A 144,179-nucleotide genomic window follows, 5' to 3' on the forward strand; every position below is an offset into this window, starting at 1 on the left:
ACTTCAAGCTTAATCTGCCTCCATTTAATGTCCGCACATTTGCCTCAACTTTATGGTTTTAGCTATAAAGGAAAATGCATTCTTTGTTCCATATGAAAACTTTCAAATTTTTGAAGACTTCTATCATATTTCTCCTGAATATTATCATATCAAGGCATAACATTTGCACTTCCTTCAACCATTTCTTTTCAGAATTGGGTTCATGATCTTCCATACCCAGGACACTTTTTTTTTTTTTTTAATGAGTTCTACTTTGAATTCCTATTAATACTGTGGCCTCTTGAGATGGCAATCATGTATTGACTTAATAGTAGTACAGTGTAGTGAAAAAAGTAAGTATAGCAGACACAAGTGATACACCAGCCATATCTCCTTAGCCTTCTTTTTTTTTTTTTTTTTTTTTTTCCTTAGCCTTCTTGATTTGGTAGAGCTGTGTTCAAAAATCCCTGGCACCCTTTTCAATACCCAACACTGAATGTAGCAGGATCCCTCTGATCCACTTTCTCAAAGGCCGAAGGCCACCCAGCTGCTGCTAGTGCAACCCAGAAGTTTAGAGGAGACAGCTAATGGGAGATGGAAGTTGAAGATCAATGTCCCATTCTCCACTTTCTCTGATGGAAGAATTGTAAAGGGCCTCTAGTTGCCCATTATTGTAAAAGTTCATTTTCAAAATTTGGTTCGTGAGTTTCCTCTAACTGTTCTCCATTTCCCTTTTTCTCATTGCTTTCAAAGAAATCTATTTGAGATTCCTGATTGTGTCTGAGAGCGACGCAATTCTAACTATACTTGTGCTAGTACAGCTTGATATATTCTGATATTTTTTAAGAAAGAAAAATATTAAAATACCATTGATTTTATCTTGATATATTTATTTTACATATACCCTATCAAGTTCTCACATATTAAAGTTTTTCTCTAAAGTTACTTTTTTTTTTTCCTCTGCAAGAACTGGATCTTTACATTTTTCTCTTTCACATATAATGTTGCTGATTCAAACCAATGCCAATAGCATGTCAAGATGTTTTAAGGCAAACAAATACGCAACATATCTTTCTGCACCTCAGATGATCAAAGCACTGCAACTGTGGATTTTACCAAGTGATTACAGCAGGTGTTAAATAAATAATGAAGAACAGAAAATGCTTGTCATCCCTCAGATACGGAAGTTCTAAATTTAATCTACTCACCATGCTTCTGATGTCTTTCTGGAATAATTTTTTGAAATCTATATATTTCTTTTTGTTTCAGAAATCAAGAAGTATTAACATTATTACCTGATCTTTTATTGAAAATCAAGATACAAAATCAGAAATTTTCATATAAAACTTTGTTATGTTTAAAGTTACTTAAATTTTGCTAAACTTATTTCATTTATTCCCTATCACAATCATATATTTATCATCTTCATTTAGAGAGAATGAACATGATTCTAAGTGGTCTAACTCTAGTGAAGTATAAATCTATACATACTATATGGTATGAATAAATGGTAGAATGGGAGCTGTTTCACATCTTTCAGACATCCAATAATACTCTTACAATATACTTTCATCAGGATAATAATTACACTCAGAATTATATATTTATGTTGAAATATTTTTTTTAAATTTTCTGTATTTGATTTTTCACTCTGCCGATCTAGAAAAACTTTGCATCACCTACCAAAACTGCAATTTAAAGGGGAGAGTACCTATCACCAAGGAATGTCTTCCAACTTGGGGATTGTATACTAAAGATTTTGTCTTTAAAAAATATACATAATTTCTGGGGCTTCTGTGTGGCTCAGTTGGTTGAGCATGTGCCTTTAGCTCAGGTCATGGTCCCAGAGTCCTGGGATCAAGCCCCCCATCAGGCTCTCTGCTCAGTGGAGGGCCTGTTTCTCCCTCTTCCTCCGCCCCTTCTCCCCCACTCGTGTGATTGCTCACTCACTCTGTTCTCTCTATTGCATTCACATCACCAAAAAATGACTTTGGAAAACAAATTTTAAAAGGAACCATTGCTTAAAAAAAAGAATTCTTCCCCCAGAGGTTTAGGTCTAGTTAAAAGGTCATTTATTGTATTCCATACTGTACCAACATAATGAGAGAAAAGGATGCATATATCTGCTAACTTCTTTTCTCAAATTATTCCTATAGCTGAGAATTGCACTAGGGACCCTTTAATCCTCCAGTTTAATAGTATTATTTTAATGATATGTTATGCATATTGTACAATTTTACCTTGAAATGTTTCAAAAATTCTTGGGTAGCCATTGAGATTTATTTAGAAGTAGTTCATCAGGGTTAGCATTTTAAAAATATCAAAATATGTGTGTGTTTGACTTTGGATTTACAGTTTGTTATTGCTACTGTTGTTGTTACTTTGGGGGGAAGGGGTAGAGGAAGAGGGTGAGAGAGAATCTCAAGCAGGATCCACGCCCAGCACAGAGGTTCTCACAACCCTGAACTCATGACCCTGAGATCATAGCCTGAGCTGAAACCAAGAGTTGACCGCTTCACCGACTGAGCCACCTCTTCGTACTCTTTTGACTGCCGGTTTCGAAACATTTTGAGAAAAGAATTTAGCTTTCTTCAATTTTTCATTACTTTGGAATGAAACATATGGACTATCTTGTGAGCTCAGTTTTACCTTCTCCCTTATATATTCTATTCTAGAGATACTTGGTATATTATCTAACTGATAATTAAAAACTACGCTAATGTATTATGTTGCTAAGCATCACTGTTTTTGCCATCTCCCCAATGGACTTCTAAAGTTGTCAGTCACGTATAGAGAGTTTTCTTTCCTTTTTTTTCTTTTCTTTTGTTTTTTTTAACCTCATCTAATTTTCTAAGTGAAAGTTAATTTGGAGTCAATCTCCTTATATTGTTAAGAGTGATTCAGACTTCATATTTTATTTTCTAACTTTATAATAACATTTTACTCTTGATTCTTATTTGGGCACTATTTGCCACTTGTGTTTTTCTAATTTTTTTCTCCTTGAGTCATTTTAGTCATGAAAATGCTTATTTATGCAGTCTCCCCATTCATGAAAAAGACCACATAAAGATTTTCTCATACAAGTTATCATATTGTGATTAAAATTCATATTATCCATTATTTAAATGGTTTAATGATGTTATAAAAACTTTAAAACTTGCAACATTATGCTTTTTCACCTAAAACAAATAGAGTGACACAAAAGACAGTGTGTGCATTATTACTCAAATAGTGAATAAAAATGCCTAGGCCTTCTAAGTAATAAATATGAAAAGTCATATTTTCAAAAAGATAAATGTTTCATTTCTTAATATTGTATTTTTATAAGTTCTTTTTTTATTTTTATAAATTCTAAGGCAATTCACATCTTCAGCAAAAGTTAGTGTTCTTAATCATCTTTATTTAAGGCATTTTTATGTTTATAAAATGAACATTTATATAAAGTACACACACACACACACAGTTTCCCCTTTTACACATGTGGTATTGTGTCAGGGACGCCTGAGTGGCTCAGTGGTTGAGCCTCTGCCTTCAGCCCAGGGCGTGATCCTGGAGACCCGGGATCGAGTCCCACATTGGGCTCCCTGCATGGAGCCTGCTTCTCCCTCTGCCTCTGTCTTGGCCTCTCTCTCTCCCTCTCTCTGTCTCTCATGAATAAATAAAATCTTTAAAAAATTTTTAAAAAGTGGTATTGTGTCATAAACACTATTATGAAGCTCACTTTTTTTCACCTAACAGTGTGTCTTTGATATTGGTTTATCTCAGTACTTAACTGATGTCCTTATCTGCAGGGGCTGCACAGATCGGTACAGAAGAACATCACTCCTTTCCTGATGAATACTTAGGTCACTTTTGACCATTTGCTCATTCAAGTAATACTTGATGAGTAGTTTTGAGCACAACTTGTTGTGACTATGTATGAATATATTTTACATTAAATTAATAGATGAAAAAAAATAAATTAATAGATGAAAGGATCCAAGAAAATACAAACTTGTACCTATTGCTTTTATTTATACCCAATTGCTCTCTCTTGAATTTTCCAGCTTAGTTTTCAGCCACCAGAGTAGACCAGTCTGTTGGCTTCTTTACAATAACTTATTTCTGTAAGGCTCACAATAACTATGCGCAATGTATCCAAGTCTATTTTGATTCAATATGGCATCTTCACATGGCATATTTCACAAAAATAGATGACACTCATCCATCTCCCTTCACATTTTATGTTTCTTATATCACACCAAGAAGTCACAGTTTACTCCTACGAATTCCAACAATACGATTGACATAATAACCGTAAGAAATAAAATGTTATTTACTTTCCCCTGACATGCTTCCAATTGTTGTATTTTACACGTATGCATACACCCAGAAAACATTTCTTGGGTTTTCTCATTTCCCAACAGTCACCAGCTTTCAGTAGGTGTTATTTCCCATCCACCAGAAGAAAATCTTTGGGTATTTCCTCTGGAGCAGGTTTACTAAAGACAAATTTTTGTAGCTTTTCTTTACCTTCAAGTGTCTTTATTTCACTTTCATTTGTAAAGAAAATTTTTTACCATGTATTGATAGACTTATAGGTTAATATTTGCCCTTCCTGATGCCATTTTATTGTCTTTTGTTCTGTATTGTTTCTTATTTTTTGTTGTTCTGTTCTTTATTGTTTCTAATGAGAAGTCTCCCATATTTGTTTTGCCACTGTTCTTTATATGAAGTGTTTTGATCTCTGACTACATTCAAATTTTCCACATTTTTGTCTTCAGTTTTTAGTCGTTGAATTCCAAAGTATCTAGATGTCATCTTTTTTTTTTTGTATTCATCATCCTTGGATCTCATTGTATTTTGGTATTGTGTATGGTTAATCTTTTACAGTTATATTTGGAAAAAAAGTCTACTTTTCTTCCCAGGACTTATAATGTAATCTTAGTGGGACTCCTTGAGTCTCTCTGTTCTCATCTACATGTTTTAAAACTTGCTGTTATTCAAATTAGTACTTTTTAGTGGTCTGTTGATTTTTTCTTGTTTTCTCCAATCTGCTTTTAAGGTCATCCAATGACATTTTAAATTTCAGCCACCTTACTTTTCTATAAATTTTATTCTATTATAGTGTCCATTTCTCTGATAAATTTCTCTGATTATTTCTTCCAATTTATTTTAATTCTGTGCACATAGATCCTTTTAATTCTTAGAATTTATAATATCTACTTTTGAATTTTTGCCTGCTGAATCTAAAATTTCGGTCGCCTTACGTTCAGCTTCTTTCAGATGCCTTTTATTGATTTTTAAAAAGGTTTTATTTATTCATGACAGACATGGAGAGAGAGAAAAAGAGAGAGGCCAAGACACAGGCAGAGAGAGAAGCAGGCTCCATGCAAGGAGCCCAATGTGGGACTCGATTCCAGGACCCCAGGGTCATGCCCTGGGTCGAAGGGAGGTGCTCAACCACTAAGCCACCCAGGTGTCCCAACCTTTTAATGATCTATGTGTCAAAATTTACTGTTTATTTTCATGTCATATAATAAGACATTAAGAATAATACATTGTAGAGAATCTCAAATTTGTCGTATTCGTCGAAAGAATTAATTTTTGTTTTATTGTGCTCTTGATTGTAAATTGATGACATTTGAATTTGTGTAGGCTTGGTTTTGGGTGTATGTACAGTAGGTCTTATAAATTCAAATAATTTTCTAAGCCTCTCTAACTTGGTGGGATCCAACCTCCAACCTCTGTTTTAGGCTTTATTTGGAGGGGTGTAGAGTAGCATTACTATTAAGGAATGATGTTTTTTGTCTTTCCACCTGGTGTTGACAGGGTATTAATGAAGACAGCACACAATAATTGAACTATTTCTCCATTGCCTCTACCACTGCTTTATTTCTGTTGTCTCTATTTTCAACCCCACAGAAGTTGCTGTCTGATATTCCCCGAATAGTGTTGCCCTAGGAATGTGTAGCTGATTTTTTTACCCAAGGACTGCTGAGGGTCTTAACCCAGATTTTGCTCTGCCCTACACATACCCACCACACACATTCTGCACAGCTCCCTTCAGTGGGCAACGGTGCTGTAATTGGGCCCCAGCGTATTTCCTTATGTTTGGAAGATTGTCCTAAGGCAGAGAATTGAGCAATTACGGAGCTCACATCATGAATTTCCCCTTTCTTAGTGATTATGGTCTTGGCATTGCTTGATGTCCAAATCTTGAAATCAGTTACCTAATATATATTGTTTGGTTTTATTGTTTATTATAGGAGCACTGGCTGAATACTAATTACTCAATCATGCTAGAATTCAGTACAAAACATTTATTTAGGAAAATAGAGCTTTTTAAAATTAAAGAATGTATTTATTCATGCATCCATTGTGAATTACATCCTTTAGGTTTAAAAACACAAAAATAGCATCCATTAAAAGTTACATAGTAAGCAAACAAAAACATATCAGTACTAGATTTTAATTTATTCTCATTATCCATGGCAGGTGAAGTTAAAGAATATAAATGAAAATGTAGCATATTTAAGTAATGTAAGTTACATAATAATATATATTGATAGTGAATTTTAAAACAGATTCCCCTTGTCTTAAAATACACTAGTAACATTCACAAAAACTAAATATATGTTAATCTTAAACCTCAATAATTTTTCCAACATAGAACATGGAGGTTATATATAAATTTTCTTTTTTTTAATTAAATATAAATTTTCTAATCATACTGACTTCAACTAGAAATTCATAAGAAACTCTTACATTACAGGATCTACCATGTGGAAGGTGATATCAGTATTAAATAAATTACTGAGACAAAAAAATATCCAATCACAAATGTAAGGTAATGGTCATAAACACCTTCTGTATTATGATCTACTTTATACAATTAAAATATTACTCTTGTATAACCTAAATAGTTATCAATTTTTATGACACTGCTTTCGACAATATACCATATTTTGGACTCTACTTCATTTCTACAGATTTACCATTTTATCCATGATCATTTAAAATTATTTACTTGTACAAATTTCATGTTATTCATTTTATCATTATGGCCTCTGTTTTCTTTCTATATTTCTCTCTTTGTTTTTCTTTAAATTTTGCTATTATGTTATGTGATTATTTTTTTTTCCATTTTCTAAATTGAGCTGTTCTAGTTCAGAGTTACTCTCCTTATGTTTTCTTAGCGTCTTTCCTAGCTTTTTTATCTCTAATTATGTCGCTGATTTTACTGGTAGATATAATTACTTAAATAAGATTTTTTAAATTAAATTGGAATAATAAAGCAATTTTCATCTAAACTGTTGGAACAATTTTTTGGTGGGTATTTCTACTTGTCATTTGATTTTTCATGTATTTTTATGGCACCTTTGCATATATCCTGTATGATTTATTTGAATTATGTTTTCTTGTTAAGTCTCTTGTTAGAGGGGGCACATGATTGGCTCAGTGGTTGAAAGTGTCTGCCTTTGGCTCAGGTCATGGTCCTGGGGTCCCGGGGTCCTGGGATCCTGGATCGAGTGCTGCATTGGGCTCCCCACAGGGGGTCTTTTTCTCTTTCTGCCTATGTCTCTGCCTCTCTCTGTGTGTCTCTCATGAATAAATCAATAAATAAATCTTTTTTTAAGAATCAGAAGATTAATATAGGGGAAGCATTAAGAGCCTCTTAGAGGCTTTCAGTTGAAGAGCTTTGGTTGTGAGTTTAGTTAGCTTTCAGTTCTTACCAGTAAATGAGAATAGGCAGCTGTGGTCAAATCAGCATCTCTTTTCAGTTGTAGACAGACATAGAAAAAGAGAGACTGCTTTCTGAAAATCCTAAACTGTGAGATTCCTCTTCAACTACAAAATTTTCTGTTGATTCCCAGTGCAAGCTCTGAGAAGCTCTTGCTACCAGTTGGTGCATCCCGTCACCACTCTGGTAAATAAACTATTTAGTTTTTGCTTCCTAGGGGGTGTCTTTTATTTTGGAGAAATGAAGTTGGTTGATTCCATCCTGATATCATCAGTGACATCACCTGCTCTCCATGTTTTCACACAAAGCCTTCCTGCTTGACATTGCCTTACTGTGCCTCATCAAGCAACCATCATGCCATCAAAGCAAACCATCATGAACTTTTCTAGAGTCTTCCACCTCTAAATGCACTGCATTCTTACCGTTACTTTATTTTTGTATATATTACAGTATATTTTGGGATCCCTGGGTGGCGCAGTGGTTTGGCGCCTGCCTTTGGCCCAGGGCACGATCCTGGAGACCCGGGATCAAATCCCATGTCGGGCTCCCGGTGCATGGAGCCTGCTTCTCCCTCTGCCTATGTCTCTGCCTCTCTCTCTCTGTGTGACTATCATAAATAAAAATAAAAAAAAAAAACTAATTAAACTTTGAATGGCAGTGTCCTTGTTGAATCTTGAAGCATTGGCTGGTACTGCCTGCATTGTACAAAACTGTTTTTTCCAAAGCAGCTTTACTTCTCTTTGACTTGGCCTAGACATTCATACAACCACATTGTTCATTTTTTTCTGTGTGTTATTTTGTTGTTGTTTTGTGTTGCATTTAAACATTGGTTGAAAATTTCTTTACAGTTCATTTTGGCTTTTAACAATTTGAGAATTTTTTTTTATCAAATATTTTCAGTGTAAAAATATAAAAAAAAAATAACCCAGCAATTAGTCAAGGAAATAATGTCCATAATTTTATCCAACTCTAAGTTAAACAATTATCTGTACCTCAGTTTTTCTCTTGGTTTTTCCAAGATCCTTCAAACATTAAAATTGTTTACATGTCTGAAAGAGGTGTTTTTTCAGCAAATTTGCTTCTCTTGGAACCAACATGTATTTGAATTAGATATATATATATATGTTTGTAGTTATATGTAACTTTATATGTAAGATATATATATATGATTATGTTTTATGTAATAAAAATGTGACATATATGTAATCTATATTTATATATAAACTATGATCTAGATAACTACAACTACATATATAGTTTCTAATTATATTTTTTATTATATTGTTCTCAGCTCAGACTTGTCTTTTTAAGATACAGAAAATATAACATTTTGGTTAGTCACTTCCAGAGGGATATTTATTGTGGAGTCCATCTAAGAAAATCAAATAACTATGTTTAGATTTATACTACAACTCTAAAATTTGTATTTAAAATATATATATGTGTGTGTGTGCTTTACAAGTTTTAGATTAATTGCTATTGTTTACTACCCATTTTCTAGATCCAACTGGTGCTAAAAAAAAAAAAGCTAGGCAGGTCAGTGATATTAGAATAATTAACTTTCTCCACAGCAGGTAGTCCTTTCTCTATGATGAGAATGTCATACTATTATAGGTTTTTCCTGCTTACACAGGGGGAAAATATGTTTAAATAATATGTATCACACAGAAAAAATATTCTCACATTAGATTGTCTGGCATAGAAAATCAAGACAAGATATTTTTTTTTAAATCTTTAAGTAAAATAGAGACCCAGAAAAAGCACTCTATTTTTTTGCCTGAAAATCTAATTCGTTCTTAATAGGGCATTGGAGAGGAGATGCTGTTATATGTATTTAAGTTTGAGCAGCAGAGCTGCTTATAACACTGTTTCCTAGTTCATGCTTGATTGAATATTTCCATTGTTATAATTTCTTACTAAAATGCAATAGTAAGCATTGATATTGTTAGCTGGATAATCTGCAATGTTCATAAATTACAGCATTATTATGAATTAAATTTTTACGGAAGTTTTTACTTTATATCCCCAAAATTTTTAGTTTAAATGAAAGTTATAACACAGAAGTTATTTTAACTTGTATTTTGTTTAAAGAAAGAGTCAAGTACTTTTAAAAGTTATGTGTTTTTAAATGTATATTTAGAATTTGAGGGACTTACACACTTTGAGTCTAGGAAGGTTGGTGCTACAGACCCAGAACATTTTTCCAGCAAATATGCATTGAAGGATGAGTGCATGTGTGGGACTCAGTATATTCATTACCCCAGATAAAGGCTCTTGTTTGCTTTTTAATTGAGACTGTGCTAACAACAACTTGCATGTGTCCCCATCGTGGTCATGAAGCCAGGTCACTACTACTGGCTCTGCTACATAGAGGTAACTTGTGATGACAGTGCCTAGCCACTACCCTAAATTGACAATACCTTGCTTCAGTTTTGGGTACAAGGCAGTCTTCTAATCTAAGTCTTCCTGATTGCCATCATATTCCTAAAAAATACAAGATCTGCTCAGACCCCAACCATGTACAATCAGGAAAGTGGAAGGATTTGAAGTTCTTGTAGCAAAACTGTGGCTGACGGGAATGAAAATCTGTGGACAAATTATTTTCCCTGTTTTTACCTCCTCTATTATTTTTATATACTCCACAATAACTTCACAATTTCTCCCTGAAAGTCTCCATTGAGATCTTAACAGTCAACCTGCCATGATTCTTTAGACAGATTGGTAATATAGTTCCTGATGCTTGTTCTCTCTTCATCCTTCCTTACTTTTTGTCCCCTATATTCTGCTTCCCTGGAAATGTACTCTCTAATAGGCTGTTATCACATAAGCATTTCTCAGGCTCTGCTTTCTACTTTCTAAGAAACTGAAGCTAAGATAGGGACATGGGAGGCAGAATGGGAAAAAAAAATATGTAGCTATGATTTCTGATCAAGCATATTGAAGGAAAAGTTATAGACCCTAGCAGCTTTTCTGTATTAAAAATGTGATATTCATGAGCTTTAAGCAAATAAAATAACTCTGTCAATTTTGAGAATGTCTTTCTTATTTGTGGGTATTGGAAAGGGATGGTAAGTAATAAGCAGACTTTACTACCAAACCTTTCAAATGTACCCTTCCCTACAAAATGTTATGTAGGTATTGAAAATGTACATGTTAATAGGTTTCAGAAATTTTCCAGTCATTGATCTCCAAGTATGAATTAATTCTTTCACTTAACACATAATTAATGAGTATGTATCGTGGGTTTTCTATGTACAATTTTCCTAGCCACAAATGAACAAGAGAGAGAGATCTTGGTTTTGTATAGTAAATATCCTAACAAGAGGAGAAAAAAACAAACATGGAATAGGGTAGATAGTGATAGGTGACAAATTAAAAATAAAGCAGGATAGAGTGTTGAGAGGAAAAGAGGAGTCAGGCAAGGCCTTCCTGGTGCAGTGGAGACAATGATATAGGTGGGTGAAAAAGTTTTATAATCATAATCAATTATAATGAAAAGAATTTAGAGGAAACTAGATAGAAAACTAGATATATTGAGTAAAGACATTGGTCAGTCATTTAATTTTCACTAGAGCCCTGTATGGTAGGGATTTTTTGTCACCATTGTGCAGGTAAGAAAACTGAGGAGTTTTTCTGAAACCATAAGAAACTAATCTAAAACCATAGAGATAGCTGTTACAAAAAGAACCAAAAGGGTGCCTGGGTGGCTCAGCCGATTAAGCATCTGCCTTGGACTCAGGTCATGATCTCAAGGTCTGAGATCAAGCCCAGAGTCAGGCTCCCTGCTCAGCCAAGAGTCTGCTTCTCCCTCTGCCCATCCCACCCCCTACTTGTGCTCTATCTCTCTCCAAAAAATAAATAAAATCTTAAAAAAAAAATGAAAGAACCAGAATTCCTTTTATAAAATAATTAAGTCCTGGGGGTTAAAAATATGGCATAGAGCATATAGTCAATGATATTATAATAATGTGTGGTGATGGATGGTAACTACACTTGTCGTGGTAAGCTTTGCATAATGTATAGAATTGTCAATTCTCTCTGTTATATACATGAAACTATATAACACTGTATGTCAACTGCACTTCACAAAAATTCTGAGTGGAGGCTACCTGAATACAGAGCCCAAAACCTAACCTCTATCTGTATCCTTTTTTTTTTTTTTATTCCATTTGGAAAACCTCTGGTTGAAGTTCTTTTGTAATTTCAAAGGCAGAGGAAAAAAGTAGTGAGCAAGAAACGATTGTCTCATTTTTCTCCTCAGACTTTTTTCAAGGCATAGGTAAAAAGGAAAATGAAGTAAGTTCACATGTTATAGACTCAATAAAATAAACATTGACTGATTGCCTGAATCAAAACTGGTGAGTTTATATATAAAATGTTATGTTGGCTATTTAAATTCTAAGTAGCATCTATAGTCCCTTTGCATTTCTTTTTTAAAAAAAGAACTTAAAGATTTTATTTAATTATGAGAGAGAGCACATGAACAGGAGAAGGGCACAGGGAGAGTGAGATCTGAGAGGATCTCAAAGAGACTCATCACTGAGTAAGGATCTCATAAGCCGGGAATCATGACCTGATCCAAAATCAAGAGTTGGACACTTAACTGCCTGAGCCACCAAGACGCCTCAGCCCCTTTGCATTTCTATTTTTCCTCTAGCAACCATCTAAGAGTGAGAGAGATCTGGGAATATTTCTTATGCATCATTATCTAAAGTAAAATTTCATTATCAAAAAAGTTTAATAGTCACTTATTTTGTTTAATTATAGAATACTAATTTCACAATTTAGAATAATAAAAGTTTGACAGCCAATTGTTCTAAATCTAAATTTTTAGATTGATTTTTAACTTAATTTTCAATGCAAAAAGCTTTTATATTTCAAAAGCTACCAGGATAGTATCTTGAGTAGATTATGAAAACTTGGATGAATATTAAGGACAACCGTTTTTTTATGTTTACATGAAATTTTGTGCAATGAGCACATTCTTAAATTTTCTGAAAAACATAATTGAATCTTGAATCTTCAAAGAGAATACTTATTTTTGCTGATTATGATTTTTGCTGAGTATGGTTAAATATACTTATTTTTTGATGTTTTGAAATCAGTATTTTGTATCAATTGAGACAGATATACCTTGATTAACCTCTGGGTAGCAGTTTCTTTTAGCTGGCAGGTCAGCTATTTTTCTCATTAATGACATTTTAATTCAAATGAAATCTAAATCGAAGAAACAAGAGTGTGGCATGAACATGGGGAAGCAATAGAAAGCAAGAAAGTATGTGACCGTGAAGCGAATGCTTAGTCTCCGAGATCAGAGGCTTAAAGAGAAGGATAGATTAAAACCTAAAAAGAAAGAAAAGAAAGATCCCAGTGCACTCAAGGAAAGAGAAGTCCTCCAACATCCTTCCTGCTTATTCTTCCAACATAACACACAGCTGGGCCCCCCTTACCACATCCTGGTTGATACCAACTTTATCAACTTTTCCATTAAAGCCAAACTTAGTACAGCCAATGATGGACTGTGTGTATGCCAAGGGTATCCCTTGTATAACTGACTGTGTAACAGCTGAAATTGAGAAACTGGGGCAAAAGTATCGAGTGGCTCTAAGGATTGCCAAGGATCTGAGATTTGAACGATTGCCATGCACACACGAGGGAACCTATGCAGATGCTTAGTACAGAGAATAACTCAGCACAAGTGTTACATTGTGGCCACAGTTGACTGGGACCTTAAACGAAGGATCCAGAAGATCCCTGGAGTTCCTATCATGTGCATTTCTAACCATAGGTACAACATTGAGCGGATGCCAGATGATTATGGAGCCCCTCGGTTCTAATTCTTAAAAGATAGAGTTTTTCTGCCTTCTTATACCAACTTTTTCTGTTGTCAGTTCATATTAGCAATATGCTATAGTATGAATTATTCTTCTTACCCATTTGCTCTGTTATGAGCTGAGTATGGTTAAATATACTCATTTTTTGATGTTTTGAAATCAGTATTTTGTATCATTTTAAGTATTCGTGCATCTTTCTATAAATCAGATGATTGCTTGTAAATAAAATGAAATCTAAATCAAATGCACTACTGAAAATATATTGTGTGTTAGGGAGAAAAAAAGAGTCCTTCTCTCATATTTTCTTAATAACATTTTCTCTAGGAAAAGAGAGAATTTTTAAAAATTACTCTTCTCTCTCACTCTCTTCTTCCCTCACTTCCCACTATTCTACTTCAGAGAGTCTCCTGAGACATTTTTTAAATGAAATTGTAAAGTTCTATTTTTTGATTAGGTAAGAAAATGATCTTTTGTTATGTCCATAGGATATAGACAAAGGCAGAAAGAACTAACCAGCAGTATTTTAATGTTTCTGGTTTTCCTAAAAATTTAAAAATATTATTTCCAGAAATGATAAGAAAGTTTATTTGTTCTACAAGCAAAGACTTTATGTAAATTAAAAGTCATAATTCAAGTGAGCCTACAAATTACTGCAACTGAAAAAATTTTTTAAATCTGTCTATCCATCTAGTAGAGTAATATCCCCACTAATCAAGGGATAGATTTTTCAGCAACTAAAATATTTTCAAATATAGTTTTTGTGTTTAAGTATCATATTTGAAGTTCTAAGACAATAGCCAGAAATATACATAAATTCTCAGTGAAGCAAATTTACCTTTAGGTTTCATTTGGAAACCTCTGTAAAATGAGACAGCCATTTTATAGACACTTGACATTCTTTATCCATTGATAAATAATTCCATATCACTAAAGTGAACTTGAAGAAATTAAAAATTGCTGTTTATAAACCTAAACTCTAGTCAACCATGGAAGTTTAAATTATGTGTAGAATACTAAATATTAATATTTGGTAAATGCTTACCAAAAAAATCATGTAAAATACAAATGTCCATTGTCCAGAAAATCAGTTTTTTTTTTTTCTTTTCAGATGGTACCTGATAACTAGAACACCTCAATGTATTTGAGGCTATATCCTAGATGGGAGACCTACTGATGTCTGGAAGTTCATCTCATTTATATAGAATTTGGTGATATGAGTTGACTTTTCAATGCCCCATTGAGCTAAATGGAGAAGAACTCTAGTTGCTAGTTTTTAGCCAAAGCCTTCCTAAACTTGGTGCAAATGCATTAATTTTTGGAATCTCCCTTCAGCTATTAAGATATCTTATTTGGCTGACTAGAATTTTGTACCTCAATCCAATCTGATAATATACATAGACTTAGCCAACTTATAATATTTTGTTTAATTAAAAAAAATTATCCTGGGACTCTTGTGGTTTTACAGTAAATTAAATGATGAAACTGTAGTACATGTAAGACAATGTGATTTAAAGTTTAGTCATTTGTGATGTCGAGACAAACAAGTTGTCAGTAAGTTTCATGTGCATTTCTCTTCCCCAGAATTATGTGTGATTTACAATTCATAAAAATTGTTTTAAGGGAGAATAAGAGTGCCTGCGATGTGATCTCCGTGTCTCTCTGGGATAGTTATAGGAGTACTGTACATTTTATTTACTAGGGCTGTATAGTAAGAAGGTACTTAGAAATCTCATCTCTCCTTGAAGCTGAAGGAATAATGTATGTGCATAAAACAGTATTTACTACAGTGCTAGGAGGTATATAAATATTACTGCTAGGATGGTTGATTAGGTTGTCTCAGTGCACTCTCTCTGCTTCTATGTATTTGTATTTGTTGCAATTGTTTACTTGCTTTATTTTGGCTTTTGATTCCATCTACTTCAGAGGCTTTCCATAATATGACCACTGTGCACTCAAGGTTACCTTACTGATATGAAAGAGTTAATGTGATTGCTTCCATGTTGAAATTACTTCCAGAAAATAACTTCAGTTTGGAGAGACTAAACCCAACTTTGGAGACACCAGAACCCAGGGTAAAGTTTTGAAGTCTTAAAAAAGTACTGGGTAATTGGATATGACCTTGATAAAAATGAACAAGGAAGATTTTCCAATTCCAGTTCCCCTCACAGTGTCCTATTACTCTAGTTTGAAATGATAACTATTAGAGAACTCATTCACCATGAATGAAAGAATTATCCCCTATTAAAATGTAAATGCCCCGGAAAAGACAGTACAAGAATAGATCAATCATTTAAACCTTAATAAGAAGTAGTCACTCAAACTCTCCCAACATTAGAGTTATCTGAAATTGGACATTGATAGGATGGAGGTGAGACATAAACTCTTGGGAACCAGGAGTAGGGAGGACGGAAAAATAAAAGGAAAATGAAAGAGTGCTGAGATTATCGGCAGTATTCACAAAGTTATAAAGAGGTTAAATCACCAGTGACAAACAATTATTGGAGGTAGGTAGCGTGCTGAGCTCAAGAGTAGATGGCTAGGCTATCGTAGAGCCTTCCAGTGCTACACTTGTGTATAAGGCAGAAAAAAACTACTCTCTCTGCTCTCTTCCTCGCCTAGAGGACTACCCTTCATGCCAAAGGATACTAACACATCACTCCAGTATGGATAGGGATTTGCATTTATTCAGTCAGTTTAGGTACACTTGATCTAAGAATACAAATATAAACACATGTATTCTGCAATTATCAGAATAACATAGGAGACAATAAAAAAACATTTTCCAGTTTTTAAAGATTGTCCTGTATATGATTTACATAGAAAGATGTTTTTAGATCATGTAAAAGATCTGTAATTAAAAACTATTGAATCTCAACATAACTCTTCCGAAAAAAATGTCTATTTAGTAATGCAAAATACCTTCCAGTTCTTCTGCATTGATATTCTTTCTTGTGCAAATTGAATAAGATACTGTACTTTACACAGCAATTAATATAGTTCACTAATCTATCATTGTCATCTTCACCAGCTTTGGGAATGAGAGAAAGAGAGAGAGGGAGAAAGAAAGTGTATTTGCCCAGTTAAACACAAGAGAATCACACATGAGCAAATAAGTGGTTGTCTGGCTTCAAGGATAATTCTTGAAGTTCCTTTAAGAAGAGTTATATCTCCTCTTTCATGATATTTTGTCGAAAGGCAGACAAAAATGATTATATTTTCTTTATTAAATAGATGTGTAATACATGATACATACTATCATATATTATACATCGTATATATTATATTATTATATGTGAATTTATGTAACATATATTATACCTGAACATCTATATTATTGAATTGACAGTAGATGTAATTAATTACAATAAAATAGCTTTGTTTTATATGAGAATAGTTTAATCAGTTGTTAAGAAATCTCTCTTAGGTCTGAGCCTTCAATAACATGAATTTGACATTATAATAATAAAGTTCATAATAAAATTCATTTAATGACTTAATTTGAGGGAATTCAATTTGTTCACAAACATCTTTAAAAGTTTATAACTAGTATGACTGTTAGGACCACGATATATAATATTTGGCTTCTGTACCCGAACATCTAAGAGTAAAATCTTATCTCTGCTATTAAGGTTATTATCAAATACATTTTTGGATTAAATATGGTCATTTATTAACTCAACTAAGCAATATTCTTAAAGATATTTTATGCTATAATCATCTCATTAGTCACTTGTTTACATATTGTACTACATTTATAATTTTTTACATTTCTTTTTGACTTTTTAAATTTTTATTTATTTAGCTTATTCTTAGGGTAAAAGTATAAGAAAACAGTATAAAATAATTGTATTATAGGGCTGGTGGATTAATTAATTGTACTCATCTGTTGGTGAAAAATCACTTATTATCCTCATGTTATATTTTCAATAAGCAAGTAAATGAAAAGAAAATTATTGGTTAGGTCTATGATGTCAGACCCAATCTAACTTGAGAACATAGTAAAAGTAATATGTTAATTATAAGTTCATATTCTTTTGTTTCTATTTTAAATTTGTCATCTGCTGTTTTGCTCGTTTACTCAAGAACACAAAAAATATCACCAACCTACACCTTTTATTAAAGATGCTATCTCATCTGAAGGACTTCACTATGGAAAGTTCTTACTGATGTAACTTGGAGCTATAATGTTCAGTAAAAATTGTAATTTTGTTCGTTACTTGAGAGAAAAAAAAATCAAAAGAACACCTAAAGGCAAATCACGACTGTCCAAATTTTCTAGTATTTTTCTCTTTTCAACAGTCAGCATCAAAACTGTAAAGAAAATTGCTTTTGAATACTTCTGTACCAGATGTCAGCCATCTTGCTTATCACTGAACAAGCCACATTTGAACTAAACAGCTCAGCATCGCGTTGAGGGATGTGGTCGCTGATTGAACACAGGTGTAATGGTTGATATACTGTCACACAGTCTGACGTTAACCTAAGATCTCTGTTGAAATAGTTATTACTGATGGCACGAAATGTAATTGCTAATTTTCTGCCTGAGTGGTTACATATTTTCTCTAAATCTTAAGAGTTATTCATCCTTTTCCCACTGCCCATTCCTCAGAGTTTAAGGCAGATGTGTCAGTGGTCCATGGACCAGTAATTGAACCTGTCACTTGCAATCTACTGATTTCATTCTTCAGAAATGTGACTACTGCTTTATTCACTCTCCTGCTTATTTTTCTCCAGGTATCAAATGTCTTACTTGAACCTAAGCTAACCAATATTCATTGTTTACCTTTAAGAGCCTCTTTGGTCACTGAGCAAAGGAATTGTGGGTGATTCAAACCTGATTACTTTTTACCATTTCTGGTTTTAGGTGCCTGGCTTTCAAATGAATTGGTTCTTTATAAGCCTAATTATAAGAAATCAATCAACTTAGGCATAGAAAGCGTGGAGGTAGACAGAGGGGTGGGGAACTGGGATAGATTCGCTAATTCTGTCTGAATGAATGCCTTCTTGGAATGACTTAGCATAACTCAGACTACTGATACACCTTTTCCAGAAGTTTGCTGAGTACTAGTGCTTAGTGCCTGGTGATCACCCAAGGCCTGGCAGTTTTGACAATAAATATACTGTAATAAATTCAGTTCCAACAAATTTTCTGCTCTTACCTTGGTTTCTACTAAAATGATTCAGTTAAGTCATGGTCCACAGTAAAATAAAAGGGGAGATAATATATGCCGAATTTATGCTTAAAGAATTTTCCATAAAGATTATTTGATGCCGCAGTCAGAGGAGAAATGATAGGTCTTAAGTTATAGTCCATTTTAGCTTTTCAAAGTTGCATATTTATTAGATAAGATTTCTAAGTTAAAAACTAAAATTGATTTGCATAGACATAAGGTTTTCTTTAATGTGCGATTTATGGGTCATTTTAACCTAGCCTCCAAATATCCATTTTTAGGTTATAGAAAGAGAGGATGCAAAATGGACGGGTAAACTTTGAAAAAGGCTGGGCATTAAGGAACTGCACCTGAGAGGTGGAATTTGATTAGAATTGAAATTAAGAAGTCATAATCATGAACAATTGGAAGTGATAAGTCACAGAACAAGATGTAGGAGCAGGGATGAAATATAGTTTTTGGGAAAAATGCTATCCTGACCCATTTTTGGACCCTGGCTTGAGGCCAGTCAACTCCCCTTCTTGAACAACTAAGTCCACACCCCAGCCACTTCCCTTATTGGACTCAGAGTCAAGGACCAGTATGGCTCAACCATAACTGTCCCTAAGGCCAAGTATCAGACAAGGAGGGAAAACCCCTTCTGAACCTCCAGATCCTCAGACTAGCCATTCCACAGAGGCAGCCTGCCAAAACCCACCAATCCCAGCTGATGTGCCTTACATAAGCTTCGCCTAGAGCTCCAGCTTGCAGTTACTCTGTCCTCGGGTGCAATCTTCTGTGTGGTCCTGCCTGGCAGCCATCTCCATATTCAAGCTTTAAACTTCCATCTACCTGAATGTCATTGTGTTGTGTCCTGTCATCAAAAGAATCTTTAAATCTCATAAACTAAGGGGTATCTAGTAACAATACAGGAGATAATAGGTGTCAAGAATCCATCAGTTAAAACAGGAGCAATGGAAAATAGTTTCCAAAGTTTGATTTCAAGTGGAAGGGTACAGACTTACTTAGGTCAGTAATGCCAGGAGGTCTTATTTCTATGCCTAGTAAAGTAACTCATGATTCCTGCCGCCAACATTTTTTCTTTCTCAATTTAGGAACTGCCACCATAATCTACTCATTTACTAAAGGCAAAAAATAGACATTGTTTCTTTTTTCTTAAAAGCACATTTAATATATGGTAAACTAGGCATATATAAAGTGTACAGTTTGACAGGTTTTCGCATATGAATATACCTTTAAAACCATCATCCCAACCAAGATAATAAACACATACATCACTCAGAAGTCTCCTCACTGCCCTTCATAATCTCTCTCTCCCGCCCCTTCCCAACCATCTCTCCCAACTCTCATCCCTGATCTGCTTCTGTCACTACAAATTGCTTTGCATTTTCTAGAATTTAATGTAAATGGAATCATACAGTGTAAGCTCTTTTATGTCAGACTTCTTTCCCACAGCATTATTTTAGAACTCACCCACATTGCACACATCAATGGTTCATATTTTGCTTTACTGAGTCTTAGTACACTATGTGAACATAGTGCAATTTGTTTATCCATTCACCTGTTTTTTTTAAGATTTTATTTATTTATTCATGAGAGACACACAGAGAGAGAGAGAGAGGCAGATACTCAGGCAGAGAGAGGCAGGCTCTATGCAGGGAGCCTGATGTAGGACTGGATCCCGGGACTCCAGGACCACACCCTGGACCGAAGGCAGGCACTAAACCACTAAGCCATCCAGGGATCGCCCATATCCATTCACCTGTTGATGAATATTTGAGTTGTTTAAAATTTTGAATTATTAACAAAGAAAGGTGCTGTGAACACTTGTGTATATATATATATATATATATATATATATATATATATATATGAATGAAGATAAACTTTCATTCTTTCATTTTCTTGGGTAAATAGCTGAGAGTGAGAAAGTTGGATCATATGGGAGCTATATTTTTCATTCTTTTATATTTTAAAATTTTTAGGAAACCGTTAAACTGTTTTGTGGAGTGGCTCTACCATTTTGCATTCCCTCCAGCAATTTTATTTTATTTTATTTTTATTTATTTATGATAGTCACAGAGAGAGAGAGAGAGGCAGAGACACAGGCAGAGGGAGAAGCAGGCTCCATGCACCGGGAGCCCGAAGTGGGATTCGATCCAGGGTCTCCAGGATCGCGCCCTGGGCCAAAGGCAGGCGCCAAACCGCTGCGCCACCCAGGGATCCCTCCCTCCAGCAATCTTATGAAAGATCCTGTTCCTCTACATCCTCATCAGCCCAACATAGGGTCAGGCTTTTCAATATAAACCAATTTTATAGGTGTATAGAGATATCTCATCATGGTTCTATGTTGCATTTTTCTGATGACTAAAAGATGTTTACCGTTTTCATGTGCAGATTTGTGATCTATACATGTTCTTTGTTGAAGTTATTGAATTAACAAATGAATTAAATTATGCTGTTTTGTTGAGTTGCTTGTTTTCTTATTTAATTTTGATTGTTCTAAGTATTTCAGTGTGAGTTCCTTATCAAGTACGTCATTTGCAAATGGTGTATCTTTTCTTTCTCTCAAGAATGTTTGTTGAAGAGCAGACATTTTAAATATTAATAAAGTCTAAAGCAATATTCTTGATTCCCCGAATAGTTCTACTTTTGAATTTATTTTAAAAATATCCACTCTTTACATTGAATGCCTACCATCTTTCTCCTAGCTGTTGTCATCTCTTTTCTTTATAATCATAATTATAAAGAATAATAAGATAATCTCTTAAGTCTGCGATTCCAAATTTTGGCCCCACCATTTCCACAGTACTTTATCCTGCACCTTTAAAAATGTTGTAGAGATATTGACACTTTCCTGATTAATTTTTTTCAGTAGTTTCCCATTGGATTGGTTAAAGCAACAAGTCTTTTTACATAACCTATAATGAATGTCCTCCATGGTCTGGCCCCTGTGTGATTCTCATACTTCATTTTGTACCACTTTCTCTCTTGATCACTGTATTTCATCAATATCCTCTTCCTTTCTATTCATCTTACAGATCATTTTCTACATTAGCACCTCTCCTACTTTTCTTTGCCTGGGTTATTTGATTGATCTGCTGTCACTGACAATAGAAGGAAAGCTTCCAGGTAGCATGGCTTATATTGAAATTCCATGCTTTTTTATCTCTCTCTTCCTAAGCTCAGGAGTAGGTTAAGTAAGCATTTCTAAACAGTTGCTGAATAAATATACAAATGAGTAAATGTGTTTTTGATATTTCTATACACCCACTAATCCTGACTTGAATTTAATATAATTTAGTTTTTTATTATCAGTGATCACCTTAGAGGATGAGATTATCATTTTCACCAATAATGGGAATTTACAGAATAGATGAGACTATGAGCACTATCACAGTTTAAACTAGCAAAGATCGATATAGAATACAGAAGCCAAGACACACTGGGATTAATGCAACTAAAATATAAATCAGATTCTGATCCAAATTATGCCTTCACTCTAGGCTATTGAGAGATCTCCTAAAACTAAACACCGACTAAGCAAAAGATAAGGAGGCTGGTTAGTATTCTTGGAGCACACAGAAACATGAAAACATCAAAGGAGAATTCGGAGATGACTGTTGAAGGAATGTCCTAACATCTCATTTATTCTGGAATGCTGTACCTAATGGCTAGATACATGGGAGAGATGTAACCCTGTGTCTAAATTGCCTGATAGGTGTTTGTCATTTCCTACCCTTCACTATCTAGTTGAGAATTTCTACAATAAGCTATGGGAAAACCAAATATTAAGATCGGAAAGACCCTCCTCTACATGATTTCACTATGTTTTATTCATTCTTCATTTTTAACGAGATATGCCCCTAGCGGAAGACAGAGAAAGACCCTTTTGCTGTGTAATAGAGGTTCCTCAAGATGTTTTTGCCCTGCTAAATATGTTTTTCAGAATATTGATTAAACTACAGAGTGAATTTTCCTCTAAAACTGTGCCTTTGCTAACTTTGCAACACATGCTCATAATATTCATTATGTGATTATTCAACATCCTCAGGTGTCCAAGTGATGCCATTCCAGGACAAAACATGGTGCTGATTAGGCATCGTGAGATCTTTTTTTATACTTGTAAAATATCTCAATGATATAATGATATGCTTACATTATTCTGGAGCCCTGATTTGAATTACTGAGTAAAGTATTTAAAGCAATGGTAAATATTCTAAAGATGTTAAATTTATTTTATTAAAATGATAGGAGTTGCTGGAATATTCTGAGGGTTCTTATATTCTGTAAGCACCCCTATATTTCTAGTTGTAGCAATTTCATATTTTATATGGATTTCAAAGCTGATATGAAAAGAAAGAGAAAAGAAAGTATCAGCATTATTTTTTATTATGAATTATTATTTTCCTGGTCACAATGATGATTCGAAGTGAACAGCTATCCTTGGATATCACTTCTTCTTCTATAGTTATGACTCTAATTATTAGTTGGTCTTCTCGAATATACATGTGCTCATGCATAAAAATGTAAATTTCTCCGTAAATTCCAAATCTATAATTACTTGTAGTTGATTCAATCAGTATTGTGGTCTTTCTATCTGTAATCTAACAAACACACTAGTCAGACATTACAAAATGTTTGGGTGCTTTTCTTGAATCACCATTATATTCGTTTTAATTTATATGATAATTTTGTATGTTCAAAACTTACACAATAATATATACTGTTTACAGCAATTCCAAACAGTGCAGTTGTATATGAAGAAAAATATTTTCCCCTCACTCATTAATTTTCCCAGCCATAAAATTTAAACAATGCTTTAAATAATATGATTTTTCATTCTTTTTCTAATGTTTGTCTGAATGTACAACTGGTTAATTTAGTGCTATTTTATTTAATTTTTCATAAAAATTGAGATTACTCTGCTACCCTTTTTTTCAATACTCCATCATGGATAACTTATTGGTTTAAAGATTTATTTTATTTATTTGGGAGAGAGAGAGAGCATGTAAGAGAAAGTTCACAATCAGGGTCAGGAGGTTTGGAAGGGGCAGAGGCTGAGGGATAAGCAGACTCCCTGCTGATCAAGAGAGCCCAAGATGGGGCTCCATCCCAGGACCCCGGGACCATGACTTGAGCCAAAGGCCGATGCTTAACCTACTGAGTCACCCAGCTATATCCATCATGGATAACTTTTTAAGTCAGTACGTATAAATCTCACTTTTCTTTATTTCACATAGTTTAGGAATCATGATCTAGTCAATCATTTCCTCATTTATGAACTTTCAGGATGTCGTTTATATTTTGCTTGTGCAAATAATGTTGCAACAAACTGACTTGTGAAAAAATTACCTACTTAAAATGCTACAAAAATGTATTATGTTCTTTTGAATTAAACTTCTGCTATTGTCCTCAGATACCTTATACCTTATGAAGTCTAATATAAAAATAAAATCAACTCTAGCACTGCTCTTGAAATAGCTTATAATTACACAGAACTAAAATAACTTCATCAGGAATACACACCACTTTTTAAACAATCATCGTCTTTGCATGGCTTTTGCTTAGAAAAAAAAAATGAAAGCCAGAAAATAAAGTTTTTTTTAAGCCATGGATATTAGAAGTATAAAATACCACATAAACTATTTGGTAGTTCTCTTCGATTACAGAAACAAATCCTGCAGAAGTAAGTTTGCTTTATTCAGGACAGCTTTAAATATCTCTGGAAAGTTAAATTCCTGTAGAATAGTATTTTACAGTTGAATTGTTCATTTTATTATTTCTCACGTATCAGTCATCTGGATGTTGCTGTAAAGGTATTTTTTAGATGCAATTAACATTTAAATCGATAGACTTTGAGTAAAACAGATTATCCTGTGTAATGTGGATGGACTTTATCAAATCACTTGAAAAGAGAAAAACAGACAGGTCCTCTGAGGAAGAGGGAATTCTATCTTCTGTCTTCAGACTTGAGTTGTAACAACAAATCTTACATATATATTTACATCCTTTTGATTATTTTTCTCTGGAGAATCCTAATAGAGCCACAAAGTTTGTAAAAATTTGCTATAGCAGCTATAGGAAACTAATACACTAACCAACACAGTTATTGTTTTAACATACCAATTTAATTCAAATTAAAGATTCAGAAATGGAGAAAATTTGATTTGGAATGATTTTTATTGAGGGTCAAATTTGTTAAATATAAATTATGAATATAAAGCTAAATGAGTCTGGGCATATTATTCACTCTATATGGTGCAAAATAACAATTAATAAATATGAGAAAGTAAAAAGTGGAAGGCAGGTAAAATTACAAGCGTACTTTTAAAAAATCTTTATCATAATTAAACTATGTCCAGTGTCCCCCCCCAAAAGCAAAATATATTCTCCAAGGCTTCAAAGACTAGATAACTAAAAATATACTATAACTATAATATTAATATAATACAATTATAATATTAATATACTATATTAATTATATATCTATTTTAGGTATGCAAATAATTTGTACATAAGGGAACATATCAACAAACACACATATACTCGCATGTACAAAAAATGGAAAACACATTCATAAAAACACACACATAGGTACGTACACATACAAAGAAGCAGGCATAATAGAATAAAAGTTTTGTGAACAAAATACTTAACATGAAATGTCATAAAGTTAAATATAAACAAGTATTTGTTTTAGCATAAATGCAATGGATAATTTATTAGTGTGTAACTATTTTACTAACTATAATTTTAAAAATATTTGATATACTTTTTCATCATATAGAATTCTGAGCGGTTTAAGTATTTTACAATAAGCATATGTAACTGCCATTAATTTAGAAATTGGGTCTCTACTGGAAACAGCTATAAAAAATGGACAAAACACATGGGGAAGTTTTATCTTTGGCATCATCCAAGTCCTCTGTCACCTGCAACAGAAAGCATCTTTCTTCCACGTTCCAACCACATGTTCTTCGTTTCCAACTGGGATCTCACCGGCAGCACTTTTAATGTTTATATTTCCAGCAACCTTATATTCATTTTGATGTATGTGTCGGTGCTTCCTCTTTTTTGCTTTCTGAGACTTTGTTAAAATCGTTAACATCCATATTTCTATGTAGTCTTTTCAAAGCTTAGTAGGCTTTTTCTATGATACATCTCAAAACTCTTCTAGTCACCATCATTACCTAAATCCAATCCAGATGCTTCCACATTTCTAGGTATTTGTTATAGTAGTAACCTACTTTTCATTACCAAAATCTGTATCAATTTCCCAGGGATGCCATAATGAAGTACCATAAATAGAGTGGCCTAATTAAACAGGAGTATATTTTTTAATCTAATTCTAGAAGCTAAAAGATATCAAGGAATTGTTCAGGGCCATGCTCTCCTGAAGTTTCTAGGAAAAACATCTGTTACATGTCTCTTTCTTAGCTTCTGGTGTTTTCAGAGATCCTTGATATCCCTTAGCTTGGAATTGTGTAACTTGAGTCTCTGTCTCTGTCATCACATGGCATTCTCTCTGTGACTTCACAGTGTCTTCCTATAAGACCACCAATCAAATTGGACTAAGGGCTCACCCTACTCCAGTATAACCTTATTTTAACTACATACATGTGCGATGACCCTATTTCAGATAACCACCTTCCGATATACTGAAGATTACGACTTCAACATATATTGTTTGGGAATACGATGAAACCCATAAAAATTACACAGGACAACAGGGATGAGCTTCAAAAAATTACATTAATGAAAGAAACCAGAAAAAAGTCATCTATATATTATGTTAAATATCCATAATAGGTAAGTCCATAGAGATAGAAAGTAGACCGGTGGTTTCCACAGTCTGGAAATGGGGAGTAACTGCTTACAGGTTGTGTTTCTTTTTAGAGTATTGAAAATACTTTGGAACTTGTGTTAGTTTGCTCAGGCTGCTGTAGCTAAATGCCACATACTGGGTGGCTTACACAATAAAAATGTATTTCTTACAATTCTGGAGGCTAGACAGCCAAGAACCATTTGTCCATAGAATTGGTTGCTAATGAGACCTTTCTCCTTGGCTTCCAGATGGCCACCTTGTAGGAATGTCCTCATACGGTCTTTCTTTCTGTGCATGCGCACTCCTGGTGTCTCTTCCTTTTTTTATAATGACACAAGTCCTACTGGATTACAGCTATACCCTTATGATCTCATTTAACCTTACTTTTTTTCCTTCAACACTCTATCTTCAAATATAGTCATAATGAAGATTAGAGTTCCAGCATATGAATTTGGGCGGGGGGAGCAACTCAGTCCATATCAGAATTGTGAATATACTAAATGCCACTTTGTTGTTCACTTTAAAGTGCTTAATATTTTTATATGAATTTCACCTCAATAAAAAAAAATTGAAAAGTACATTTACATCAAATCCTCTTCCATGAACTACATATAACTGTATTCACAGATGTTAAGTATAACAAGTGTTTTCTTGTATACCTTCACCTTCATTAAGATAAGTACAATGAATTTTATGCTTTAAAGTATTTAATAACAACATGTAAATTGAATTTACTGTATCATACAAGATTTCATTTTGCAGACTATAAGAAAATTTAACCTCAAAATACTGATATGTAAATGCTAAATCTAGTGGGTTTTTTTTGTTTAGAAAATACTACTGTTTTAATAATTTGAAAGTAGCTAGATCTTAATTTATATGTGGCAAACTGCCATTACCACCTTGATTTCAAAATTATTTATATTTAAGTATGTATCAATTGTTTACGTAGCAGTAGGGTCAGTTATAAAATTTCACCAAGTTGCTAGTTGTCTCAATATTCAGTGAAGTTTAGGATCAGGACTGGAAGATAACATTTTTAAATAGCAGTAATTTTGTACTCAGCTTTTAACTATTATTAAATAAGGGGTAGTAAATATAATTGATATCCTAACAGGTAACTAGCCATCTCTATCATTCATAAACGTTCCCTCTATCATTTCTTATTATTGACAACCTTGGATCATATATAGCTACTGCTGGTAACTATCCTATTCTCTTTGAATAATTATGTAACTCAAATACCATATAACCCAAAGGTAAAATAGGGTTAAATTTAAGTGATTTTTTTTCTAAATTTACAGTCCAGTGGTGCTGGAAGTAATAAATTCTTTCCAAAAGTGACAATTCAAACTAAATTGTTGAATTGATTAACAGCACTACTTAAATAAACTGTTATTGTTCCATTCCTAGAGATATTGAGGACATGGCAAATTTCAGCCTCCTTTCTTTGCCCAGAACATCCATTCAGAGTTATGAGAAGATACATAATTAACAGATTAACATTATAAAAAGCATCAAGTTTCTGAGTCATTGATGGACATTGGGCATTCCTGTGGGAAATTCTAGGGTTCAAAAACATTTCTGGTTCATTCATAACAGCCAAAGATAAAATCAGGAGACACAGCCCCTGGATGCTAACCAGAGGCCTTTCTGTGTGTGCTGAATCCCAGATGAGATGTGCAACAGTTGGTCTGCCTAAATGTGCCATTTCCAATACTTTCTTAAAAGCCTGCAAGGCGCAATATCACACTCAGTGCCCCAAACCAGTTCTGGCATTCGAGAAACATCTAGTTTTAACTGGTGTAAAGGAACAAAGGACAGGAAAGAAAGAGGGGAAAGAGGAGGGAATCAAAGGAGAAGCAAAAAGGGAAGAAGGAAGAAGAGGACAAAAACGACAAAGACGGGAAGGATGAGAACTGTCAGACCAGTTGAGTAGATTTGCTCATGGAGTTTCTGACTGGTCTTTTGTCCTCCTTTAGTCTGTTTTCTTTCATACCTCAGATGCTGAACTATAAAAAAATATTTCCATAATTAAGGTAGTACTTTCAGCAACAGAGAACAGATTAATCCTGTAACACTTATCTGTGTTTTAAGGAAGTTTAGTTGGAGGTAAGACGAGAGGATAATAACCAAATCAATTTTACTCACCTCACTATATATTTTGCTTTAAAAAGTGATTATTATCTATTCAATTCTTTTACATGCCTACACTTTTTTTTTCACATTTCTTTACGATCTTAGATAGGACATTTATTTTAGTTATCATTCCTGAGATTCTCAAAGTCCTACATGACTGGATTACAGACAAGAATAAAGCAGAAAGCTAAGAATCCAGCCTTCATGCTTGAGACGTCTAGTCTCAAACTTAAGTAACAGAGAACTCTGGGCACTCAAGTCCATCTTCATAATTTTCCACTGAAGCCAAGAGCAAAGTATTTGTTTGAAACGGCACCACCTCCTCAACAAAGAAGGCAGAGCAGTCTTGGGCAGCCACTCTGGGAACCTCCCTGTACAGCATGTTTTATCTTGGCCACTCTGATATTGTCAAATTATACGAATCACAAACACAATTGCCAGACAATATCATAAGTGAGTGAGTCTGGACAAATACTCTATCATCAGGATCGCTGCAAACATTGGTGGACATGAAAGTTTATTGTCCTTATTCTTTGTATTCTCTTTCTAAAACAAGTGGCTAACATTCAGCCCTATGTGATTGTCATGCTGGATTTGGACTCAATATCACCAGTCAACACATTTTTAAGAGAAAATGAATAATTTAAATGTGTGGAATGTCATAAATCTCAAATATTAGCAAATATATCATTAAAAAGCACATCTCTGAGGTAGATCCAACCAATTGATTATGACTCTGTGAGTTCTATTTATTAAGAGCCCAGCCAAATAATGATGCCATGAATAAATATGCTTTAAAAATTTTAGCATAAATAATGTAAAAATGACTTCTTTGCTCCAAGACTTCTGACTCTAAAATATTTAAATGGAATTGTGAATCCTATAAGAGAATGAGATATGTGTAAGAATTCAGGAGGCTAACATTTGTAAGCCCATTTTAGAACCACCAAGCTTTACTAAACATTTATTGTTTGGCTACCATTGTAAAATCATTCATATTTTTCAATTTGACAGACATAGTTTAAAATTTTTTTGAGGAGCTTGCAGGCAAATTGGAGGAATATATTGTCTAATGGGAGACTCTTAATATAATGTAATAAATGTTCAAAAAAAGGTTTGTACTCTAAGAAGATCACATATTCTTTTCTGGAACCTAGCTGCCTTCTTGTAAATATTAACCTCAAAGTACTTAATAGCCTAATGCTATTGAACATTCATGCATATAAAGAATTCTCCATACTTTGTTTTCAAGCTCATCGAGTATTATTTTCATGAAGCTTCTTTTCCAAGAGAGATAGACAAACTGATTAACCAGTTTACTTAGCAATTATGATTCTTATTGTAAATTAATAAGTGGATAAATTGGTCTTAAACATTAGTTCCTTGTGACTTTGATACCATTTGTGTTAGCATACTCAATTCTAATCAAATCAGTAATAATGACGAAATTTAATTTATGGGGCAATGCTGGGAACTAAAGCCTAAATGACTAATAATTGATCATAATAAACTCCACTTCATGGGAAACTACCTGTCTAGCCAGACAGCCAGCAATACCCAGATTTTTATGGACTCCTTGCATCAGTCACTTTTGAAATACATTTTAAAACAAAGTGCTAGGAAAAAGTAAAAGTAGGAATTTAGGATATTCTTAGTGCACAGTAGTTATTTGTAGTATCAGCAAATATGAATGTTTATAAATTCTTGGAAGATTTGTAATAATAACACATGTTGGAACTTCCAAATAATACATCTAAAATGATTGTGTAGTGACAAAAAAAACATAAACACATTTTATATCATTGAACATTTAAGCAACTGTTACATGAGATTAAGATGTTCTAACAGCAATAAAAAGAAAAATATTTCACAGAAAATGCTATATTGGTTTTTCAGTTTGGTTGTATGAAAAGGGAAATAATTACATTTATATATTTATATAATTATATTTGTATAATACATTTATACTATAATATATAATTTATAATTCATTTAAATGCCAAATTTCTTTCAAACACCTTTCCCAGTAAAAATTTTAAAGGTATCATAAATGGTTTTAAATAATATGTCTGAATTACTAATGGTTTTAAATATTATGACTGAACATATTTTTGCATAAAGAGATTTACTGTGATTAATATAGAGAAATGAAAAATTACATAAGTGTCTCTAGGAACTCCACCTTCCAGTGTCATCCTTAATTAATTGCAAGTATTGCAGCTTAATTTTAATGTGTTTGATGACTTCTAAAAGTTCGGGGGGTTTTTGTGAAAGGTATAACTAAAATATGTTCATTTGCAAATAAATTGTATGACAATTTAACAAGGTATTAGGAATTAAGAGAGCAAAGCCAAAAAACTAAGAGTAAAAATAAACAGAAAACAAATTTAAAAAAAAAACACACACAAAGATGCTTCAATGAAAACAGAAATTCATATAAATAGTCTGTGGACCAAAAAGATTCCCACTACTATTCTAGATTAAAATATAAAAATGGCAGCGAGTTAGGACTAAGGGATGGAGTGACACCTAATTAAGGGCCTTGTGAGCTATGTTCAATGTTTGAGCAAATTGGGAGCTCTGAAAGGCTTTTAAGTAGGGAAGAACTAATAAGATCACTGTAATCAGCACAACGAAATAGAAGGTGCTGACTTGAGCCACATTGATCATGTATTCAGTTATTTCAGTAATTCAATCCTGAAGCTCAGAAATTTTGCAAATTACAAAATTATACTGCACTGGTGTGCAAACTACTACCTATAAGGAAAATTTGGTCTGGCAATTGTTTGAAAATAAACCTCACTGGATCATAGCACAGCCATTTGTTTATGTATTGTCTATGGCTGCTTTCACACTATTAGAACAGAGCTGAATAAATGAGACAATGATCATATGACTCACAAACATAAAATATTTACTATCTGGCTCTTTATACAAGATGTTTGTGGACTCTTGCTATAATTCATAACTGCCATATAACTAACTGATGAAATTATGTCGGTAGAATGTGTGAGATCTGAAAGGCACTTAGAACTGGTGTCCAAAGTGTTATTAATTACATGGCAAAGGAAAAAGAGACTAGAAGATAGAATGGAAAAGGGGTTAGATATCCAGTAAGAAAAATAGGAACATGCGATGCTATAAAAGGCAAGGATCTACAGTGACTTATGGAAGAAGAGTGGTCAACAATGCCAAACATTGCCAAAATTCAAATAAGGTATAGACTGAGAACTAGCGAAAAGTGCCTGGCACCTTGGATGAGAGTAGCTTCTATGGATTAAGAAAGTGAGAAGAGAGTAGTGAGTGAAAAAATAAAAGTCAGAAGACAAAAAGAGAAGGTATGTGAAAGTATCATTGAGGATTATGTAAAATGAAAGAAAGTTTTTGTAGGGTTTCTTTATATGTCAGAAACTAATGACAAAAGTCTATGAAAGAGAGGAATTGAAGATTTAATAAAATTTGATAAAGCCATTCAAATATATGAAAGAATAGTATCTAGAACAAAGTAAAGAAACATTGCTTCTATTATAACAGCAAGGAAAGAGAACTATTGGATGGAAACATAGGGTATGTTTTCATATTTGTGTAGGGCATTTGATGGTATCTCCTCTGACACATTTTTTTTCTCAGTTTTAGAAAGAAGTGTTAAGAAGGAAATTCATCATTAAGATTGAGAAATGAGGCAGAAGGATTGAAATCAAGAAGTGTGAGAAAAGGTTTTGATATACTGGTGGCTAGAACGTGACAAAAATAAACCATGAAAATAAAGCCAAATTAATTAGCAGCACTGAGGACTCAATTGAAGTCAGAGACCCTAGATTCATAAAGACTTTTGTGTACTTTCCGCTATGACTCTTTCATTAGTTTTCTGTAACCTGGTGATAGGCATGGGTATGGCACTGAGTTGGATTAATCTGTCATCATTCAGCCAGGTCTGGGATAAATTCCCCAAAGTCACATGGTCTGGGTTTAGAAATAGATATAATTGGAGGAAAACCTCAAAATTTTGAGTTAAAAGTAAAAAAAGAAAATGAAACAAGGCATATGTCTCCTGGTCTTCCCATCAGCCCAAGTAAAGTGTTCTGGGACCCATTGACTAGACAATCACAGCTGATTTGCATGCCAGAGTAGTGAGTATGAGTCACTCCCAAGTTTTTCTTCTCAATGATTTTACCATAAGCAGTCTGGACCCTAACATTTACTGGAACTTAAACAAGAGTATTAATGGAGGCCTACATATATGTCAGATATTTAAAACTTGTAAGTCGACCTGACAATTTTTAAGTGAAATACATGCTATAATTTTAATATGCCAAAGTACTTTTGTTAATAGCAAATTGAAAAATATGTGCAAAAGATAGTGTTTATGACTCAAGTCAGCCAAATGTCAAAGCTGTCTGATAAAAAAATGAATATGAACCAAAAATATTTTCTGATAAAATCCATAATTCAAAAGGGTCAGTTTATCAGTAATTATTTCTTGTCTTGAATGATTTCTAAACATATTAACAAATTTGATTGGGGAAAACTTTAGCAGACACCTGAGATTTCCAGTTTTTAAAAATGTGAGTAGACTATCTACATAAACAGTCATCTCTCTTTTCTTTAGTTTTCATCCAGAGCTCCATGTTTCCTCATTCTATTTCTTTTTATTTTTGTATTCTGTTTCTATATACTTATTTCTGTCATCTCAATGTGTAATTATTTTCATTGATCATAAGGATTAAAATAAAATGTAACCCAGTTAAATGTGTTTTATTAACAAATGTAAAAAATTAAATCAAGATTATTAGATGAAATTGAACTATTTAATTTTTGAAAATTGAATTACATTTTATTAAAGATTTTTATTAAAATATAACTACTCACAATATACAGTTTCTTTATTCTTGTTGACAATATAAAGAATCAATATCATGTTTCATATATGTTCGGCTAGAGCTCCACATAAGCAAATTTTAGAAAAATGTGAATCGTTTAACATTGCAAAGGAGCAAGCAATGGATATTCAACTCTCCTAGAAAATAATATTTCACTATGCAAGAGTCTCTTGTTTTTAGGCTGTCTGAAGAAGGATTTGACAATGTAATTGACATATCTTTTATCTCAACAAAGCAATTCTGCTTCTCGAAGAGTCTGTATGCTCAAAAATAGTGCCCTGAAACAGTCTCCAACATTAGCAGAGTCACAACCACATCTAGACACTGTCTCCTTTCGTTTGAAGATATAAAAAAGGAGATGGGATAAGTGTTTTCCTGGGCCCCATGGGAAAAAAAAAAATGTGATTTCTGTTCTGGGGCTAAACACTGGATCCAAGATCCAGAGCTGCAGACGCACACGTATGTCCTTTAATAAGCTCTGTGCGTGTACTCATGCATGCACTTATGAGCCAGAGAGAGAGGAGGCAGAAAATGGAGCACTGTACTAAGACCACAAAAATAACCTTGTTTGTGCAGAATAAGCAACTCGAGTTTATGATAGACGCGAGTTCGATGGACCTGGCATAGGTCTTGAGGTGCTAGTCCTATACCTAGCACTGGTTGCTCTTGCTCACATGCACAAAGTCCCAGACCTTGTATGCCCAGGGGTGAAAGAGACTGAGAAAAGAGCTGGTGGGCTTGGGAGCTGCTCTGACACCATCATTTTCTGCCTGCAGCCAATGAGAAAACCAATAAAGAAACTGAAAATGAAGAAAAAAAAAAGAAGAGAGAGAAACGAAATGTAGACTGAAGTCCTTCATGTTGGGAGAAGGAGAATCCCCAGCAAAAGCCATCCCCTTGTCCAGGTATTAAAAAGCAACTTTTCTGCTCATTTTCAGACAATCTTGCTCTTCTGAGCACAGCCAACATAGGACTTTATCCTATAAAGGGCACATGGAGAATGAGATGAAGAGAATGCATCTTAAAAGGCAAAGAAGATGAATTTGAACATGATGGAAAGTGATTGAAAGAACCAGAGACGGAGCAGATGCTAGGATGAGCGGAAGTGAACAAGAGGCTTCAGTAAGGTAGGTGGAGATGTGTATTCGAGGTTCCTATGACAGAGCTGAAGGACTAAGGAGATGAGATTGAGGAATCTTGAGTATGTCTGAGGAAGGGCATGTTACTGGTTTGTTTCTGTCAGCCCCTTTCCATCTTCAGTTCTTTCCTGCCCAACTTCTGGGTAAGGCTAAGAGGTGGAGAGAGAAATAGGTCATGAGGCTAAGGGTGTAAAGCAGTAACTTGTAAGTGAGCGGAAATGAAACTAGAGCAGGGGATTGAGGCTGGAAGGGTTTACATCTTGAGCAGTGACCATGGAGAGCCAATTTAGGAGCTATGCTGAGATTAACTGACTGGAAGTCGTTGGTAGTTTATTCTCAGTAGAACTTGCATTTTAAAGACCATCAGGCCTTGGATGGCAGAGGTCTCAGGGCAAGGAAGACTGGTGGCTACACAGGTTTCATTGGAATCATCAATTCATTCATTAAAAATGCTGTTTGTAGGCTATATCCACAGCTACTGAAGCAGAACCATTAGAGTTGAGACCAAGAAATGCAAATTAAAAAAAAAAAAAAAAAAAACCCTCAACGGATACTATACCCTTGACAACAAAGTATCCGTTTATATGTCTCAATTTGAAATTTCTTCTCTTGATTCTCTGTGCTTTAGGCCAAGATGTTCAGACCAGATTTTAGATATAGACAGACTAGAGCAAATTACCAGGGGATGCTGATTTATTTACGTTTAGTTTCCTAGACACATGTGCAATTCAACCACACTCAGATGTAACTAGGGTTTATTTTGTTGTGTGTGCTTCTGTGCTTTGAGGCAAAGTGAAGCATTAAAAAAAAATACAAAGTTTACCTAAAACATTTTTCCTGGTTAAGGCTATTAGATCATTGCCATGATTACTGATAGTAAAGCTGAAGCTATGCCATTTTGAGCCACATTATTTTAATACACATTTTGTATCAAAACTATTTTTCAATGATTAGATATGTAGAATCTTTAAGAAAATTATATGTCTATGCTATTTCAGCCTGATTTGCTCTCCCAAATGATATTTTTAATGAAAATGAACAGGAAGGTCAAGTTGCCTAGAGTTTGCCTTAATCAGTGGTCATAGGGTCAGTAGTTATTTTTGCAATTGGTCATCAGCAACAAAATAAAATTCAATGAATATATTTAGAACACCAAAATAAAAGAGGTAAAACATGCAAACAGGAGAAGGATTTATTAAAATTAGAATCATTCATTTTAGATTTAAACATATAGTCTATACTTTTTCCCAATTTTGATGCAGGTGGGTAACTGAAATTTATTTTAAGATCATTTTTTTCTATGAAGCTCTGATATTAATTATACTATATATCTGCTGGTATATCTAGATAATATTAACTCTTGCATTCATTACACTGTTGTCATATTAAGAAACAGATTATCGACAGATGAATGGATAAAGATGTGTGTGTGTATATATATAATATATATATACACATATGTGTGCAATGGAATAATACTCCGCCATCAAAAAGAATGAAATCCTGCCATTTGCAATGATGTGGTTGGAACTGGAGGGTATTATGCTAAGTGACATAAGTCAGGGAAAGAAATGCCATATAACTTCACTTATATGTGGAGATCAAGAAACAAAATAGGTGAACATAAGAGAAAGGAAGGGAAAATAAAGATAAAAGCAGAAATGGAGGCAAACCATAAGAGACTCTTAACTACAGGACACAAACTGAGGGTTGCTAGAGGGGAGGTGTGGGAGATGAGGTAATTGGTTGATTGGCGTTAAGGAGGGCACTTGATATAATGAGCAATGGGTGTTATACACAACTGATGAAACACTAAGTTCTAGCCCCCAAACTAATAATACACTATATGTTAACCAAATTGAATTTAAATAAAAAAATAATAAAATAAAAATGTAAGATAAACAAAAAGAAAGAAACAGGTTAAAATGACAGCTCAAGACCAAGACAAAAAAATATTAGTAAAACTCACTTTTTTCTAATCTTGTTCTTTTTAAAAAGAAAGGAAGCTATTATGAATGACATCTAGGTTAAAGGTTTCAAATTGTTATCTGTTTGACAAATGTATATCAGAGTAGGATAAGTGATTCTTTTAAAGACACACTAACTAGTATCATGGTTTTGCTTTTTTATTTCAGTGGTTGGTTGTATTTTTCAGGTTCATTCAAAGAAATTGAGTTTCTTCAACCAAGATAGACCAAACTGATCTTTTTTTTTTTTAATTTTTATTTATTTATTTTTTAATTTTTATTTATTTATGATAGGCACAGAGAGAGAGAGAGAGAGAGAGAGAGGCAGAGACACAGGCAGGGGAAGAAGCAGGCTCCACGCACCGGGAGCCCGACGTGGGATTCGATCCCGGGTCTCCAGGATCGCGCCCTGGGCCAAAGGCAGGCGCTAAACCGCTGCGCCACCCAGGGATCCCGACCAAACTGATCTTTAACAAACTGTGTTTAGTTGGGTGTGACATTCTGGAAGTATTTCCATGAGTATTGTTAATAGTCACTATTCTAAATGCTCTGAGTGTCTTTCCTCAGCCCAGTTTTCCAAGACCCCTTGGGACCTCTCTATAGTCCATCAAATAGAGGGGTCTTAAGGGGCTCTGGCACTATGGACTTGTAAGTTTATGTACCGTGTCGTCTTCCTCAACCTCTGGTTATTCTCCTTGTCCTATCATTATTGATATCCCCCATGGTGAGATTTAGGATTGAATGATAACTGGTATTGTGTGTTGAAAAGGGGAAAAGTGAATCCCTGGCTGGAAAATAAAAGTTTAGCTTCTGTGAAACTAAGATGGAAAGTTTTGGGAAATTTGAGCTTTATCCTCATGGTACAACTGTGTGTTTTAAGAAGACTGTCTATATGGCAAAATACTTCCCAGTCCAAGCTCAGAATGAGGGAGTGGAACTACCCTTCTTCAAAAGGGAAGATGAAATCTTAGACAAGGAAAGTCAGTAGTTACACTTATAGCAATAGTTATAATATATAGTAGTTATAGTCTTCAGAGTCCAAATATTAGCTGATATTGAACATATTTCCACTGTGTGAATGAGAAATCAGAGTAAATTTAATTTGACTTGGAAATTTTTATCCATTTTTTTCATCAAGTGCTACCAGACATATTTATACTTATTGGATTGTTTTCATTCGTTTTTTGGTAAAAACTTGTTTTCTATTTAATTTATTCTTGTTTTCTTTTTCAACTTTTATTTAAATTCTACTTGGTTAATATATAGTGTAATATTGATTTTAGGAGTAGAATTTAGTGATTCATCACTTACATATAACATCCACTGCTTAAAACGAGTGCCTTCCTTTATACCTATCACCCCTTTCCCATCCCTAACTCACCTCCCCTCCATTAAACCTCAGTTTGTTCTCTATAGTTAGGAGTCTCTTATGGTTTGCCTCCCTCTCTCTTTTTATTTTTCCCTTCCCCTATGTTCATCTATTTTGTTTTTTAAATTTCACATATGAATGAAATCTTATGGTATTTGTCTTTCTCTGATTTACTTATTTCACTTAGCATAATCCACTCTAGCTCTATCCACATTATTGCAAATCACTAGATTTCATTCTTTTTGTTGGCTGAGTAATATTACATTGTCTATGTATAGCACTTCTTCTTTACCCATTTGTCAGTTGTTGGACATTTGGGCTTTTCCCATAATTTGGCTATTGTTGGTGATGCTGCTATAAATATCAAGGTGCATGTGCCCACTTTGAATCCGCATTTTGTATCCTTTGGGTAAATACCTAGTAGTGCAATTGCTCGGTCATAGAGTACATCTATTTTTAACTTTTTGAGGAAACTCCATATTGTTTTCTACAGTGGCTGTACCAGTTTGCATTTCTACCAACAGCACAAGAGGGTTCCCCTTTCTCTGCATCCTCACCAACATTTGTTGTTTCCTCTGTTGTTAATCATTCTCACAGGTGTGAGGTGATATGTCATTGTGGTTTTGAGGGATTGTTTTGTTCTGACCTAAAAAGCAGAAAATGTTTTTTTACTAAGAATTTGGAAAACCCCACAATTAAGACCAGAATGACAACAAAAATATAGACTGATGTGTTACTTTCTTGCAAGTAGTCGATTTTTTTTTTTAAGATTTTATGTATTTATTTGAGAAAGAGACAGAGCATGAGCAGGGGAGAGGGGCAGAGAGAAACAGACTCCCCACTGAGCAGGGAGCCCAATATGGGGCTTAATTCCATGACCTTGGGATCATGATCTGAACTGAAGGCAGATGCTTACCCAACTGAGCCACCCAAGCAATCCTAGTAGTCAAGAGTTATTATTGACACCTAATTATAATTCCCATTTGTGTTCAAATAAGATATATGATTAGTTATTCAGCATATTCTCATGTCAGCCATTTAATTTTTCTGAGTCTTTGTTTTGATTCTTGGTATGATCTTCACATTTTTTTCTTTGATACTTCATTTATAAGTAGAACAAGGATACTGACTCATGAGTAATCAGCTGACTTTTCAATGTGAAGGCTTTTCAATATATATTTATTGTATTGGTTGATAGATACTAATTTCTGATACCTTATTTTATAATTTGTCTTCTTCATACTTCCATTTTTCTCTGTATGTGTCTCTTCCTCTCCTGTGTTTGCTTTCATCTCTTTTGAGATTTAGGAAGTAGGAATCCTGTGGATTCAGGAGGGTGGTGAAATAATGCCTTAATACGTCTTTAATTGTCAATGTTGAGAGTAAAAGTGTATCCAAACCACGTGTATGCAAAGGCACTATTATATTTTAATCCCTATCAATCGTATCTAATCAGTTTCTCAGTCTTATTTATATCATTAACCAAGATAAATAATTTATTATCATAAAATGATTTAAATGCATTCCTTTTGTAATTATATTTATAAAACACATTTTTGGACTTTATTATAATTAACAGACTTTAATATTCATGGCTATTTCACTGTTTCCATAACTGTTATATCATTAATTTCATTAACTTTTTATACTAAACCATATAAATATGTATTCTAGTAAACTTAATAAATGTAAAAAATAAAACTGCCCATAAATTAAAATACAATGTTTTCACTAGAAAAGCAATGTTATCATTTTTTTTGAGGGCTTACTAAATGTCAGGCACTGTTTTATTAACTTTTATTAGTATCTGTTACCATATATAGTCACAAATTTCTTTTTCATGTAATAAGAACTTTCAACATCTACTCTCAACAATTTTCATATATACAATACAGTATAATACAGTGATTAACTTTAATCACTTATCTGCACATTATAGTCACATGGCTTATTTATTTTATAATGGCAAGTTTGTACCTTTTGACTCCTTTTATTCATTCCCCCCAATTCCTACTTTGCCTCTGGCAACCACCAATCCTCTGTGTGTAATCTATGAGTTTATTTGTTTTGTTTTTAAGTTTCCACTTTAAGTAAGATCATAAGGTATTTGTCTTTTTTTTTTGTCTAACTTACTCCACTTAGCATAATGTCCTCAAGGCCCATCCATGTTGTCATGGATGGCAAGATTTTATTCTGTGTGACTTAATCATATTGTATTACACACACACACACACACACACACACACATATTCTTTTTCCATCCATCCTCACTAGATACAGGTTATTTCCATATCTTATGGAATTATAAATAATGCTACAGTGAAAATGGGGGCATTATTTTCAAAATAGAATTTTTGTTAATGTCCATCACCCAGTTACCCCATCCTTCCAAACCCCTCCCTTCCAGAGACCCTCAATATCCTACAATTAAGAGTTTCTTATGGCTGGGCATTAAGGAGAGCGTGTGATGTAATGAGCACCGGGTATTACATAAGACTGATGAATCACTGACCTCTACCTCTGAAACCAGTAATACATTATATATTAATTAATTGAATTTAAATTTAAAAGCTTAAAATAAATAACCCCCCCAAAAACAAAACCAAAATAAATGATAATGTTCAGGTTCATAAAAAATAGTATTTTTGTTTTTTGTTTTAGTTTTTAATCCTATGTTTAACTTTTGAGGAAACTTTGCTGTTTTCTGTAGTGGTTGCACCACTTTTTATTCCCATGAGCAACGCATAATGGTCCCTTTTCCACATCTCCTACACTTGTTCTTTCATGTCTTTTTAGCAATAGTCATTCTAACAGGTGTTATTATGTCATTGTGGTTTTGATTTACATTTCCTTGGTAATTAGTGATATTCAGCATCTTCTCTTGTATCTGTTGCCTATCTGTATGTCTTTGGGAAAATGTCTATTCCTATGTTTTGCCTGTTTTTAATCAGATTGTCTTGAGCTCTTTATATATTTTGTGATACATACTAACCCCTTATCAGATATTTGACTTGTAAATATTTTCCTCCATTAAGTAGATTACCTTCTCATTTTGTTTATGAACTTAAGCATCTTCATTTGATTTTGTCCCACTTGTTTAATTTTTCTCTTGCTGCCTTTACTTCTGGTGTTAGATTTAAAAACTCATCACCAAGACCCATGTTGAGGAGACTACTACATAAGGTTTCTTTCTTGTTTTTTGCCACCACCACCCCCCCTTGGAGTTTCATGGTTTCAGGTCTTACATTCAAGTCTTTAATCCATTTTGAGTTCATTTTTTTGTGTATGGTGTAAGGTAGAGATCCAGTTTCCTTATTTTGCATGTAGCTGTCCAGTTTTCCTCACATTATTTATTGAAGAGTGTCCTTTCCCTATTCTTGGCCCCTTTGTGATAAACAATTTGACCATATTCAGGAGTTTATTTCTGCACTGTGTATTCTGGTCTGTTGATCTATGTGTCTGTTTTAATGCCAATACCATACTGTTTTTGAGCAGTATCATTCATGTGTGTAAATATTTTATTCAAAAGTTTCCATTTTAAAGAATTTAGTATCCAAACTGAAATACTGTTGTCTCTCTTCCTTCTCTTGTCCACATGGGGAGTTATTGAACAAAAAAATATATACCTCATTCAAGATTCTTTTTTTTTAAGATTTTATTTATTTATTCATGAGACACAGAGAGAGAGAGGCAAAGACTTAGACCGAGAAATAAGCTCCCTGTGGGGAGCCTGATGCGGGACTTGACCCCAGGACCCTGGGATCATGACCTAAGCCAAAGCCAAATGCTTAACCACTGAGCCACACAGGTACCCTAGTTCAAGATTCTTAATACAGTATGTCTGATTGCTTTCTGGAAAGTTATAATGTTTTAGAATCCCAGCATCTACATGTTAGAGTGTGTGTTTCATCATGCCTTCATTCATTTAATAGATATTTACTAGGTAGCTTTTATTATACATAATGCTATAGTTTTTTTAATTCTGTGAATTTAAACATTGGTGTATCTTTAGAATTCAAAAATGTCCAATTTAAAATTTTGGTGTATAAACATTTTTAATTAAAAAAAATAAAAAATAATAATTAAAAATAATAAAAATAAAATAAATTTATTGTCTTATTATACAATATGTATACTTAGATAATAAGTTGAGTTATGAAAATTATTTTATGGTGCTATATTTATATTATCAGTAACTGAGATATACTAGGGCAAATGGAACAGTTACTACCTAAAACTCAGGAGACCCATCTATAGACTTCCCGCTCAGTAGCTTTGATCTTAATTTATTACTTATCATACACACACTGTAGGTGCTTAATCCTTGAGGGCTACATTTTTAGTCTCTTTTAAAATATGAAACATTTAGGACACCTGGATGGCTCAGCAGTTGAGTGTCTGCCTTTGGCTCAGGTCATGATCCCAGAGTCCTGGAATCAAGTCCTGCTTCCTCTGCCTATATCTCTCCTCTCTCTCTGCTGTCTTTCATGAATAAATAAATAAAATCTTAAAAAAAATATGAAAGATTTTAGATTCCATAATCTCCAAATTATCTGAACTTTATGATAGTTTTTTGTCTGCATGAATCATTTAGAGTCAAGGCAGCGGAACCACTGAAGGAGGAGGAAGAGGGGAGAGAACAGGAATCGCTGTGAATATCTTACTCTTTTTAGTGTATTTGATCATACAAAGGGTACATTTTCTAGTTTGAGATGGAACCAAATCAATGCCGCCTCTGCTGTTGTTTGCAGACACAGAAATCACAGAGAGTAGATAAAAAATGATTGTCCTACTGCTCTCTGAAGTAGGAAAAAAGGAAAAAGGAGAAAAACAGGGATTCTTGGAGAGGCAAAAGTAAAGGCTAGGTTACTATTTCTTCAGTGATTCAGAGAAATTGACTGGAAGTGAAAGTCTAGAAAATGAGCTTTCTGACTTTTTGTTACATGTTGGCCTACTTCTGCAGCGCACCGCATGACTCCTAACACAAAGATAATCCTACAGGCTAAATTTAAAAATGATTACTCAAGCTTTCTTCCTTTTATGTTAGGCTGAGGTCTTGAAGACTGAATTACTTGCAAATATTTGCAGCCTTGCTTTTCTCTGTGAGGCTAAGTCACCTGAGTACTTTGGCTGGGTTGATTCTTTCAAGCATTAAAAAGGTGAGGCAGAGAAAGTTGAGTGACAGTGTTGTAGAAATAATGTCAGAGCTTTATTCAAACTTTGGCCTTCCCAACTAAAGAACCTATATTCTTAACACTGTATTAAATTGGGTTTGATGATAGGTACCCATCATGAGAGCAGTTACTTTTATCATGATTTTCCTGATTTTCATGAGTATTAGCTATGCCAGAACTGCCTACCATTGCACCTGAATCTGTGCTGTAGTCACTAACTCCTAGACCCCCTTCCCTACATCTCTCTGTGCACATCTCTCTTACTTTACACTAGGGTTTTCATTGATTGAACTGCAGTAAGAGGATTCTTTTTATCCTTGGACTTACTTCCTGGAATTTCTTTCTTTTCTTTTTTCCTTTTTATTCTGAACCTGACAAATGTATTGCCTGCTCAAGTAGGGTCTTATCAAAAGCTGTACCCTTCAACACTAGTGATCCAGAGAATAAGTACTTATGTAAGAGGTAGCCATATGTTTATTTCCTTGCTTTTTATTGAGAAATGAAATTTCATGTGTTTTCAGTCTTGTTAGTTTTTCTATGTAACTGAATTCTGTAGTGCTTGTTGAGTAACAATTTGGTTTTCCTTTTAGATATATCACATTCTTCACATCATTAAGACATGATGATTTGTTAACTTCTGATACTATTTTCTGGTTCACATATATGTTATTCTTCATAATTTAATTAATTGACAGAAAAATCACTTTCACCATGGACTCAAATTGTCTAGGCTTGAGTTTTTACTCCAGCTAAATATCAGGGAACTTACATTATCTGTTAATCGTGTTTCAGGCCTAGTTATGTCACCTATAAAATGATGATAACAGGGATACCTTTCTTACCATGGCATAAAAATAAATATGATAATGTCAAAAATTGTTTCTTAACATAGAGTGCATGGTAAATATTGGCTTTTTATTAGTAATTACCAAAGTAAAGACATTCTAAAATTAATTAACTGAACATAGTTTATTTATACTATCAGATGTGAGGGCAATTTAATAAAGTATTATTTAGTCCTGGGAGCTCCTTTAGCTTGTATATATGCCATGATGGCAGTGAGATATCTTTATAAGTGACTTTTTACTAGCAGCAGTGTTGGTGAAGCTTTTCTTGACTCTAATTTGCTCTGAAAGATTCATGTGGTTTTTCTAAAGTTCCTGTGAGCAACTTTGCAACTGAAATTGAAAATTCGACTGACCATATGTCATTTCAGATTTAGTTCCAGAGGACGATAAGATAATCAGGATGAAGAGGGGGTTGGCTACCAAAATCACAATAAAGAAACGTGAAAATGTAGCAAAAGTAAAGAGCTGCCTTAAAGTACACGATTAGACTTTGCAGTAGAATTTGAGTCTCTCCTGAAACAAACACTAATTCATTGGTTCATTAGTTAACTTAAAGATATTTATAGCAATAAAAATTTCAGCTTCCAAACTGTCCTAAACATTTGTTGCAAAAAAGTGAACCTGGCTCAAGGCAAGATCATACTTTTAACTTCACCAGCATTTTTTTGTGTAGGATGCCATTGGTCTCAAACTATATGTTGAAAAAACACTGATGCAATGTTTACTGCTTCTAGCACATTGTGTCTTGTATTATCGTAGTTATTTTTGTATATGCATTATTTCTCCAACTACCTAACATAGCATTTTAACTGTATTAATTTTTGTTTCTAAATATTTTATATATTCCTGATGTGCATAAAAATGTGTAAAGAGGAAGGAGTGAAATAATGAATAAGTCCTACTTTTGAAGAAAAAATAATAAGATTCAAAATAAATGTCATCATTTATTTGATAGACCACCTATAGGCTCAAATTCATATCTAAAACGTTGGACTATTTAATCTATTTACATTTGTATTTACATTGATTTTTCATTAGACATAGTGTCCCATAGTGTCCCAAGATTATTTTTTCTTCCTTTCTTTGGAATCAATTGATGGTTTTTATTTACTTCCCTTATGTGTTTCCAATTTATTTTAGTTGTTAACTTAGAGGTTATATATACATACTTGCATACTTATGACAGTAGTACAGATTTTGAGAGTAATGAATATGCCATGGAAGAATGTATTTTGCCTCTCTCCAGCAATACTAGAAATTTAAAACATTTTCCCTCTGTGGGCTCAGTTTATTCTTTTTGTTTCATTCCTATAATGCATTTTAATTTCCATATAGTTGAGACCATACAGAACATTACTATTATTTTAAACAGTATTTATTTAAATTTACCCATATATTTAAGCCTTATAATGTTCTGGCAAATCCTTCATGGACTTCCGTGTTTTTATCTTCCTTTTTTTTTTTTTTCCTGTGTTTTTATCTGATGACGAATGTGATTGATATTTTCTTTCAACACTTTGAAGATATCAATCCACCATTTGCTGGCTTTTTCCATAGTGTTTCTCCAATGAAGGTTTTTTTTCTGTTTTCAAGATTTTCTGTTTGTCTTTGGTTTTTGGCAATTATTCCAAAGTGATCAATGCTTGATGTTACAAGATGAACATATGGGTATAAAATTAAATCAGAGTGAAAGTTGAAAAAAAACAAGTCCAAGCTGAGTCAATGGATTTGAATGTAACAGAATTCAAAAAGCTGGTGATAGTCTTTCATTTTCCATATTACGACTATCTTTATAAAACTTACTGCTTGTCAGTTTTTTGTGTATATATCAAAGAAAATTATCCGCAGTTATCTAAAAGTTTTATCCTTTCCATTTCTCCTCCATTTTCTTACTACATAATCTTTGGAGCCCAGATTTTCTTTATGGTCTTCTAACAAAAAAACATATTATAACAGACTGACTTGGGAAGCAGATGTGATAATCCACCTATCTTCTAGTAAAGCAGATACGAAAGGTATTTGCAAAAACGTGAGGGAGTTACTTATAGCATTAATTATATTTTGTTTTGGAAAAGATAGGTTTTGAAAATATATGTTATGTTACATTAAATGGATATAGTCAGGGTATTTTAAAAATGAATTAAGTGCCTATTTTGAATATTTGTCTTATTTTCTTTTTTTTTTTTTTTATTTGTCTTATTTTCTAAAACACTAAACATTCACAAGGAAAGCATTTTGAGGACTTCAATATTTTAAGAATGTAAAATACTCTTGTAAGAAATATTCTTTTAGACACGCCTGCATGTGGTCTTCTTTATGTCAATCTGTATTGGGATCCAGAACTTCTTGAATGTTGGGATCCACAGAGCTTCTTGCCATTGTTCATCTATTTTGGAAACACCTCAGACATTAACTATTCTGATATTATTCTTCTCAATTCCCTTTCATCTTTTCCTGTGATCCCAGTGGAACATATGGTAGACCTTTAATTCTGTTCTACATGTCTCTTGTTTTCTTTTCTAGATATTCTACTCTTTTCTGCCTCTGCTTCAGCTTTTATTTTTTCTATCTACTTGCTTTCCATTTCAGTTTTCCCATTGGTGGTCTGTTCTATTTTCTTACCCATCAGTTGAGTTCTTAATCTTATGTATTACACTGTTCAATTTTAGAATTTCCATTTGAATTTCTTTATATGCAGACATTCCTCATTTTAGACAGTATTGGTAACGGAAACTCTTGCTACTGGAATTTGTCCTTCCTTTGCATAGCTCTCTAGTCAGTGGAACCATGCAGAGCAAGAACATGATCTCGACATACACATATTTCAGTTACTACCTTTGTCATCAAAAGTGAGGACTTTGAGTATTCCAGTTATATACCAACACTTCTTCACACTTCTTTATTCTCTTAAACATATTATTTATATTTATTTAGAATTCCTTCTTTGTTAACTCTATTAATTACAGCAGTCATACTCAGAATGCTAGCATGTGGTTAGATATAGTTGCCCTATAATGTAAATTTCCTATATCACTGCTTAATTCAGTTGATTTCGTAAACATCAAACCTAAATTACCTGTATTTATATTATGCTAGGTGTTTAAAGAAGGATAAATGCACAATTATCAGCTATAATTTCCTCAGCAATAATTTTTTAAATAGAATAATTTTTTAAATGTTAAAAATGGAAAGGCTAAAGAGAACCTTCATGTTTAATTCAATATACTTTTTTAAAAAAATAATAGAATACAATTTGCTTCAGCATAAATTATTTACCTGCAAGAGGAAGATGTATTAAAAGATTTTAAAAACTAAGTATAATACAAAGTTTGATACATGAATAAATATGTTATGAGTAATATGAGGGTAAAGGAAAAAATATGGATTCGAACAGGTTTATTTCAAGCATCTGATGTAGTAGACATTAGAGTAGGCCTTGAAGACAATACTTTTGGATTCCATATGACTGCTCCTTTATTTTTTGTGCCCTACTTTTTCTTTTTCTATTCCCATCTCTGACTGCTTCATATGATCCCCAAAGCCTTGCTTTGTGTGAAGGTGGAAAGAAAATAGAAATACCCAGACCATGCAATGTTGGAACCACTGATGGATCATTATCGAATAAGCCAGTGTTACTTCTTCCTGTGAATTAATTCATTCTAATCTCTTAAGGAATATAGAATTCAGATAAAAATCCATCTATTTTTTCCTGAAAATAATAAAGCTTTTAATGCTTTCTTTTCTGAAAATGGTCTTTTTGGCATCCTAATCTTACCAAATTTATATCTTGAGATTGGTTTGTCAATCAGACTAGAGGCAACATGCTCAAAAGTATATAAACATAGACTGATGCTCAGGTACTTAATTCTCCAAATATTATTTTTATCATAGAAGCAAAATAAAGGGCAGCCCGGGTGGCTCAGTGGTTTAGCGCCGCCTTCAGTCCGGGGGTGATCCTGAGGATCCGGGATCGAGTCCCATGTCAGTCATGCTCCCTGCATGGAGCCTGCTTCTCCCTCTGCCTGTGTCTCTGCCTCTCTCTCTCTCCTTTCTGTGTTTCTCATGAATAAACAAAAATAAAATCTTAAAAAAAAAAGAAGCAAAATAGAGTAAGAGAGAATAATATACAATAAGGAGCAGGAGAACTAATTTTATATTACTTTATTCTTTTTCCTGACATTTTTAATTTGAGTCAATTATAACTTTGTAGGAAGTTTCCAGGAATTGTATTCCCCAGCTTAAAATCAGTACTCCAAAGAAACTCTTTCTTTTTAAAAAATTCTTACCATTAAAGAGCAATTTTGTATGATTGGTATCAACATGTTTTTTTCCACATCTACAAAGCAACTACTGTCAACCTTTCAACATTTACTGAAAATAACCCTTCATCAGAGCTCCTAGATTCATACACAATACTATTTCACCATTAAGTTTGAAGACTTGATTCATGTGCCCGTGCAATTCTGAAATTTCCTACTATTTTCCAACCTTTTAGTGATTTAGGAGAAAGTGAAGAAAGTAGAGTAGCAACTAAAAAGTCACACTCAAAATGAACACTTTTCTTTCTGTTTCTTTTAAGAGGTGAGCAGAATGCCACATAAAAAAAAAAAAAAAAAAAAAAAAAGAAGAAGCAGTTCTCCTTTGCTTCATAAAGACAGCAGAGAACCCATAGATTCTCCAATAAAAGCATTTTACAAGATTTCCAGAAAAAAAAAGATATTGCTGGGATGATTTTAAAATGATCTTAAGAAAATGAAACTGTGCAAGTATGCATAGATTTTCCTTCCCAGTTATGTCTACAATATTGCTCTTTGGGATATATAAAAATACCTTTGAAGATGGCCTTATCTTTACTTTATGGTATATACTTTGCCATTGCCCAACAAAGCTTGAACCAAGGCTTGATGAACCCTATTAAAATATGGCAGTAGGGTTGTGAACATGTTAAATTGTGTAGAAAATAATTGAGAAAATCACATTTAAAAAATAATATTGGAAATAGGAGAGAAAAGTGTATATGTAACATACGTCTCAAAATTTAACTGTTTAAAATTAGAAGGTCTTTAAATATAAAAGGTCTACACAAGAAAAAGAAAAGGTGTTGTTCCAAGTCTTTCATCATGATTCACTAGACTCTCTTAATAAAGTACACTAAGATACTCCAAACTTATTTTCTAGAAATGGGAATTAAATTAGTACATTTATTCTAGGGATTTTTTAATAAGATCTACTTAGTGATAAGATCATATGAAAAATCACAGATTTATATCTGAACTTGGCAAAGTCAGATCATATACTTCTTTGTTTCTTAGATATTAATTTCTTAAGTTGCAGAGATAAGAGTATAGAATTATCAAGGTGTACCCTTGATATATTATCTGCTTTATGAGGTAAAATACACATGATAACTTCTAGGAGGCCCAAGTTTTGCCCCAATCCCTCTACTGCCTCTATTCTAAATCTAAAGAGAATGATTTCTTCTTTGTGATCTAATGAGATCTTTATTTTATTCTATTTCATTAGAAAAGTTAGAACACAAGGGATATTATGCAAACATTAGTAAGTTAAATGTTAAGTCCTTCCTTAAGTCAAACCTGCCTCTTTCCTGAGAAGTGAGATTTCTTTACCAAGGCCTATTTTTTATTGGTTTCTCTTGTTCTAAATGATGAACAACAGCATTTATTTGATTCCCTTGGAAGAATCCATGTTTGCAATTAAGCACAACATCAAAAAAACTTTTACCATGCCAAGTATCTGACTTTCTCTACATCTTATGTGATTTTCTCATAAAAAAAAAATTTGTAAAATCTCCTCAGGACACCCCATTCATTTTCTCCTGTCATTACTCAACTTAGTTTTTAGTTTAAATTAGTCTGAATATCTTATCCCTCCCAAAGTGTCAGAGACAAAGGCTTCCATTTATGCAATAGGTATCTCACAGTATTTCTTAGCTCCATCACATGTGATTCTGTACAAGATCTCTAGAAACATAAAGAAAAAATTTTTGCAAGACAGAACATGGAAAATATAATTTCCATTTTGTTGCAAGATGTGATTTCTTCACATGCTGTAACATTAAAAATATACAATATAATCATTTAATTCTTAAAATGTATTTCAGATTAGTAAACTAGTTTAGACCATTTTTCAAATTAAAAAACGGTTAACAGGAAAGACACTTATTTTGTGAATGCTGTATATTTCATGACCAAAACACATATATTTAAGACACACACCCAGAGCTTTATACTCCAACAAATTTACGAGAAAACAGAATCACTCGCTGCTAATTAACTATGTAAAGAGGATTAAAGTGCTAAGAAATAACCTTTGCCTTAATCAGTGGTAAATTTATTTAAAATGTTTAAGAAAATAGAAGCAAGATGTTAAAATCATTTTTGCTAAAAGGAGTATTAAGAAAAATGTTTCGATTCTCTAAATTCCATGGGCAATATGCTTACTGGTGGTCATTTAATTATGGGAGAGGAAGCTGTGAAAATGGCCCCCAGGAGGAGTGCAGATTTATCATTATGCATACAGAATAGAAAACTTAGCCTAGGCTTCTAGACATAGTCCTGCATGCAAAACAAAACAAACCATAAAAACAAAAAACAAAACAAAACAAAAAACCAAAAACCCGCTAAACTGTGTGAGTGTGGTTTAGATTGCTCTGGTTCATGGTCAAAGCTAAGCAGAAACATTATTGGGTGTTATTCTGTATGTTGGCAAATTGAACACCAATAAAAAATAAATTTATTATAAAAAAAAAAAGAAACATTACTTTTTCTAAGCGCTGGAAACATGTTGTCCGGGAGAGGAGGAGGCAAGCAAGCTATAGATACGGCCATGTGAAAGGAAATTTCTTGAGTATTTTTTGAGTGATAAAAATCACACTGGATAACTCCACATATTTATTTTTGAAAAGTCCAAAAGATTCATCGGTAAACACTTCATTTCCAGAGAAACCTTACATTGCCACAGGGCATGTCACACTGACATGGTGTTTCTGTGGAAGGAAGCTAGCAGCCTAGACTGAGCTAACTACAGAAACAGCAAGTATTCTAATAGAACCTTAGTCCATCTGGGCTTATGAGAGAGTTTTAAGTTTCATTCAGCTTTTATTAGTATTATGACAACCATCCCAGTCTATTTTCAGAAGCTTGTCTGTCCAGTTGCCCATGAATTTTATCAGGGGAAAAGTGCTGATAGTGTTCAAAAGTACCAAAGGATATTGTTATGGAGAAGATTGTGGATTCCAAAAGCGACAATTTTCAACATTGCCTGTTGAGCTAAACTTCATTATCTCCTTCCAATGGAATGGGGTGTGTTCACAATACATGGTAGCTCATTTATACATATTTGGGTATTTTTCAAAATTATTCTTATTGTTCTTAGGATACTCCCACCCCCTAACCTCCCTGACACAATTATTAAGTTTTCCATACTTTCCCCACAATCCATGATTTTGACATGAGTTTGATCAACACCAAAATCCTTACACCTGATAATATCTCATAATCTAAGCATCACAAAAATATTTCTGCACCATCAGAAAGAAATAGTTTTGTCTGAATGACTAAGCAATAGTTTAGAATTTAATCTTTACTATAGGTTCAGTAACTGAGTTTGATTTTTGAAAAATTATTGAATATTAAGGGTCCAATTTCTCCACATTTAAAATCAGAAAAATCTGTATTGTGATTAAATGACTTTAACTGGTGCTGAACTGGATGAAAAATCAATGAGAATTTACTGATAAGTGAGATGATAAATAACTTGTTTTCAAAGGGAAAATTTTCATGGCCATGGACAGTAATAGCGTCACTTTCAGACAGTATTGCTCTACCTAAGTTTTTAACAATAAAAACAAAATTGATGCTCTGGATTTTGATATATTTTGAAATTAACAAAATTTTCTAAGGTTTAATACTTAGTCCTTAGCTTGTCAAGATGTAATAAATGCAAATTTAAAACTTTTACACTTTGAAAATCATGCAGAAGTATCAAGCCATTTCTAGAATAGGAAAAAATTCATTTCAATATGATAAATGTAATACTATGATTTGGGGTTAAACTTGGATTATACGGATATGAAACATAATTACATCAGTAATATTATTGCCTAAATTGTAAAACAAAAGGAAACACTGAAATGTTATAACATTCTACTAGCATTATATAAAATTCCGGTACTCATTTGTGATGTTTTAGTAGACATTCTAATATTCTGTTATTGAATTGCTTTAATAGCATCACAGTCTGTGTCCTATTACTGACTTCCATGAACAGCATGAGACAATTGGGTTTTTGTAATGCAGTTGTAGAACAAAGTGGTTTATCATATAAATTGGTATCCATAGGAGTAAATAATTCTGATGAGATTTACCTCATTTATTTTAAGAAATAAAAAAAGTATCACTGGATTTCACAAAGCATAATTAAAATCCTAATTGAAAATGCCACGTGCTACATGTGTACTGTCTGTCATCTCACTTTAGAGTTTGCCAGTATTTTAAATACATCTTGCAAGGACACGATAATAGCAATTCAATGTCTTTGTGATCTTTGTACTTAGTGTTGCAGATCAGATGTTTGAAAGTTCACCTCTTTGTATTATAAAAATAATTAATTGTAAGTGAATATAGAATTAGTTTATTATGAAAATTGATAAAGTTAGTAGCAAAAAAGTTGACAGATATTAGAGTACATAATCAAGCTTTTTTCACATGGTTTTATAAGTAGACTTTACCTCTTAACTCTCTTTCTGGAACTATTCACCTTGTTAATCTTAAAATATACACACTAGTTTCAGATTGTCTGAATTAATGCAACTTCACATGAACCAAAGACTCAGTGAAATTATCAAGTTTATTATCATTTTTGTTTTAAAACCTTAGTTTTCTGTCAGAAAAAAAAAGAAAATACACCTAAACTATAATGTTTTTAGTCAAAGAAACTGAAACCAGTCAAAATTGGTAAACTGAAGTGGACAAAATTACTACTACTTAATATAAAACCATAATACTGCTAGTCCCTTTTTATGACTGTATTCAATAATGTGACTTTAGATTCTACTTATTATAATACCAGAGCATTGCAATTTTTTATTAGAATTATAAATCAAAGGGAAATATTTTGCCTATAGCACAAGAAGAAAAACATTTATTTTGCCTGTAAAAGATTCTCCTCAATTTGCTATCCACTAAATATGTGACACGTTATTAGAAATCAAAATAAAGGGAACAGAAAGTTATCAGTCCAATAACTAAGGAGATGTTTTACTCTTATTTAAAACTGTTAGATTAATCAGGACATTATACATTACAAAGTGTGTATTCATTTTTTCAGGTTTATAATAAGTTATAGAAAAAACTACACAGAATATAAGGTACATAAGTACTCACAAGTATCAACTGTGGCCTTATTACCACACACCATATTTTTATTTGTTTTGTTTTGTTTTCATAACAAGCTATAAAATGGTCATACATTTGTATTCTCCAAGCTGATGCTAATACATATCTTTTTCCCCCTAAAAATTCCATCACAAAAAGTAATAATGTTTTTTATTGGACCTGTTGTAGACTTGTAGTTTATAGAAAATATAGATGAATTTTAATTTAATTTATATATATACATATATATTAATTTATAAATGAACCTTTCATATGTATCAAGTATGAACCTAACATAAACCGTATTACCGGTTGCTAGTATATTAACATTCTGATATATTACTAAAATACAGATAATACAAATAGTCAATATATTATCTTCAAAATGTTTCATTTTTGCATTTGAATTCACTCTCAGATGGCTTATTTGAAAGCAAATGTTAAAGCTCCCTGGAAGGATGGCTGTTATCTTCAGCTGCTCCTCATTCAAGGAATTGTACCCACTGAAAGCTGGAATGGAGGAAATGAACTGAATCTTATATAGTCCAGCTGAAGCTGAATTTTCCTTTACCAGGTCTTTGGGAGAACAACAGCAGAGAATTTTTTTCTTTAGAGACTTAAGGCAACTTTGAAAAGCTAATAAATGATTAGGTAAAATGAGTTATTTTGAATAAACATGAAAGAAAATGTACCAGAATGACTCATCACAGTCGACATTTGAATAAGTAACATATTCAAGACATTTTTATTAAAATCTTTTGTCAAGTGTCTCATTTTAAGATCAGATGAAAGATACCTCCAAGGCTCTTGAAGGATTTTTACTTTTTTAGTGAATATTATACTTCTACCTTTATGTAACATTCAACATAAAACACAATAAATATATGGGGCATTGTTTTTTCACTATATGAGTCAAAATATTTCTTTAAAATGTGGCGATCAGTCCCATTCAAAATAAGAGAACTGGAGTTCTTTTTTGTGGTGCCTCGGAGGTGGTCAGGTGCTTCAAGGGAGAAGCTGAACAACATTTTCCCAACTACTGGCTGCTGGAAACTCACTGAAGTATGTGATGAATGCATATTCTGTACCTTTTATGAGAAGTATGGTCAAAGAAGTTGCTGCTGATATTCTAGGTGAAGAAGGGATGGGTTTTGTGGGTTGGAATTGGTGGTGAAATTACAGACAAGGCTTCCCCATGAAGTAAGGTGTCTTCATCCATGGTTGTCTGCCTTCTACTGGGCAAGGGTCATTCCTGTTATAGACTAACAACTGGAGAAGAAAACACAATTGGGTTTGGGTTTGCATTGAAGATGCTAATCTGAGTGTTCTGAACTTGGTCATTGTAAAATAAAAAAAAGGAGAGCACGATATTCCTAGACTTATTGATACTCCCCATGATCCTCTCCTGGGGCCCAAAAGAGATAGCAGAATCCATAAGATTTTCAATCTCTCTAAAGAAGATGTCATTCACCACTATGTTTGGAAAAGCCCATAAGCAAGGGCAGGAAGCCAAGGACCAAAGTGATGAGCGCCTTGTTATTCCACCTGCCGTGCAACAAATGTGGGTGTGTTACTTTGAAGAAACAGTGTATCAAGAAAAATAAGTAAGGGGTGGCAGAAAATGCTAAACTTTTGGGGAAGAGAATGAAGGAGGCCAAAGAAAAATGCCAAGAACAGATTGCCAAGATACAGAGGTTACCCTCCTGGGAGTTTCTACGTTTCAGTAGGAATCCAGTCAAAAATGAGATTTTCTAAGAATAACAAGATAAGATATTAAAAAATAAGATAAAGCTGTTATATATGTGGTAAGCAGAATAATGTCCCCTATGACGAAGATGTCCTTAGAACCTGTGACTATATTTAGTTTTATGACAAAGGAAAATGAGGATTAAATCAAAGTCGCTACTCAGCTGACCTTAAAGTAGGAGAAATTAAGATTGAATTGAAGCTGCTACTCAGCTGACCTTAAAATAGGCAGATTATCCAAAATAATCCAGATGAAATAATTTAATTGGAAGAGCACCTATCAGTAGGAGAGGGAGGCAAAACTATGAGTTGAAGGAAGATGTGACTAGGGAAGAGAAGCGTGGTGAGGTCTGGCGTTGCTGTTACTGAAGATGAAGAAGGCGGCTGTGAATGTGGGCATCATCTAGAAGCTGGAAAGGGCAGGGAAACAGATTACGCCCTGAAGACCTTGAAAGGAGGGCTGCGCTGCTGACACCTTGACTTTCTTGTTTGAGGCCCCAGTTGGACTTCTGAACTACAAAAGTAAGTTTAATACATTTTTGAATAAAATGAATGAATAAAACATTGTATGTCTGTAGATATATTTATTACGTAATGTGAATTGACGGAAACCTTAGTTGAGTCAATGTGAAAATACTGTTGACAATTTAAAATATGCTCTTGGTCTCTCTTATTCCATTTCTGGGAGTTTATCCTAAAGTTACTTTTACACATACAGCAAATGATACAAAAATTGTGACCTGAGAAATTTTTGAAACTTGAAATAACTGAATATAAATCAGGAGATAATAGCTTTATGTGCCTTTGTGTGACTGTGTTGCTTTTTTTTTTTTTAAAGATGTTTATTTATTTATTCATGAGAGACAGAGAGAGAAGCAAAGACACAGAGGGAGAAGCAAGCTCCATGCCGGGAGCCCGATGCGGGACTCGATCTCGGGTCTCCAGGATCAGGCCCTGGGCCAAAGGCAGGCGCTAAACCGCTGAGTCTCCCAGGGATCCCCCGTGTTGCTTTTATAGACCCTACAACAGCTATAGCTTCAAAGAAAGATACATTGGCACATGGAGACAGATGAAGGTTGATTGCTTTCAAAAGTACGAATTTTTGAAAAATGATGTATTGTACCACATATATAAACAAATTATTAGAAATGGTTTTGAAATTAAGATCCTAAATTTCTGGGCCACTCGTTGGTAATTGTTTTTAAAGGATACAAAGGTGTGGGTGACAGAAACTTAGGTATGGTTGGTCTTTCCACTTTTTGTTGAGGATAAAGTTAGGTTTTAATGATCTACTCTTACAATTTACTTGAATCGTGAGAGAGAGAATTGTAACAACAGTCTTCTTTGTCACAAGATTAGTGAAAAAACATGAGAAGTTGAGTCAGTAGATTTTGCAGAACAGCTGATGACTATCTTGTTTGAAACATACAGGAGTTCCTGGCACGCTGATTGCCCTTCTAATGGGCAAGTCTTCAGGTGTCTCAGCATAAACAGTAATGAAAACAAAGGCCCCATCCTAGGAAGGGCTTGTGTTGAAGGTGAATTGTAAGTTTTTCACCTGGGAATTCCAAAGGAGATGACCATCTGGGTAGATCGCTTTGAATTGTGCTGTGTGTACGGTGAGAAAAATCCTCTACTTCCAACTGTTTCTTTTTAAGGTAGATGGGAGGAATGGAAATGGTCTCAACAAAACAGTTAATGCTGTTAACAGAGCCACATTAGACTCTGGCATTTCACCCAATGAGGAATGTCGTAATAAAGAACCTCAGATAATGCCTGAAGTGCGCAACTGGAAGAATATTTATCAGGTTGAAATTGAAACAGCCAGTTTAATTTGGTCCCAAATTCCCCAGAAACATTTTATGGTAGATTCCTGTACGAACCTCCTAGGGAAGGCTTATGTGTCACATGTTGCGGAAGAACCCTAAAGGTTCTAGATCTCAGCTATCCACAGGATAGGCAGGTACCTGTGGTCCAAACACAGTGGCTGGACACTTGGTGGGGGTAGAACCTGGAGGAACTGTTTTATTTTCTCTAAAATAAAGATGAGCTTATGTTGAGAGACCAGGAAACAGGAAAAAAAAATCATAATAGGGACCATGGTACACGATGGTGAATCATCTCATAAAGATCACAAATACATTCTTAGCTGTACTTGCAATTTTTATCTAATTTACATGAAATTTTATGAAATACTAATGGATATACTTAATGAGTTAATAGAATGATGATATTAACCTATGATAAGATTCCATAAATTTTGGGTCTGGGTGGGTCAGTCGGTTAAGCATCTGACTTGTGAGTTTAGCTCGGGCCATGATCTCAGGGTCATGGGATTGAGCCCCACATTGGACTCTGCACTCAGCAGGGAGTTGTCTTGAGATATTCTCTCTCTCTCTAATAAATATCTTTTTAAAATTCCATGATTTGTGAAAAGTCAGCAGTTTAAATTTAGTAGTTTGTCTTAAATTTTTAACAAAGGTGCAATATAGAATGAAGTGCTTCGAAATGTTTAGAAAATGCATAAACATCTTTTTACACTCTAATTAGTAAGGATTGAGATTCATGAATATAAATCTATGGTAAGGTACTTCTAGAGCTTTTGAAATTCTTGCAGTATGATTACAAATGCTGTGATTACTGCTCCGGAAAAAAGATGACAAACAATCCATATACAATTTTACATACTATATATAAACTTATCTATAAGCCTGATTCTGGTAAAACATGACTCTTAAAAAATTAAAGGAGAAGTTTGTTAAAGCACAAAAATCTTCACATAAAGAGCTAGATTTACGAAAGCTGACCCCCTTCCTAGTCTATGCAGCCTCTGTGCTTTCAGAGAAAGCAATTTTAAGTATGTCACAAGGTCAACTGTGGACTATGAAGTAGTAAATCCACATTTTTTCCAGTTTAGTTTCACTGCAGAATTATATGCTTTCATTGGAGAAAAGGAGATGAAAAGAAGAAATAGCATCTGCTCAGCTTTAGGCCTGATTAAGGGGAAATTAGTTCCATCAACATATGTAAATGGCCGTTTCCTAACACTAGACCTAAGAAAATCTTAGAGCCTGAAGGAGGCGTAAATGTCAACTTGTACAGGCTTGTCTTTGCATTATGGGTTCGATACTATCCTCATAGTTTTATTGAAAAACAACTAATTATAGACAAAACTGGAACTTGAATTCATGTTTATTTATTCCGTAACAGACCAAGCATCTCCTTTTTACCTCTTAGCATCAATTTGCTTGAGGGACTGTCTCCATTCTATTACACATTTCTGATTGTCTACCAATTTCAAAACCTCAGATCCAGAGAACAGGCTTTTGACCTGAATCCTCACTGGAGCAGATTTCTTTGGGGAAATTTTACCTCTGTGTCGATTTATTAGGAGAGTAGTCTATTAGAACTCAATGGTGTCAAGGCAACCTGTTGAAGGAACGTCTCATGAGTACAGCTATTGAGATTGCTATCCTTTCACACTAGTACTGAAATAACCAAGTTTTATCTTAGGTTACCCAAAAACATGAGGCCTCTGACAATTTAACTTTGGGGACCAAGAAAGAGTTGCTGGAAATCATTTTAAAGGAAAATCACAAAATCTGAAGGTGGGGTGGTTGTGTAGGATAGTACAGTGGTAGATGAGGGATGAGCAGATGAACGGATGGATAACACATGAATAAAAGGATGATTGACAGAGTTCTTGGACATATCTCAACCTTAACCTCCAATCATGGATAAAATCTTGGGAACTTATATCACACACTCAATACTATTCTTTATGGTATTAAATGATAAAATCCAGAGATTGACTTTACAAATCACAACTGTCTAGAATCCTTAAGTAACGTTAACATTTTGATCAGGACAGAAAACAGTAATAACGAGAATGCCTCATGGAACCTTCTGAAGCAGACCTCAGCTTACTGCTGAACAAGGTCTCTGTCTTCCCTAGACACAAGGCAAGAATCCCCTTGAAACAAAGCATGGGTGCTTTCTCTGCTGACCATAAGGGCAAAGCAAAATGCAGAATCAAGGAGACAGACGAGAATGAAAATACGAGGAAATACAGGAATTTGAGTCTATCTATTTGAATAAAAAATAATGTATGTATACCTCTAAGGGTGCTCAAAGAAAACTAACCTATCTTTGGTTCTAGCTGGTGGGTTTTTTTTTTTTGTGTGTGTGTGTGTGTGAGATCATTTTTGCAGTTCTTTTATTCTGCTTTTCAACTAGCTTTCAAACTGCTACCCTAGTAGTTTGCTGGCTGGGCAAGCACAAAGGTAATCTAGAATCAGTCCATTCAGTTAAAAAATTGATGCAAAGCATTTTGCTCGATGTGGAGTATGGAAATCTATCAGTTGGGGGCAGAAATGCAGATTTTAGTCTATTGGGTAGTATCTGCCCATCCAAACCATTAGCAAAGCCTTTGAAATCACTCTCTTCAACTTTGCCAGAAGAAACAGACCAGTGTGATAAAGACCTAAGTGTTTCAATTTAAATACAGCAACTATGGTGTAAATATAGGGTACTCAAGTCCTTACACTACAGATGCTTGTAGAGGCTCAACTGAGAATGTTTAATATTGCCCACATCTAATATGCTGGTTATCGTGTTTACCAGTCCAACTTCTCCACTACTTTGTACTTGAAGGAAACTTCTATTACTTTATGGTAATCATTTCTATTTTTCTTTTTTAAATTTATTTATTCATTCATTCATTCATTCTGTTTATATATTCATGAGAGATACACAGAGAGAGGCAGAGGGAGAAGCCAGCTCCCGACGCGGTACTCAATCCCAGGTCTCCAAGATCAGGCCCTGGGCTGAAGGCGGTGCTAAACCACTGAGCCACTCAGGCTTTCCTATTTTTTTCTATTATTCTGACTTAAGTATACACTCCTCAGGACTACCGGGTGGTTTGTATGTTTTTAAGCTTTGGATAAATGGAATTGCACAGCATGCGTTACTTTGCCTAACTTCTTTCCCTCAAATTCACATTTTTGAAACCTGTTGTTTAACATCTAGTTTAAAGACTTCCTTTAGTGCATGGCATTCCATCACAAGAATATACACAATATTACTGTTGACCACTGGGGTCCTTTCAAAGTTTTGCTTAATACAAATGATGCTACGTGTCCCCAGTTACTATGGGGAGATAGATTTATTTGGACATTTTACTACAATCTTATCTGACTTTGTTTTTGCATCAAGGATAATGGATACCAGCATTGTGTCTTGGTTCCAAGTATCTTCTTCTACTCCAAGGGTTATGCTTTTAGTAAATTAGTCTTATTTGGTGGTGAATAGATGTTCTTAATTTGAATACTATCACACTTCTCCTCTTTTTCCTTACAGCTTGTGCTTTTGATAGTCTATTTAATAAATTCTTTCTAGTCCACGTTCATGACTATAATCTAATATATTGACCTCTAGAAGTTTGATAGGTAACTTTATATTATTCAATTAGTTCTATATTCTATTTAGGATTGAATTTTTGTTCATAGTATAGGGAGTATATGAGACTTTCCCCCACCCCGTAAATGTCTAGTTGTATTTTAGATAAATGGTAGTGAATCAATCTAGAATGCCACTTTGACCCAAATCAAGGCCAGTATATGCAGAAGTGTGCTTTTGTGATCTCTAGTCTGTTGTGTTGGTCTATTTGTCAGTGACGGTATCTGTGTCAGTATCACACCACCTTAATTACTGTAGATACAAGGCCTATACTGTTTGGTTTAAAAAAACATACACACACCCTTGTTTCTATTGAAGACTGTTTTGGCTATTATTGGTTCTTTGTTAATTTGTATAATTGGCAAGGATCAGTTTGTTTACACACAAATACACCAGTGAATTGATATTTGGATTGTATTATGATGAATCTATACTAAATGAATGATGCTCCTCATTTCTCATTCCTGATTGCCCAATAAATGAAACGTTTTACCTCTTCTGTCCTCCTCAGTTTACCACAATAGTGGTTTAGATGTCATTAAAGCAATGTTAGAGTTTTTATATATTTAGTCTTTTTTTAAGAAGATTTTTTTTTTTTAAATTTATTTATTTATTAACGAGAGACCGAGAGAGAGACAGAGACACAGGCAGAAGGAGAAGCAGGCTCCATGCAGGGAGCCCGAGGTAGGACTCAATCCCAGGTCTCTAGGATCACACCCCGGGCTGAATGTGGCCTTAAACCGCAGAGCCACCCAGGCTGCCCTATATATTTAGTCTTAAGTACTTGGCATTTTATTCTATGGGTTTTTGTAAGTTACGTTTGGTCAGGATATATTTCCAGTGTACAATCTGAATTTTGTAGATTAAGACAATTTTTATTTTAAAATTTATACGGACACTTAACATACATATCTAAAAACTATTATGTACATTGAGTTTTTCCGAGAGAGAATGGTATCTCTCCATTGATTTATATATTTAAAAAAATTCTCTTAGCAGTGTCTTACAGATTTTAGGGATTAGATTGGGCGTATCGTCTAACAAACATTGCATACTACGTCATATTTACCAACACTATTTTAAATCATTTTCTAACTTTCAGTTTTTCAGTTGTGAACATGTAAAATGCAATTAGCATTTCTACCCTTACTTTATCCTGTAACACTGTTAAATAAATTATTTTAACGTTTTGTTTTTTTGGTAGATTCTTCAGAATTATCTATGGAGGTAATTATGTTTTCTGTTAGCACAGTGTTACCATTTCTCTTCTAATTTGCATTTATTTTTCTCCCCTAATAACACTAGCTGAAACCTCTGTTGATATGGTGAATAGAAGATATGAAAGCGGATTTCGGATATGAAAGCCCTTTTTTTTTTTTTTTTTTTTGGTCTCTGGTTAAACGTAGTGCTTTATCATTAAGTTTGATACCAGGTACTACAGATTTTTCATAAATTATTTTTGTCGGATTGAAAGAGTTGTCCTTATTCCTGTTTTGGCTAGTGGTTATCATTATTAGATGTTGAATCTTGCATGGCACTTGGGTGGCTCAGTAAGTTAAGCAGCCTACTTTTGATTTTTGGCTCAGGTCATGATCCCAGGTCCCTGGGATCAAGCCCTGCGTCTGCCCCACTACTCAGTGAGGAATCTGCCGCCCTGTCCCCTCCCCTGCTCTCTCTCTCCCAGATAAATAAATCCTCAAAAAAAAAAAAAAAAAAAAAGACGTTGAATTTTGTTAATATATCTTTCTGTATGTTTTGACATGATCCTAAGAATTATTTTTGTACTTCTGATCATTGACATGATGAATACAATCTGTGTTGCATCAAGTTCACACATGCAGGATAATAGCCACTTCATCATGATCTTTTTACTTATTTACATATTTTTAAATTTGACTTAGTTTTTTTAGGAATTTTTACATATGTTCATGGAGGATATCGGTCTGGAGTTTATATATAATGCTTTTTTCTGGTTTTGGTATCAGGAAAATTCTGGTTTCATAGAATGTTAGAAAATATTTGCTTTTTTGTATTTCTTGAAAGAGTTTGTTTTGAACTTCTCTCTAAATATTTTATAGAATTTTCCCATGAAACCATCTAGGTCTGGAATATTATTTCTGGAAAGTTTTAAACTATGAATCAAATTGTATAATGGATTTATGGCTATTTAAGCTATCAATTTGGTAGTTTGTCTTCAAGTAGTTTAACAATTTATTTAACTATGGAATATATTTCCACAAAATTCTTCATAATATTCCTTTATTATACTTAAAATACCCTTAAGATCTCTAGTGGCAATTCCTTTTATCATTCTTGAATAGTATCTGCTTGTTATTTCTTGAATATTCCTTTTTTGGTAATTATGGCAGGAGACCTATCAAAAGTATTGATCTTTTCAAATAATGAGCTTTGGGTTTCATTCTGTTGTGGTTCTTTTTTCTATTTGATTAAAAAAATTGCTTCCTTTTTTCTGCTAGCATAGGGCTTATCCTACTCTTAGTAGGAAATGTAGGTCCTACATTTGATTTTTTTTTTTTAATATGGGTATTTAGAAGCTTTAGCTGCATCCCACTGCTTTGAGCATCTCTTATTTTCTTATAACTTTGTTAAAAGTATTTTGTAATTTGCCTTGTGATTCCTTGTTTGACCCATAGAAGAGTCAGGAAAATATTATTTAATTCTCAAATATTTTGATACTTGTCACTTTTTGTAATACCAGTTTATTACTATTATCAATGGATATGCTTTGAATTATTTTAATTTTGATTTATTGTGACTTTGTTTTATTGCTTCATACTATGTTTATAGACATTTACACATTGAGTTTTGTTGGGTTTTATTGGTGAATTGCCCCTTTTATTACTTGAAATTATCCTCTTTATATTTAGTAACATTTTATACTCCAATGTATTTTGTTTGGTCTTAATGTACTAGTCCACATTTATCTTCATTAGTGTTAGCATGGTGTACTTTTTTTTCAGTTTTCTGTTACTTAACCTGAGTTTGTTATATTTAAAGTGATTTTCTTGTAGACTGAATTCTCTAGGATTTCTGGAAACCTAGCCTCCACACCAACCCCCCCCCCTCCAACTTTCATATAAAATTAGGTTGCTAGTGTGGCTCTGTTTAATTCCTTCTGCTTAGTCCAAAACCCTTTCTAGTTGAAGAGCTACATTAAACAAGATTCTACTCCTTTATTCTCCATGGCTCATGGATTGCTATCTTAGCTTCCTGTTGATCAATCTTTAAAAACCATGTTTTCATGTTTTGTCTGGCCTTTTGTCTGTTTAAGGTAGGCTAACTATGTTTTCTGTTAATCATGAAATAAGGGAGATAATGATTTATTGTTATGTTGACCATGAAATATTTCAATAATTCAGATTTTCAGTGAGATTCAAACAACCCAGAGATCTCACCTTGTGTCAAACATTACAGTTTGTTTCAAGGATACAAGTAATTACAATATGCAGGAAAAGAGGTACCCAATGGCAACTCAACTAAACTTTGCATTTTGAGCTGCAGTAAGATTAGCCTACTCCTTTTTCAGGTTAAAATATGAAGTCTCTAATGTATGCAACTACATAATTTTCAAAGTAGAGTCATTTTGGACATGAAACCCCTCCATTTATTCGCCTAGTTTACATGAGGGATTGACAAATGATGGCCCATTGTCTGGCCTACAGCATGTTTTTCTATGGTCCATGAGCTAAGAATACCATTTATATTTTTAAATTACTGTCAAAAATTCCTCCCTCTCTTTCTTTTTTTTTCTTTTTTCTTTTTTTTTGTTTTTTTCTTTAAGAGACCACATGGCACCTGCAAAACCTAGTATGTTTACCATCTGACCCATTTATAGAAGTTTGAGTCCTGGCTTCTGTGATAATCTATAGATTCCATAAGCAATATGGGAAAGCTACATATATATTGTCCAAACACCGTGTACTCGAAAATACCATTTGTTTGCTAAGACGTCTGTCGGTAATCTTACAAGAAGATTTGAGTAGGTTACCTTATTTCCTGGGAGGAGAATCTCTGTACCATCAGCAGAGGAAATGGATAGATTGCGAACTTGCTTCTTGTAAACATAACTATACTAATTTACTAATTTGAATAATTTATGGATTATGTTGATTTGTATAAACACACAAATCATTAATATTTCTAATCTTTATCTTTGGTTTCCATTACTCCTCTTACTGTACTGGTTAGGACTTCCAGAAGAGTATTGAATAAAAGTATAATAAAAAAAATTTATTTCCTAAAATACTTGCCATCTCAGAAGTGTAGAATATTGCATTGTCAGTCTTCTCTTTTATTTACATTTATCACCTTTGGTTTAATTTGTTATTCATTTAAAATACTGGGAGGGAAAATTAGGACATAATTTGCCACTCTTCTTTGAAAATACATGTATTGAAGGATACAGATTTATTTTTAATGTATGACTTTGCATTCCTCAAATTGTTATGTATAATATTATAAATGCTATTGATGTCAACATAAAAATAGCTTTTTTGAAAATTCATTAGGAATCTAAATAAATCATGTTCTCTGCAAATAAAAATGGTCTGACTTTATACATTACAAAATTTATACCTTTTTTTTTATCTTTGTTTTTTCCTTCCTCCCTCTTTATTGTTGAATTGCAGTCCCTAGAATCTACAGAAAAATACTACATAGAAATGATTAGAGTTGAATCCTTTGTTCCCAATTTCTTTTGATAGGGAAAAGTTCAATATTAATATTGAACTTTAATCCTTTATTAGTATTGGTCATTTCTGCTACATTTTTTTTCTTAATCTTTGGTTTTTAATAGTTTATCAATCCCAATTATCTTAAAGAACCTACTTTTGTTTCATTAATTTTTAAAACTATTTTGTCTTTTTTCTATTTTTTTAAAAAATTCTACTTAATTTGGATCTCTGTCTTCCTAAGGTAGAAGTTTAGATTCTTTAAAAACATTGATATTTATGCTTTTTCATGTGAGGTTTAATATGAATGTCCCCTCAAAGCACTCCTTTTGTTATATTGAACACATTTTGATATACTATATTTTCAACGTCATTGATTTCCATGTATTATCTTCCCTATGATTTCTTCTTTAGCCTATAAATATTAACTGATACTCTGTTAAACTTTCTGTTTGGGAATTTAGTTGTGATCAGAAAATTTACTGTGTGTGCTTAAAATTGTTTTAAATTTACTGAAACTTTTTAAAGAAGACTTTTTAAAAATCCACACTGTTAACTGTATCAGTGTATGTTTCTTTTGGGCTTAAAAAGGACTTAAAATAATGGTGTTGAGGAAAGTATTCTAAATGTCTGCCCTATTCTCTTAGAATCTGTTACTACTGATCAAGGTCTCTATATACTTCTTTTTTCTTGTCTACTAGGTATGAGAGAGAAGTTTTGAAATCTTAAACTAGGGAAGCCTGGGTGGCTCAGCGGTTGAGCATCTGCCTTTGGCCCAGAGTGTGATCCTGGAGTACCAGGATTGAGTCCCACATTGGGCTCCCTGCATGAAGCCTGTTTCTCTCTCTGCCTCTCTCTCTCTCTCTATGTGTGTGTGTGTGTCTCTCATGAATAAATAAATAATCTTCTTCTTTTTTTTAATCTTAAACTATATTGGTGGATTTTTCTCTTTCCCTTAGAATTCTATTAGATTCATACATACAACTTGGTGTCCTGTACATATTTCTGGTTCTTATGTATTCTTGATAATTTAAACATTTTATCATAAAATAGTTCTCTTTCCATTTATTTTTATCAATGGTGTCATGGTACATGCTTCCCCCCTCCCCCATTGTCGTACTCTATATACACCCATGACTTTATAGTTCACAAGGGTTGATATAGGCAGTGTACATTGGGTATCACTTTATAATCATATTTAGGTACTAGGTCTTTGTTTATACCATTCAGTTTTCACACAATTTTTACAAGAGTTATGTTTACGTATATCACTGGTTATTTTCTATTTGTTCCATTTGGTTTTGGTTACTATTTTATTCTATTAATTTACTGTTCTTAAAAATCCCTTTATCTCTACTATTGAGTTATGAACTGCATCTTTTCATAGGTGGGTGCATAAATGAGGTTGTCCTATTTTATGGTAAGTCTTTTTTTTAAAGATTTTATTCATGAGAGACAGAGAGAGAGGGAGACACAGGCTCCATTTATCGGGATTCAGGATTCATCTCAGGACCCCAGGATCATGACCTAAGCCAGAGGCAAATGCTCAACCACTAAGCCACACAGGCACCCCTCATGATAAGTCTTAAAATTACAATAATCTATGTTAAAATGATATTGTATCACCTCATATATACATTAGTGACTTTCAACTAAATAATTCATTTTTTCATATTTTTGGCAGGTGCCATATTTTCACTTCTTCATACTTAGGAATCACATAATTTAGTGTGTCTACATTCAGGCATGTGTCTCTGCAAGTGTGTCTTTCTGTGTGTATCCACACATCTGTCCAGGTACATGCCTGCCTGTGTCTCTGTGCATGTGTCTGTCTCCATCTGTGTGTGTGTGTGTATGTCTGTGTGTGTGTGGAGAGGTCTCCTCTTTCTCCGTGGGTGTGTGTGGTGGTGAGGGGAGTCTCTCTCTCATTATAACTCCCTTAAGAGTAATTTATTTTCTATGAAAATCTATCTTTACCATTTTCTGAAGTTCATCTTTTTGCCAGTGCTTCTCTCAGCTTTTCTTGTGCCTGGAAAAGATGTGATTTCACTTTAACTTTTGTGTTTTCACTTTGTCAAGAATTCTGAGTTGACAGGCATTTTTTTTTTTAATTTTAATACTTAAACTGCATTTTAATTGTCTCCTGGGTTACATAGTTTTTGATGAGAAGTCTGTTGTAATGATGATACATATTCCTCTATATGCAATTCTTTTCTGCCTACTCTTAAAATGATAATCTGAGTAGTGTTTCTAAGTAATTCATTTATTATGTGCCTTTGCTGGATTTTTCTTACAATTCTTGTTAAGATTTGATTTTATCTAGGAAATTTTTTTCTAGGATGTATGTTTTAATATTTCTTAAAACATGTTCCACTATGTCTTTAAGTGACAATCTCCAAACTATAGTCTAATAAAAATTGCTCTTTCTCCTCAATCCAGCTTCCCCTAAACTCTACACATGAGACTCTAATAAATATATTAAACTGCTTACATCTTTATTTCTTTCTGTTCCTTCCCACCACTAATCATCTGTTCATTTATTTTTCAGTGTTTTTCTTTCTTGCTTTATTTGTGATTTCTATTGCTATTAGGAATCATTAATTCTCCCTTCTTCCTTATCAGCTATAATTCCATCCATTGGAGAAATGGGTTGTTTTGTTTTTTTGGCATCCTATATTGTATTTTTAATCTTTGTAATTTGAATTTCGGTCTTGTTTTTTTTCTCATTAATACATTTTAATAAATGCATTTCCTTATTTTTTAAAGATTTTATTTATTCACAAGAGACAGAGCGAGCCAGAGACACAGGCAGAGGGAGAAGCAGGCTCTGCACAGGGATCCCGATGTAGGACTTGATCCTGGAACTCCAGGAGCATGCCCTGGGCCGAAGGCAGGCATTAAACCACTGAGCCACCCAGGGTTCCCTTTTTTCTCATTAATATTAAGTCTTAGATTTGTTCATAAGGAGTATGTCTAAAATTGCTTTCGATTTCTGCTGATTCAATTATCCATTTCATACCTTATTCCATTTGTATTGATAGGTTTTTCCCCCTTGATTGTTGTATACTTTTAAGTGTAGTAATAATTTTAAATGTTGGGTACTATACCTCTCTATCTTTAAGGACTGTTTGACTTTTGTTGCAGAAAGTTAGATTGTATAATATCCAGCTTGACCATTTCAGCTTGCTTTTCTGCTCTTTCTGTGATTGTCTTTATTCTATAGCTAATGGAGTTCTAATTCTAAGGCAGGACATTTAGTTTTTTGCTCATTATCTTGTTGGTTCATTCATCACTGGGGCTGCTAAAAACTAACAATGTCTAGTCCTATTTTAACACAGGTAGTTGTTAAACTTACAATTATGAGGTACTAATAACTTCTTTTTCTGAACTTTGTCTTCACTGCCCTTGGTTTGTTTCATGCTCGAGATTGGTATTCAGCTGAAGACGCAATGGGACTCCATGCAAATTTCTACAGTTCTTTCTTTGTGTAGCTCCAGTAACTTGGCTATTTTGCCCTATGAATTCTAGCCATTTTTTTTCCCCTGAATTCTTCTATTCCTGGTGTTTTCTTTCGAGAAAGAGGTCTGTAACCTGTTTGGGATTCCATTGAGAATTGTTTTGTGTCCAAAAAACAATATTTTTGGTAGTCCTAGATCCTAGGTCCTACCAAATTTGTTTCCCTTTTCTCAGGTATCAGTTTTTTTTTTTTTTTTGCCTGTTATTTGAGTAAAATATGATTTTTAGTCCTCTATTTTGTCCATATTTCTATTTGTTAATGAAGCAAGGGTAATAGTGGGCTCTTTCACTCCTTCATGGCTGGAAATGCAAATCTCATGCATTGTTGAAAAATGCACTAAATATTTTCCAAACAGTCTCAGTCTCCCCAGTCTTCCATGACAAAATGTCACAGAGTAGATGGCTTAAGAAAATATATGGGTGTTTCCAGGAGAGATGGTGGAGTAGGAGGATCCTAAACTCAATTGATCCCATGAATATAGCTAGATAACCCTCCTATCAGTGTAAATGATTCAGAAAATGACTGGAAGACTAGTAGAACAGACTCTCTCTACAGCTAAATGTAGAGAACAGGCCACATGTAAAATGGTAAGGAGGATGGAGATGCAGCTAGGAACCAAGTTGACCTATGAGACTTCCTAGGAGAAGGATTAAGCAGGCACAGAGAAGGGAGAAAATTAAACCCCACACCAGCACAACAGGCATGGTGGACCTGCCTTGGGAAGAGGAATACCCAAAACATTTGACTTTGAAAACAAGAGGAGCATCACTTTTTCAGTTCTTAAAATCAGCTAGACTTAACATCTGGGCTTTAAAAATCAGCAGCTTGGCTCTGGGAGAGCTAAGGCAAGAGTACACTGAGCCCCTACCCTAAGAAAGCTGGCACAATCAATAGCCGCCTGACATACAGTGCAGAAGAAACAGTTTGAAAAACGATGAGGGGTGGGGGGGGTGCATCCCTGGTGGCCCAGCAGTTTAGTGCTACCTTCAGCCCAGGGCGTGATCCTGAAGTCCTGTGATTGAGTCCCACATCGGGCTCCCTGCTTGGAGCCTGCTTCTCCCTCTGCCTGTGTCTCTCTGTCTGTCTGTCTCTCTCTCTCTCTCTGTCTCTCATGAATAAATAAATACAATCTTAAAGAAAAAAAAACGTGTGGGGTATACAGGAGGAAGATCTCTTTACTAATCTCAGAGTATGGGCTGAAATGGTAGGGACCTTTGGAGACTTCTCTAAGAACAAAAGAGCTGTGGCAACATTTTCCCTCCCTGCTCACCAGCTTGGATATACAGACACCTGTAGAAACCAATGCAGTAAACCCTTTCGCCTAGCTTGTTAAGGGCACACTCCACTCCTGTGCTCCACCATGGACTTGCCCCCTCCAATTTGGCCTCCATCCAAAGCAAGACCCCATTCAAAGTACTGCCATAAGCATGGTGTGCAAACAGCCCCAACAAGGGCCAGCACCTCTCCAAAGTGACTCTGGCCCCAGGAAGAAAGGAAGCTGGCTACACACATCAGTTTGACTGTGGCCCTAGTGGTGGGCTGAGGGCAGACATCCTAACTGCAGGCCCTGCCCCAACAAAAGCCTCCAGGGATCAACACAGGCCCTGGGGTTCTGTGTGACCTCACCTCTGGCAAATGCTTGGCTGACCCAACTCAAGCCCAAGGCAGTTCTAGACTGCCCGTTAACAACAAAGAGACCAAACCCTGCCCACAAAATGCAAAGAGAGTCCTCGTGGATGACTGAAGTGAAGGCAAAGATGGCTCAGCCACAAAAGTAGAGCACACACAACACTTGTAGGACATAACCCTGAAGTCCAGGTGAAGAGGATACATTGAACTAGGGGATGCTACAGAATTTTTTTTTTTTTTTTCATAAGGCCCCTACTTGTAAGAGCAGGAGATGTCTCTGGCTTTGCTAACATGTGGAAACAGAGTCAGACAAAATGAAGCAGAGGGATAAGCCCCAAATGAAAGAACCAGACAAAAATCACAGCAAGAGATCTAAATAAAACAACTAATGTACTGATAGTTTAAATTAATACTCCTAAAGATACTCATTGGTCTTGAGGGTCTCACTGGGATCCTCCATTCTTTTTGCAACTAAAAGAAAGAAAACCTAAAAGGAAGAAAATAACTGAAATTAAAAATACACTAGAGGGCATAAGTAGTTGACTAGAAGAAGAACAGATAAGCAATCCAGAGGGCAGAATAATGGAAAGCAATCAAGCTAAACAGGAAAAACAAAACAAAAGAATACTAGAAATTTATTTTCTCACAGTTCTGGGCTGGAAATTCGAAATCAAGGTGCCAGCAGGCTTAGTTTTGGTGAGGACTGTCCACTCACTGTGTCCTCACATGGCTTTTTCTCTTTGTATTTACTTCTGATTTCTCTTCCTCTTAAGAAGACCCCACTCTTCTGACTTCAGTTAACCTTAACTGCCTCTACAAAAGCCTTATCTCTAAATATGGTCATTTGGGGACTAGGACTTCCACATAGGGCTTTGCAGGGAAGGAGGCAGGGACACAATTCAAAGCATAACACAAACATAGAAGGATATAATTATGTTCTTCATGTAGTTAAATACTAGTTTAATTTATATAATATACCAGGTTTTGAAAATTTTCAGAAATTTTTTTCGTACCTCGGTATATGGTAATTTTCCAATCTCTTCTGATTGTGCACAAAAGTTGATCTGCTTTTATGTCTGATATGCCAACTTCATGGGAGTCAGGAGAGGCTAAAGTCCCTAAGGGCATAAATGGCCCCAGATGATGAGGTCAGTATCCAAAATTCCCATCTTTTCCCTGATTTTTGCATGATAGTTCTTCACTATATTTTTAGCTTCCTGACTCCATAAAATGCAAATCCTTTAGCTTTTCTGATTGTCCTCAGTGGAACAATTGGTCTGAATGACCTGGTGAACCTTTATAAAAGCATTAAAAGAAGATCTCCTTATTAAGGCTTTTCTTTCTTGGTTGGGGATACAGATGAAGGAAGTCAAATTGAAATTGACTTTCACCTTAATACCTATAAAAGGCAGAAATGCTAATAGGTTCCAAGTTTTACCCTAAATTATGTATATTTAAATATCTGGAGAGATGCTCAAAATATTCAAGGGCTTTATGTCTATGAAATATGTCTGAGGTAACACTGATTTCTAAAAAAATAAATAAAATGTATAATGTCACAGTCATTTGAATTTTGTCAGTTTGAAGACCTAGGAGACAGTTAAATAACTCTTGCCCTCTCTTCGCCCCTGGTTTTCTATTGTAACCATGAATTTATCTTTTTCCTCCTTCATGCTTACTTCATTTCTGTTCCATATGCTGCTGCTACGCAGAAAATTATGGTGCTATAAAACATTTTATTACTCAGGGATTTTTTTAAGCTCTGCATTTACATATATTATATAGGATGGCATTTTTTTTTAATGTTTGGAGCTTCAACTGGAAATAATCAAAAGCCAGCTTATTCTACTCATCTCAAGCTACTGAAAACATGCTTGTATGAAAACTGAGAAGTTTTGTCCCAGAGAAGTTAAGGCAAATATGTATTAACAAATTCTAGCCAATTCAAGGCTGTGAAAAGTCATGGCCTTGTGATCAGGTAAAGATGTCAGAAAGCTGATCCAGTGATGTGCTTACCCAAACTCTTACCTTTAAGTGGTACTTGATTCCTAAGTGTTCAAGTTTTATATCCAAGATTCATTGTATTTTCCTTTAAGGGAGAGAGGTACATTATCCTATAAGCCCCATTACAAAATACTGTGGAAAAAGTCGTGTGCTTGATGGGCCACTGGTTCTGCTATCTCACTATTGCCAAGATGACATTAAACCAACTATTTCCAAAGCAATCTGAACATACTGAATGTAGATTTGAAGACTGAATGCTAAAAAATTTTAAAAACTCTCAAAGCAACTCAATTACTTATGCAAAGTAGTATTTTGTGATTGCAGAGCCTTTGGTAGTTTACTAGGAGTTTCTATTAAGATAGTTTATTTGAAAGCATTAAGATTTGTTGGTGTTTTTTTAAAGTGATAAATATACGCATTAGTCAATCTAGATATTTCTTGGAGAAAAATATTATAGCCATACTCAGTGACCAATATTTGTTTCTTTGCTACATTTTGAAATGCAGAATAGTTTTCTGATAAATATGCTTCTGCTCATGCATACCTCACTCTATACCTTGCACAAGTGAGTACTTGCTAGATTTTTAAACTTTCATAGGCATATTTAATTCTTATGTCGAATTTTTATTAAAGTATCTATAATCTAAATGTAGATAACGTTCAGAGAATATCTTCAAATTTTGTATATTAAATTTCACAAAATGTCAAGATACAGAGGTCAAGATAACCTTTGAAGATATTGGAGGAACCATATAATTTGCACTTGGGGTTGATTCACAATGCAACTGAGAAAAATCCTATCCTTGATGAAGACTCTTCTGATAGGAGTACACAAAGAAGAAATTTGGTAAAGACGATCTATAGATTTGATGACCTGCAATGAATGAATATTTGTTTGCTTCTTTTAACATTGTGTATGAGTTTCTTATCGAGAATTTCAATCATTTTTTTTTCAGTTTCTGAGGTTATATTTACCATATAAACTTCTATTCATTCGATAACTGGCTATAATCTGAGATAGTATCTGAGTAATTATAGACTCAATCTTTAACTTGACATATTTAAAGCCTTCTTTGCACCCATTTTATATGCTTCTAGAAGCTATACTGGAACTATCCAAGTCTTTGTATGAGGGTTTCTAAAACTATAGTAAAAATACCTAGAAAGTAGCCGGTCCAAAATTTAGGTTCATCTTTCCTCCTATGCAATTCATCTCACCTTTCACAAAAGACCTCTTTTGGATCATTCTTAGATTAAACTATTAAGCTCAAAGAGGCCTAGGAAGGGCCAACTTTCCTAGCTCTCAGCTATCCTCTTAAATAGTAGCTTTCATGTAGTCAGAAGGTTGTATAAAATCAAAAGGTTGAGTATTAAATTTAAGAGCGGAAACAATATCAAAGTCTTGCTCTAGGGACTTTAATTAGCAAAAATGGGCATTTTATATATCTACTGTGGTTCATTGATGATGTCAGCTGTTGACTCTGAGGTCACAGAATAGTTCCAAAAGTTTTATTTTTGTTTTATGTGTTAATCCTTGTGAATACTTAATTCCTTAAGAACCTAGAGTCAATACATGGGGGATATCCTTAGAGGCAAGATTTGGCATTCATGGCTCCCTAATTAAGTTAATATTTAACACTTCATTTATATGTATGTGTATATTTATATTGGTGTGGTTCTTATCTACTTTCTAAGAGGTGCAAACTGAAGTCGAACACTGATTAGTTTCTCTCAACTTCAAATTTGTTCACAGACTAGATGAACTAAAATTTACACCTACGTTAGTAGTAGTATATAAATCCAGGGGTAAAGAGAATCCTGAAATATAAAGTATTAGAAGAAAGGGAAAAGACAAGGAATGTAGCCATCCTCTGAATCCAAAATTCGCTAACAGGTTGAACAGAAGGCTTAAAAGGGACATATCCAAATGGTTATCAATTTACTTTTATTTTTTTCGGCATCACTTGGGAACTTTTAGTTTTATTTTTTTAGTTTCAGAGGTAGAGTTTAGTGATTAATCAGTTGCATATAACACCCAGTGCTCATTATATCAAGTGTCCTCTTTAATGTACATGATCCAATTATCCCATCTTCCCACCCACCTCCCCTTGGTGTCTCCTATAATCAAGAGTCTCTTACAGTTTGTCTCCCTCTCTGATTTCAACTTATTTTTCTCTCCCTTCTCCTACAATCCTTTCTTTTGTTTCTTAAATTCCATATGAGTGAAATCATTGGTCTTTCTTTGATTGACTTATTTCACTTAGCATAATACCCTTTAGTTACATCCACATCATTGCAAGTGGTAGGATTTTATTTCATTGATGGCTGAGTAATACTCCCTTGTATATACCATATCTCCTTTTTCCATTCATCTATCAATGGACATCTGGGTTCTCTCCATACTTTTTAAAAGAAACTGAACTTAAGGATTTAAGATCAAGGGTTTATGATAGTATTTGGTTTCAATTTTCATCTTTGTTCTCTGAATACTATTAACTGAAAATATATTTATGTATTCCTCCTGAGTTTTAAAAGAGTAAATATGACATAAATGTTTAGGAAAGTAATTATGAAAAGGACAGTGATCAGGTCATATTGCATACTTATACTTTTGTGTTTAAATTTCTTTACAGTTAGAATATGTTCATGCTGACAGCACTTAAGTTGTCAAGTTGGTAAGTATTAAAAATTAAGTTCCTTTTCCTCTTTTCCTGTATTTTTCTTTTTTCTGAGAATGACCTAATTTTATCTCAGACAAGTCTTCCACTATTATGTATTGGACATATTAGTGATGTTACTTGATTACAAGATGTGAGCTCTGTCTTTAGAGTATGGTAGGAAATAATTCAGTAAGCTATTAACTCTTAAAAATGTGGTCAACACATCAAACCCTATGGAAAGTATCTGTGTGATTACTTAATCCATTCATGGATTAGCTTGTATTTTCCCCCAAAATTGCCAATAAATTAGACCTTTATGAGACAAATGATACATTTTATCGAGGAAATATTGGTAGGTATTAACAGGTCTTACACTACAAAAAATTATTTATAAACATGATAATGGCATCAAAATATCCATATCTTTTGCTAAGATAAGATGTTTTTAGCATTTAGGACACAAGATTAGCAGAAATAAACATAGCTTAATGTACATTTATATATTAGGAGAGGATAGCCATGTATAAATGTGTACTTTTCTCAGGTACAATTACGAATTCTCACATCTAAAAATATATCTCAGGAACTAGTATAAAGATGAGTCCATCTTTCTTAATTACAATTAAAATTCAACAATATAGTTTTATATTTGCATAATGAAAACACATTTTGAGTGTAAATATCACAATTTTTGTTCTCGGCATTTTTCACTTGTTATGCTCAAAAATATCTTTCTGCATAAGAATTCACTAATAGGCCATTCTTTTTTTTACAGATGTCAGCTAAATTATCAACTCTTAAGAGAATTACTCACTTGACAAACTGCATAAAACATGCCTGTCTTAAACTCACTGCTGTTATGTTGTCTTCTTGGCACCTTTGTTTACTTGAGTATCACTTATCTATTAAAATAACATAGAGGCACCATAGTAGAGGAATGAACATTTTTTTTTCTGTCACCATTATCTAAAAACCGTATCTAACATCAAGTAGCTACCCTATAAATATTTTTGAATATGTATATTTTAATTATTGAATAAAAACAGGAAATATGTAGCAAGTCCAATCATTCTCTTGGGGCATTCCTCCCTCACCTTGTCTCTGTTGTATTTGATCAGAAGCTAAAGGTTAGGCATTTTTCTAATGCCAAAAGACTTGACCCACACCATGATCATCATTGCGAGGTTTCTCAGTTGTGTGTTAGACAAATGCTGGCTTTCATAATCTTTGAAATATTGCTGTTCTATGTTTTACAAAATTACACGCCTCTAACTCCTGTCCTGGTCTATTATAATCCTTCTGGGAGGACATTTTCCAAATAAACTTCCCCCACACTGATTAAACACTGAAGACAAGTAAGAAAATTTTATTAGCTCAAACAGCCAACCATTTATTTTATGCGATGAAACTTTAACCTTATAAACTCTAGATTCTAAACAAATTTTCAATTCTGAATGTTATTAGATCTAATAAGTTTCTTTATATTCCACACTGAGCAAGGGTTTGGGGACAGCAAGTTTTCTAAACATTTATTTTCATGCTGAAGTACTTCCCATCCAGATTGCATAACAAATAGTATGAAGCACTTTTATTAAGATAAATTTAGATAAATTGACATGAGTGTGTATATAAAGAGACAGGATGCTAATTTATAAGAAATACAAAATAGATATCTAGTTTCAAAAACAATATTCATAGGGAAAGATAGAGAAATTCAAACAGTGGTGAAAACATGGACTTGCTATACTCTACGTGTGAAAGTAGGCAGTGATAGCTAAGCATTTACTAAAAGGAAACTAGAAGTACTGCACAAGAGATTGGAAGCTAAATCAAATATTAAAGCTTGAATTCTGTGTGCAATTAGTCTGTATCAATGCTTGAAAAACTACGATTGGTTTTTCTCTTTTAAAAGTTTAAGATAACTATAGATTCACATACAATTGTAAGAAATAATACAAACATTCCATGCATTCTTGGTTACAGTGATAACATTTAGCAAAACTATATCACTACCAGGATATTGACATTAATATAGTTAGAATCTCCTATATTACCATCTCTCCAACAAAGATCTCTCCTGTTGCTCTTTAATAGCTGTGTCAGGCAACCACTAATTCGTTCTCCATCTCTACAATTTGCTCATTTCAACAATGTTAAAAAAACAAAATCTTCCACCATATAACCTTCCAGGATATTCTGTAATACTATAATTCTCTGGAGGTTCATCCTCAGTGTGTTACACATATCAATAATCCATTCCTTTTTATTGCTCTGAAGTAGTCACGATATGGATGTACCAGTTTACTTAACCATTCATCTGTTTAAAAAGATGTCTGTGTTTCCAATTTTTGGATGTTAAAAATCTGCTAAAAAACATTTGGTACAGGTTTTACTGCTAACGTAATTCTTCATTTCTCTGGGACAAATACCCAACAGTGCAATTACTGTTTATATGATCATTGTATATTGAGACTTAAGAAACAGTCAAACTCTTTTCCAGAGTTGATCTTCCATTTTACTGTTCCAACAGCAGTGGTGAGAGTTCTGTTCCTCACCCTTGAAGCACTTGGTGGTATCACTTTTCTTTCTTTCCTTTTTCTTTTGTTTTAATTCAGCCATTTATTTATTTATTTTTAATTTTTTTAAATTTATTTATGATAGTCAGAGAGAGAGAGAGAGGCAGAGACACAGGCAGAGGGAGAAGCAGGCTCCATGCACCGGGAGCCCGACGTGGGATTCAATCCCGGGTCTCCAGGGTCACGCCCTGGGCCAAAGGCAGGCGCTAAAGCGCTGCGCCACCCAGGGATCCCAAATTCAGCCATTTAGATAGGTGTGTTCTGATCTCTCATTGTGGCACTAATTTGCTTTTCCCTCCAGACTATGATGTTGAACATCTTTACGTGTTTCTGTCATCTGTATATCCTCTTTGAAAAGTTTTGTTTGTATTTTGCCCATTTCCTAATTGAATTTTTTTGTTCTTTTATTACTGTGTTTTGTCAATATGTTGTTGACTTAGTCTATATACTAGTCTGTCAGATGTGCAGTGTGAAATGTTTTCTCCCACTTGGGAGTTCTTTTTTTTTTTTTTTTTTTCCATCTTCTTAATAGGTTCTTGCACTGAGCAAGAACCTATTAAGTTCTTAATTTTTGAAATCTAATATTTAAGTTTTTCCTTTATTATATTTTGGTGCCAAATCTAAGAAATTCTTCCTATCCCTAGATGTAAGATTTTCTCCTATATTTTTTCTAAAAATTATATACTCTATGTTTAAGATATTACTCTGATCAATTTTAAATAATTTTTGTAAAATATGAAACTTAAGTCAAGGTTCATTTCTATTTAACTTGGGTCCAGTAGCTTACCATTTAAAAAAAAAAAAAAAGTTCTTTATAGATCTTGGAAACTAGCCCTTTATCTGATATGTCATTTGCAAATATCTTCTCCCATTCTGTAGGTTGTCTTTGAGTTTATTAAACTCAACACCAAAGAAACAGACAATCCAATCATGAAATGGGCAAAAGACATGAAGAGAAATCTCACAGAGGAAGACATAGACATGGCCAACACGCACATGAGAAAATGCTCTTGCATCACTTGCCATCAGGGAAATACAAATCAAAACCACAATGAGATACCACCTCACACCAGTGAGAATGGGGAAAATTAACAAGGCAGGAAACAACAAATGTTGGAGAGGATGCGGAGAAAAGGGAACCCTCTTACACTGTTGGTGGGAATGTGAACTGGTGCAGCCACTCTGGAAAACTGTGTGGAGGTTCCTCAAACAGTTAAAAATAGACCTGCCCTACGACCCAGCAATTGCACTGTTGGGGATTTACCCCAAAGATACAAATGCAATGAAACGCTGGGACACCTGCACCCCGATGTTTATAGCAGCAATGGCCACGATAGCCAAACTGTGGAAGGAGCCTTGGTGTCCAACGAAAGATGAGTGGATAAAGAAGATGTGGTCTATGTATACAATGGAATATTACTCAGCTATTAGAAATGACAAATACCCACCATTTGCTTCAACGTGGATGGAACTGGAGGGTATTATGCTGAGTGAAGTAAGTCAGTCGGAGAAGGACAAACATTATATGTTCTCATTCATTTGGGGAATATAAATAATAGTGAAAGGGAATATAAGGGAAGGGAGAAGAAATGTGTGGGAAATATCAGAAAGGGAGACAGAACGTAAAGACTGCTAACTCTGGGAAACGAACTAGGGGTGGTAGAAGGGGAGGAGGGCGGGGGGTGGGAGTGAATGGGTGACGGGCACTGGGGGTTATTCTGTATGTTAGTAAATTGAACACCAATAAAAAATAAATTAAAAAAATAAAAAAACATTATTCCTCTGTTGATTTACTTTTACTCAGTTGTGCATATTTGTTTCAATGGATTACTGAGCTCTTCTTCTACTGATCTGTATGCCTATCCTTCTACCATTTTCATACAGGATTGATTACTGTGGCCATTAAAGTTTTGAATTTATGCACATTTATATGAACTATTCTAGTTCTGTTATCCCATATAGTTTTAGAATAATTTTGTTTATGTCTACAATAACAGAATTTTTGAGAGAAATTAGATTAAATTTTTTTTTGAGAAAATTGATATTTTAACTGAGGCTTCCAATCCATGAAGATAAAGTAACTCATTATTTACATCTTTGGACTGGTTCATCAGTGTTGTGATTTTTCCAGGACACAAGTCCTGTACAGGTTTTGTTAGATCTACACTAGTATATTTCATTTTCTTAAGCAACGGAAATTGGTATTTTCAATTTTGATATACTTGTGGTCATGGCTAATATATCAAATTACAATTTTTTGGCATATTTCTTGTGACCTGAATGAACTTGCTAACTAGTTGTGCATGTATGTTAGATTACTTGAGATATTCTAAACAGATAATTATTTCATCTGCAAATAAGGACAATTTTATTTTTTCTAATCTATATGCCTTGTATCTCCTTTATTGCTCTTTAATTAGACTAAAATTCTAGCACAATATTGAATAAGAGTGCTGACAGTGAATATCTTTAAGCATTATACATAGATTACCCTGATTTTTCAAATACTTTACCAATCATATTTATAGAATAAGCCCCACTTGGTCATGTTATATATAATTTTAATTTTATTTTTTTACTATCTTGATTTAATTCCTGTGGTTTTTTTGTAGTGGTTGAAAATTGGACATTTTAATATTATAGTAATGCTGAAAATCAAAATTTCCCCATTTCAAGTAATAGTCACTTGTTGCAAGGTCAGTAGAGAGAAAATAATTATAGTCCTTGAACCAGAAGTAAACAATTAAAAAACTTAACAAATAATGTCACTTACAGTAGCATCAATGTATTTAAATACCTATGAATAAAGCTAATAAATGACATGCAAAGATTCCAAGCTATAAAATAGTTTTGAGAAAATCTAAATATATATATATATTGTATAATAGATACAATATAAATTAATAGAACCATTTTCTAAGATTTGAGGCAATCCAAATTACAAGCAAGTACATTTTATATACATGGTTAGTGAAAACAAATCTCTCTCGCCTCCTGAATTTTCTCAAGGAGAAAAATAAGTAATCCTATCTTTTACATAAAGTAACTATGTAAGTCTCGGTTTCCACCAGGAAATAAGATTTCCTGAATTTGACCTTTTGATCTCAACTTTAATTAAAAAATGTTAATCGTGAGAAGCCTAGGTGGCTCAGTGGTTGAGCGTCTGCCTTTGGCTCAGGGCATGATCCTGGGGTCCTGGGATAGAGTCCTACATCAGGCTCCCCACAGGGAGCCTGCTTCTCCCTCTGCCCAGGTCTCTGCCTTTCTGGGAGTGTCTCATGAATAAATAAAAATCTTTTTTAAAAAAATATTAATCATTATACTTCAATAAATAGGATAAGGTGATTGCCACACAAATAGCAACAGACCAGAGTCCAACAACAAACCCATATGCATGTACAAACTTACCTGAATTACAAACAAGGTGACACAACAGTGCACTAGAGATAGGATGGCTTTTTCTAAAAATGGTGCTTAGTGAGTTATGTTTTTATGTGGGAAAACATGTGAACCTTGACCTCTGCATTTTTACATTTTCCATACTACCTTCTAAAAAGAGTTTTCATTCATATTTATGAAATAATATCAGTGTTCTAATTTGCTTGTCTGAGTAGCTTAAAAAAAAAGGGAAAACTATCACATTTTATTTATTAATATTTTTCTGCAACTATTACCAAAATGGAACTAACATATCATCACAGGAGTAATAAACAGGTAAATAAATCAACATTCAAAACTATAGCATTACTTTAACTTTCTCTTTTAAAAATGATGTTTATGCACGGAGCTTCAAAAGACTGCATGTAGAAGTAATCTCAGTACTCTGGTGGCATATGAATCAGACTTAACAATTTGTTGAACTTTCAAGGCCGTTAAGATGAACTTGATACTACTATTCATGTGGCTCAAAAACAAAGCTTTAGAAAGTACCAGTCATGTCCTCTGTATGAAATTGTTTTACTTCAGCTGTGCATATTCAGGATTAAAGAGGACTAAAAGAAAGGGGCAACTTGATTCCCTGTGCTTTCCTTACGTGAGTCATCATTCTGGGTTCCCTTTGTGTCATGTTCTACTGCCTTCATGAAGTGATTACACATAAAATAAAAACCTATTGGGGCGTCTGGGTGGCTCGGGCCTGGGCACATGCCCTCTCTCTCTTTCTCATTCTCCAATAAATAAAAATTAAAAAAAAAAAAAAAGGACACCTGGGTGGCTCAGGTCATGATCCCCAGGTCCCAGGATCGAGTCCCACATTGGACTCTCCGTGGGGAGCCTGCTTTTCCCTTTGCCTATGTCTCTGCTTCTTCTCTGTTTCTCATTACTAAATAAATAAAATCTTAAAAAATAACCAATTGCTTCAGAAAAAATCTACATGAAGAATAATCCATGTCACTTAATTGCTTTCTTTTTGGTGTGGGTTTATTTGTCCTTGGCCTTCTCATTTAAGCTGGTTCTGAATTCTGTGGAGAAAATATCTCCTCACCCAGCTGGATCTTCAACCATGATTTCTTCGATTTGGAGTATGTAGAAAGATTCTAATACATCTCTTAATTCTAATAATTTTTCCTGGGAACAGAAGATATGATTTAGTTCTCTCTATCTTAAAGTATATTGACTATCTCATTGATCTAACAAATTTGTTGAGGCTTGTTAAGTGTTAGTAACATCCTGTGGCTCTCAATACTGAAGCACATTCTAAATATCTTCCCTATGGTCATTAGCAGGGGGTTATTTCAATGGAGAAGAGGGGGGAAACACATTTTATAGACTTGCACTCATCTGGATGGAAAGACACTTATGAAACACTGATAGACTTTGAATGTAAACAGATAATGTATTTTAATGGAATTCTTTAACCTTTGATTATAAGACAGTTGATGACTGTTTTCCTTTTAATACTGTAAGAATACATGAATATATTTGCAACAAATTCAGGAAATATGTCTTATAAATAAAAGCTCTAGAGTTTTGGTGGACAAATTGAAATTTGAAGATAAAATTTTCTTTTGCATTATCAGTATCATAATTTTGTACCTCACTGACAGAGGTATTAGGAAATTTCATATTTACCCATGTCAGCTATGAAAAATCATATTCTAATATTAAAATAATATGAAAATAGCTTACAATTTTCATTTGGTCATGTTGTTCAGTAAACGGAACATCACTTAATTCAGACCTGTAGAGTTGATAACTTGGGTGAGTTATATTGAGGCAGCATTTCGAGGCTATGAATGGCGATCTGGGGAAGCAGAGTTAGCACGTGATCTGGATCTGATGTTGAAAGCACTTTACTTATTTTCCATTGTTTGGAAAGTTTTGCAGATGTAATCGTTATATGTGCAATGTAGACAATCCATTTCCTCTTGCATAATGCCACGCACCAAGGTTAATATATTGCTAAGGAAAGAGGAGGGCACTTGATCTGTGTATCAAAGTGATAACTTGATCAACTAGTAAGTTTCCCCCCCACACACACTATTTTTTTATGAATAAAAAAAAAAGTGTAAAGAAGTATTCATAGAAAAAATAAGTTAGTGTTGAGTCCCCAGAGATGATCACCTGATCTTGGATAGGTAACTAAACTGTTACAAAAAGCCTTGTTACAAGCAAAAAGCCTTGAGAATTTCCTTCACCTTACCTAGGAAAAATTCTGCTTATTACAAATCCATTATCTGTTTTTTTTTTAAAAACAAGATTTAAAAAAATATATCATGTGTCTTTTTATTCCTTGCCTTGATGGCAAAAACGTATACACATTTCTTCTTAAAATTAAGGCAGATGTAAGGTTAGCTATTCATGTTCGTCTTTATTACACTCTTTTATGAGTGCAGCATGCATTAGTGCTTGCAGAGCTAATGATCTCAAAGTCATTTTGAGGAATTTTAAAACCCAGAATGAAGCCTATTAGAGCTCAGTAGCTGTTCATTTTACACAACAATATAAGTACTGATGTTCCTAAGTGTGTAGACTATACAGCATAGAATAGAAGCATTTCATCAAACCAGAAGGAACAAATTCATAATTATACTACCTGACTATATTTTTTTCATTCTACCTGGATTCGGAGTGTCTGTTTTCCCTTTAAGGTGTATAATAAGAGTGGAACAGAATTATTAAAAAAAATACAAAGTAATATTCTAGTAGGACTTACTCTTTTTCCTTTAGTTTTTACAGCAATTACCTAAACTGTGGTTAGAAATACCTCCAAGAATAGTTTATTAAATGAAATGAATGATTGATTTTTATGTTAGGAGTTCTTTGATAACTAATGACATTTTCCTTTTTAGGCATTTCCCCCAGCAGAACAATTTTCATTTGGGACGTATTTGATAACCAATGAAGTATTAATGGTGCCACTTCATTTTTTTTCTAAAGTGCCAGTTTGCTTGTTACACACTGAATCAATAACTTGTTGACGTCAACATGGTTCACTTCTTAGTGCAAAGTGGAATTATTTTTATATTGTTTACAATGGAGAGACCACTGAAGGAGTTAGTTTGTTTTCCTTAGATGTCTGGTTAAAATCCTTATCTTGAATTGGCATATTGGGGAAATACATACCTTGATAATGCTAATCCTCAAAATAACAAAAAGCATCAATCTGCTTCTAATTTAAAGCATTCAAGTTTAACTTAGCACGTATTTTAAATTCTTTCAGGTCTTTGATACCATTCATCTGGGTTATGCTTTCTGGAATTTATTTAAAATCTTTTATTTGAAATATTAGGTTTAGAACCTGGAAAATGTAATACAAGGACCCATGTGGATTAGCACTAAAAATCATCAGTATAATTCTTTAAGTCCCTCTTCTAAAGAGTCAAAACATCAAGAACTTGATGAAATTGCTTCTTTAGATTTTCTGAGGTTTATATCCCTTCATTCAGTGTCACTGAAGGATGTTCAATTTCAGCTTTTGCAGAATAGTTTATGGTGCTACTGATGCTACATAAGCTCAACAATGAAATCGTTTCCCCGTGCTCAATGGGAGTATAATGTCCCTTCACATCTGAAGTGTACTTAGATTCATCAAAGTATCCAAGGTAATAGGCAATCAACTACATTTTGGTAAAATCAGGGGTTATTTTTAGCCCTGATGTTCTTAAAGATTAAAAGAACATCTCTGACAATGATAATACCTATGACACCAAATCTTGTATTTTACCAAAAAGTTTTGCTTAAGATCTACTTACAATAGGCTGTAAACCTATGAAATATAACAAATAAATGAGATTCAGAATAAATTAGAAGGCAAAATTGCCAAATGACTATTGAAGTTTTAACCCACTGGCTAATTATGAGGGAAGCAGAACCTATATTTTATAGTAGAGTTAATTTCTTGCTGTAAGTTTTCAGAACTATAGGAGATAAAGTATAGAACTTGTATATATGTGAACTTTTCATGGTACATAGTAACACTAATACATTTACAATTTTATATTTTTAATTTCTGTAATATTTAAATCAAAATCTTTGTATTTTATATGTATTTTTAAAGTAAAATGGTAATCAGCTCTATGCTCTGTAGTAATAATTTTCCAGTTTCAAATAGAGTAAATATCTCTATTTCTGTTCATCAGGAATTTGAGATCTAAATAGATGAATGTAAATATCTGCAACATTATTAATGTGAAATATTCGAATTGAGTCCAGAATATTTTACTCTAATGATCAATAGTCAGTTACCTTTGTTACCTGTATTTCTTAAGCTGAAGTTTCATGTGTCATAAAATGCATCATTATCTTAGGTATTGCCAAGGAAGAAAAGGAGCAAATCTTCTGATAAAACTAGGATATGATGATTTCTTGCCTTACCCATGGTTTTTCTTTACTGCTAAAGGTCTCTTTTCAGGTTTTTCACAGGCACCTTATGTGTAATACAAAGGAAAAATTCACTCTACTTTGTAGCTCCTCCAGTCTTCTGATCTGGAAATACTGGGGTGGTGCTCATTTCCATCTTCTTCATTAACACTTAAATTCATGTGTAGTAGGTTTTACTGAGTACTTCTAAAAAACCTATCCCTCAGGGATCCCTGGCTGGCTCAGCGGTTTAGCACCTGCCTTCGGCCCAGGGCATGATCCTGGCGTCCTGGGATGGAGCCTGCTTCTCCCTCTGCCTGTGTCTCTGCCTCTCTCTGTGTGTATCTCATGAATGAATGAACGAATGAATGAATAAATAAACAAACAAACAAAATCCAAAAACAAACACACACACACACACAAAAACTATCCCTTATGCTTAAATCCCTAATACAACTTAGTGTTAAAATCTTGTTTTCTTCACCTAGACTCCTATGAGGAAAACGAAATACTTTACTACTTGTTCATCAGAGCTCATTTTTGCTCTGCCAAACTTATTTTCAGCATTTTCCATCCCCCTTTTTTTTCTTGCCTACACATTCTCACTAATTTTTTTGAGATATTCCAGATCATGAAATAATTTCCACCTTGCCTCTTCTGGCCTTAAATTTACTCTTTTCATTTCATTATATTTTAGTGTTGTATATATTCTCTTTCCAAAATTATTAGAAATTTAATGTGTCTCAGGTATTTTGGCTGGCTCTTGGTTTTTGAGTCTAGTTTACTCCTGTGCTTTGTTTTTAGTCATTGGCTAAATAAAATATTTGAAGAATAATATCTTTATATGTATATACAGTAAAAATTGAAGAATACAGTAAAGTTACTTTGAGGAAATACAAATCCTCTTTGAATGGAAATAACTATTTGCTTCTGTGAGGCATCTGGTGGCTTCCCCATTTAAAGACCACATTAAGTCAATTTCAAGACTAAATTTTTTGTATTAGCTAGGGAATTAAAACTGGTCTATGATTTTTGCATTGGCTACCTTTACTCTGAAGTTGCTATAATTTGCTCTTGTATGTTTGAGGGAGAAATATCTTCGCTTTTATTTATCTCCTTGGATGTTAACTTGAACTTTTATATTCTCCTTGTCCTGAAAAGTCCATCAAAACAGGTTTCCAAGGTGTGGAGAAGAGAAATATCCTTAGGGCAAGAGCAATTCTCATGCTTGACTGCATATCTAAATTCTTAGGTCATTAAATATTGGGACTTGACAACATCTTGATGCTTTCATGATTGAAACAAACAAAAACCATCACATTTATCACTGTGTATTGAATTCAGCAGGAGGATTAATGCCGGTAAACTAGCCCACCAGAAACAGGAAACTGCTCAGTGTACTTGTTTTAATATTCATATTTTTTCTAGAAGTGACTTGTTTGAGGACAAATGCTTTGTCCTTTTCCTGCTTGCCTATCTCACTGAAACTACATTAATGCCTTGAATATAGTAATAGCTTATTAGTTATTTAAATGAATACTTCCTTCATAGAATCCTAATCAGTGTCCCTAGAGAGTAGATAAAATATTCCACCTAAATTATCTAAGGACACTGGTCATGATTATATGAAAGAAGTATTAATTTCCAAGTTTAGTCAATGAGCTCTGGAGATGGTACTTGGGAATAAAATGCCAGTTGGCCATTGGTTTTGCTATGATAAATACTACATGTTGTAATGGATCAGGTTATTCATCTGTAAAATGGTGTATTAGTCACAATCTGTAGTAAAATGACACCTCAAGGTGGTTACTATTAGTAAGATGGAAAATAGATACAACACTCACTGGGGACTTGGAATACGTCACAGATTATGCTAAGTGCTTTACCTGCATTATCAGATTTAATTATACACATCCCTTAAGGAGGGTGCAATTATTTTTCCCCATTTTAGACAACAGGAAATTGAGTCTTAATATAATTTACTTGCCCAGGGTGCCACAACTAGCAACTGGTGGAGCACTGGAACAATAACTCAGCTATGCCTCATTCCACAATCGGCACTTAGTAATGAATTCCAGATGCAGTACAATATCTTTTTTAAAAATCTATGCATGTATTGTTAGGATTTAATATTTCCATTATATTTTGTTACTAAATTGTGTTTCATGGATCTGCTATCTTCTGGAAAATAATTTACAACATTTTATATTAAGTTCTCTAGTCCAAACCACTTAATTTTTAAGGAAGTAATATTAACATGGTATTATATTAGTTTCAGTACAACATAATTCAACAATTCTGTGCATTACTGATTTCTTATCACAATAAATGTACTCTTAATCCCCTTTATCTATCTGACCTATCCCCCAACCCACTTCTCTGGCAACCATCAGTTTGTTTTTTATATTGAGGAATCTATTTGTCTTTTTTCTTTGTGTGTTCACTTCTTTTCTTTATTAAATTTTTGTATGAATGAAATCATATGGTATTTGTCTTTCTCTGGCTTATTTTACTTATCATTATACCCTCTAGGTCCATCCACGTTAGAAAAGGCAAGAATGCATTCTTTTTTTATGGTTAATATTCCATTGTATATATACCACTACTTGTTCATTCATTTATGGATTGGCACTTGGATTGCTTCCATGTCTTGGCTCTTGTAAATAATGTATCAGTAAACATAGGAGTACATGCATCTTTTTGAATTAGTGTTTTCATTTTCTTTGGTTAAATGCCCAGTAATGGAATTATGGTGGTAACTCTATTTTTAATTTTTTGAGAAACCCACATATGCTTTTCCAGAGTAGCTGCACCAATTTACATTCTCCCCAATAGTGCATGAGAGTTCCTTTCCCCCACCCACACATCATCTCCTCTGTCCTCCCCAACAAGTGTTATTTCTTGTCTTTCTCACTCTAGCCATTCTCAAAGCTGTGAGGTGATATCTCATTGTAGTTTATATTTGCATTTCTCTGATGTTTAGTGATGTTGAACATCTTTTCATATGTCTGTTGGCCATGAGTATGTCTTTAGAAAATTGCCTATTCAGGTTCTCTGCCCATTTTTAATTGGATTGTTTGGAAGTTTTTTTGTTTTTGTTTTGTTTTGTTTTTTTGGTGTTGAGATGTGTAACTTCTTTATCTATTTTGAATATTAACTCCTTACCAGATAAATCATTTGCAAATACCTTCTCCCATTTAGTAGGTTGCCTTGTCATTTTGTTGGTGGTTTCCTTCTCTGCAGAAGCTTTTTATTTTGGTGTAGTCTCAATAGTTTATTCTTGCTTTTGTTTCCCTGTTCAAGGAGACCTACCTAGAAAAATATTTCTATAGAAAATGTCAAAGAGATTACTGCCTGTGTTCACTTTTATGAGTTTTGTGGTTTCACACCCATCTTCAGGTCTTCAATCCATTTTGGGTTTATCGTTGTACGTAGTTTAAGAAAGTGGTTCAGTTTCACTCTTCTGCGTGTAGCTATCCACTGTTCTCAGTACCATTTGTGGAAGATATAGTCATTTCTCCATTACAATTTATTCCCTCCTTTGTCCCAGATTGACTATATAAACACAGGCTCATATTTGCATTCTCTATTCTAATCCATTGATCCATGTGTCACTTGTATCTCTCTTCATGAAGAAAATCAGGTAACATGAATATTACTAAATTTATTCTCTACTCTCCTTTCCTGAACACTTACATTTTCTAATATATATGCCTTCATTCTTTGGAATTAAGAATGTCTGATATTCTCTCTCATCCCTTTGCAATCATTGTCTTGGTGATCTCAGGTACACTAAGTGTGTTCCTTAGCAGTTTTCATATTCCTAAAATTATTAAGAAATTACACAGTTCAGATATATTTGTGTATAAATCCTATCAACTGTCAATTTATTTTCTAAGATTTCCACCTTCAATCAACTTTCTCCATTAGGCAATAACCACTAGATGATGAACATCATTAAAATAGAGAGGATTCATATGTGTCAATGACTAATAATTTCTAAAAGAGCATATCACTTCTATTCAATATAAGGAGGAAAAAAACTCAATTTTGTAAGAATTTCTTTGGTCCATAAGAAAAGTACGAATCTAGATCACTCTATAATAAAACAAATTTCTGTTTGTGAAGCTTTTTAAAACTAACTTTATCTTTCTGATAACTGATTCATTATATTTTTTTCCAAAATACCTTCTACCTAGAAAATAAACTAAAATGTAATAGACTATAGATGGGGTTCACAGAGATGATTATTTTCTTTCCCAAATCTACTGAAATTACATTATTAAACATATTTAAGGATACATTCAGAAAAGCAATGAGGGAGAAGTAAGCTATATTAGCATTAATAACAAATATTAAGAGAATTCCATCTCACATGACAGGAAAGAAAGATGTATAGTAGGAAGCATTACAGAACCCTGGAAATCCTCAGTTAAAAGCAAAAGTGAGGAAAAAGACTAAAACTAAGATGACATATTAAAATAGTATTAGCCAAACTGTAGCTCAGGTTTGCATACTTCTTCTCCGTCCCTCCTATCATATTTATGGCTGAGATCTTTACCACCAATTTAAAACTGGAGAACTAAGCCTGAAAAAAGACTCCACTAGGTTAGGTGCTTCCAAGGCTAGAATAGAATAGAGCATTCTTGTATTGGTATTGCTTATGGTAGTTAAGAGTGGAGTTGGCATAACTTCCTGATTGTTAAGCACACAAAAGGGATAACTGCCAGTGAATAGATCCATCCCTGAACAGAAGTAGACATTTCTGTATCTTTATATATTAGAAAAAAATTACATTATTAAGAATCTATCTTTGGAGTAAAAAGCAAACAATGATCTCAAGGCAAATGAGAAAAACTATCAACAGTAAAAAGAGGTGCATGAATGATGACAAAACAAGTTAACCATAGAGGAAACATATAATTCAGAACATAAGAGAACTTAAATGACATATTTAGTGTGCCATGATATTTAAGAAGATAAGTATCCATAAAAGTAGAAGAGGCTATTATAATGATAACTGGGAAATGTTTGCCTATGAAAAAACTTACTGAAAGGCAGTAAGAAAATAATAAAGTATCCGAAATATAAAGAAAATAAATAATATAGTGTAATGGGGCTAAGGACTATAAGGAAGATAAAATTTGATAAAAACCTTGTACATGCTGCATCAATCCATATAGGCCAAAGGGTATTTCATAATACTGAAAAAAAAAAAAAAAAAAAGACTAGAGGAAATAAAGAAAAAAAAAAAACTAAAGAAATCTTACAATATCTCTCAGACAAAAAAAAAATCAATTAAATGTTACTGTTGTGGGAAAATAATTAACCCTATACCTTAGACATTTAGAAAAACTTTTGTGAGTTCTGGATATGAAAGTTAAATAAAAGCTTCTGAAGGTCCATGGAAAATAAGTTTGTTAATAATAATATAATTGCAATTAACAGCAGCAGTATTTTCAGTATCAATGGTACAAGGGTGCCTGGGTGGCTCAGTTGGTTAAGCTTCTGCCTTCAGCTCGGGTCATGATCCCAGGGTCCTGGAATCGAGTCCTGCATTCATCCCCTTCCTCAGTGGCAAGTCTGCTTCTCCCTCTCCCCACCCTGCTCATGCCCTCTCTTGCTATCTCTCTGTCTCAAATAAATGGAATCTTTTTAAAAATTGTAATGGAAGACAGTTGAGCAAAGCTTTTAAATTTCAAGGACAAATGCTTTTGAAACTAACAATATGTAATCAGTTATCAAACAAATATTAGAAATCAGAATAAAGCAGAATATCAAAGACTGAGGTATTTTTCCCCCACCAAAACATTAAGTCACATACTGGAGAATGTCAGAAAAAGGCATAGTATCCAAGACAAATGGCAATGTAGTAAAATATGTCCTAAAATGATAGCTTTGCAAGAAAAAAAGTTAAATATGAGCTAGAATATTTAACAGTGAGATAGATGGAATATGAATATTCTTATTGTCATCAAGGAGAAGGAAGGCAATTAAAAATACATTTTAAAAAGATCTTATGATAAGTGTATTTTCTAACTATGAAAACAAATTTGGTATGAACCCTTAATGTAAGGAAAGCAGGAAAGTGTTCAACTAGGGTGTCTGTATTTGAACATTTATAAGACAGTTATTTTATAATAAGTTACAAAGCTAATTTATAATGATAAAACACAATAATATATTTGTCAGATAAATATGCCAATTTTATCCTGTATTACAAATCTTGCCCAAGAGACAAAAAATTTACCAAGTACTTTTTTTTAAATTGTCATTAAAAATTTTAAAATTTAGAGTGCTAATCAACTGGAACACAAGGGCTTTGCGATTATTCGGTGCCTGTGACATATACATTATTAAACATTGTGTGTCTTACCTGTGGACACATACATAGTATTCGAGCTCTGATGGTAAGCACCAGAAGAAAAAATTAAAGGAATAGTCTAATATTGATACATGAAGAATCAGCTTCAGGAGGAGGACTTTAGGAGATAGCTTAGTAAATTACCCTGATGGTCTGATTGTCCTGTGTCTAAAAATCCTATCCTCTTGAATTTGCCATTTGCCATTTTGTACCCATAAGGCAATTATTCTGAGAAAAAAGCAGAAGGTTCCACATTGAGTTTGAGGAACAGATTCAGAGTCTTTTTAAAAGCCTACATTGATATCTTGGCATCCAAGGCATTCGATGATGTCTGTTCTTAGTCTTCTTTCTGGATTAAGAATGGCTAAGTATGCTGGACTGTGGGGTATTTTATTTTAGTGCTGTTAATGATTGTACTGGCCAAATCCATTATAGATAACAAGCTACCACAGGCGTGTTGTATATTTTTTCATAGAGGAAAAAAACACAATAAACAGGTTCCTACGTTCATGATTCAATATGAACTAACATCATCAACAGAACTAGGAAAGATTAGACATTGGCTCATGCTTTTAATGACACAAATAACTCTTAGGGTAGGGTTAAATTTCTCATTGCTCTTTTTATTGCATTGAGCCCTTGAATCACTTAAGCTAATTTGTTTGACTAAAGTTTATTTATGTCTACTACATGACCAAATTGCAAGCCCCAAACTGTGTAACATCATATACATCAATTATGAATCTTGTAAAGGTCTACGCTACAAATAATTCACCTATATTGTGGCAAAATGTAGTATCAAAAACTGTACTTCCATTCTGAAATGGGCTCACATGAAATCTGTACTATTTGCATACAATTGACATTTTAACAATATTAAGTTCTCCAGTCCATGGCCATGGAATGTGTATACATTTATTTATGTCTTACCTTCTGTCAGCAATGTTACGTAGTTTTCATAGTATTAGTCTTTTATTCTTTGGTTAATCCTTAAGTGTTTTTATTATTTTTGATACTATTATAAACAAAATTATTTCCTTAGTTTTATTTTCAGATTTTCATAGTGTATACAAACAAGACAGATTTGATTGTTAAATTTGTATCTTGCATTTTGCGACTTCGCTGAATTCATTTAGTTCTAACTTGTTTGGTGGAAATCTGTAGGATTTTCTACATATACAATTAAGTCATCTGTAATCAGAGATAATTTAACTTCTTTCCAATTTGGACATCTTTTATTTGTGTATTGACCAATTTCTCTGGCTAGAATATCCTGTAATATTTTCCAAGGCAGTAGCAAAGGCAGGTGGTATTGTCTTATTCGAGATCTTAGGGGAAATGTTTTTCGTTTTCTACCACTATATATGATGTAACCAAAACAATGTGGTTCTGTCATAAAGGCAAATACACAGACCAATGGAATAGATCCTGGAAAAAAATGCTCACGTTTTTGGTCAAGTGACTTTTGACAAGGTACCAAAGTTGGTAAAGGACAAGGTACCAAAGTTGTCAATAAATGGTGCTGGAGAAACTGGATACCCCACATATGAAGGAAATGAAGTTAGACCCTTAACACCAAACATAAGTTAACTCAAAATGGAACAAAGATCTAAGTGTAAAGCTAATACTATAAGACTCTTAAGAGAAAATACAGAGGTAAATCTTTATGATGAACATTCAGAAGAATTCTAGTTACTTAATCTGGAAACATGTATAATTTAATTACATTTTCACATATTGGCATCAATCAAATTCATCAAGGTAAAGTCTTAATTTGCAGGAAGACAATGAAGAATAATATGACGAGAATAATAGAACAAAAAAACTGGTATGTATGTTTTTCCTAGTTGATTTTTGTCAAGTTTGGTCAAGTTACTTGCCCTAAAAGGGTTCCAAAAGATACTTCCCCATCGTTTTAGTTTATACTTTAAAAATGCAGCTAATGTTTTCTTGTAATACAACTCTGCGAAAACTATTTGACCTTAGAATACATTAGAATCCTGAAACTATTTTTTTAAAATATTTTAAAGATTTTAATTATTCATTTTGAGGCAGAGAGACGAGAGTGAGCCTGAGATGGGATGGAGAGGGAAAAGCAGACTCCCCACTGAGCCAGTAGCCTGACATTGAGGCTCACTCCCAGGACCCAGAGATCATGACCTGGACTGAAGGCAGATGCTTACCCATTGGAGCCACTCAGGTGCCCCTCCTGAAACTATTTCATACTGATTTTGTAAATAAGGAATTAAATCTATTTTTTCACTTGATCTTTTTCTCCCCACACCTTTATTTACTGATACACCAAAGACTTTGTCATTTTGTCTGGTCCACCACCCTCCTCTGCCCTTTATTTTCCACTCCACTGTCCTTAGGCAGACTTTCCTGTTCCACCGTAGTGAACACGTCTCATATACACTTTTCCTCACAATGCATAATCCGGACAGTGTCATGTCAGGGATGGAAAAATGCTTTAACCATATTAACACTTGATTCCCTACTGACATTTAATGAAACTCACTTTGACAGTTTTCTTTGTATTTTTAAGCTCTTACTTTGATAAATTCATTAAACTGTTTTTATAATTGAATAGAAAAGAGCTCAGATACAAAACGGGAATGAATTTAGAGATCTTTCTTTAAAGAATCGATGCAATGCGCATTTTTCAAAATTGTTTACTTAATGCATCCTATAGTGAATATTAAATAAAGTTCCATCTCAGACAAATTGTAAATTCACAATTGATGAAACACGGGCTTAGAAATATTTTTGAAGATTTACAAAACCAACTTGTTCATTTTATAGAAGGAGAAACAAAGTTCCAGGCATATTAAGAGTCTGGAATGAGATCTGTCCCCAGCTCCCGTCACTGCCCCCTTCCACCAATTTGCCAAGTGAGGCGTTTGACAATGTAAATTCTAAAGATAGTTTATCTCCGTATAAAATGTCTCTCATTGACCTGTGTATTCATTTTGAACACATTTTCTGAAAAATGCACATACATTCCAGCGAACTACAAAAGTATACAGCACGTCCATATGATGTTGCTAGTCATTTGTTTCTTTATATATCTGTCCAAGGAACCTCCTAATGTGTGCTAAATTCCTGCTTTAGTAAGATATCTGACAGTAACTTGGTGAAGTTTCAGAGTTGTTTTATACATATATAAATATAAAAATATATAAAAATATACTTAAATACAGATAAATAAATAGAATAAAAAATGAATATATATATAATATTTAAATCACAGTATATATATATGGCTTTTCTCTCTCTCAGAATGAGAGTGAGTGTAAGAGAAGAGGTTGGGGGGGGGGTGGAGAGAAACTAAGCTTCCTGCTGGTGCTGAAATACTTGTTTCTGTTTTTTGTTTGACGTGTGGATTGTCTCAACGTGCTACCTGCCTAATCAATAGACCTTTTTCTAGATCACAAAAGACTTGGGGCTTACCCCAACATTACACAATATTGAACTGGTTTCATTTTAGACCTTGTTTTGTGGCCAGTTTGTATTGTGACTATGAGCAGGTAATATTGATAGGTGTGCATTTCTTTAAGTGTAAATCAAGATTTTTCCTATTTTCTCTGCAAATTCATTCAACTTATACTTTTTTTTAAAGTATGGTGTGGGAATGGGTTCTGTAGCAGCTGTCAACTTAAAGCATCACAAGTTATCATAAGTTAGTGATGTCTGCTTGGCTGTTTTTGAAGAGAGAGAGATGACAGACATATGTTTTATGATTCCAACTAGATATTTACTTCAATTCTTATTTATTTGTAAATATAAAATGTTCATTTGAAAGCATAAATAATGCAACTTAAAACTAGTTAGGTTTTGGCATTTCAGAAGCCTATTTTACTAATGGATTTAGTTCATTTTTTGTTCACTCCTTCAGTAAACATTATGTTTCAATTTCTGGGACTTGCTACTTCCATTCCAGCTGTTACAATTTTTATAAATTTATCATGGTCCTCCCAATGTAAAGTATGTAAAACACTCAAAATACTACTCAGATTTTTAAATTGTAAATTCCATGACACTTTATTCAAACATGAAGCAGAATTTCATTCTGCCAACTTAACTGCCATAGATAGCAAGAAATGAAACCTCATAAAACAGAAGAGTAAGCAATAGAAAATTCATATGTAATTTTGTGCCCAAATATTTAAGTGTAATTTTAAAGATGTTGTGCCTCTAACAGGTTGTTTATCCTTTATTACTGACTCTGAGATTGATAACATTCCTTTCAACTATTTGTCACCTTTCAAGTTTTTTTTTTTTACTTCAATTTAAAATATGTAAAATTACCTTGTTTTGAAAACCATTTTGTGCTCTTGAAAGGTTTTGAAGGCTTAGTGGTTTCCTACTCCTAATTGCTTAAAATGTAAGGAAATAAAAGAAATGTCTATTTCCCTTTGAGATGATTGCCTTTTTATTTAGAGATCTTTGCAGAATCCATGGCATTTTCTATCTATTTATATAATTGAATGTATTGTCGTCTAACATTCAAGTGACCACTTAGACAATGCCAAACTAGCAAACTATAATCCAAGAATAAAACTACTCAGTTTGCTTCAGAACAATACATAAGCATATGCACATTTGTGCACATAACATAAATAAATACATCCCTCATAAAATATACATAATGCATTTGTGTATAGTATCAAAGTCAAAATTATGAGTGCATTTTTCGTAGATTCTTCTCACAATACAATGGTCTTTGCATTATTCTTTCATACAGACAACACAATCAGGACTCCTGGCGTGGACTCTGAACCCTAGAAACCTTTGCAAAAATTTCTCTATTACTTTGAAGGAGTGGACAGCTATTGGATTACAATTAAATTTAGGTAGAAAATGAAAGATGATATTTCAAGTTCTCAATATCAAACTGTAGAACCTAAATATGATAATCAAACCCTGAATTAGATTATGTGTTAGATTGGTAGATATATTAGAAAGCAGAAAATCAGGTTGACATTTTATCAGTAGCTGCTCTTCTCATCAGAACTATTTTACTCTACATTGCTCACATTCATCTTGCTCTCCCACCAAGGGAGATCATACTATAGAAAACTAATATTTATGTTACAATTGGCAACATATTTATGGTAAAGAAAAATGCATCCTGAAGGTGAGTAAAATTTGCCTGGCAAAAGAAAATTCCAAATAATACCTTAAGTTACCAGAGCAATATCACGTGAATGTATATTATTTGAAACACATTGATACCAATGTTTTCCTTTATAAAAATTTCTTAATTTTGACACTTTAATATTCTTCTCATTACTGTATAAATCTCTTCAGTCTTCATTTGATCTGGATAATGAATATTTCTTCAATATACCAAAATTCTTGTGACAATGTGTGAATTGTACATTCTATCAAGAGAAAGGTATAGATAAATAAAAATCCACATTCTTTGCATGTAACTCAAAATGGGCTTATCACTAATTTGAATTCAGGAAGCAGTATATATCAGTATATAAATCCACAATTATTTTTTTTGATGTTTATATTAGATTTACAATATTCTTACTTCTCTGCACCCTTATCATTTGTTTCTTGTTCTTGATTTATTCATAAGTATTTTATCCTTTCAGATCATAGTGAAATGGACACATATTCAGTAACCCCCTTGGATGTTTTGTTGAACTGAAATGACTTACCAGAGTGCTATACTCTTGCAAAGACATTACTGCTCAATACCTTAATCTATTTAGATATTTTAAAAATGATGTAGCCATCAAGGCTGACATTATCAAGGCTGATGTTTGGATTAGCCTCTTCTATCAAAGGTTTTCACCTTTTTTATGGTTGTTAGTAACAGATGCCTAAAACTATACTTCTGATTTCTTGATTTATGAGCCCTATTTAGTCTCCAGTTGTTTGGTGAAATCAATTATTTTGTTTTTTCCCTTTCCTTATCCATTCCCTCTTCCCTCCCTCCTTCCACCTTCCTCTGCACTTCTTTTTCTTTCCTTTGCACTAATTCTCTTCCTCTGACTTTTCTCACCAAATCTTCAGCAAACAGGGATGGATGTCACTAATCCATGCTATTGACAATCTGTTTTCCAGCCTTTTTTTCTTAGGGCTGCATGATCATTACATTTTGTGACCTATCTTCAGGGTTATCACAGCTAACACTTCACTGAAATTTGTCATTCCATAACCTAGATCCCCCTTTTTCAAGGCTCCAGTATCTGTTTCTCCAGAGCTTGCCAACTATCCCTAAGCCAATGTCATTTATTTAAATTTTGGGTTATGGAAACTTCTCCAGTTGGAGCAGTTTTTGTCAGGAAAGACTGAACTCTGCTGCAGTAGCAAGTAATTCCACTTCTCAGTGGCATAGCCCGATAATATTTTATTTCTCATTCTTGCTACTCATCCAGCAGGATACAGTACAGGACCTCTGCTCATTGCAGTGCTTGTAGACTGAGGCTGAAGGAAACTCTTTAACACATGTGTCCACAGCCACTGGAGTAGAGTACAGTGTAATCAGTTTCACGCAGGCTCTAAACCTTATGCCTAAGAATGACACTGCCCACTTACAATATTGAATTGACCAAAATAAATAAGAGCCTACTTTTAAAAATGCCGGAAAGTATGATCCTCTTTGAATGGTTCTAATCATCCTATTCATTTTCATACACCCAAAATTTGTAACCGCTCTTTTTCTAATACAAAAATAATATTGTTTAGGGATCCCTGGGTGGCGCAGAGGTTTGGCTCCTGCCTTTGGCCCAGGGCACGATCCTGGAGACACGGGATCGAATCCCACGTCGGGCTCCCGGTGCATGAAGCCTGCTTCTCCCTCTGCCTGTGTCTCTGCCTCTCTCTCTCTGTGTGTGACTATCATAAAAAAAAAAAAAAATAATAATAATAATAATAATAATAATAATAATATTGTTTAGAAAAACATATCAAGTAATCTAACCCCAACATTTCATTGTCCTCACCAAAACAACTTTTAAAAGACCTATATATAGTTGGCATATAGCCATAAATATATATGGATCAAACTTACAAAGTTTACTAGTATTAATGGATGGGACAAAAGTATTTTTAGCCATTTGTATTGTTTCCATAAGTTAATAACCACATTCCTGGCCCTGTAATTTGCAAGTCATAAAGAATTGCGTACGTTTTATATTTACCTAAATTTAATTCTGAAAGATGATCTAATAAAATCAGTATTTAAAAATAAATGAAATGTTACATTTATAATCCACATTTGGAGCTAGCCATCAGTCTTAATTTTCTTTTCTAATCTTTGGAATCTATAATTAGTAACTATAAATTAGAAAGCATAGGGAACTATATTTAGAAGAATACTTCTCTCATTATGGAGTATTAAACTAAAGTCTGGTACCTCTTTAGACAGATATCTCCAAATAGAGTAAATGACAAGTGCTAAAAACATTGAGAATATTGTTGTTCAATATTACTAAAAAAGAGTACACTTACGGTTGCCCACACTTTGCAAATACCAGCTGCCTGCAATTCTGTGCTTCAAATTCCTGGAAATGGCATGTTCTGAATATGGTAGTTTATTATTTTTATTATTAAAATATTAATAAGCAGTATAATACATATAGGTAGCATATATGCATATACATATATAAAAATGCATTGAATGTATGTGAAAGAAAATTTTGGATTTTAGAATCTCAGTAGAATTTTAATTTTGAAGATACAAATTGAAATTTAAATCTCAAATTATGAAAAAATGCTGGGCTTTATCGTTTAGTCCATAATAACTGATGGATTCTCTGTTTTTAAGATTTTATTTATTTATTCATGAGAGACAGAGAGGCAGAGACCGGTAGAGGGAGAAGCAGACTCCCTGCAGGGAACCTGATTCAGAACTAGATCCCAGAACCCCAGGATCACGACCTGAGCCAAAGGCAGCACTCAACCACTGAGCCACCCAGGCATCCTGATAACTGATGGATTCTTAGAGAACTTAATTTTCTGAACTCTGGGAATTATGCCGAAAATCAAACTGTTACCTTTCCATGGTGGTGAAAAAATACTTAGAGCATCTGTATAAAATCAACTTGTGACATTTGTTCTTAAGGCAAGGTTATAGATCCTACAAATGCCCAGGCAGAAACTAGCTTGGTATGAAATAGTAAAGCATCTTACCAGAGGCAACTAAAAATTATGTTAAGAATATGAATTATACAGGAGTAAGTCCTTCTAAAGTCAAGATGCTATAATTCAAACAAACAAACAAAAAAACTTAGTAGCTTTTCTTCCCTATAATTCTATGATACTTGGTTTGCTTTCAGTTTTAATAGTAGAGTAACTGGACTGTGCTTTGAAATCAGCCTAATCTATTAAATATACATTGATCATGAAACATAGAAGGCATAATATTAATGCTCTTGTGTTTAGTTCTAAAACTAGACCTTCAGTGTTACTCTGGGACTTACAGTCATGGAAGAGCAGGAAGTCCATGCACATTTGTTAACCAAATTTCTTCCACAGAAATGCATTACACTGGAGTAATTGCCTTTCATGGAACTGTTCACTGGGATTTCATCGCCTGTAGAGAATCTGGAAGATCACATAAGGAAATAAATACCAACTTTGTTTTCTGGTCTTCACAGTAGTAAGAGCAAAAGAGCAAGGACAGCCACTGGCTTGAAACCTCTCCTAAATGTTTCTTCATAATCATAATATACAATAAAAAATTAACAAAAGGGAATAATTTAAATTTTGTGTTGATAGCTGTATAAAATTTCTAAATTTTCTTATCTGTTAAGATCAATTGTGTCCTTCAAGAAATTCTAATGGGAAAGTAGTATTAATAGCTTTTTGTTGTTGACACTATGTGGAATATTTAGTTGTAGAAAAATTATAACTTTTTAAAGAGCTTGACGGAATTTATAATTGTAGGTATATCTCTTTCATTAACTCATCTGCTGAAAAGCGTCATTAATTCATTTTGGGATAATCAATAGCATTGACTGTAGCTCTCAAACTTTTTTAAAATAAGTATTTGATATCTGCATGTATTTCCTTATTACTGAACGAGTCAGATAATGATGTGCAAGAACTATACACATTTAATCATCTGTTTTTATACGATAATTGTTAAAGGTAGTATTTTAGGTGATAGAGAATAAATAGCACAAAAAATGGTATTTTGTGGTTTCTTCAAGTCTAGGAAAATACAAATCAGAGTTTCTTGACAGATAACATTTACTTTTTAGTTCCTGTCATTTTAACTCAGGGGCCCCTTTTCTACTACCAGGGACATTGAATTTGATTTTACATAAAAGATGTAGCAATAAATAGATATAAATGAGCTAACAGTGTCATTGATAATAGGTGTTTTATGATCATCTTTTACTATTAAGCTGCCATTAATGCTCCAAGTAACATGTGCAAGTGTTATCAGAATCAGCTTGATGAAGACCACAGTGTAATTAAGCAATACAGTTTAAAAATTATGTTAAAAAGTAGAAATATGCATAATAAAACTGGTAAAATGATGAAAATGACTTGAACTGTGTTATGGCATTGGAATTATGAGTATCTAAGTAGGAGACATCATTAGAAGATTCTATTGGGGAACTTTTCTGGTATTCATAAGGATGGATTGTGTAGCTTATGAATTTTTATGCATGCTAAATTAGCAAGAGAAGAGAATTTATCAAGGCTATCTTATAATTCATATTTGGGAAATGAACATGGCATTAATAGAATATCAAATCTGACACTACTTCATTGCCATTAAATCTGTGACGAAAGGAAGGTTCTGAACCAGTTTATCAGGATACCCTTATTTAATATTAATTCAATATATATAACCATTAGGTATGAAACAAAGCTCAGTAGTTTACATATCCATCCAAGGCCTACCTTTAGCTTATCTTGTGATAAAGGTTTATGATGGCAAGTTACCCAATTGGTAGGGGATGAATTAAATAGGTAAAATGCCTTCTGCGTAAAATAAATAAATATATAAAAAGAAAATCGTACAATTGGATGTTGAAGTTCAACTGAAGTCCGTATGATGCCTGGGTTCAATTCCCAGCTCTGTTACCTACCAGCTGTGTGACTTTGGGAAAGCTAGCTAAGCTCCCTATGCCAGAGTTTCCCTGTTTGTAAATGAACCTAGCTCAGAAGATGGCTAAGTAGATCGAGTTCATAGTTGTAAAGCCTTAAATAGTTGTTGACACGTTGTGAGTGCTCCATAACTGCTCAATCAAAATTACCAGTCGTAGACATAAAGGAATGAACATCATCTGTAATAGAGCATGATCAAACTTTTGAATAGAAGAAAGTATAAAATATGTTTAACACAGCATATAAAGTAGACTAGAAGTTGTAGAGTTCCTGGGTATTGTCCCTTGACCTGCCAGTGAGGAACTGAAGCACTTTTTAATGAGTTGATACATCTTATGATGAGTGAAAATGCTCTCTTGCCTTTCTTTTGCATAAACGTGGTCAAAAAGGTTTGTAGGTTTTGCTTGCTAATTTGCTTAGGGCACCTTCTTTGGAAAAATTAAGAACCAACTGACATCCATCACCGGAGGGAACTAAGACTTTGAGACCACCTGCTACTTACTTTGACACATCAATGCCAACCTTTTGGAAAATGTATAAGCCACAGGGGGTAATGACCAGGTGTGCTGGCATACTTTGCCACTTCATTTCTGTGTTCAATCTGATTAAAGTGCAAGCAGACTATTTTAGGAATTTTTAGCTTTTGCTGAACACATTTCTGATATGTTAGACTGGTTGTTCTTGCAGAAAAGTTTTTGAAAATGGATTCATCGGAGAACAATTTTCAGAAATCCTTTTGTTTTCATTTTAAAACTTTGCTTTTAAATATTAACTGTCATTCTTCGGCACTCCCTTAAAACTTTGCTCTGTTAATAAATTCACGTAATATTTTAACTATTTGTCTCTATCATTTTAAATTCAACTTCTTAAAAGTAAGGGCACAGTTATTCCTTTGTCTCTTTTGGAAAGCCCCATAAACACTGCAGAAGTAAAATAGATTCTCACATCCTGATAAGAAAAAGAAGTAACTACTCTATCCACCATCAAAAATCGTGCCTAATGAGGACTGTTAAAATATTAACAGAAGCGGTTCCTACAATGACCTAATAATAAGAAGATCTAATATCCAAAGAGAATGCCCTTAGACTGACGAGCAAGAATACTCTATAATGTTCCCTTACCCCCAAATTAAGAATTAGGTACCATGTTTTTAAGAGAACACTAGAAAGATAATAGGATTTACAAATGGAAATTTTGCTGTTTTCTCTGAAAATCAGGCTTTTAAAGAGGTATTTCTTGTTTTGCATGGGTGATTGAGGCCATGGGCAACTGAAATCAAAAAGACCTTTCCCTACCAAAAGGAGCAAAGCTACTTAGTTGAACATTGATGCTAGTAACAACACCAGATAATCTCTATTACTTCTATTTAATTTCTGATTTTTAAACTAATTTTATTACAAAAGGAACATACACTTATAACTTTACCTTTTCCATGCTCCATTGTAATTAATATGGACTGTTTCATAGAAAACTAAAACGGCAAATATTATTAAAACTTCCGTCCCAAGTCCAGAGTGTTTTGAGCATGAAAACCTGAGTGGGAAGAGAAGGACTTATGTTCACTATCTTCTTTTTGTTCTACCTCACTTGTGACTTCCTTTTGAAGAATGATTTAGAAGGTCTAGGTGGAGGGTAGGAAAGGAACAAAAAAAAAAGTTTTATTTTGATTGGCATCTCTTGGCTGCATCTAAGAAGCTTTTTCTGTTTTCATGGGGCACATTATTCTTGGTGAGGAATAAAGAGATCAGCCCCTCATATCTGAGAACTAGTCACAGCTAGGCCTTAATCTTATTAAGAACTTGTCTAAACACAAAGCTAAGGCCTCTGTGTTGTTTCACGTTGTCCTGACTCACAGGCCATGTTTTTCCCTAATAGGCATAAATTTTCTCTCAGAACCTCAACATCAGACACAATCACCCTAAAAACATAGAGTGGGGTGAAAAATCAGTGTGAAACCACAAAATAGCAAATATACCCTTTCTTTAAAAATAGTAACTTCTACTAATTTACTAGTTGTGATTTTCATTTAATGTGCTCATTCCTTAGACAGGATTTGTTGAGGTATCCAATCATGAAATCTCTCCACTTTATGATAACACCCAATAGACAGTAAATCCTTGCTTTCTTACATTCTCCCCAATATTGACTAACCAAAGAACAAACTGAATAGTATCTTTCTAATACCCTCTTGGTGAGACATTCCATGGTTCTTCATAGTAAATAGCCTCTGTGCAAAGAATTACAAACTCAATTTAGTTCTGTAATGATGTGTTTTTAGCAATCTGTGGTAAAGGACATTGATCACAGGTTCTCCATAAATCCCTCATTAATGGGGATCTCCCATGTGGATTTTCCAATATATGTAGAAGTTTCTTCTTGGTGGCCTCATACTGCAATTGTCTCTAGACTCCTATGCCAGCCTTATTGATATCTCCACTAAAATATTTGTAGTAGGCATTTTAAACTAGATATATCAAGTGGTGAATGGCCACACATAGCTAGTGACTGCCATATTGACAATGCAGTTGTAGACACATCAGAGTTTCTCTATACTCCTAGTAGTTGACTGGAGGGAACCTGGAAGTTTGGTGGTGGGCACCTAGGAAAGCTTGGCCGTGACAATGACCTGGAACCAAGACTTCATAATCCAGTTTCTCAGATAAGAGTATGATTCATAAATAATTTTATTTCTGCCCTGATGTCTTTCTTCTCTAGCCTTAATCTCATGTTTGTTTTGAAGAAAATGATGTTTCACTGATAACTTGTATTTAGTTTAAATCTCTCAAAGATGTCTTAAATGGTTTCCCAACCTATTGTGATTACTGATATTTTAATGTCTTTAGTTAAGGGATTTTATTAGTGTTTTTATATTATCAAAAACCAATGTGATTTATTTTGATTTATATTCAGTAGTAGAAAATAATGCTATTAATGAAGTGTAAGAACTTTAATAACTATAAATTATTCTCAAATTCCTACCAAAATTAATCTAAAAAATTACTACTTTACCTTAATTGGTCTTTAACCATACTTTCACTTAACCATTCATATTCATAAAGTCACAAATTAAGTACCCTTGAATGTTACAATGCTTCCTGAAAGCTACTCTTCTACCTTCTTAACTGAAATCATATATAACTCCTGAAAAATCTTGTTAGTTGGTAAACATTATTATAATTCCCAACCGTCCAGAACTGTGAGTAGTTTTGATTAACCTTTAATGCAAATATCTCAATATAGCATTTCTTTCATTTTTAAACATAACCAGGTTACTGCTCATTAAAGAGCCATAGTTAGGATTTTTTTTTCTGTCAGTAATTATTTGATTTGTATCTAAATCATATGCTTATTCCATATAGTTTTTATTGTTAAGAGATTTTAAACTTTATTAAGCTTGAAAATGTAGCAGATTAAAATCAAATGGTAATGTTAAAAGAGAAGCTAAATAACTTGAGAGAAATTTCAGAAAATTTTTAGTTTTATAAATTTATGGACCTCCACTTATTGAAGTTAATCTCATCTTTCCCAGACCTTCAGATTTAACTTGACATGAAAACAATAATTAAATAAATGTATATAAGTCATAATTGATAGGTTATGAGAGGGTCTAATCCATAATCGATAGGTTATGAGAGGGTCTAATCTCAAATGTGATCTATAAGGACATTTCTTTACATTTGGATTTAAGGTTAAATTGGCATGTTCTTACTTCCATGTGTTATGAAAATGCCCCTACTGGATTGCATGAGATAGATTCTTTTAATGATTAGAGGGATGGGAAGGAATTAAATGGGAAAAGAATAGAAAATAAATATTTTGACTGATTTTCTAAATGTTTATAATTAATGATGTTAATAACAGGCTGTAAATCAAGGTAACTTAAATTTGGAATTTAAATAGTTCTACAGTAGACCTAAATCTTTATACTAAAAACTAAAGATAGATCTGATCTTCATCAGATTCAGAAACAAATCTCAACTCACTAATTCACTCACTAAAAGCTATTGTTTACCATAGGATTCAATTACAAAAATGAAGCTCGAATTGTGTTAGTTCCAAGGTACCTGTAAAAAGAAACTAGAATATACCCTGTAATTTTAATTTTGTGAAATCCTATAATTTTGTGAAATCATATTTCCAATTTAAAAAACAGAAGTTAAGGTATACCGCTCAATATATCTGCATTCATCCTAAGATTTATTTAGTTTATGAATATTCGTATAAAATTGTACTTCCTGCTTCTTATATTTCTGGCATTTCTATCATTTATTTTGTCCTTAAGAAACTGGTCAAAGTCCTAGTCTAAAGCCCTCAAAAAGAATACTTCAAGTTCGGTTTTAAAATTTTAAATATATTTAAATATTGGATTTTGGTTCAGTGGTGAAAATAATCAGCCCAATATCATAGGTAAGAGGCTCAAAGAAATAATGATCATTAAAGAAGACTTCAAGCACAAGAAACATGCTCAAACTTTATATGGGGCTGTGTGTATGTATAACTGCTCTTAAATCATACATCAGATATATAATATTTATAAATAATATTTCGTATAAGTTCTCCTGTGAATTTAAATAATATTGCTACCAAGTTTAGAAATTAGAAATCAGGGTGCCTGGTGCCTGGTGGCTCAGTCAGCTAAACCTCTGGCTCTTGATTTAGGCTTAGGTCATGTTCTCAGGGTCATGAAATCCGGCCTAGGTCTGGCTTCATGCTCAACCCAGGTTCTGCTCGAGATTCTCTGTCTCCTTTCCTTATGCCCTTCCCACCCTGTGTGTGCACACATGCTATCTCTAAAATAAAATTTTAAAAAAATCATTCAGAGCTTAGTAGAGATAGCAAGCATTTCATATTGTGATAGAATGCCAAATATTCATACTCCTTATATGACAAAATGCTATATGGAGAAATTTATGAAATTTATGGAGATAAAGAATCTTCATCTGAAAAATTAGTGAGTTTACATAATGAAAAAAAGGCAAAAAAAAAACTATCCTAGCTATGATTTTATTGTACTTTAATTTTACATATATCCTAGCTATAATTTTATTGTAGTTTCATTTTACATAAGTTTTTCTTCTTGCTGTGAGGAATTTTTTGTTTTATTTTTTAGCAGTTTAAAAGTTAGTTTGGCTAGTTATTTTGTGCTATACAGAGTGTGGGGAGTTTTCTGAATTATATCTGTGGTTTGGAATGTCATTAAGTTGGGAAAATTTTTAGCAATTATTTCTTCAAATATTTCTCTAAGGCATTCATGATCTCTTTTTGTTCAGGAGTTTCAATTACATGTATTTAGACAACTTTGTTGCTCCTATTTCTTTCAAGTTATCCCTTGTTATTCCTCATTCTTTCTCTCTGCATTTCAATTTGATTAATTTCTGTAACTTCAAGCACATTGATTCTTATTTTAGCTGTACTGGTGCACTGATAAAGGCATCAAAGACCTTTACCTCTGTTACAGTAATTTTGATTTGTAGCATTTCTTTGATTCCTACAGTTTCTATATCCCTACTGAAACTGCATATTTGATCTTGTACATTGTGTAAATTTCCCTTTAGAATTTTTAATATATGTTAGTTATTTTAAATTCCTTGTCTGATATTTCCAACACTCTGTCATGGCTGAGCCTGGTTTTGACAATTTTTTATTTCTTCAAAGAGATGAAGTAGTTTTAACTTTTTGTGTATCCTGTAATTTTTAGGTAATAACAAACATTGTTTAGGAAAATATATTTTGAGGCTTAGTGCTTAGATAGGAGTCTCTTTTTGCTAAGCTTCTAATGAAGGTATTTGTGTTAATATTGTCGACATATGTGTGTGTGTGTGTATTTTTCTGTGTGTGTTTTTTTTTTTTTTTTTAATGATAGTCACACTCTGAGAGAGAGAGGCAGAGACATAGGCAGAGGGAGAAGCAGGCCCCATGCACCGGGAGCCTGACGTGGGATTCGATCCCGGGTCTCCAGGATCGCGCCCTGGGGCAAAGGCAGGTGCCAAACCACTGCGCCACCCAGGGATCCCATATGTGTTGGTTTTAAGTTTTGTTATTGTTACAAATATTGGGGTTCATTATACCATAGGCACCAATTATTTCATATTCCTTTGGTGATACCTGTTTGAGTCTCTGTAGCTTTGGATTTCCTTTTGTGTGCTGCTCCCCAGAAAGACTGTCTATTACTAACTACATTGTTATCTATATATTTGTTATCTTTACTGAAGTCTTGTTTGTGTGATGATACGTGGTAATGGGCTTACCATTTGTAAAGTTGTTATTTATTTGACAGTATTAGCACAAAAGATAGGGGCAAGAGCTATATTGGAGCAAAAATGAATTTCACTGAATTAGATATTTCTCCAAATTTGAATATTTTGAATTAACATGCAAATTTTAATACCTTAGGCAAACAATAAGAAAATAGCTTAAAAACACAGTAAAAAAAATCAAAGTATTAAAATGGCATGCTGTGAAATACTTAATAATAAGGCAATAATGGAAGAATAGAGGAACAAAAAATAGCATAAGGCATATAAAAAACAAATAGCAAAATTACATATAAATCTTGCATTATCAGCAATTGCATTCCTTGTAAAGGAAGTAAACGTTCCAATCAAAAGATAGAATGGATAAAACATTAGATCCAACTATACAAAAGACACACTTTATATTCAAAGACACAAATAGGTTGAAATTTAAATATTTGAAAAAAAACATAAAATGAAGACTCAAAATAGAGTAGGAATGGCTACCATCTAGCAAACAGACTTAGAAAAGTGTTACCAGAGGAAAAATGACATTTCATAATTAGAAGTCAGTCCATCAGAAGAGTATTATAATGAAAACACTTGCATCATAAAATAGAGCTCCAAAATCTAAAAATAGTAGAGACTTCAGTATGGAACTTCCATTGGTGAATAGCATAATGAGTTAAAAAGTCAACAAGGAAATAGAAAATTTAAATAACACTATAAACCAAACATGTGTCTGTAGAATCTTTGTCTCAGCAACAGCAGAATATACTTAAGAATTCAAGAAATATTTCTCAAAGATAGATCATATGTTAGGGCATGAAATAAGCCTCAAAAAATAAAAGATTGAAATCATCCAATATGTTAATTATAGAAGAATAAGTCTTTTTATTTTATTTTATTTCTTTTTTTTTTTTAAGAACTTTGGGAAATTAAACACCAGACTCCTAAATGGCAAATGAGTGAAAAAAAGAAAATTGCAAGAGAAAGAAGGAATTACTTAAGAAGGAAATAGACATGAAAATCAAACCTAAAAAAACCTGTGGAATTTAGGTAATGCAGAGTTTACAGGGAAGTTTATAGCTACAGATAAGTGTATTAAAGAAGAATATGCTCAAATTTATAAACCTCCTATCTTAGAAAGTAAAATGAAAAAGTGAAAGAAAGAAAAGCAGCTGCCATAAAAAAGGAATGAAATCTTGTCATTTGCAATGATGTGGATGGAGCAAGAGAGTATAATGCTAAGTGAAAGAAAGACAAATATATGATTTCATTCATGTGTGGAATTAAAAAAAAGCAATCACAGGGGAAAAAAGATAGAGGCAAATAAAGAAATACTCTTACCTGTAGAGAACAAACTGATGGTCACCAGAAGGGAAGTGAGTTGAGAGATAGGTTGAATAGGTGATGAGGATTAAAGAGTACATTTGTGATGAGCACCAGGTGCTGAATAACATATATATATTATATATATACACACACAAAGTAATATTACACTGTATGTAATGTTAACTGGAATTTGAATAAAAAATGGAAAATAAAAAGCAATGCAATGAAACTCAAACAAAATAGAAGGAAGGAAATAACAAACATTGAGAAATGAATATAATAAAGGATAGAATAACAATCAAGAAAACCAACAACTATAAGTTGGCCATTTTGCAAAAATCAATTAAATAGAAAAACCTTTAGACTGAGAAAGAAATTCAAATTATTTAAATCAGGAATCAAAGATGAAATTACTACTATCCTTAGAGAAATTAAAAGGAATATATTTGCTTATATGAGCAATTTCATGCCAACATATTAATTTAAATGGGCAAATTCTTCTAGAGATACAAACTACCAAAACCAAATCAAGACAAGAAAAAAAATCTGAATAGACCTATAATAATAAATTAGAACTGGTTAGTTCCTGATTAGTGGTGGTGAATTCTACCAAAGATAAAAATATAAAATTCATAAAAATCTTCCCTAAACCATTCCAAATAAGAATAGGACATAACACTTCCACACACGTTCTATAACCCCATTATTATCGTGATCCCAAGCCAAACAAAAACACCTTAAATAGAGAACTACACACCAATATTCCTTAAGATAGGGACATAAAAATCCTCAACAAATGCTAGCAAACCAAATTCAGCAAAATATGTAAAGAATTATTCACCATAACTGAATGATGTTTAGGCCAGGAGTTTAAGGTTTTATTAGCATTAAAAGTCAATATCCTATATGTTAATAGATTAAGGGAGGGAAAACCCTATTATCATTTACTTCAATTCAGAAAGAGCATTGGACAAAATCCAATACCCTCTCTTGGTAAAAGCATTTTAAAAAGTAGGAATAGAAGAGAACTTCTAAAACTTGATAAAAAGTGTTGTACATAAAACATAGAAGTAACATCAAACTTGATGGAAAAGTTGATCTCTTTCTCCTGCACTGTGATTAGGAAAAATATTAAAATACTCTCTCTAGCCATATCACTACATTATGCTGGAGTTCTACTCAGGGTTATTAAGAAAGAATAAAGATAAGAACATTCAGGTTAGAGAGGAACACTTAAAACCCTCTCCACTTCTAGGTGACATATGTAGAAAACCCCAAGGAATCTATATAAAAGCTACTAGCACTAATAAATTCTGCAAATTTAAAATGTACAAGATCAAGATAGGAAAGTCAATTATATTTGCAGATGCTAGCAATGAATTGTCTGAAAATTTAATTACAAAATAATTTCCTATTTAATAGAATCAAAAAGACACTACTTAACTAATTCAAGTATAGATGTTATAGACTAAAAACTACAAAATTTTTAATTAAAAAATTAAAGATGTAAAGATGCTGTCTAGTTATAAGTAATTTTGCTTTTATGTATGGTAGTCTGACATTCCAAATATTTTTAATTATGTCTAAGGATAAAATATCTTTTGAAGGTGTTACTGCAGGAAGAAAAATTTTATAATTCTTATAAAAATAGCAAACATGAGTGCAAAGTGGTTGGTTAACTTTCCACTGTAAGACCTCATGTTCAATACATACTTAGTAAAAAGAAATATAATGGGTCTCTAACTATAGAATAAAAATAACTTTCCAAGATACGCATTTAATTCAGGGATACCTGAAAAAAATAAGATTTCATGTATGTTTAAAATCTACATTATCAATGATAAAGTGAACTCCTAGTGTATTTGTATCCTAAGAAAAGAAAAAAATCTGTCCAGAGAATGTAAGTAAGGAACTACATAGCCCCAATTAATATATGAAACAGTATCCTGTTTAAAGAATAACATTGTTATAAAAAGATTCATATTTCTTAACAGAAATGGAAACATTAGGATAAATTTTAGGACCATTTTTCAATAAAAGACAAGGAATCATTAATGATACACAGGATAAGCTGATTGCATCTAGCAATTAAGACTGTGGATTGAATTTTCATAAAGGAATAAAGTTAGAATGAATAAAACTAGAAATGATTGCTCTCAAATGATGAGAAATGTCTTCTATGAAAGCAAAACGTTTGTGTTTACTCCCCAAGACATAATTTTATGTTGTATAAACAAAGAATTTGAGACTTTAATTCATTTATTTTATATTTTAATAATCTAAATACTACATGATCTCAATAGGAAAGAATTGAGTAATAAAATCTTTTAGGGGTAACTTAAATAGTAATAATAGAGTATTTATGAAATATCAGTAAGATATTATATAATTGCATATTTTATCCATAAAAATATTTTTGACTATATTTTTTTATTAAAACTAAAATGTGATTCTGCAAATTGTTTTGGAAAACAAAATAGAAAACAGTAAGTGACTTCAAGGAAAAGCAAACTACATGAGAAACTATTGTCAGACCAGAACAGAAGGAAATAAGTGGAGCTTTTTTGAGATATATAGAATTGAAAAAAATTGCACTTTTAATTAGACATAATGTTTAAAATGAAAAATTTATTAAGGTAACTATTAGGAGTCTAATCATTTGAAGTAATTTTTAAAATGAATTAACATTTTAATTAATTAAAAAACTATTCTATAACTTTCTTCCCCCCACATCCTAATACCTCAGCTTATGTGAAAATTAAAAATCTAATAATATGCCAGTTATCATACATTACATGTCAGATACTGTTCAACATGCAGGTACATATCTATAGAGATAATTGACAGTGTAGCTCAAAATCATTTTTATTAAGCAAAATAAATTAGGCTAAGACTAAGATGAAACAAAGTTCTTAGATCACCTACATAAGAACTCAAAAATGACAAGATGAATATTGTCCTGTTATCCTGGTCAAATAAATGCAAAAAATAAATATAAAGTTTTATTTAGATAATTAATCTCATCTATTTTATGCTCTTTGTTTCAAGTATAATTTTCAGAAGGAAATCTTATTTATCCTTCACATAATCATTGAAAAATATGTAATAACTTTAACAATAGTATGCATGATAAGCAAAAAAGAAATTCAAGCCAGTTCACATTTCTTGCTAGATATCTTGGGTGGAAGGTAAAAGTCTTTAAGACCCAATCCACTGCCTAGACAGTTGATAGCATTAAGATATATGTATAAGTAGACTAAAAGAGCAAGTTTTTAAAGAACTAGTTAACAAATGAGTGGTGTATTTAAGTCCTTAATTCAAACGAAACACCTGAATCAGTTTTTGCAGGACAGGGGGTACCTACTTCTCTTTCTCTAATCCTTTATCATAAACAGTCAATATAACTGTCCAGCAGCCATTAAAAGTGTATGTAGATTTTTTTTTTATCTAGCAGCTACTGTTGCAGCTATTGCAAAAAAAAATGCATTTCACTTTTTATAAAAACCAATATGTATAATGACTATAAATGAATATTTGTAGAGTACATTTTTAATGTAATATGCTTTTTTTTCCAAAAATACAAAGTGGAAGTACTAATGTTTGCACTTCTGAAGTCTTAAAATTTTAATCAGAATATATCTGAAGAGATTGTGTTTAAAGTAGAAGATTATTTTTATGGCCCCCCAATAGAAGTTCTTTAACAAATACTTTGTGATTAAAAAATTCATCAAATAGTTCAATTAAAATAATTAGTTGATTTAATCAAAGGATTCACAAACTAAGCAAAGTTCTTAGCAATACTATCATCCAGTGAAATGCATTTATTTAAATATTTGATTAGTGTTTAACACAGTTCATTATGTGCTTTAGCAATATTGGAATAATGTGCTTAATAGTCCTAGAGGAGAGCCTTGGGGCATAGTATACTATATTAAAAATCTTGGTGGCCTTCTTGGAGATGAACTTAGGGTATTGTGACTCTATTTCAGATTGGAAGCTTACAGAAAATTAATGAGGGACTTAGAGATATTAAGGGGAGAATAAATAATAGTCACTCTGTAAATAAAAATCTATCCTCAGGGTGAATGATGGGTTACTTTCAGATCTTTGTTATACCCATTGTATAATTAAAACATCTTTGTAGAATTTAGAAATGTATTGACACACATATTCAATTGTACTCAAGTACTTTAAAATTAATCTGAAAAAATATTTCTCTGAATAATTTAGTAATAACAATTTTGCTTTCATAGAGCTAAAATTAACTTCAATACCATCTACATTTTACATAGTTCTTTGGTGATTCTAATTATCCTGTTTGGGACTTTCCTAATATAATGTGACCTTTCATTACTATTTCATTGTGTTCTTAGTGCCTAGAATAGGCTAGGATACACACACATACACACACACACACACACACACACACACACCTGTATTTTGAATAAATATTATTAAATATATATCTAAGATTTATTAGGCTAGGATGTTGTGGCCATATGAAAAATGATGTATGATAATCTTTCAATAATAAGGGATATTTGACTATTTTTATTTAAAATAAAGCTGAGTATTTAACTTTGAAGGTCAAAATACCATTGACAACTGGTTTGATTGCAAATTCAAGATGTATTAAGACATATGAGGATATTGTAATGTATGTAAACGTGCAAAATAAACACTAATAGGTAAAGAGAAGCCACCAGCTGAAAGTGGTTAAAATTAGTGGTTTAAAATTAAAATACCTCTTGTAGGTATTTTTCCTATAAATCAGAAAACTTGACCAATTGTTCCAAGTATTTACATTAAACATATCTTTATTTTCTCTTATTTTTCCTTTTTCTTTTTTCTTTCTTTTTTTTTTTTTAATTAACACCCTCATTGTTTAAGTGTTAAATGAAAAGAACAATTTAATTTTTAAAGAGTCTGGTGTTCTTTTCTCCACATTTTTCTTTACTCATTCTCAGAAGCACCATCTTTGGTATTTGTATTTTTCCATGGGATTTACACTTCAACATATTGTAATAGAACATGAAACTCTACTGCTATCTTCTAATTCATTAATTTTGAACATTATGTATTGACTCCCCATTATGGTAATGTCAGGACATGAAGCTGCTAGCTCAGTCATTAAATACAATAATCTTGCAAATACATAGGAATATTACAATGTTATCAAGTGTTTTTTTAAACTATTTTTCAATATCTGATACTTTGAAACAATCACAGATTCATAGGAAGTTGTAAAAATAATACAAAAATGTCCCCTGTACTCTTGACTGGAGAATTTCTTCATGTAGAAATGAGATCTAATCATACCAAAATTAAAATTACTGAGATGAAGTCTAAACTAGATGCTCTAATAAACGAGTGTGATTGAGGCAGAAGAGAGAATAAGTGACACACACAACAAGCTGGAAAGGAAGGAAACTGAGGAAGAGCAAGAAAAACAACTAATAACCCATGAGGAGAGGCTCTGAGAGATAAGTGATGGTTTGAAAGAGAAAAACATCTGAATTATTGGAATTCCTGAAGATGCAGAAAGAGAAATTGAGAGTGAGAAGTATATTTGAGCAAATCCTAGTTGAGAACTTCTCTACTCTGGGGAAGGAAATAGGCATTCATATCCAAGAGGTAGAGAGGATGCCTCAAAAAACAAACAGATTCCTGACATATAATATTGAAACTTTAAATTTCAGAGATAAAGAAAATCCTGAAAGTAGCTCAAGATAAGAGATTCCTAACATACAAAAGAGGAAATATTAGATTAACAGCAGATCTATCCACAGAGACCTGGCAGGCCAGAAGGGGCTGGAATGATATATTTAGGGTGCTAAATGAGAAAATATCCAGCAAAGAATACTGGATCCAGCTAGGATGTTATTCAGAATAGAAGGAGAGATAAAGAGCTTCCAGAACATACAGAAACTGAAAGAATATGTGACCATCAAACTAGCCCTCCAAGAAATATTATGAGGGATCCTATAAGCAAAGAGGGAGACCGAAGAAGCAATACACAGAAACAGGGACTGTACTGTACAGTTAATATAATGGCACTAGATCCTTATCTTTCAATAGTTACTCTGAATGTGAATGGGTTGAATGCTCCTGTCAAAAGACACAGGGTATCAGATTAAAAAAGCAAGACCCATCCATATTGGTGTCTAAAAGAGAATTATTTTAGACCTAAAGACACCTTGGGACTGAAAATCAGGGAGTGGAGAACAATTTACCACACAAATAGTCCTCAAAAGAAAGATGGGGTAGCAATCCTCCTTTAAGATAAATTAGATTTTAAATCAAAGACTGTAGTAGGAGATGAAGAGGGATGTTACATTATACTTAAAGAGTCTGTTCAACAAGAAGATCTAACAATTATAAGTATTTATGCTAATTGGGGAGCAGCCAATTATGTCAACCAATTAATAACCAAAGTATAGAAACACATCAATAATAATATAATCATTTGGGCAGCCCAGGTGGCTCAGCGGTTTAGCACCGCCTTCAGCCCAGGGCCTGACCCTGAAGACTTGGGATCAAGTTCCGCGTCTGGCTCCCTGCATGGAGCCTGCTTCTCCCTCTGCCTCTTTCTGTCTCTCTGTCTCTCTGTCTCTGTCTTTCATGAGTAAGTAAATAAAATCTTTAAAAATAATAATACAATCATAGTAAGGGACTTCAACACCCCACTCACAGCAATGGACAGATCATCTAAGCAAAAGATCAACAAAGATACAAGGGCTCTGAGATGGATGAGATGGACTTTACAGATATATATAGAACATTCCATTTTAATGCAAGAGAATACACATTCTTCTCAAGTGCACATGGAACTTTCTAAGTATAGATCACATGTTGGGTCACAAATCAGGTCCCAACTGATACCAAAAGGTTCAAATTATTCCCAGCATATTTTCAGACCACACTGTTTTGAAACTTGAACTCAACCATAATAGAAAGTTTGGAAGGAACTCAAACATTTGGGAGTTGACGAGTATCCTACAAAAAAAAAAAAAAGAAAAAAGAAAGGGTCATCCAGGAGATTAGAAAAGAAAAGGTTCATGCAAACTAATGAGAAGGAAAACACAACTGTTCAAAAGCTTTGGAATACAGGAAAGTTAGTCTTAAGAGGTAAGTACATTTTAATATGAGCCTCTCTCAAAAAATTAGAAAAATCTCAAATATACAAGCTAACCTTACACCTTAAGGAGCTGGAGAAAGAATAGCAAAGCCTAAACTAAGTAGAAGACAAATAATAAAGAGTGAAACTGAATGAAATAGAAATCAGAAGAACAGATCAATGAAACTTGACCTGGTTTCTCCAAAGGCTACATCCTGCATATGTAGACAATATTAATCCTGGAAAAAAGAATCTGATGGAATGTGTGTGTGTGATTTTTATGTGTCTTTTGTCACAATGGGTAGCTTCCAGTAACCACCATTGCAATAAAAGTACAAAGCTCTTCCTTCATCATTGAAATCTCCCATAGTGTCCCACCAATCCCTTCACCATACCTAACTCATGGCAAACACTGAACTTTCTTCTGTGTCATTCTCAGAATATTACATAAATGGAAACAGAGTAACTTTTGAAATTAGCCTTTTTTTTTTCTCTCAGCAAAAAGCCTTTGAGTTCCATTCAAGCTCTTACAAGTATCAATATCCTTCTTATTGTTAAATAGCGTTCCCTGGTATGGATGCACAACTGTTTGTGAACCATTAACCTATTGAGGGATATTTTAGTTGCTTCCAGTTTAGATCTATGATACATCAAACTGCTCTAAAAAATCATGGGAATATGTTTCTTGGACCTAAGCCTTCACTTCTCTAGTTTGAGAGTGCAGTATCTAACATTTATGGTGTCCTTTTATTTTTAAAGAAATTGCCAAACTATTTTCCAAAATTGCTGTATCATCTTACGTACTTACCACAATTGATGAGGAATTATTTCCTCACCTTTTTGTCAATATTTGGTATTGTTAGTATTTTTTTTTATTTCAGCTCTTCCAATTGGTATGTAATGAAACCTCACTATGGTCTTAATTTGTATTTCTCTAAGGCTAGTGATGCTGAGCCTATTTTCCTGTGTTCATTTTCTGATATATCCTCCTTGGTGAAATGTCTCATTTTGTCTTTTGCCTATTGTCTATTTATATAATGAATATCATATGTAAATAATTTACATGTAAGTCCCTTGTTAGACATTTAGTTTGCAAATATTTTGTCCTAGTCTATACTTTATGGTACAGAGAGCAAGAGATTTTCATTGTGATGAAGTCTAGTTCATTTGTTCTTTGTGCTTTTGGTGTCATGTCTAAGAATTATTCACCATGGCTTAGTTGCAGAGGGTTTTTTACCTATATTATCTTGTAAAATTTTTATAGTTTATATGTAAATGTTCCCATTTCAGATAATTTTTAATAGGCTATAAGATTTACATTGGGGTTTGTATATTTGCTTATGAATATCCAATTGCTTCAGCACCATTTTTTTAATACTATGTTTCCTCTAGTGAGTCATATTTACACTTTCAACAAAAATCCAGTTGGTCTTATCTGTGTGAGTTTAATTCTGGATCTTCAAATTCCTTGTTCTATATGTTCCTTCACCAAAACTGCACATTCTTGATTAGTGTACCTATATGTTATGCCTTGAAATCAAGCAGAGTAATCCTTATTTTATTCTTCAGAAGTGTTTTAGCTATTCTAGAGCTCCTGTCATTCCATATAAGTTTTACACTGATAAAACCAGCTTAGGAAGGTATGAGGGGGAGACCCAAGAAAAATATTACAATTTAATGGAAAATTAAGTCATATAAGTTTTAGAATAATCTTGTCTAATTATAAATAAAATCATTTTGAGATTGATAAGAATTACCTTCAATTTCTGTCATTGTGGAGTAAAATGTCACCTTTACTATGCTGAAACTTCTAAATTTATTTAGTACTTCTTTTATTTCTTTTGCCAGTGTTTTGTAGTTTTCAGCTTACTATTATACGCATTGTTATTTTTGTATGTATGTATTTCTTTTTTTGAATGATGGTAAATACTATTTTAAATTTTGATTTTTTTTGTGCTCATTGTTACCATATAGAAATGCAATCCATATGTGCATACCCTAGCAATGGTGAAAGTGGTTATCTTTGCCATGGTCCCAGTCTCATAGCATTTGATCTTTGATCATTTATTATGATAATAGCTATACATATTTTGTAGATGGTATTTAGCAAATTGGGAACTTCTTTCTAAAGTTTTCTGACAATTTTTATCATATATTGGTTTTGAGTTTATCAAATGATATTTATCAATTAATAGGATCATGAGATTTCTATTTTCAGGGTTTTAATATGAAATACATAAACTTTCAATTATTAAACCAGCTTTAAGTCCCTGGAATGTGTCTCAGTTTGTCAAGGTGTAATTCTTTATAGACATTGCTGCAGCCTCTCTTCTATTAATTTGCTAAAGATATTTTTGTCCATATTTATGAGAGATTGGTCAACAGTTTTTTTTTTTATTTTTGTACCATCTTTGGATTAAGCAACAGGGTAACACTGGCTTCATAAAATAAATGGAGAAATATATTCTCCTTTGTTTTCTGGAGAGAAAGTAAAATTGGTAATAGTTATTCCTTAATATTTGCTAGAATTCACCCTAAAAATTACCTTGGCTTAAAGAATTTATTAATTTTAATGAGTGTATTAGTACCATAGTCTTCATCTAAGTATCAGATGTCTTTAATGCTTCCTAAATGTATTTTTATTAAAGCATTCCTATACTTGTACCAAGTTAAAGTTCAGAATGAACAACAACAAAAATAAGAAAAAACTGTGAAACTTCTGGTTAGGATAATCTTTCTCATCCATAGGTGGGATAATCATAACTAATCAATGAATAATGAGACAACCTTATCCAACCTCTGTCTTCCATTATAAATATTGCCCCCATAGGAATCTACATAACTTTTTAAATAAATGTGGGGTTTTTTTGGAGCAGTTTCAGGTTTATAGAAAAATTGGGCAGGTTTATAGAAAAATTGGGCAGGTACAGAATGCCCTTATTACTCCCCACCACACATACACAGCTTGTCCTATTTTTAATGTTTTGAATTAGTGTAGAGAATTCACTACAATTAGTGAACCAATTTGATCTGTTATTGGTTAAGTTATTTCCACAGTTTACTTTGGGGTTCACTCTCTGTTGTACACTACTATGGAGTTTGACAAATGCAAAATGTTATGTATCTCTCATAGTACCACATAGCATGGTTTCACTATCCTAAGTATTCCATTTGCCTTATTCTCCCTGTCTGCCCCTGAATCTCTAGCAAAAGCTAAGGTTGTATCAATTGTCGTAGTGATTTAATCCTTAACAATCTCTGTGAAGTTGTAATTACAACCATTATCCCCATTTAACAGATGAAGACTCTTACTGAGGTTATGCTGCTAATAAATAGTATTCAAGACCTAAAAAAGCAGGAAAACTGACTAGAGACCCCAAACTCTTAATCATTGTCTCATACTGCGTCATAAACTATGTGAATTAGTGTCCTAATTCACAAAGGATTTTTAAAAATTCATTAAAATCATTGATTGTCTCTTGGTTTTACTAGCGATAACTCAGGAAAATGGAATAGGAGAGTGGAGTAGGTAAAATAAGGATTAAAAATGGGAGCACCTGGGTGGCTCAGTACATTAAGACTCTGACTCTTGGTTTCAGCTCAAGTCATGATCTCAGGGTAATGAGATTGAGCCCCCTGTCAGGCACCAAGCTCAGCTTGTAGTCTGCTTGAGATTCTCTCTTCCTCTTCCCCTCCCTCTCCTCATGCATGTACATTCTCTGTCTCATAAATAAATGCAATCTCTTTTAAAAAGGGAGAAATGGTTAAAAATCCTGTCATTTTAATATTTACATGTTTTATAGCTCAAGATCATAACCTCCCTAAAAGATGAAGACTCAATGACATGAATTACAGAATCTTTTCTTCCCCAACCTCATGTCTTATGACTACTCATATTCATTGCTGTACGTGTTAGAGGCTAAAATTTCCTATCATGTCTTTGTTTTTACCTCTCCTACTATCTTGGAATTTTCCTAAAGATTATTTGTATAAATAGCTTATGAGCCTTGCAGTTATTTTAGCTGCAATCTACTATTACTATATTTGAATTATATATTGTGAGGTGCAATTAATACAGTGTCCAGACCATTTTAAGCATTCCCCCAAATATAAGCTATCATTATTAATAATTCTTGGAGGAAAATAATGTCCTTACAAAGAATACAGTATTTATTTGAAAAAATTACTAGACACTTACCATCAATAGAAAGAAAATTGAGAGTTACTACTGCATGCTCTGTATCTACATAGCCCTACTTGTTCAAAATTTTCAAAGGTTTATAATACAGAAAGTGCTTTTAAATCTACTTTTGGAATAATGGAGGCAATAAATTATTCCTCTCTGATCTAACTTAGATTGTTCACACTAACTTTCAAACAAACTTATTCAGTGAAAAACATTTGCATTTTAATGATCAAAATATTGTCACTCTGGATCTTGTTTCATGCAAAGAGGCTCTGCACATAGTGCTGACAATGTAGTAAATGTACAGCTACATGCTTTACCATGGTTCCTAGTGCTTGATAACACCGTCTTAGTGTGAGTGTCTGTGTATCTTAATATTTTTTAACATAATTGAATTGTTTGAATTATTGGTGTCACATAGGTTAATATTTTGGCTATGTTAAACCATTTGAGATTTAATGTCACAGAAAACAATCTGGCATTTATTAAAGCACAGTTAGACTAAATGATTTTTTAATCAGAATCTTTTTTTTTTTTTCTGAGATAGCTCAAATCAGCTTCCTCAGTACAAGTTCAATGAGGCTCTCTGTCATCTCAAATTTAAAGAGATGCCTATATTACCATGTAGTTTTTCTGCCTCTCTCCATGTAATACTGGGATTTTTTTTTTTTTTTTTTTTCTGCTATATCCATTTTCACTCCTGGGCTCTTTGGGATCTACTGGGGGAAAAAAATTGAGTCTATGGAGCTCCTATTTTTCCATCTCTTTTGTCTGCCTCATCTTTTTAAATATGATTCATGGTGCTATATGTATATATAGACATATATTCAAAATTACATATATATCACTTTATATAACAACTAAAGCCTATCTTCTCTTTATTTTCATCTTACTTTATCTCTTCAATTTGATTTCAGAGCAATTTTATAACTTGAGAAACACTAATCTGTTCCAAACTTACTGGAAAATATTCACAACTCAAAGACACATATGAATAATATAGTTAATAAAAAATGCCAAAATACCCCTGATATTAAATTCAGCTCTTGCTTTAAATTTTTTTTAAAGATAGGAGATAGAAACAAATAGCACACACAATCTTATACACAATACGGATAAACACAAGAATTCCAGAAGAGTTAAAGAACTTATTTTTTAATTAATTACTTTACTGACATGGAGAATAAAACCTTTACCTGTATGCTCCCATTTTAACTGTAATTTTTTAGATTTAATCCATACACCATGGGCCTACTTCATTGATCCTACCTTGAATTTATTTCTTGGCTCTACAAATAAAATTGCAAAAATCTCCAGTCCATAATAAAACCCATAAATGTAACATGATAGTTGTATCAACAGCACAGAATATGAAGCATTATGAGCGCAGTAACAATCTATGTATATTTTATATTAAAGTATAATTGACATATATTTAATTTAGATTTATGACCTAATGATTCAATATTGTAAAAATAGTAAATATTGATCATCACAATAAATCTAACAAATCTTACCATACATAGTTACAATTTTTTTCTCTTATTATAGGAACTTTTGAGATCTACTTGCTGAGCAAATTTCAACTATGTGATACAGAATTAACCATAGTCACTATACTGTACCTTAAACCAAGACTCACTGATATATGTACATATGTATGTATTTTCATTGACATATAGTTGACCTACAACATTATATTAATTTTCAGGTGTACCATACCCCATGGCTTATTTATTTTATAATGGAGCTTGTACCTTTTCACCTCACTTAACCCATGGTGCCAACCACTAGCCCATGACACTGGCAGCCACCAAACTTTTCTATCTAGGAGTTTTTTTAGTTTTTAGGGTTTTTTTTTTTTTTCATTTTTAAGATAACACATATAAATGAGATCAAATGGCATTTGTCTTTCTCTAACTTATTTTACTTAGCATAATGTCTTCAACATCCATTGTTGTCACAAATGGCAAGATTTAATTACTTTCTATGGCTGAAATCTTTCCGTGTGTGTGCGCGTGCATTTTAGTGATTCATTTATCCATCAATAGACACTTCAGTTGTTTCCATGTCTTGACTATTTTACATAGTGCTTCAGTGAACATAGGGGTGCATACATATTTTCAAGTTACTGTTTTTGCTTTCTTCAGATAAATACTCAGAAGTGGAATTACTGGATCATTTGGTAGTTGTATTTTTAATTTTTTGAAGAACCTCCATACATTTTACCATAGAGGTTGCACTAATTTCCATTTCTACACACAATGCTCAAGGGTTCTCTATTTCCACATTCTCACTGGTACTGGTTAACTCTTTTTCATAGCCATTCTAACAGATGTGAATGATATTTCTTTGTGGTTTTAATTTGCATTTTCTGGACAGTTAGTGATTTTGAGCACCTTTTCATGTACCTATTGGCCATCTGTATATCTTCTTTGGAAAATTTATTCAGGTCTTCTGCCTGTTTTTAAATCCAATTGTTTCTTTGCTGTTGAGTTGAATGGATTATTTATATATTTGGGCATTAGTGCCTTACCAGATATGAGATTTGCAAATATTTTCTCATTCAGTAGGTGCCTTTCCATTTGTTGATGGTTTCCTTTGTCGTACAGAAGTTTTTTAGTTCTGTGTAGTCTAACCTGATTATTTTTGCTTTTGTTATCACATAAAAAAAAAAAAAGGATTACCAAGACTGAAGTGAAGGAGCTTACCCTCTATTTTCTTCTGGGAGTTTCTTACGAGGCTGATTTAGTGATGAAGAACTCCCTTAGCTTTTGCTTATCTGGAAGCTCTTTCTTTCTTTGATTTTTGAATGATAGCTTTGCCCAGTAGACTATTCTTGCTTGCTGTTATTTTTTTAACTTCAACACCTTGAATATATTGTGCTACATCTTTCTGGCCTGCAAAGTTTCTGTGGAAAAGTCTATTTGTAGTCTTGTGGGAGTTCCCTTATACATCCTTCTCTCCTGCTGCTTTCAAGATTTTCTCCTTGTCTTTAACTTGTGACTTTTGAATTATAGTGTGTCCTGGTGTGGTTCTGTGTTCATCTTGTTTGGAACTTTTTGGGATTCCTGGATTTGGATGTCTTGTTTCGTTTTGTTTTGTTGTTTTTCCCATAGGCAAGAGAAGTTTTCACATTACTGCTTCAAATAAGTTTTTTGCCCTCCACCCCCCCACTCCACCCCCAGTTTTCTCCCTCTGGGACTCATAATGTGAATGTTACTCTGTTTAATGTTGTTCATTAAGTCTCTTAAGCTTTCTTCACTTTTTTTCATACTTTGTACTTTGATAGAGTTTCTCTATACTGTTTTCAAGTTCACTGATCTCTTCTGCTTCATCTAGTATGTTGCACCCCTGTAGAATATTTTTCCGTTTGGTTATAGTATTCTACAGTTCTATGATTTTCGTTTGATACTTTCTTATATCTCCTTGTTAAAGTTCTCACTATGTTCATCCATTCTTTTCCCAATTTGACGAGTATCTATATGGTCATTATTTTAAATTCTGTCTGGTAAATTACTTATCCAGTCCATATCACACATGAGTTAGGTACTCCTATCAGTCACCTTGGTGGGAGAAATGTAAGTCAAGAAAAGTAATTTAAATTGCAAAAGGACAATCTAAAAGGTCATCTGATTCCAAGCTTACCCTGTAACTACTCTACCTAAGCTCACAGGCTGGTTGCCTAAATCATAGCATTAATTCATGTAATCAAAGTGCAAATTTTCAAACTGAATATCCATGTCCTAATTGGAGTCAACATGTGCTCCTTAGTCTTCTCAGTGAGGCCTGTACCTAATGTTCTTACATAGAATCCAATTAATTCCATTGTCGTGGGCCCAGTCCCAATATGCAGTTGAGTTAGTGACCAAAAAATAAGCATTTTGTTGTCTCTCTGTTGATATCTACAAATACTAACTAGAATTAATAAAATATTTAGATCAAATGTTTTACAGACTCGTATTACTCTTGTCTCCTCCCACTAAGGAGAGAAAAGTTCTATGCTTCTTCACAAATATACAACCTTACTGCTGTCTGGATTAAACATGCTGATTAGCGGAGTTGGTTGATAGTGAAGGCCTGGGGACATGAAAGGGGACATCACTAGAATATTTCCATTAGAAATGGGAAGAAATCAAATAAATATACAGGAAATTGTAATCAGGAATTTGGGGAGGTATGAGGTTTTGTGATTTGAGAATCTAACTGACAGTAATTTGGAGAAAAGTTCTTTCCATGAGCATACGGTATTCTCTGTGACAACTGTTTCAATGAAAGACTAGGCAAGCATCATTTTCAGTACAAAAGGAATTAGAAAAGCTACAAAATAAAGAAGAATCTACCCATTTATCTTAACAGAAGCCAGCCCTTGGTCTGGGGCTCATCTGCCAGGAGAATTTCTCACACAGCTCAATCGGCCATAATGGGGGTTTCTGTTCAAGTAATTTGTTCCTCCTGGAAGAAGCCATGTTCATTAAATATCATAGGTGTGAATTATTTGCTTATACTGTGCTTATAATATAAAATCATACTAAAAATAGAGGCAGTTAACTAAAATATGCATTTAGTAATGCTAACATAGGTATCAGAAGGTTAATCCTAAAAAAAAAAAAAAAAAAAAAAAAAAAAAAGAAGGTTAATCCTAAGGTATTGCATAATATGGGCAGAAGGCCAAACTGAGTCAGTTGGCAATAAAAGTGTTCTTTTTCAGTTATTTTCCATTAAAAATGCCCCTCTTGGGGATCCCTGGGTGGCTTGATGGTTTAGCGCCACCTTTGGCCCAGGGCGTGATCCTGGAGACCCGGGATAGAGTCCCACGTCAGGCTCCCTGCATGGAGCCTGCTTCTCCCTCTGCCTGTGTCTCTGCCTCTCCCTCTCTCTCTCTCTCTCTTTCTGTCTCTCATGAATAAATAAATAAAAATCTTCAAAAAAAAAAAAAAGGGCCCTCTTTCAGTCTTGTTAGAATACTCCAGATTCTAGTTAGCCTTAGTGATATGTTTGTTTCACACATTTTTGAATGTTAGATATGCCATGTAGGAAATGATATTGACTTGTTTTTTTCTCAAGAAGTTATTAAAGGATTAAATATAACAGATTTATTTTGTTAAAAACTATGCATTAAATATATTTGGTGGACATAACTACAAAAAACTTAAGAATGTCCTTAAATATTGAGCTATGCTGTTGTTGAAAAATAGAGTGTGAAACTACTTTTCAATTTTAGATTTTTTAAAAAAACTTAACAGTACCACGTGTAATTGGGTTTGACCTAAATGTCCCAAGTGAATTAGGTGATATACTACTTCAAATTCCCCCATTTTTTTTTTTTTTTAATCTAGAAAGTAAAGGATACCTGGGTGGCTCAGCAGTTTGGCACATGCATTTGGCCCAGGGCCTTATCCTCGAGTCCCGGGATCAAGTCCCGCATCGCTCCCCCTGTGTGGAGCCTGCTTCTTCCTCTGGCTGTGTCTCTGCTTCTCTCTTTGTGTGTGTGTGTGTCTCATGAATAAATAAATAAAATCTTTATAAATAAATAAATAATCAATCTAGATAGTGAAAATGTTATTGCTCCACAACAAATGCTTTCAGTCATGCAATAAATATATTTTAAATATTCTCCTATATGATAGGCATGTACATAGGTTTTACAAGTATAAGGTAACAGGGCAGCTACTTCTACACATGGCAAAAAAAAAAAAAAAAAAAAAAGAAAAAAAGGCAAGAATAAAACACTATGACCAAAACCTAAATGTCACAGCTATCTTTACAGAGTAAAATACATTGCTTGTTTATTTGTTTATATCCAAGTTAGTCTTCTATGGAGCTTCCCATACTATATTATATTGAAAATGCCAAGATAAATGATTAGATGTTCAAGATCTATGCTTCTGAACAACATTCATAGATGTGTGTATCTATTATGTTATACACAAGGCTGCTATTACATAGCACTTTTTCATGTTATCAGCACTATGTTCTAATTTGTAACTTTTGTGTTTTTGGAAAGCTTTTTTTCTGGGGCGGGGGGTTGGGGAATGGGGGTGCAATATATGCAGCCAGTAAAATCACTTCAGTTTTATTCCCTAAGTTAGAAATGCCAATCTTAAAAATGGCTCATTACTGCTAGGGGAACAAAACCAAAACAGTTCAGTCAGAGCAATCAAAAAGCAAACCATTCCTTGCATTTCATTCACACAAGGCATCTAATTATTTTTATGGATAATGGAGCTATAATTTGTAATTTGTGGATACAGAACCACTTTAATGTGCTGGAGGGGTTTGTAATGGATTTAGAAACTTTTAGAAAAAAATACAGGCAGCAATGTTGACTAACTTTTCTATTAAGTTGTAATGATAATGACTTAGCTGTATTTAAATTTTTTTATTTATTTTAAACATCAAAGACTATATTACTTTCCTTTTTTAATAAAGAAAAAGGGGGCACCTGGATGGCTCATTCAGTTGAGCATCCGACTCTTGACTTCAGCTCAAGTTGTGATCTCAGGGTCATCCTAGTATTAACCTCCCTACTGGGCTCCATGCTTTATGGGGAGTCTGCTTGAGGAATCTCTCTCTCCCCCTCTCCCACTACCCCTCCCTGTGCTCACACTTTCTCTCAAATAAATCAAAAGAAAGAGCGAGCATCTTCAGTAGGACATAACTGGGTTTTTTTGTTTTTCTTTTTTTTTTAGTAGGACATAACAGTTAATATTAAAATATTTTGAAAGACTATCTCTGAGCATGTATACTTGTATATTTGGATTTTTTAAAAATTACTGTCAAAGATTTAGTTTGTAGGAAGTATTTCTCAAGTGATAGCAATAAGATTTTTTCTATTCACATTTGCTTTGGATTGTTTACCTTAGATTCAGTCTAAGAACAAAAATTTCTCACTAATAATTTTTAGATTATTAGAGAACTAAAAGGTGGCAAATGAATCTTCTACTATACATAAAAATATGGATAAGATTCACAGATACAATGATGTTCATTATACCCTGGATACATGTTCTCTGATTCCATCAGTATATAAAGTACTAAAGCAGGCAAAATTAGTTTGTGTTTTTAGAAGCCAGTCTTAAAATTTGGTTGTGACTGGAAAAGAATTTGAGGTTTCCACTTTCACGGTAATGTCTGTTTCTTAGTCTGGTGTTGGTTCTAAGCGTGTATTGTTTATGCAATATACCAAACTATACACCTAAGATGTGTGCAGTTTTCTGCATGTATATTACAACATAAAATTTAAATACATATATTTACATATAAGTATATTTATAATATGTATAAAGCATAGGAGATACACTTCTCATTTTAAAGGGGTACTTAAAAAAAAAATAAAGGGGTACTTAATTTTGATTAAATCATTATTCAGATAATTTTTTAAATTTTCAAATGTATTTGATTATTAAACTATTCATTAAACTATTAATCTATTCATCTAGACTTTTAATGAAACAAGATAGGATTTATGGTTTTAGGTCGCTCTGAATTTCTATCACCATACTTTGTTATTTATATATACAAACTCATTAAAATATTCTTTTTCTGAACCATGTAGCAAAAGTCTCAGTCAAGAATGTTGACAAAAATATCCACAATGACCATCTGCTTGTCAATATCTTCTGAATATTCATCATATTTTTTGAAGAAAATATGAAGTATATATATTATGATGTTCTTTCTGTTGACTTAAATTTATAAGCAAATAGCATACTTCAAAAAATCTGAATACGTTAAAACACTAGGTTTTTCTGATATCTTTTGTTTTAGAATTCAGACTTACCATTTTTATTGTTCAGCAAATTTATTTTCTAAAATCACATTTCAATAAGCTAGAGCTTTGAATGACATGCCCAATTCAAATCATTTTTTCAAACTTGATTAGAGTTTTACTAGTTTATTGGTATTCTGTTCTCACAATGATGGTCTGCTGTTTTCTTTGCTAAAATAAGACAATAAGATGCAGAAAGTGTCATGCTATCAAATGTGAAGTAGATGTATACCCCCTGAGGAGAAACTTTCCACAACAGGTCAAACAGATGTCTGAAAAACATTTAAATTTATGAACTTTTCATATATTTACATGACAATGAGTCACAATATAAATTCATGTATCCTTGTTATGTAAATTTAGAAGAAGCAGCAAAATATAACTGAAATTATGTCTCAAAAATGACATTTAAAACCTAAGATGTTTTTTCTTTGTTCTTGCTGTTATTCTTACCCTGCACATAAAATAATAACTGTTAAAAAGATAAAAGACACTAACACTGGATTCAAATGGGAAACTAAATGCACACAGAAACAGTGTTGTGCTCTGTGTAGCATCATACCTTATAAATTTCTTCAGTAATCCATAAATTCCAAGGATGTGAATAGTAGAAAATGGGTTGAAAACTCTTCAAAACCAAATTTTACATAATCTCAGGATTTAAAAAAATCCTTTTGATTCATTTTTTTAAATGTTAAAGGAATCAAATTATATCATCTGTTAGGTCCCTTGAAAAGATTCTTATCTCCAGTTTTGGCTGCATATCAGAAAAACTTCTAGAGACATAAAATATATATATATATATATATATATATACAGATACTTAGGTCTCCAGAAAAGTTGAAATTCTACTGATGAGATATGGGCATATTTCTAATTATTACTTTTATGTATATTATTTATATATATATATATCAGAAAAATCAATATTCATCTGCCCTAAAGAAGTTATTTAAGCAACTTGGTCACTCAAAATTGTCAGTTTATTTTTATAAAAATCAACCTTTATGGGTACTTTAGATTTATTTCCCTGCTACCAGGAAGTTGCTTGTCATCAAATATGTCCAATAGGATTCTAGCAATTATCCAAACATTTATTGGCAAATAGTCCAAAGAACAGTTTATACTCTATATACTCAGGAACATACCATCTATTTACCAGTTAAGAATTCTGCAAGAGGTTCATTGAAATAGAAAGCAACTGTATATTAACAGCATAATTTAAAAAGCCTTATAGTTAAAAGTGTTATAAAATCTTTCATTTTGCATTCTATGGAAGGATATAAGAATGAAAAGAGGACTGGGCATAGAATGGAACTCAAGATGTTAATATGCTGACCTACCAAACTCTAGAAAAGACATCACAAGAATGTAATTATACCTATAAAATACACATTATGATGAATACCAGTTATTTAAATGAAAAAATCAGCCTTTATGCTAAAATTCTGGGCAGCATTGCTCTTGTGGCATTTAGGTCTGCTATTTGGCTTCAGTATTGGGATCTCTTTAATGTTAATAACACCCCTGTTGTGTATATTAATGAGTTGTATACATCAATCACTTATTGTAGGGCATAAATTAAAACCAATGTACACAGACTTCCACCACTGGCCATTGATAAGTCAACAAAAAAAAAAATGAATCCTCTCAATATAGACTACTATAAAACAAGGGAGAAAAGGAAATAGTGGTTTTCAAGCAATAGTCAAAGGGCAATGAAGAAACTGGATCACTGTGAAAAAGTGAAACAAACAAGATGAGCCTGACAATGACCCTCTAATTATGCATAGAGGTAAGCTTGTGACTTATTAGAGGAAGTGAAAGTAATAATAAGCCTGAAAATCTTGAATAATTAATGAAATAAAAGATTAAGCATGTTGGGGCCAATTCAACTGCTTGCTGGAGCAAAATCTAGCAATCTTTAATAGAGGAGAGCAAATTAGAGACAATAAATATAATATTCATAATGTCTAGCATGCAATAAAATTACCAGACATTCCAAGAAGCAGAAATATGTGACCTGTAAAGAGGCAAAAAGTCAATCAGTACAAACTAATCCAGAAGTGAAAGATGTTCTAGAATTATCAGACCAGAACCTTAAAATAGGAATTCTAAAACATCCAGTTATTTGAAGGAAAGCCTAAATATATTAACAACAGAAAATCAAGAAACAAAAGAGAACCACATGAAATTTCAAGATAGTAAAAATTAGATACAAGAAATTTAAATTTCACTGGATAGGATTAGCAGGAGTTTATGCAATATATTAGCAAATATTATAAAAATGAATCTATAACAATATAATTTTTCCATATTAAAGCATTGAGAGTAAAACAAATCACTACCTTTAGAACAATTTCAAGCTGTCTGATATTATGTATAACTGGATTCTCAAAAGGAAGGAGGTCCAGAAAAATATTTGAATAAAGAAGTCACAAAGGTTGTATAAGATTTTTTTAGTATAGTTAATATGCAATGTTACTTTAATTTCAGATGTACAACTTAGTGATTTGACAAGTGTATACATTATGCTCTGTTGTTCACCGTGAGTAGCTACCCTCTGTCCCATGATACACTACAGTATCATTGACTCTATTGCTTATGCTCAGCTTTTTCTTGCCCTGACTTACCCATTCCATAGTTGGAGGCCTATATCTCCCTTTCCTCTCTCCCCTTTACTCATTTTACCCAACCCTCCAATGCCCTCTGCTCTGGCAACATCATTTTGTTCTCTGTATTTAAAGTTCTTTTTTTTTTTTTTTAAATCTTTATTTATGATAGTCACACAGAGAGAGAGAGAGGCAGAGACACAGGCAGAGGGAGAAGCAGGCTCCATGCACCGGGAGCCCTACGTGGGATTTGATCCTGGGTCTCCAGGATCGCGCCCTGGGCCAAAGGCAGGCGCCAAACCACTGCGCCACCCAGGGATCCCTGTATTTAAAGTTCTAATTCTGCTTCATGTTCATTTTTTTAAAGATTTCATTTATGAGTAGAAACAAATCATCTTTGCTTTTCTTGGTCTTTTTTCACTGGGCATAACACCCTCTAGGTCCACCCATATTGTCTCAAATGGCACAAAAGCATCCTTTTTAATGGGTATGTAATATTCTACTGCGTGTGTGTCTATTTTCTTTATCCATTTGGGTTTTTTTAATCCATTTGTTTATTGATGGATACTTAGGTTGTTTTCATGTCTTTGCTATTGTAAAAAGTCCTGCAATAAATACAGGGGTGCAGGTGTCTTTTCAAGTTACTGTTTTTGTTTTCCCTGGGTAAATACCCAATAGTGGAATTAGTGGATCATATGGTTTTTCTAAATTTAACTTTTGAGGAACATCCATACTGTTTTCCACAGTGGCCATACCAGTTTACATTTCTGCCAACACTGCACAGGCTTCCCTTTACTCCTCATCCTCTCCAAAGCTTATTTGTTTTTTTCTATTTTAGCCATTCTAATAGGAGCGAGGTGATGGCTCACTATGGTTTTGATTTGTATTTCCCTCTTGAGTGATGTTGACTATCTTTTCATGTATCTCTTGGACATCTGTATGATTCTTTAAAAAAAGAAAGGGTTCTTTTGAATCCTCTGCCCATTTTTAAAATGCATTGTTTGTTTCTGGGTTGTTGAGTTGCAGAAGTTGTTTACTTTGGATATTAACCCCTTATATATAATTTGTAAATACCTTCTCCCATTCAGTAGATTGTCTTTTTGTTTTGTTGACAGTTTCCTTCATTGTGCAAAAACCTTTTTTATTTTCGTGTAATCTCCATAGTTTATTTTTGCTTTCGTTTCCCTTGCCTGAGGACACACAAGAAAAGTCTTGTGATGGCTGACATCAGAGAACTTACTGTTTGTGTTCTCTTCTAGAATTTTTATGGTTTTCAGTCTCAAATTTTTGTAATCCATTTTGAGGTTTGTATGTGTGTGTGTAGTACTAGAAAGTAGTCTAGTTTGATTATTTTACACATAGCTGTACAGTTTTACCAACATCATTTATTGAAAAGACCATCTTTATTATATATCTTGCCCCATTTGTCATAGATTAATTGATCATATAAATAGGAGTTTCTTTCTGGGTCTCTTTTCCATTGATCTAGGTGTTTATTTTTGTGCCAGTACCATACTGTTTTAATTACTACAGTTTTGCACTATATCTTGGAATCTGGAATTGTGACTACCTCCAAGTTTATTTCTCAGGATTACTTTGGTTATTCAGGGTCAGTTGTGGTTCAATACAAATTATGGTATTATTTGCTCTAGTTTTTGTGAAAAACACAGTTTGTATTTTGTTAGAGATTGAATTAAATCTGGAGGTTGCTTTGGGTAACATGGAAATTTTTAAGAATACTCGTCCAGTCAATGAGGATGAAATATCTTTCCATTGGTTTATGTCACCTCTAGTTTCTTTCATCAATGTTTATGGTTTTCAATATATAGGTCTTTCAGTTCCTTGGCCAAGTTTATTCCTAGGTATTTTATTCCTTTTGGTGCAATTGTAAATGGTATTATTTTTAAAATTTCTCTTTCTATGATGTTGTCATTAGTATATAGAAATGCTACTGATTTCTGGGTATTGATTTTGTATCCTGCCACTTTACTAAATTTTTTATTACTATTTTTTGGTGGCATATTTAGGATTTTCTCTGTATAGCATCCTATCATCTGCACATAGTGACAGTTTAATTTCTTCCTTACCAATATGGATGCCACTTATTTCTTTTTCTTGTCTGATTGCTGTGTCTAGGACTTCAAGTAAAACGTTGAATAAAAATGGTGAGAGTGGGCATCTTTGTCTTGTTCTTGACCTAAGAGGAAAAGTACTATTTTTCCCCTTATGAGGGTGATGTTACTTGTGAGGTTTTTGTATGTGGCCTTTATTATGTTGAGGCATAATCCTTCTAACCCCATTTTGTTAAGAGCTTTTATCATGGATGAATATTAAATCTTGTGAAATGCTTTTTCTGCATCTACTGGGATGATCATACAATTTTTATCTTTCATTTTGTTGATGTCATGTATGATGATTGATTTGTGAATATTGACCTGTCTGTGCATCCCAGGCATAAGTCCCATTAGGTGGGAAAGATTTTCTTAATGTATTGTTGTATGCAGTTGGCTACTATTTTGTTGAGGATTTTTACATCTACATTCATAAGGAATATTGGTCTGTAGGTTTTTCCTTTTTTGGGGACGTCTTTATCTGATTTTGGTATCAGGGTAATATTGGCCTCATAGATTATATCTGGGAGCTTTTGCTCCTCTTGTATTTTTTGGAATAGTTTGAGAGAATAGGCATTAACTCTTTAAGTTTCTGGTAGAACTTGTGAATCCATCTGGTCGTGAATTGTTTGTTTGTTTTACCAATTTACTTTTGTTACTTATACTTGGTATGTTCAAATTTTCTATTTTTTCCTGGCTAAGCTTTAGAGATTGTATACTTCTCGGAATTGATCCATTTCTTCCAGATTGAATAGTTTGTTGGAAAACAATTTTCCATAGAATTCTCAAAATCCTCTGTATTTCTGTTGTGTCAGTTAATTATCTCGCTCATTTTGATTGTATTTCTTTCAATTTTTTTAATCTTTTTTTCTTATTGAGTCTGGCTAAGGGTTTATCAATTTTGTTTATTGTTACAAAGAATCTTCTTTTTATTTCATTTATTTTTCCTTTTTTTTTGTTTTTTTGTTTTGTTTTGTTTTGTTTTTACACCATTTATTTCTACTCTGATTTTTATTATGTTCTTTCTTCTACCTTGGGCTTTGTTTCTTCTTTTTTCTAGTTCCTTTAAGGGTAAGGTTAGATTGCTTGCTTACTGGCTTTTCTTGTTTCCTGAAGTAGGCCTCTAAGGGTTTTTACTGCCCTCTTAGTACTGTTTTCACTGTGTTCCAGTAATTTTAGACTGTTGTGATTTAATTTTCATTTGTCTCTGTATTTTTTTATTTCTTCTTTGATTGCTCCATTGCCCCATGTTTTAGCCCTGTTCTTCAGTCTCTACATGTTTGTGTTTTTTCCATGTGATTTCGAGTTTCATACCATTGTGGTCAGAACAGATGCATGGTATGATTTCAGTTAAAGTTATTGAGGTTTGTTTTATAGCTTCATATGTGGTATGTTATGGAGATTGTTCCATCTACACTTGAATATGTGTTCTCTTGTTTTTGGACATATATATCTGTTAAGTCCATCTAGCCCAATGTGTCATTCAAAATCTTGGGTTACTTACTGACTTTCTATCTGAATGATCTATCTCTTGATGTAAGTGGAGTGTTAAAGCTCCCTAATACTATTGTATTACCATCAGTTTCTCTCTTTATGTCTACGGATATTTGTTTTATGTATTTAGGTGCTCTAGTGTTAGGTAGACCTTTACAATCTTTACATCCACTTGTCAGCTTTATCCTTTATCTTTATGTAATGACTTCCTTTATCTCTTGTTATAATCTTTATTTTAAAGTCTGTTTTGTCTGATAAAAGTATTGCTGCCCTAGCCTTTTTTTTTTTTTTTTTTTCCGTCCTCCTTCCATTTGCATGGTGAATGTTTTTCCATTCCTCCATTTATATATAGTCTGTGTGATTTTTTAGGTCTGAGGTGAGTCTCTTGTGGGCAGCATATAGATGGGTCTTGTTTTGTTTTGTTTTGTTTTAAACATCCTGTCACTTTGTCTTTTCATTGAAGCTTTTAGGCCGTTTAAATTTAAAGTAATTGTTGATAGGTATGTAGTTCAATTTTTAAAATTTGTTTTCTGGTTTTTATTTTCTTTATCTCTTTCCTTGTAATTGAGGAGTATCTGTAGTGTTTTATTTGACTTTCTTTCACTTAATATTTTTGTATATCTTAGTTTTGGGGTTTGTGGTTACCATGAGTTTCACTTATACCATTCTCTGTTAAAAAAAAAAGTCTGTATTAATTTAATGATCAATTAAGTTCAAACACATTCTAAAAAAATAAAAATCTTTTTTTTCTTCCCTTTTATTCCCCTATCCACATTTTAGGTATATGTTGTCATATTTTACCTTTTTAAAAAAGATTTTATTAATTTATTCATGAGAGAGGCAGAGACATAGGCAGAGGGAGAAGCAGGGCTCCACACAAGGAACCTGATAAGGGACTCGATCCCAGATCCTGGGATCACGTCCTGAGCTGAAAGCAGACGCTCAACTGCTGAGCCACACAGATGTCCCATATTTTACAGTTTTTATTTACATTTTTTCTTATTTCTAATTATGGCCATTTCTTTTCCACTTAAAGATGTTCCTTTGACATTTCTTGTAAGGCTAGTTTAGTGGGTATAAACTCCTTTATCTCTTGTTTGTCTGGGAAACTCTGTATCTTCTTCAAATCTAAGTGATAACTTCTCAGGTAGCATATTCTTGGTTATAGGTTTTTATTTTTCTTGGAGCACTTTGCTTATATGATGCTACTTTCTACTGATGTAAAGTTTCTGCTGAAAATTCAGCTAGTAATTTTAAAGATTTTCCCTTTTGATAACTTTTTGTTTCTCTTTTTCTACTTTTAAGATTCTCTATCTTAAAACTTTGACCTTTTAATTACTCTACACCATAGTGTAGACCTGGTTGGGTTCATCTTGTTTGGAATTCTCTGTACACCTTTAACTTGGATATCTGTTTCCATCCCTCGATGAGGGACATTTTCCATTATTTCTTCAAATAAGTTTCCTATACCTTTCTCTTTCTTCCCTTATATTGAGAATGTTTGTTGACTCAATGTTGTCCAAGAGATCTATGCTCATTTTTTAAAGTGCTTTTCTCTTTTTGCTGTTGAGCTTGTGTGCTTTTCATTACCCTTTCTTACAGATTACTGGTATTTTTTTTTTTTTTCTGTATCTTTTAACCTACTGTGATTCCCTTGTTTTTATTTGAGTCATTGTATTATTCAACTCTGGTTCTCTTTACTAACTTTTTAATTGAAAGTCTCACTATATTCTTTGATTCTTTTCCCCAGCCTAGTGAATACCTTTTCGAACATTAATTTAAATTATTTGTTAGACATATTGCTTATCTCTGTATCACTTAGTTCTTTTTCTGAGTTTTTTTTTTTTTTTCTTTTGGAGAATATTCCTATGCCTGCCCATTTTGCTTGATGTTCTGTGCATTAGGTGAAATAGCTATTTCTAAAGTTGAAGAAGTGGTCTTGTGTATGGTGTCCCCACATTGACTAGCTGGCAGGCTGGAGCTGTGGATATATATCCCAATTTCTCTTGTAAACTATGGCTTTTTACAGAAAGAATAAAGAAAAAGATAAAACAAAAAATAAAAAAAAATAGAAAAACATTTAAAAAGAAAAACAAAACAAAACAAAAACAAAAACAAGAGATGCTTGGGTGGCTCAATGGTTGAGCATCTGCCTGTGGCCCAGGGCGTGATCCTGGAGTCCTAGGATGGAGTCCCACATTGGGCTCCCCCTGCAGGGAGCCTGCTTCTCTCTCTGCCTGTGTCCCTGTCTCTCTCTCTCTCTGTGTCTCTCATGAATAAGTAAATAAAATCTTAAAAAAAAAAAAAAAGAAAGAAAGAAAGGGAAAAAAAGGAGAAAATAAAAACAAGACATCTTAAAAAGTAAAAATAAAACACACAAAAGAAACAAATACAACAAGAAAACCAATATACATACAAAAACCATGGCTTCTTTTCTGTGTTCTAGCACTATGGGGCAATTGGTTTGTAACTGTGGCTTGGACCTGCTAAGGTCACAAGTTCATGATGAGCAAGACTGCTCCAGTCTGGGCTTTTAAGGTGGCAGGGGAGACAAACTTCTCTTTTTTTTTTTTTCACTTTTAAACTGAGACAGTAATCATAGCGTCTGAATCTGGTCATTATGGCATCTATATCCTGATCAGTCTGGCCTTTTAAGGTGGAGAGGAAGAGAATGCTCTTGTAGTTCGTTGGCCCTTTTAAGCTGCAATCTCTTTTTTATACTTCAGTGTTCCTAGTGTTGGTGTGAGCTTGTGAACCCTATATTCCAAGTAACAAGCTCACTGAGAGGATCAGACCCACCGATGATGGCATCTGGACTGTGCCGTCTAGGTTTTTAAGTGGGCATGGAGGCTTAAACTGTGTCACTCCCCACCCAGTCCCTCTGACCTGGAGAGCTTTCCCATAGCAACTCTGCAGAATACTAGTTTTATGTTTTGCATATGCTAGTTGCTCTTTTAAACTGTAGCTTTTTTTTTTTCTTTGCTCCTGGAAAGATCGATAGGTTCCTGTTCCCTTAATACTAACCCTCCCCATCACCATTTGCATTGTTGGGAGTGGAGGCTCCCTTTGTTATGGTATCTCTTTTATCTTGCTGTTGTCTTACCATTCTCTTTATATTTAGTTATTCAGTAGCTATTCAGTCACCCTTCACTTCCTCAGGAGGAATTGTTGTATTTGGGCAATTTGGTTTGTTGCATGGAGTTGATGAGTTCAGAATCTACCCAGCTCCCATTACGAGCCTGAACCAGAATTCTTTTCCATAACTTTGATTAAAATTTAAAACATTATTACTAAACACAAATTTAGGAATATCCTAGAGCCTATACAAAGGAAAAAAGAAAACCAAGCTAAGATCCACTATAATAAAACTAGTGTAAACATGTAACAAAGAGAAAATCTTATTAGTGCAACAGTCAGTAACACACACATGCAAAATAACTGATTTCTCTGAAACTATGCAAACACAAAGACAATAACATTTTTAAAATGTGAAGGTCTTGTGGGTACAGAAAAGGTCCATTCAATTAGAATTTCATACCTAGAAAAAATATGTTCAAGGTGAATGTGAACTAAAAATACTTAATCAGAGCTGCAGATGGAAATTGGGATACATGAACAGAACAAGGCTGATGGGAACATAAATATGTAGTAAATATCAGTTATATTTTTCAATTTAATTTCATTAAAGCCTAATTGCTGTTAAAAACAAAAATATTAATGATATGTTGTGAGATTTCTAATGTGTAGTAGTGAAAGCAAATCAAGACAATATTCTAAACAAAGTGAACTAAATAGGATACTATTGTAAGTTTCTAATATTATGTGTTGATGTAATAGGAATTTCATAAGTTAAAAATGCATTTTAAAACTGACTATAAAAATGAGTGATAATTAAAAGGACTAGAACAAAGAACAGATAGAAAGTGTACAGCACTACAATAGCCTTAAATCCTATCAAATCCATAATTGTATTAATTACAAATGATCCGAGTAATCATTAATACCTCAAGTGGGAAACTGAGATTGTCATATTCCATGAAAAGGAAGGCAGGAGTACTGGTTGCCTTCATAAACAAAAATAATAATAGTGCATAGATATGGTAGAAAGATATAAATGCATATACCCTGAAAACATCCAGCATAAGAAATCTTCAACAACTATAATATCATACAAACTAGGTTTTTTTTTTTTTAGATGCTATTTATTAATTTATTTATTTGACAGAGGGCACAAACAAGGGGAACAACAGGCAGAGGGAGAGGGACAAACAGGCTGCCTGCAAAGGAAGGAACCTGATGGGGACTTGATCTCAGCCCTGGGATCATGACTTGAGCCAAAGGCAGACACTTAACTGACTGTGTCACCCAGGCACCCACAAACTAGGTTTCAGAATAAGGAAGGTTACAAGGAAAAGTTTATGACAAATGGACTTGATTCATCAAGAAAACAACTAATTGAAATATTTGAGTCCACTAAAAAGCTTTATAACACATGACAAAATTTGACAGTAATAAAAGTCAATGACTCTTAGTCATTGTATAATACAAAATCAATATGGGTAAGGAAAACTTGAACATTAATAACCAACTTAAACTATTTGACATTTGTAGATCGATGCTCCCAGTAATAACAGGATACACATCTTTTCAAAAACATATGATTGAAAATACTTTATTTCTATGATAATTTCTATTTGTCCATGAACCATGTAGGTTTGTTATGCAATATACAAAGTTTTGTGGATTTTTCAGATTTCTGTGTTATTTAATTTCATAATGATCTAAAAATATATTCTGTATAATTGAGATTTGTATCACCACACAGTATATTGTCTATGGGGTGCCTGGAACCTGCAATGGGCAGGGATTTAATAGGAAAGGTCACAAGGGAGCTTTCTTAGGATTACTAAAATGCTCTACAGCTTGATTATATTTGTGGTTACACAAATGTATACAGAAAATCAAGCTAATCAGAGTATAATAATATTGTATTGTATAAATTACACCTCAATAATTAAGACAATATGCATACATTTTCTACCATCAATTTAAATTAATTTTTTTAAATATTTTATTTATTCATGAGACACAGAGAGAAGCAGAGACACAGGCAGAGGGAGAAGCAGGCTCCGTGCAGGGAGCCTAACGTGGGACTCGATCCCAGGTCTCCAAGATCAGGCCCTGGGCTGAAGGTAGCGCTAAACAGCTGAGCCGCCCAAGCTCCTGATTTAAAGTATTATAAAAGAGTTTGTACAATATAATGTCTATGAGGCCAATAACATTGCTAAACTTGCCTCTAAACATGAAGTAGTAGTGAATGCATTTATGTTTGTGTAAAGAAGTGTACTTTCATAAGTAATCAAGGAAATGAAAATAAGGACTATAGAAAATTACTATATTATACTTGAATTGTAAAAATAAAAAGTTAGATAATTTCATGTGTTGAGGAATCAGAGCAGCAGACAAATTGTTTTGGGGGGGTTAAACTGCAATTGTTTCTTTGAAAATACAGTCTGGTGGATGCAGTTGGTTAAACGTTTGACTCTTGGTTTCAGCTCAGGTCATGATCTCTTTGTCATGGGATTGAGCCTTGGGCTCTGTTCTCAGTGTGGTGTCTGCTTGAGATTCTCTCTCCCTCTGTCCCTCCCTGCTTGTGCAAATGCTCTCTCCCACTCTCTCTCTTAATCTCTTTCATAAATAATATATTTAAAAGAAAATAAAAGAATCTGGCATGATCTTATGTGGATGAATGTAAATCAGCTGGATGTCTCCATAATCAAACCTTCAGATATATGTATCCCAGGGACATTTGCAAAGACATGCATAGAAATATCACTTGTAATTGCAAAACAGTGGAATTGAAATCAGTCCTAGAATCTATTCAGTAGAGAATTGATAGTTACACAAAAAGATAACAATTCAAGATTGGAAATAAACTACAACTGAATTGACATAATGAATGAAATTTGGTGGCAAGATGTGGATTACAAATGTTACAAAATTGTGAATACAATTGTAGTAGTACTTCTACAAATCTGTATAGCAGAAACTTATATTTTTAAAAGCCAAGCCCAAGTTGTAAACATTAATGCATACCCAGGGCTGAAAATTACTGTCTAAAATTAATAGATGATGTTAAAAAATCTGTAATTCTTTGCCATCATATTTTCCTCAGAAATTTAAATTTGAATTAGAAAACATTTTCTCTTGCAGTTTAGAAAGTGATTGGTATTACTATAAAAGAAAAGATTTGTGCAAAATGTGTATCAAAGAACAAGGAAAGAGAATAGCAATCAATTTTACCTTGGCAGAACAGAAAAGCAATCTCTATTAAGAAACTAGAAACAGATGAATATTTTCCAAAGATATAAATACAGCGCTCAAAACCATATTCCATCAAAATCTTTTTAGATACAAAGGCACTCACCCATCACATTCTCTTCAGGTATTTAAACTGAATTTTCTCGGTGTAATGACACCAGGTGGGCCTAGAAGGTAGTAGGAAAAAGTAGTCCAGGAAAAGATTAGTCCCTGATGGGCAGGAAATGACAGAGATTGAATTCTACTTATACTTGAAAGCAAAAATGCTAAAATTCAATGACTTATAAATAATTGTGTACCATTTAGTAAAATAAAAATCTAATATTAAGAATGGCTGACTCATGAATGATCGACCACGAAAGACTCATCACATGCCCTTTTGTTAGTAATTGTTCACATTATTGTAGTGCCCAGTAGCACTCTAATGGTGTCATGAGTTCCTGAAAGAGTTACTGAAGTTTCCCATATCTAGTTTAGTATCATATCTATCTAAATCATATTTGGCAAGAAAACATACTATAGTAGATTGTCCATTTAGTTCCATAAAAATAACTGTAGGACAAAATGAGTAAAGAATATTATCATTTCACACTCATAATGTGCCTCTTTTGATCATTCCTAGCCTCTAACATGCTTAGAATATAGCTTTAAGCTTTGCTAAAACAATTTTTAAAATCCTCAATAACTAATGACATTAAGTGTGCATTTGTGTCAAACACAGAAAAACTCATTTTATTTCCTTTGAAATATTGTATTAGCAATACTGAATTACGGTAATTATCCTGGACAGTCGTCTTAAGATTTTCTCATAACTAAACATGCAAACAAACCAAGGATGACAGACTTTATCCACTTGCAAACAGGTTATTTTTTCTGATATATAAAACATTTCTAACTCAATATAATCCCTCCAGAATGGAGCAATTACTACTGCTATTACCATCAGAAGCACTATTGAAGCTCCTTATGAGGAAACTAAATATACCAACTTAAGAGTACTTAGCCACATGATTCCTCAGATTGACTATTCATACGCCAATTGCCAAGGAAGGAATTGTAAAGCCAAATGGTGAATTTCAGTCATAAGTTAAAAGCAGGAGACAACCTATTATTCAATAAGCTACAGGGCATTGCAAATGTATTCCTTTATGGAGACCCTTACGTGTTCTGATAGGTAATTCCTCATTAATTCTTTCATCCATACTGAATGAAATACTGAGGTATAGCCAATAGCATAGAATAGTTAAGCTTTTTTTGGCATATTTTCCTTGGTATCAAAGACAATTGGGAGGTAAGTTTTAAGGAAAAGTTGGACCAAATGTAATCAACCAAAGGCAAAGAAAAATTCCATAAGCCTAAGTAGTATTTTAACAAAGACCCCAAAGACAGTGTTTGCTTATGAGCTCAAATGTATGTTGTAAAATATTGATGTACAATGACCCTTGACCATCATAATTTCTCCTTTATTTAAAACGAATATTGTTTTCCTTTGTAATTTATGACCTTTCAGCAGTTAATTAGCAGTAATTTAGGATCAATTATGTAACAGAAAAAATAAGAATAGTTCTCAGCTTTCTAAGGCATCATATAATTTTCTATTCTATAAATTTAAGTGACCTCAACAAAAGGTCTTTGCACCTGTACCCATCTTGTTGGTCCAAACTGCAGGCATATGCAATCAGTACTCTTTTTCAGTATATAATTTTTCTAAGCATTGGGGCTATTGTAGCTGCCATCTGTTTTGGCTCTCTCTCTCTCTTTTTTTTTTTTTTTTTTTTCCTTTGGCATCGAACCATGATTTAGTGTACAAGGGAGTCATGGACTTATTAATACCCTAGGCAATGCTATAACATTTCACTGTCACTGTGGAAATATACACAAATTCTATTTCAACAACATTCATCGGGTACCACAGTGGTAATAAATGTTATCTTTTTCTTGTACTCGACACTCCTCTTTTATTATTTCTCACCAGAGGAATTCAAGTTTTAATAGTAAATTTTCTCTAAGAAATTGCCAGATATTTAAACCTTTTAGAACTATATCAAAGAAGGGATTAAAAATATAATTCCTTTTCAAAAGGCTTTATAAAGTGTGACTGTATTAATTTTTAAAATGCCAATAAAATAAAATTAAAATACAATAAAATACAATAAAATACAATAAAATACAATAAAATACAATAAAATAAAATAAAATAAAATAAAATAAAATAAAATAAATAAAATAAAATAAAAGCCACTAGATGGGAGTACCTGGATGGTTCAGTCGGTTAAACATCTGAGTCTTGATTTTGGCTAAGGTCGTGATATCCGGATCAGGAAGTCAAGCCCTGCATCACGCTCTGTGCTCAGCAGGGATGCTGCCTGAGATCCTCTCTTTCCGCCCATCCCCTGGCTCATGCGCATGTGTGCAGACCCTCTCAAAAAATTAAACTTAAAATGCCACTAGAAATTAGATTACTTGGATCCATTTGATTCTACATACATTTATTTAAATCTTAGAAAATTACTTTTGTCACAATAAAAAATTAAAGTTACTGTAGTAGTTTCTTGAAGTGACTGTAATAACTTATCAAAACCTGAGTGGTTTAAAACAACAGAATGGTATTCCCTGCAGTCCTGGTGGCCAGAAGTCAGAAATCAAAGTGTCATCAGGGCTACACTGCTTCTCAGAGTTTGAGGGGAGATTGCATTCCAGCCATTTTCAGCTTTTAGTCACTGTCCTATTCATTGGCTTGTAGCTATATCAGTCCAGTCTCGATCTCGGTCTTCACATGACTTTCTCCTTTTCTGTGTCTTTTCCTTGTGTCTCAGTGTTCTCTTAAGTCTCAAAGCAGTGTTTTAAAAGAACTTAAGCCTGATTTAGGAAGACTTTATCTCAAGAGTCTTAATTAAATTATATCTGTATAGTCCTTTTTTGCAAATAAGGTAATCTTAACAGATTTTAGGCATTAGGATATTGACATATATTTGGAGGGCCATCATTCAACCTAATAACAAAGTGTCTGCCAAAACTTAATTGCT

General features: G+C 33.4%; 1 long non-coding RNA gene and 2 pseudogenes across 1 annotated transcript; all 3 read left to right on the forward strand.

Moving 5' to 3' along the window:
• The first annotated feature begins 12,951 nt into the window (after positions 1-12,951).
• Positions 12,952-13,659, forward strand: LOC112653166 (rRNA-processing protein FCF1 homolog; annotated as a pseudogene).
• A 12,615-nt stretch (positions 13,660-26,274) lies between these two features.
• Positions 26,275-55,850, forward strand: LOC112653870 (uncharacterized). Its single transcript, XR_003132589.3, has 3 exons — positions 26,275-26,519; positions 34,493-34,681; positions 53,865-55,850. It is a non-coding gene; the product is annotated as an uncharacterized LOC112653870 (long non-coding RNA).
• Positions 55,851-56,301: 451 nt separating this feature from the next.
• Positions 56,302-57,120, forward strand: LOC112654018 (protein BTG4-like; annotated as a pseudogene).
• The last annotated feature ends 87,059 nt before the right edge of the window (positions 57,121-144,179 follow it).

This window comes from Canis lupus, chromosome 3 (assembly GCF_003254725.2).
Source record: "Canis lupus dingo isolate Sandy chromosome 3, ASM325472v2, whole genome shotgun sequence".
Lineage (NCBI taxonomy): Eukaryota > Metazoa > Chordata > Mammalia > Carnivora > Canidae > Canis > Canis lupus.